The sequence below is a fragment of the Cydia amplana genome, chromosome 3 (genome assembly GCF_948474715.1).
Source record: "Cydia amplana chromosome 3, ilCydAmpl1.1, whole genome shotgun sequence".
In the NCBI taxonomy this organism is placed as follows: Eukaryota; Metazoa; Arthropoda; class Insecta; order Lepidoptera; family Tortricidae; genus Cydia; species Cydia amplana.
The window spans coordinates 14,995,656-15,117,852 of record NC_086071.1 but is presented as its reverse complement, the minus strand read 5'-3'; the positions used below and the strand labels follow the sequence as shown (position 1 = coordinate 15,117,852).

General features: G+C 38.1%; 7 protein-coding genes and 1 long non-coding RNA gene across 9 annotated transcripts; 4 read left to right on the top strand and 4 right to left on the bottom strand.

The window, feature by feature from the left end:
• The first annotated feature begins 2,324 nt into the window (after positions 1-2,324).
• Positions 2,325-40,764, top strand: LOC134662805 (melanization protease 1-like). 2 transcript variants are annotated; one of them, XM_063519111.1, is made up of 6 exons: positions 2,325-2,339; positions 33,308-33,419; positions 34,055-34,123; positions 35,671-35,827; positions 37,145-37,326; positions 40,317-40,764. In XM_063519111.1, the coding sequence occupies exons 2-6, from the start codon at positions 33,338-33,340 to the stop codon at positions 40,703-40,705; spliced, it is 879 nt and encodes a 292-aa protein (XP_063375181.1). In that variant the 5' UTR covers positions 2,325-2,339; positions 33,308-33,337; the 3' UTR covers positions 40,706-40,764. The 2 variants fall into 2 exon arrangements, with proteins under 2 accessions (XP_063375181.1, XP_063375180.1); XM_063519110.1 differs by lacking the exon at positions 2,325-2,339 and having other exon boundaries at positions 33,285-33,419.
• Positions 18,252-21,390, bottom strand: LOC134662696 (trypsin-7-like). Its single transcript, XM_063518969.1, has 4 exons — positions 21,377-21,390; positions 19,604-19,853; positions 18,734-18,883; positions 18,252-18,404 (listed from the first exon to the last, which is right to left on the bottom strand). The coding sequence occupies exons 1-4, from the start codon at positions 21,388-21,390 to the stop codon at positions 18,252-18,254; spliced, it is 567 nt and encodes a 188-aa protein (XP_063375039.1).
• Positions 22,363-31,547, bottom strand: LOC134662807 (trypsin-3-like). The gene is made up of 5 exons (XM_063519114.1): positions 31,411-31,547; positions 25,731-25,950; positions 24,204-24,453; positions 22,883-23,032; positions 22,363-22,554 (listed from the first exon to the last, which is right to left on the bottom strand). The coding sequence occupies exons 1-5, from the start codon at positions 31,469-31,471 to the stop codon at positions 22,402-22,404; spliced, it is 834 nt and encodes a 277-aa protein (XP_063375184.1). The 5' UTR covers positions 31,472-31,547; the 3' UTR covers positions 22,363-22,401.
• A 6,766-nt stretch (positions 40,765-47,530) lies between the features above and the next one.
• Positions 47,531-49,541, top strand: LOC134662962 (acyl-CoA Delta-9 desaturase-like). The gene is made up of 4 exons (XM_063519266.1): positions 47,531-47,753; positions 47,973-48,103; positions 48,568-48,773; positions 49,037-49,541. Exons 1-4 carry the CDS (start codon positions 47,531-47,533, stop codon positions 49,539-49,541), a joined length of 1,065 nt encoding a protein of 354 aa, XP_063375336.1.
• A 4,534-nt stretch (positions 49,542-54,075) lies between these two features.
• On the top strand, positions 54,076-84,565 carry LOC134662772 (sensory neuron membrane protein 2-like). The gene is made up of 10 exons (XM_063519065.1): positions 54,076-54,293; positions 64,631-64,788; positions 67,955-68,099; positions 68,731-68,899; positions 70,140-70,231; positions 78,651-78,865; positions 80,211-80,336; positions 81,138-81,324; positions 81,623-81,748; positions 84,325-84,565. The coding sequence occupies exons 1-10, from the start codon at positions 54,180-54,182 to the stop codon at positions 84,550-84,552; spliced, it is 1,560 nt and encodes a 519-aa protein (XP_063375135.1). The 5' UTR covers positions 54,076-54,179; the 3' UTR covers positions 84,553-84,565.
• On the top strand, positions 70,775-72,090 carry LOC134662861 (uncharacterized). Its single transcript, XR_010098093.1, has 2 exons — positions 70,775-70,873; positions 71,765-72,090. It is a non-coding gene; the product is annotated as an uncharacterized LOC134662861 (long non-coding RNA).
• Positions 72,209-75,371, bottom strand: LOC134662804 (uncharacterized). Its single transcript, XM_063519109.1, has 2 exons — positions 74,361-75,371; positions 72,209-74,074 (listed from the first exon to the last, which is right to left on the bottom strand). The coding sequence occupies exons 1-2, from the start codon at positions 75,228-75,230 to the stop codon at positions 74,063-74,065; spliced, it is 882 nt and encodes a 293-aa protein (XP_063375179.1). The 5' UTR covers positions 75,231-75,371; the 3' UTR covers positions 72,209-74,062.
• Positions 84,566-84,900: 335 nt separating the features above from the next.
• Positions 84,901-120,368, bottom strand: LOC134662834 (periodic tryptophan protein 2 homolog). The gene is made up of 19 exons (XM_063519156.1): positions 120,255-120,368; positions 119,893-120,005; positions 118,922-119,016; positions 117,999-118,127; positions 116,868-117,085; positions 115,249-115,461; positions 114,513-114,687; positions 111,561-111,728; positions 110,984-111,087; positions 108,557-108,705; positions 105,922-106,069; positions 104,662-104,853; positions 103,155-103,300; positions 100,541-100,688; positions 98,563-98,706; positions 97,938-98,047; positions 94,922-95,070; positions 91,191-91,395; positions 84,901-85,052 (listed from the first exon to the last, which is right to left on the bottom strand). Exons 1-19 carry the CDS (start codon positions 120,270-120,272, stop codon positions 84,920-84,922), a joined length of 2,757 nt encoding a protein of 918 aa, XP_063375226.1. The 5' UTR covers positions 120,273-120,368; the 3' UTR covers positions 84,901-84,919.
• Positions 120,369-122,197: the final 1,829 nt, after the last annotated feature.

Genomic DNA, 122,197 nt, shown 5'->3' with positions numbered 1-122,197 from the left:
TATTTAATTAAATTGTTTTGGTCATGAAATCAAAATGGAAATAACAAACACCGTTTTGCGCATCCAATAATTTAAAAATCAACATATATTATTTTTGTTTTTATTAAGAAGCTTAAGTTTATTTTAATTGGTACTTAAAATTGTTTATTAATTTTTGTTTACTTACAAACAAGGCGGATGAGCGGGATCTCCTGCCACGTGTAAAATCTGTACCAGGGATGTTGCGGATGCAGATTTTTTGACATCCGCGGCTGCGGATGCGGATGCGGATATTTAAAGGCACACATCCGCGGATGCGGATGCGGATGCGGATGTCAAGATTCAGGTACTTAGAAAACGTGAAATATTAAATTTTTAGTATTTTTTTATTAAAAAAAAAACGAAACTTAGTATTTGAGCAAGAATACCTATAGGTGCGTTATATTTAACTAGCTGTTGCCCGCGACTTCGTACGCGTGGATTTGTATATGGGTGGTTATAAATTCTACATTAGCTTAGAACATTATGCAGCAAAAGATAGCAGTAGGGACAGTTAATCATTTGTTAATTATTATACAACGCATGAGATTTGTCTTTCACAACCTGGCTACGAAGTTTCAAGCCCCTAACTAAATAAAATTGTTCTCGATATAATCTCTCTCAACCCCTAGAAGATTTTCAAGTCCACTATTCAATAAAACCTACTACCTAACTACCTATTTACGAAGTTTGAAGTTCCTAGCTTTAAATAAAATTTGAACCCTCTACCAACTCTCAACCCCTGTTTAAGTCCAACTCTTAACCTTTAGGGAATGAATTTTTAAAAACGCTGAAATTACTTTTCTTGTATTCTAATAATATGCATTTATACAACGATTCAAGTCCCGCACTCAAATAAATATTTGGGTTCCATACAAATTTTCAACCCCCTTTTCACCACCTTGGGGGATGAATTATCAAAGACTCTGAAATTAGTTTTCTTTTCTGTTACCTTTTACGAAGCTTCAAGTTCCTAGCTTTAAATAAAATTATAACCTATACAAACTTTCAACCCCTTTTTAACCCTGTTAATGGATGAAGTTTTAAAAACGCTGAAATTAGTTTTCTTGTGTTCTAATAATATGGCTTTATACAAAGATTTAAGTCCCGCACTCTCAAAAATAATTGATCTCCATACAAACTTTCAACCCCATTTTAACCGTTTTTTTTTTGGTCGATGTGGGAATGCTGTTACGCATCGTCCCCCTGGCCCCGACGTGGGCCCATAATGGGGGGTATGTAGTTTCAGTTATGAAAAAAGGGGAGGAGCCTACCCACTAAACCCACACCGGCGTTTCCCACAATATGCCGTTTGGGGAGGCGTCCTGGGATCGCGAACTTTCTACCAGGATGAACCCCATTTTAACCTCCTCGGGGGATGAATTTTTAAAAACGCTGAATAGGGTTTCTTGTTTTTTTAATAAAATACCTTTTTACGAAGTTTCAAGTTCCTAGCTTTAAATAAAATTTGAACCCTATACAAACTTTCAACCCCTTTTGGACCCTTATAGGGGATGAATTTTTAAAAACGCTTAAATCACTTTTCTCGTATTCTAATAATAATTATGTCATTATACAAAGATTCAAGTCCCGCATTAAAAAAAAATTTGACCTCCATATAGGGCTTCCAATACCGGGATCCCGGTATTTCGGGATCCCGGGATCCCGTCGTTTTAAACACATTTTTCAATACCGGTATTTTTAAAGGCAATACCGGGATCCCGGTATTTAAAAAATGAGGGAAATGCGCAGTATAAACCCTTTAAATCCATTATATTCGGCTGTATCAAGAAGCTTACTAAAGGTCAGACGCATCTAGAGTTAGACCAAGAAAAGTCTGCAACGATTTTGTTAGCACGCGCAGTGCAAGTGTTACATTAAACGTCAAACTTCTATGAAATTATGACGTACAAATAATACTTGCACTGCGTACTGCGTATGCTATCAAAATCGTTGCAGACTGTACTTGGTCTAACTCTGGTCTCTAGCCCGCATTTTATTATTGAAACAAGATCGTTGCCTAATGCGTCAGATAAATACTTGGTGGTTGATGGTGGATGAATCCTGAAGTTATGTGAGTGATGAATATGTACATGAATATGAATATGATGATAGTGACATTAACATTAACATAATTAGTTCTTATAATTTTATCAAAATATAAAACAAAAGAGCAAGGATAACTGTAATAATGACAAACCAATTTTGACGGAAATTGGTGAGGTGAAGTTTGGGTAAAGTCAACAAATTGGATAAAATTATTGCCAACCTGGAGTGTGAAATAAAATTATTGCAGATGGCGGCATTGATTATTTATTGTTGTAATAGCTTTTAGGACATATCTGGTATTCCAGTGACCCTTTCTAATTCCCCTTTTTAATAAAACTATATATTTTTAAGCGATTCATATCCAATACCGGGATCCCGGGATCCCGGTATTGATGAAGATAGTTTCGGTATTAATACCGGTATTGTGAGAAGTCCGGTATTTGGAAGCCCTACCTCCATACAAATATTCAACCCCTTTTTCACCACCTTAAATGTTGAATTTTGACAAAACGCTGACATTAGTTTTCTTCTCTTTTAATGAAGTAACTTTTTACGAAGTTACAAATTCGTAGCTTAAAATAAAATTTAAACCCTACACAATCTTTCAACCCCTTTTTAACCCCTTTAAGGGATGAATTTTTAAAAACGCTGAAATTACTTTTCTTGAGTTCTAATAATATGGCTTTATACAAAGATTCAAGTCCCGCACTCTCAAAAATATTTGATCTGCGTACAAACTTTCAACCCCTTTTTCACCACCTCGGGGGATGAATTTTTAAAAACGCTGAAATTAATTTTATTGTTTTTTAATTTAATACCATTTAGCGAAGTTTCAAGGTCCTAGCTTAAAATAAAATTTGCACCCCAAGACAAAGTTTCATCCCCGTTTTTACCCCCTTAGGGGTTGAATTTCCTAAAACGTCGCAATTACTTTTTTTTTGTAATCGGCTATTATGCCTTTCTAAAAAGTTTCAAAGCATTGTAATGGATTCAAACTTTCAACCCCTTTTTAACCCTGTTAGGGGATGAATTTTCAAAAACGCTGAAATTACTTTTCCTGTCTTTTAATAATATACCCATATACAAAGTTTCAAGTCCCACAATCACAAAAATATTTGATCTTCATACAATATTTCAACCCCTTTTTACCACCTTGGGGGATGAATTTTCGAAAACGCTGAAATTAGTTTTCTTATTTTTTTATATAATACACTTTTACAAAGTTTCAAATTCCTAGCTTAAAATAAAACTTGAACCCCATACAACCTTTCATCCCCTTTTTAACCCTTTTAAGGGATGAATTTTTAAAAACGCTGAAATTACTTTTCTTGAGTTCTAATAATATGGCTTTATACAAATATTCAAGTCCCGTACTCTCAAAAATATTTGATCTCCGTACAAACTTTCAACCCCTTTTTCACCACCTCGGGGAATGAATTTTTAAAAACCTTGAAATCAGTTTTGTTGTCTTTTAATTTAATACCTTTTGCAAAGTTTCAAGGTCCTAGCTTAAAATAAAATTTGCACCCCAAGGCAAAGTTTCATCCCCTTTTTAACCCCCTTAGGGGTTGAATTTCCTAAAACGTCACAATTACTTTTTTTTGTAGTCGGCTATTATGCCTTTCTAAGAAGTTTCAAAGCATTTGAATGGATTCAAATTTTCAACCCCTTTTTCACCACCTCGGGGGATGAATTTTCAGAAACGCTGAAATCACTTTTCCTGTCTTATAATAATATACCCATATACAAAGTTTCAAGTCCCACACTCACAAAAATATTTGATCTCCATACAAACTTTCAACCCCTTTTTCACCACCTTGGGGGATGAGTTTTCGAAAACGCTGAAATTCGTTTTCTTGTTTTTTAATATAATACATTTTTACAAAGTTTCAAATTCCTAGCTTAAAATAAAACTTGAACCCCATACAACATTTCATCCCCTTTTTAACCCCCTTAGGGGTTGAATTTTTCAAAATCGCTTCTTATCTCTTGTAAACTTTATAAATGCAACCTAGTGTGCAAATTTCAACTTTCTAGCTTTTGTAGTTTCGGCTCTGCGTTGATGAATCAGTCAGTCAGTCAGTCAGTCAGTCAGTCAGTCAGTCAGGACACTTGCATTTATATATATAGATAAATAGTAACTTGGCCGACTTTTCTGAATCTAGACGATTTCGTTATAGCTATACCTAATGACGAAATTACCTAGCACTTACGTCGCCGTTAAGACGTTCCTGTACCGACTTGTTCGACATCCGCATCCGCATAAGCTCCGCATCGATTTTATGCGGATGCGGATGCAGATGCGGATGTTGAAAATAATGCGGAAGTTCCGCGGTTGCGGATACGGATGCGGATGTTCGCAACACCCCTGATCTGTACCTGTGCATTGTAACAGAAATAAACATTTATTCATTTTTAATTTTCAAAAGGAGATGGATTTATTTTGATTACATACGTAATATACATATACGTTCGTATACTCACTTCATAGTAACACACAAACAAATTTTTCATAAAGAATAGCTGATTTGACTGGTACCCTAACTATACGGTACCCTTATTTCTTGCTAAATCGCAGACATTTTTTTATTTGAAAGTCTGTACATACACATTCGCCCCATTTTTGCCAAAATCCAGTTCTTACGATGGACTCCATGAGGAATCGAGGTAACTCTTCGAATGTTTACATATAAGTAAGTAGTGGTTTAAATTAATTTTGTATTAAGCAGAAACATCTGCAAATGACGCCATAAAGCTTAGAAATATGAAATGTATCAGCACAGAATAAGTAATAGTATTATCATAGTATCGGGCCCGAACTCATGACTCTGGATCACTAGCCCATCGCGCTGCCAACTGAGCTACCGAGACTGCACCCCAGGACAGAGAATATTCCACCATTTAGGTTATAGGTTTTCGCGGGCTTGGTTTCCGCAACTCGACGTCATAATATTGCGCCTAATTTGCGTGACAAACTGACGTGATTCCACCATATATTATGCTCCTTTATATTATTATTACCCATCTTAAACGGCTACCAGAGTTCCAAATCAAAAGTGTGTTATACTTATGTACTTGAATGTAAATGCTCGATATTCATAATTAAAAATAAAATAGAATTAGGAGACCGATTCTGATTTAACGATCTTGACGATTGCTCACTCTGATTGGAGCACTTGCAATGTTTTTTTTTTTTAATTTATTTATTATTAAAAGGGGAAGTTACATAATCATTGTTACTTATCTGCCAAACTGCATAGCAGTTTGTTGGCAGAAAACTTATTCTACCCTCCACCATCGTAAAGTAAGTTATTTCTTACTTAAATTATATTATTAATTATTATATTATTATTCTCTTTATTTATTTTTGGTCTTAAGTTAGGTTATTTTATAATATGGATATAAAAATAAAATACAAAAACACTTACAAAAACAATACAAAATACTTATAAACATATTATAAAAAACCTAACCTAGGGTGCCGCCAGCAGCGGGGCAAGGCCCAAGCTGCCGGTGGTCAGGGTTGCAGAGAGAGGAACCGGCGGACTATCCGCGCCGTGTCCAAGATCACCGCCTTCTGCATCTGACCCTTGATCCAACCACATATTATTATTATTATTATTTTATTATATTATTATGTAATGACTGTTGTGTCATAAAGGGGCCCACTGATGATCAGTTCGCCGGAGGACATCGACTAATCATTACGTCTGAAATGGATGTACTTACCTAGAGATAAATTTCGCTTTTGATGCACTAGCTCAATCCTAAAGGGACAGGCCGATATCGTCCGCCGGACTGGTAATCTGTGGGATTACCAGTCCGGCGGACGATATCGGCCTGTCAGTTAAACGCAAAAGGTGACAGCTCCGAACAACTGACAGGCCGATATCGTCCGGCGGACTGACCATCAGTGGGCCTCTTTAGGCATCATGAATGGCTGCAGATGCCCAATTTGTTTCCCATAAAATTTTAAGTCATAATGTATTGTTTGTCATATTATCATTAGTCCTAAAACTGAAACCGTTAACTTTTGCAGGATTTTCTTAAGGTTATCCTATAGATAGGTTAGGTTAGGTTTGTTTAATCGCAATCCTGAAAAGTGACGCGTTTCTTAACCAAATAAATAATGACTAACGAATATACGGGCAAACAATACATTATTATTTGAAACTTTTTGGGAAACAATAGAGACCCGCCTAATGGCGATCGTCGAGGTCGTATTAAAACAAGATAAAAACTATAGCAAATGACAACACCATCGGCCTCTAGAATTTCTGATTTATAGAGATGGATCATGTGACCTGACTCCGATAAATTAAATAAAAAATGTTGAGTCCGTCAAAATGTCTGCGCAAATGGGAAAACAATATCGCACCGCGACAGATGCTTAGAGGAACTGAGTTATAGGCAAACGCACGGAGATCCTTTTATTAGAAATACATACATATTATTTATGGAGTAGTATTTAAAATGGTCAGTCAATAGATTCAAATTAAACACTTTTGGAATTAAATCAAAGACAAAGTCAAAATATACTTTATTCATGTAGGCCTAGAAAATGAATAGAATTTGTTCGGATAGATAAGAGTCGTGGAATGTATTGGGTCCCATACATTCCACGATTCTTCTCTTTCCGCACAGACTCTATGAAGTAAGTAATGACATATAACAATATTATTATTATTAGGTACAAAGATTGACTTACTGTTAGAACTAGAAACTCTGCTTCCTAAATAGGTATAAATAACCTCTGCTTTAGGGTAGGTATACAGCGCTCCTCCATAAATCTGTTGCTTATATTATAGAGTCTGTTCGGAAAGAGAAGAGTCGTGGAATGTATTGGGCCCCATACATTCCACGACTCTTCTCTTTCCGCACAGACTATAACTACAATTAACATGCTACGTACGTGGCACGTGGCACACATCTGGCAGGTGGGTTAGCACTAATTGCATTGCCTAGCACATAATTACATCGTGGATTAGCAAAACATAATTATTGTAATTAGTATGGATTTCCTCAAACGAACGCATGCTTGATTGTGCAGCGGGCTTGTTTGGTACAGTTACACCGCTACAAACTTAACAATGACTGACTTTATGCGTGTATTGGTTAGTTAGTAGTATTTTTTTTGTTGTCAGGTAATAGAAACAGGAGTAAAAGGCAGCCAGTTCCTGTATCGTATCACCTGGGCCCGAAACGGTCTGGCAAAGAGCGCGGGTCAGTCACAACCACGTTATGAATGAATTGGCCAACCAACGATCCCGTGAATCTGCTAACCACAAATAATGGGGCATTCCATAAGTTGTCTCGTACAAACGCATTCTGTGCCAGTAACAAACTCCTATAACTGCAAATCTTCTGAAAATTCGCGTAAGTACGGGACACATACGGGATGGACATTCGCCATCAGATATATCGGAGCGGCCGAAGTATTCACAATATCTGAACACGCACTCTAACGCCCTGACAATAAATAGAGGCGTGTTCAGATATTTGTGAGCGCCTTAGCCGCTCCGATATATTCAGATATACAATGGCAGACAACTTGACAATGGCAGGCGACTGTACAATGGCAGACAACTTCGTATGATGCTCCAAATGCGCGCTATCAATGTATCCGCCAATCACACGCGGGCTGGAAAATTTGTCGACCAATCGAAATTAATTAAGTGAGAAAAACTTGGTGCAAATGGTAATTTAAGGTAAGGCCAATCAAAAGAAAAGTAATTACCTTCATGTACTTGTACAGAGATCGATCTAGTACCTTATGTAACGATGAAACTGTGATCGAAAGTAGATATATTTGTAAATACATTTATAACAAAAAATATTATAATTTTCAAGTTCATTATTGTGTTGAAAAGTTTTAACCGATAATAGGGCAGTGACAAATTATACTCGAAAAAAATACAAATTATACTTACAAATTTTTTTATAAGGTCCTTAAAACAATAAATTATAAAAAACCTTAGGTACTCATTTATATTATAAATGATAAATCTTTACAAATTATTGTTTACGCTCTTAAAACTCAAATGACCGGTTTAGTTAGCCTATGTACAAAAAAAAATCCAAGGTTTTTTCAAGTTCCAATTTTTTTATGTTTACCATATAAATTGTAAATCATGTTTAGTTAGAAATACAGTATTGCTGATAAATTATGTGGGCTGCACACTTCTACTTACATCCTAATTCAATCTCGAACAGAGGGGCTACCGCGAAAAACGAAATTCGCTAATTGCGGGGATCTTTCTCTTTTACTCCAATGAAGGCGTAATTAGAGTGACAGAGAAAAATCCCCGCAATTTGCGAACTTCGATTTTCGCGGTTATAGCCCGGAGGGGCTACCGCGAACCACGTACGACGTGTTGCATTTCTGTCGTACTTGTAATTTCGTACGTAAGTGTGACAGGGAGGCACCAAGTCGAACGTGGTTCGCGGTAGGCCTTCTGATCCGTTACATGGCTCGTTCCATAACTTGTTATCACTTGCACCTTGTTGACGTAGGTATTTAGTATCGAATGCAGGGATCGGCACCGGTTTTTTGAAAAAAGTTTATAACAATTTTTTTTATTTAGATAGATTTTTTATATGATTGTTTCTAGGTAAAGACTTCGTTTATTAGATTGCCCAAATATAAATGAAATAATTAGCAAAGGACGAAAAAATACCTTTTTCGTACCCATACAAAAAATACCGGTATCCGATCCCTGGGGGTATACTGCCTTATTAAGGGTTAGATTAAAATGTTATTAAACTGTACTTTAAGTGTTATGTATGTACTGTACTTACATTGCAGTTGCCAATTTTTTATACGAATTTATTTAGTTCTAAGTAATTAATTATATAACTTCAGTGAGGCTCGAACACGACTAATGACTTAATACAACGTAACCTATTTAAAACAATTTTAATTAGTTGCGATTGTTGTGAGATATGAATTAACTGTAGGTACCTAATTACGTAAATAAAATTACTAATCTAATATATTTCTGGGTACCTACATAAGTGTTACATACATAAAATTATACATCTACAAAATGTACAGTCTACTGCAAAACAATTATATGGTCAGGTATATATGTTATACCTGCTGATCACAACTTACAAAAATCTAGATTAAGTTATTGAAATGAGTGTTGTTTAAATGTAGTTTTACACAAATATCTACATGTTTTGTCAACTTATGATGCGTGTTCAAAAACATGTTTGAACCGAGTCTATTGTTCTTAATGCTTTAAATGTAAGGCCTGAGTGGACGCTTGGAGCGGAGCGTTCGGCAGGGCGTGCAGCGTGGCGTCGGGCTCACAAGTAATTTGGGCAGCGTGCACTAAGGCCGCTCCTATAGGCTTGCATTTGTTTAACATGCACGCCGCACGCCCCGCCCCGATGCACGCCCAACTCGAGCGTCCACTCAGGCCTTACACTAACACCTACATGTTAAGTTTTCTGGTATAAAGTTGTAATTAATTATTTACCTACTGATGATCCGCCTAAAGTTATATTCTACCTGAGTATGGAAACGGACAAAAAAATCAATGCCAAAAATATGCTTGTGGTAATGAACAAAAAAAAAAACATTTTTTTAATGTATCATACAGGTCCGGAAACGGAACTCCGTTTTTAGGGCTCCGTAGACAAAAAGTTAAGCCTAATGGCTTATAATATAGAGTCATAATTAGTTTTTTCTAAAAATATATTATTATTATTTATTAAAACGACGTAGGTACCGCGAAGATACGCCTTGTATGATTTTTTGTATTATATAAGAGGATAGGGGCGATCGATTTTTACTTTATTATAGGAGTTAGGAGCTTATAAAAAATTGTATGGAACCGCTCCTAACTCTTATAATAATTAAAAAATCGAAAACAATAAAAACGGTCGGGCATAGCTATGATTAAAATGCATCAGATTGTGTGTAAAAAATATTTTCTATAATGTTAATATCCAGAGGGGAAAATGAGGAATAAGTTTGTATGAAAACCTGTTAATTATTTTGTCTAAAGTACATTTTTCATGCAATCGTGGATACAATAAATTGGTATAGTTCGAGTTGGTAATATTGTATACGAATTTATTTAGTTGTAATTATTGTTAGGTAGATACAAATTAACTGTAATGAAATAAAACTCTGGATATCTATTGAAAATAAGTATTAGGTATTTAAGTGAAGTTTATACATCATGTACCTAATTCATGTACTACAGTCGAGTGTAAAAATATTTAAATAATATAATATGTTTAAAAATTTATACACGCGACTGTATTCGCTGATTACTATTAAATTAAAAATCTGTATACCTACCCTATTAAAATCAGTGTTGTAAGTCAAGCGATTTATGGTCTCTTTGAAATAATAAATGTGTTCTACATAAATTATGTATACCTCGATTTGACGGGAGTAATTTTGTATTGATGTTTAAATAGTGCGAGGACAAATATAATTTACTTTATAAGTCGATATCGATAAAATTGTGACGTATCATACTGTTACCTATGTAATTCTGAAATATTATAATCGTGTTAAAATATTACAATACGAGTAATATGCACTGAATCATTATTCAATGTAACTTATATTTTGTCAGAATTCTCAAGTCAATGCCAGATGTTGAATATTTATAGTTGTGATAAGAATAAATACAAGAGGTGTATCTAATGTAAGAGCTCTTAACTTATAAAGTTAAGTTCAAGGATTCATATTTGTGACGAAAATCTAGAAATTCTTTCGTATCAATATCGATACGATTAAGTCGATATTTCATCAAGCACTAGAATGTGTACAATTTTGGCCACGTCAAACCGGAGTATGCCTATAAGTAATTTTGAATAAATAATAGAAATAGCATTGACATAGATATCTAGGGACTGGCTGTACGGGCAATAATAATGAGGCATGATAGGGGCCAGGGCTATAACCGCGAAAATCGAAGTTCGCAAATTGCGAGCATTTTCTCTGTCACTCTAATTACGCGTTCATTGGAGTAAAAGAGAAAGATCCCCGCAATTTGCGAAATTCGGTTTTCGCGGTAGCCCCTCAGTACAGCGGTGTGAAATCGCTACAACGCGACTGGTTGATGAATTCGCATCACGCCCGCGATTGGTTGACGAGTTCGCATTACGAGCGCTATTGGTCGCAACTAGTTGCGTTAGACTGCACGATTGGCTGGAATTCGTGAGTAACACCGCTGAACTAGTACCATTTTTAGTGCCCCATTAGCCCGTCCTTAGATATTATTAGTGTCCGACCGAAACATGTTTTTTTGCCGAAACCGAAACCGAAACCGAATGTTCGGCTTTGGCTCTAGTTTCGGCCGAAACCGAAACCGAAACTTTTGTAGACTTGTTAAAATCGTTGAAAAAATGTCATAAAACCGCTTTTACACACATATTATGGGGCTGTCAACACCCAATGTCCTTGAAATTGATGTTACTTAAGCAGTTTTTTATGAAAATTACTAGAGTTAGACCAAGATAATTCTGCAACGATTTTGATAAGTTGATAACACACGCAGTGCAAGTGTTATTTTAAACGTCAAAACTTTTATGAAATTATGACGTATAAATAACATTTGCACTAGTTGCACTGCGTATGCTATCAAAATCATTGTAGAATTTTCTTGGTCTAACTATATTCATTCACCAGTCAAGCTAATATGTAGACACAGGGTCAACCAAAAACGCGAGCGCAGCGAGCGCGAAATTTTTTGTTAACAATATCGCAAGGCCGGGTACCGATCTTCACCTGGGCCGAAAAGTCCGAAGTGCCCCATTGAGGCGAACTTTCATGCGAAGTCAAAGCCGTGCTTAAGGCTTCAGGATAAGTAGTTGAGCACAGACTCCAACCAATGTCCATTGTATTCAAAAGCGAGACCGCAGGCCGAGCATGGCGCAGCGAGGCCAAAGGCTAAACTGAAGTAGAGGACATGTGGAACACAAACCAATGGTAAATTGAGGTAAAAAGTGAGGCTAGTTTTCTTATTATTATCTTGCCCAGGGCCCAGTAACATGCGACAGTGCTATCTCATTCACTTATAGGTATTGACAGCCTCTTAAGACTGCGTCAACCGTCCAGTGGCGCCCTCATTAGTGGAATTGTGTTTTATAATAAAATTAATAAACCAATGAATGTCTGTACCTAATATACATGAATCAGTATATGTAGGTATTAATATTGTTGTCCTACTTATTCCCCAACTTTTGGTCTTTGTCCGAAGTACCATTTCGTAAGTTTCGGCCCGGCCGAAAGGTTCGGCCGTTTTTTGGCCGAAACCGAAACTACAGCCGAAACATGATTTTTTGGCCGAAACTGGCCGAAACCGAAACAGAAACCGAACCTTCGGTCGGACACTAGATATTATACGTCAATGAGAAATAGCCGTTAATGTTCCGTACCAATGCCCACACTGTTAACTGTACATCGGTGGACCTTATGCCCTTTGTAATAAGGTCCACCGATGTACAGTGAGGAGTGTTGCTGTTTGCACCTACTCACTTTGATGGATAAGTAATATGGGTATCTTACTTTTCAAACAAATCTGTTTCTTATCTGTTCATCCTTCTTTTCATCCACAAATTGGTCCACTTTATACCTACATTTCCACCCCATTTTTTACACCCTTAAGGGATAATTTCGGGAATAAAAACTATTCTATATCCTTCCCAACAGCTCAAACTATCCGCATACCAAGTTTTAACTAAATCAGTTCAGCGGTTATTGATTTCCCATACAAAGGGTATAGCCGGGTAAGCATGGCCAAACTGCCCTTAGCGAAAAAAACAATTTCCTTTTACTGGATTATTAACCTATGTATATGTAGTGCTTTCACCAAATATTAAGCCTGAAATGCCTCATATTTAAAAAAAAAAATGCAAAAAAAGAAAAATCATTTTTATTTTATTACAGCCAAAGTACTAATCCGATTTCCTTGTAATTTGGGTATGTTGTATATACAATTAAGGTCGCTTTCTGAAAAAAATAATATTGAATTATCTCTTAAAATAATAGTAAAAAATTGAGATGAAAATTTTCAGAAAAATAAAAAAAATACGTGCGAGATAGCGACAGTTACCAAATTTACATATTTTATGTAGAATTTAATAATGTTTAACATATATTTTTTTCAAAAATTAAAATCGGGATTAACAGTGTGAAAAACTCGAATTTGTAAGATCCCATAATACTCTCTCTTCATACAAGCAAAGCTAAGTAGTCATAAACGAATGAAGTATATTGTGAACGCAGTCTTTACGAATTTGAATTTAGAATGTGACGTATTTTATTCATCAAAGGAACAGACATTTTTCAATCGTTAACGCTCTGTATAAAATTCGTGCCTATTTTCCTGTTCCCGCGCTTTTTTTAGGGTTCCGTAGCTAAATGGCAAAAAACGGAACCCTTATAGATTCGTCATGTCTGTCTGTCTGTCCGTCTGTCTGTCCGTCCGTATGTCACAGCCACTTTTCTCCGAAACTATAAGAACTATACTGTTGAAACTTGGTAAGTAGATGTATTCTGTGAACCGCATTAAGATTTTCACACAAAAATAGAAAAAAAAACAATAAATTTTTGGGGTTCCCCATACTTAGAACTGAAACTTAAATTTTTTTTTTCATGAAACCCATACGTGTGGGCTATCTATGGATAGGTCTTCAAAAATGATATTGAGGTTTCTAATATCATTTTTTTGTAAACTGAATAGTTTGCGCGAGAGACACTTCCAAAGTGGTAAAATGTGTGTCCCCCCCCCCTGTAACTTCTAAAATAAGAGAATGATAAAACTAAAAAAAATATATGATGTACATTACCATGTAAACTTCCACCGAAAATTAGTTTGAACGAGATCTGTTAAGTAGTTTTTTTTTAATACGTCATAAATCGCCTAAATACGGAACCCTTCATGGGCGAGTCCGACTCGCACTTGGCCGCTTTTTAAATCTCTGAATGCCGTTCGCCCTAGCCGCATACAGCCACGGAGTTTAAGGTCCGCGCTCAGCGAAATAAGTCGCGTTCTAAATTCAAATTGCGTTGGGAATATAACTTTCTAGTATAACGTACAAGTTATTTTGTATGAAGAGAAGGTATTATGGGATGTTACAAATTCGAGTTTTTAACACTGTTAATCCCGATTTTAATTTTTGAAAAAAATATATATTAAACATTATTAAATTCTACATGAAATATGTAAATTTGATAACTGTCGCTATCTCGCATGTATTTTTTTTATTTTTTTGAAAATTTTCATCTAAATTTTTTACTATTATTTTAAGAGATAATTCAATATTATTTTTTTCAGAAAGCGACCTTAATTGTATATACAACATACCCAAATTACAAAGAAATCGGATTAGTGCTTTGGCTGTAATAAAATAAAAATGATTTTTCTTTTTTTGCATTTTTTTTTTAAATCTGAAGCATTTGAGGCTTAATATTTGGTGAAAGCACTACATATACATAGGTTAATAATCCAGTAAAAGGAAATTGTTTTTTTCGCTAAGGGCAGTTTGGCCATGCTTACCCGGCTATACCCTTTCCACCCCGCTTTTCACCCCTTCAAGGGAAGGGAAGGGGGTTCTGACTCAGAACATAGAAGGACATAGGATACTTTTTATCTCAGAACTTCTGAGATAAAAAGTATCCTATGTCCTTCCCCGGGACTCAAACTATCTTCATACTAAATTTCAACTAAATCGGTTCAGCGGTTTAAGCGTGAAGAGGTAACAGACAGACAGACACTTTCGCATTTATAATAATTATTAGTATGGATTTGATCGAACCAGGCAAATATCTTAAGGTGTTATTGCACCTTAAGAGGTTCAGAAAACGGAGTTTTTAAAAGTCGTACCGCTTTTTTCAATCACAATAATTAATATAATTATGGCTGCCATAAATTTAATTAGAGTCTGTGCGGAAAAAAAGAGTCGTGGAATGTATGGGGCCCAATACATTCCACGACTCTTCTCTTTCCGAACAGAATCTAACAATCTTGAAGCCTTTCTCGAGGTCGATTGTTTAAAATACATCTATAACTATGGCTTTTTGTTAATTATTGGTAATCAATTCAACACCAACAAAAATTTTAAATGCCATTTTAGCGCGCCTGCGGTGGAATAGCACTTGCAACTTTCAAGGATTTTCATTTGCGTAGGCGAGGCGTTAAACCAGATTCGTGTAAAAATAATAATGTGTTATTTTTTTAACGATAAGTAGGTACCTACTTATTTTATTTTATGTTACATTACGTAAATATCGCGCAGCTTTGATTTATACAGATCTAGCAAAAAAAAATATTTCATCTTCCTCGCGTTATCCCGGCATTTTGCCACGGCTCATGGGAGTCTGGGGTCCGCTTGACAACGAATCCCATGAATTGACGTCTAGGCTATAGTTTTTACGAAAGCGACTGCCATCTGACCTTCCAACCCAGAGGGGAAATTAGGGCTTTTTGGGATTATTCCGGTTTCCTCACGATGTTTTCCTTCACCGAAAAGCAACTGGTAAATATCAAATGAAATTTCGTACATAAGTTCCGAAAAACTCATTGGTCATTTTTGGTACGAGCCGGGTTTTGAACCCGCGACCTCCGGATTGAAAGTCGCACGCTCTTACCGCTAGGCCACCACACACCAGCGGCTTTTATATAGAAGATTCATTATTTGCAGTAAAGCGGTTTACCCTTTCCTTACTGGGAAAAGTTCTCCTTGCGATTGTAATAGGCGCAGCTGACCATGAGCGCATTTGCCGCCACTGACCTTACCTACCAAAAAGCGAGAAAACAAAATATAATGTTTTGTTCTTGCCGGTGTATTTACCCTAGAGCCAAGGGGGCCATGGCCCGGGGCGGCAGGCTGCAAAATAGGTTTTTTTTCCTTATATGAGATACATTACCATCACTTAATGGGGCGGCGAATCTAACTGGGCGGGAGCGCCAAATCTTTAAAATACGCCTCTGATTCTTGCTATAGTCTGTGCGGAAAGAGAAGAGTCATGGAATGTATGGGGCCCAATACATTCCACGACTCTTCTCTTTCCGCACAGACTCTAACTTTTTTGATATTAAGGTCACTGCGGGCAAGACCGTCTACAGGGCAAGTCCGCCAACACGTTATAACTTTTGAATTTGAAGGCGTATGCCGCTTTGGAGTCTAGTCGATTAATCAGTTTTGCGCGTTAGTTCCCTTACTCTAAAACACATGGCGCTGTGACAACCAATTTTAGAGCAATCCGCTCAAATAAGTCACTTCGTGTTTTGAACTCGAAGTCATAGTTCGACAGCCGTTCGAAAAAAAATATTAAAAATAGTTTTTGAAAAGATTGTGCATCAGAAAGTACCTACGTAAATAGCATAAGAACCAGTTATCTTTATTCTGTGTTTAAAATATCATAATTTGGCTTAGTTTTGTAATTATACGTTCCACCATTTATCACATTAAAATTTGACTAAGTTTGAAAGTCCGTCTATTATTTACAAGGCAAGTCCGTTTCTTTCGTAGACTTTCGTTAAATCAGAGATTACCAACTGTTTTTGCGATTTTAATATTATAACGATTTGATAAGGTATCGACAAATCCTCCTGACATTACGCATGATCTTAGTTTCCTAAATTTTCATCTCACAGTAAATTAAAAGAAACGAATAAAGTACATTTTAAAATTTCTATTGGTCTTTTATTTCGGAAATCCAAAAAATGATTACGTGTAATTATTAGCCATAAAAGGTTTACCACCCCATTTTCGTAGTATATGCCGGACTTTGCCTTTATATTAGAAAAATGGCGTTTATTTCGAACCAGAACCCTATATTAACAAGTTGAAAGTACACTTTTCATTGTCTTGATTCATTCTTTTTAGGAATTCGACTACGAACATATACGCACCCATAGATTGGCTGATATCATTACTAGACGGACTTCCCTTAAACTACAAGGGAAGTCCGTCTACTCGCCGATTTTTTAAAAATACAAATGTTTTTGCTTAATTTATGATTAAAACGATCTGTCACTATGGCTAAACTATTAATTATTAAATTCTACGTCGTATGCGATTACAAACGGTAACGTAGGTGAATAATTAACGCAACTAGATCACTCCAAAGTAGAAAAAAAAATAAAGTATGCCGGTCTTGCCCGCAGTGACCTTATACGAGTAGTAACCTTAATATTAACTTATGTTTTATTTTTATTTTATAAAATATATATTATACAGCGGTACCACTAAATTAAATTAATAACTAGCTCAAATCTAAATAAAATAGGCCCTTGAGGCATTGTACAAATGATGCTGGCGGCATTTGACGTTGAGCGAGGAAGCCGCCAGCTCTTCGGTCACCATTTACGTCAACCAGACACTTCGCGACTTACTAACGACATGTAAAGATTACTAAAGGGGCCCACTGATTAACAGTCCGCCGGACGGTATCGGCCTGTCAGTTAGAACAAAAAGTTGACAGCTCCGAACAACTGACAGGCCGATATCGTCCGGCGGACTGTTAATCAGTGGGCCCCTTAAACCTCACTCATTTGTCACGCATGTTTTTTTAATTGTCATTAAATGCTACCACTTAGTTGTGGTCTCCGATTATACATTATGCGGCATTTTAAATGACAAGTGTCTATTAGATGAATCGTCAGATTCATGAGGTCGTGTAATTACACACTGGATTCGGGAGCTCACTCAACCATGACAGTACGGCTACCATCAGTTTTGCACTGACATAAACGCCATCGAGAACGTAATTTACTTTCTATGCATCTCGCTCGTACTTGCATATTAGTGCGAACGAGATGTATAGAAAGTGAATTACATTCTCGATAGCGTATATGTCAGTTTTGACACTGTCAGTGACTCATGGTACGGGCTCAGTTTAATTATTAACGCATTGGCTTTGCTGACAACAAAATCTTCCTTTTTGCCTTTTCCTCTTATGGGTGAGTTTGATACTTCGCACGTAAGGTACCTGAGGGTAATAAGGCCTACCTAACTTCAAATCGCTTTATCGTTATTAGTAGATAATAGATTTTATTTAAACTCAGATAATGTAGCTCCTTGTTCCACCAACACATAAAATATACGTGTTCATGCGTCAGAATTTTTACTACAATTAAAATATTTCGCGTACGACAAAAACAAGACAACGAAAAGAATTTAGACCCAGGCCTTCCAGAGTGAAGTATTCTTCAAAGGCCCGTGTGCTGTTTGATGAAGTTCCGTATGGCAGGCGCGGCGGTGTTCGCGAACACGGTCGGCGAGAGCGGCCGGGCGCAGCCGCGGGCGAACGAGACGATACCCACTGCCATACCGTCTTGGATCGCAGCACTGCCGGAATCACCCTAAAATCCACACAAATAGTAATAATAGGTAAAGCCTACATAGACCTAATAGGTACAATATAATACAAATAAAGAGTATATATGACCAGTATATATGATCAATTGATAATTGTCAAGTGGGATTGTTATTTTCATGAAAAAAAGTTAGTTCAAGTGAAATTCCGCAACATGGCGCGTGGTCATAATTATATTCCTAATATTCCTAATATTTGTGGTATTCCTGGTCAGGTTTTAATAATATATCGATATTTTTTTTAGTTTTTGCACCATTTTTGAGAAAAGCATAACGCGGCTGTAGTGGTAGATTTTGCCACACTTTATTCACTTACTTGGCAAGTTCCCTGACCGCCTAAGAAGTAGTTGCCTCCACACCACATGTTTTCGGTCAGAATCCCCGGGTACGAGGCATGGCAGACTGCGCGGTACACCACGGAGATCTCGATGTCCATCAGCCTTTCCGGAAACGAAGACATGCCTTCCTGGATATGAAACAAGTAAGTAGACCAAATGTGCATTCTCCAAGAGCCTGAAGACAATATTTAGTTATGAACCAAGTAGTTCAACAGTGTTTACAGTAAATAATAATACAAAAAACATGAGAACTTATAAGCATAGCCAATAACAGAACTCCCTGGAATTTATAAAAAATAAAAAATGAAAAATCATCATCACACATTTCGTACAATAAAAAAGGCGCGAAATTCAAATTTTCTATGGGACGATATCCCTTCGCGCCTACATTTTTCAAATTTGCCGCCTTTTTCTACTGACAAGATCTGCTTGACCAAGTATAGTTTATGTACGAAAGCGCCAGAAATCTTACCAAAAACGAAAGCAGAAACTAGATCTTGTTGGTATCACACAGATTTTCTCATATCGTTATCCTTTCCCAAAAGAAATGACATACTTTATTTGTGAGAAACTGAATTGCTCCATTTGTCAAACCCGGACTTGACCTTTCGATCTTAGGTTTGCAGGTCCACGCGGCTACTGTAGAAAAGCAACTAGGTACCGAGACGGAAAACTAGGCTTTAGGATAGATTTGTTCCCGTCATGGGTGGTTTCTATGTATATAAGTATGAATTTATCTATATAAGTATGTATATCGTCGCCTAGCACCCATTGTACAAGCTTTTCTTAGTTTGGGGCTTGGTTTACCTGTTTATTCTTTATTAATTATTTTTGGCTCTAATGTTTACCTTGGTTGCCCCCCAGCCGCTGACCATAATCTTAGTGCCACCTCTCATAGGACGCCAAAGCTTTGGAAGTGGTATTGGCTGCATGATGTCAGAGAAATTAATGGGGTCCACGGTCCTCATGACCGCCACATCCTTGTCGAATTGGGGATCGTTGTATTTCGGATGAGGGATGACTTCCGCTATGGGTATTATGGTTCCATTCTTACGAGAGGCGCTTCCAGCTTGAAGTACCACTGTTGATGGGTCTACACTAAAACATTGTATTCAAATAAGTAAATTTTATGAAAAAAAAACATTTATTTCAGAATACATCAAGTTCCATATCATTGTTAGTAACACTTAGTAAAACTATGTTAGACTATTTTATTCCTCACCTATATTAAAGAAAAGCAAAAAGATATGCATCGTGCATCTGCCTATTACCTAATTGTCTGGTGGTCGTGTGAGCGATCTCTTCCAAACAACCTTTGCGCAGAGCAAAAGTAGTCAAGTTTATAAAACCAATGGTTCAAGGAAAGTATAAGTATCAAATAATCCAAGGATCCCTCGATTTTTTGTGGATCCCATCATCAGAACAGAACTAAAATATGACATAAATGGGACCAATCTGTAAGTCTATACTTTCAATCGAAAAAAATCTAAATCGGTTGAGAAATGCCGGAGTTCTGAGGTTAGGTAACAATCTTAATAAACATTTTAAAAAGTTTAAAAAACATAAGTACATCGGAATTCAGAACCTCGAACATATGCTTTCAAAATTTTGAAATTGGTTCTATGGATGCAGTGTAGGTACCTAGTTAGAGAGAGAGAGAGATCTTTATTTGCATAGTTAGAGATGACCTTGCTGAATTAATTTAGGTCGTTTATGCTTTTAAATACCATTGGCTAAATTGAACCTATTTATTTAATAGCTTGCAATTATTTAAACCCTTAAACTTTTCACTTGTTCTTTTCAAGTGATTTTGTGACTAATCCAAGACCTCTACGGGGACAGTGACGAGCACTCTAACCCCACCTACCTTAGTGCCTTAGGCAAGGTAAGGTAAGGTAAGGTAATGTAGGGTAAGGTAAGGTTAGGTAAGGTAGGTAAGGTTATTGTAGCTTACTTCTGAGCGCAATGAGCCGCCGTCAGTATGTGTATCTCGCTGACAATGAATCCCCCACAGAAGTATAAGTTGTTCACCTTGTAGAAAACCCGGGAAGGATGGTCCTCTATCCAGGCCTCTTGTCCTCCCACGATCCTGTTGTCCAAGTCTTCAGACCCCACCAGTGACCCAAAATAGGCTCGTTTTATATCGAAAGTCAATAATTATGAAAAAGGAATGAGAGCCATTTGATAAACTTATTACAAAACAAACTTATAAGATACAATAGGTACATAGCATACTTATTCAGTTACCTTACCGCAATAGTTACCTATTTTTTTTTTAAGTAAATTTAAAATACATCTAGACTTAAGATTGTGGAATTTATGTATAACTAGAGACGTATTTTTAAGTGGGTATATAGTTTTTCTCTTTGTTATTTACGGAGATTAATGTGAAGTGGGAATGTTTTAGGTACCGTGTGTGTGAAAATAGCTCTTAATTGTTTTGCTGTTCGTATATTGTTGATAGTAATTTATACAATCGTGATATAATAGAGAGGTTATCAGTTAAGTTTCGTGTTGAGCTTGCTGAGTGGCCTAAGGAGGTATGATATTGAAAAGCCGTGCGCCACTTGTATCCAGTACGCGGTCTAATACGTGAAATTGAGAACAAAAAAATAACTCACCAAATGCACAACATAATGTAATCACAGTTAAAGCAATTAAACTGAGCCCGAACAAGGCCATTGTCTAAACTGTACGGAATAAAACTGGAACACCTTTTTGCTATTCCTCTTGAACATTTGTAACCCACATAATGTGTGCGTACACTAGGTAGTTCACTAATTGATTCTGTAAGTGGATATAGTCTGTTCGGAAAAAGAAGAGTCGTGGAATGTACGAGTATATATTCGGCCCCATACATGCCACGACTCTTCTCTTTCCGCGTACGTATCTACTTACATGTATTTTTCATGTAACAAAATCAAATATAAAATTCAATTTACTTCTTTTTTATTGAATATTAAAATAAAAGATGAGTGTCAATTGCACAACTGTGATGAAACTACAGAAATATAAGGAGAAGTGGTTGACAGCTAAGAGCGTGTTTCTAATTCTAGATCAATTTGATTTGATCAGAAGTAATGATCGCAATGTCAGTACGATATCAATGTACCTTGACATCTTTTGCAGTATAATTACCTATATAAAATGCCGGTTTTTACCAGAGTTACTTGTTATAAATCACAGTGCAACTATAAATTAAAGTTATTATGGCATTACTTTTCAGATAATTAGCGATTTGATTTTACCATAAAAATTAGTTAAATACCTTGTCCATTGCGCGCTGCCAAAGTGGTATCCATTACTTGTTTTATGTACCGCCTTCTTGGGCGTTAACGAAACATACATGCAATGGACAGTAAACATGTGCAATATGACATCAGTCCCATCACAACATTGAAATATTATTTTGGGAGTGACAAACAAATTAGAGCGTCGAATTAGTGGGATTCTATAGAATCGTTTTTTTGGAAGGTGTAATTTTGTATGGGTACGAATCATATCAAAGTTAATTGTTAATTGTCATTTTTTGTTATCCATACCAAAATTATAAATATGTAGTGTGTTTTAATTATTTTATCAAAAATTATAATAATTACAATTGCGGCCTTAGACGGGCTCTAGACGGCCTTTCAGAGTAATCTATTCACAGGCCCGTATGTTGCTCGATGAAGTTTCGTATTGTCGGCGCGGCGATGTTTGCGAACACGCTCGGCGAGAGCGGCTGAGCGCAGCCGCGGCCGAACGAGACGATACCCACTGCCATACCGTCTTGGATCGCAGCGCCACCGGAGTCGCCCTAAAATCCACACAATAGATATACGGTATATGGCCCGATTAGAAATATGATATGCTTATAAGATGACACAGCCATACGATACCGATCTGTCAGCGTCAAAACTGACATTTCTTCAGCCAAAAAAGTATCGTAACGCTGTGAAATCTTATAAGCATTGTTCGAATACGACGAAATCGCTTCGCTTATTATATATATATATAATATACTCAGTGATTTTACTATAGTGACTTTAAAGTATTACTTAAGATCCTGTAATATACATATAATAGTAATTAATGATATGTTTTTCTTTAAAAACACTAGTTTATACCACACTTTATTCACTTACTTGACAAGTTCCCTGACCGCCTAAGAAGTAGTTGCCTCCACACCACATGTTTTCGGTCAGAATCCCCGGGTACGAGGCAAGGCAGGCCGCGTAATACACCACGGGAATCTCGACGTCCATCAACCTCTCAGGAATGCTAGATGCACCTTGCTGCAAACGAAACAAGGCTTATAGTCCAACAAGAAATTGTAGAAAATTATTGAGGGCGCCACTTCCTACGTAACTGTCACATTTTTTTACGTTGCTTAAAAATGGCAACAATTTAGTATGGAATTATGAGTTTAATTTATTTAATTTCTACTATTTTATGTCGCACTATTAGTAGATAAGTGCATTAAGTAGGTACTTACGTAAAAAAATACAGTTGAATTTTTAACGCAACCTCAAATTGAATCAAGGCATAAGTTTAGTGCCAACTAACGATTTTAGAAGAAATTTACAAGTTAGCCTTAACTAACACAGTGTTTTTTTTCGTGTGGCACAAATAAACAGTCATCAGTGTCATCGCTCATCACACATTTGCTACACGATTTAGAATATGTGGTCCTGAAGCGATTGCAATCTTCCATCCGATCCAAAATAGAAACTACTTAAGTCCTGTTTGTATTGCAACGATTTTCTCATTAGAAACTTGGGTAATTCCGAGAAACTGGTCCAATGGTACGAACCCGCAATCGACCTTTAGGTACCTGCGACTTTATGTTTGCAGGTCACACGCCACTCCTAAATATATAGGCTACTAATATATTCTGTCGACGGAAAGATTCCAAATATGCGAAATTTCCACATGAAATAAATTCGTCAAAATGCTCATAAGTCATAATATCGTATGAAGAACGAAATTATCCATTCCCTAAATTATGGTGGAATCTTCCTCGGCTACGACTGCTGCTTCGTAAATGTCAAAAGAACTACCATCCATATTTACCGTCTAACCTTCCAACCGAGAGGGGAAACTATGCTTTCTTGCATAAATTGTTACTCTTAGGCTCACTTGCACCATCCCACTAACCCGGGGTTAAGCGGTTATACCGTTAACCCAGTGTCCAATTGTACTGGTAACCATGGTAACGCCGGGGTTAACCGGTTAAACCTGTGGAATGGTACAAGTGGGCCCAATACTGTGTAATGCCTGAGTGGACGCTCGAAGCGGAGCGTTCGGCGGGGCGTGCAGCGTGGCGTCGGGCGCACAAGTAATTTGAGCAGCGTGCACTAAGGCCGCTCTTATACGCTTGCATTTATTTAACATGCACGCCGCACGCCCCGCCCCGCTGCACGCCCAACTCGAGCGTCCACTCAGGCCTTACAACAAGATGTTTACCTTGGTTCTCCCCCATCCGCTCACCATAATCTTAGTACCTCCTCTCATAGGTCGCCGAGGCTTCGGAAGTGGTATTGGCTGCATGGTGTCAGAGAAGGTAATGGGGTCCACGGTTTTCATGACCGCCACGTCCTTGTCGAAGGGAGGATCGTCGTATTCCGGATGGGGGATGACATCCGCTATTGGGATTATGGTTCCATTCTTCCGAGAGGCGCTTCCAGCTCGAAGTACCACTGTTTTTGGGTCCACACTGAAATATTGTTATCAAATAAGTAAATTGTATTCCTCTCAGTTAATTTAAACAAAAGAGAACAAAATAAATAGATAGGCAGATAACTGCGAACGTGCGAGCGATTTCTTTCAGACAACCTTTGGGCAAGGTAAGAGCCGTGTAGTCAAATAGGTACAACAAAAATGTAAGATACATATACATTATAAACACGCCTATTTCCCGGAAGGGTAGGCAGAGACCACGGATTTTCATTTGCTACGCTCCTGACATACCTCTTTCGCTTCCGTTACTTTCATAACATTCCTCATAATACACGCTCGCCGGTTTAGGGTGCTCTTGACAAAGATAAACGGTAAGTAGTTATTATAAAAAACATAATTATATTTTACATAAGCTGGACCTTTCGCAATAATAATGTCCCCATCGACTAATCATTACGTCTGAAATGGATGTCCTTAGAGATTAATTTGGCTTGGTTAGGTTAGGTCCTCAATTAAGCTGTTAACTAGCATTGATGCACTAGCTCAATCCTAAAGGGGGCCACAGATTACCAGTCCGCCGGGCGCAAGAATCTAGTATTAAACTGTATTGGGCATGAGTGGTGGGGATAACTGACAGAACGGGATAGTCTTATGTATCTTTCAGTAGGAGTAGCAGCGAAAGCGCTATTATTGTTTGTCCTTGTCACAGTCTCACATTTTCTTTTATTCCCCACCATAAATTAGTATGGGTTATGGTGGGCAACAAATAAATTCGACCAATCATAGCGTCGCATTGCGTATGTTTTGTCCCTCACGGAGGCACGCGTAGACCACTTCTATAGGATGCTACTGTCAGTTAAACGCAAAAGGTGACCGTTCCGAACAACTGACAGGCCGATATCGTCCGGTGGACTGATAATCAGTGAGCCTCTCTCATCCATATTTTATTCTTAAGCCGACAGTAAACGAAACTATTAATTGCTTGTTATACTTGATGATGACGATGATGATGGTATCCTGTTATCCCTCATCAAGGACATAGGGTTCTCAGAAGGGATTTCCATTTTTCGCGGTCCAGCGCGGCCTCTGCCAACTCCGCCCAGCCGAGGCCTGGTGCAGCCTCCTTTTCCACTGTGCGCCTCCATGTGGGCGGCCTGGCCCCCTTTTTCCGGGAATGTTCCAAGACAGCCCTTGCTTGGATATGTGGTTGTTTGGCCTTCGTAAAACTTGACCTATCCATACTCTGGCTTGTTATACTTATTTAAATGAATTTTTTACCATAATATATTTATTTTTACTTATATTGTAACTTACTCCTGAGCGCAATGAGCTGCCGTGAGTATGTATATCTCGCTGACAATGAATCCTCCGCAGAAGTAGGAGTTGTTCACTATGAAGGAAACCTGATAGGGATGGTCCTCTATCCAGGCCTCTTGTCCTCCCACGATCTTGTTGTTCTCGTTAACGGCTTCGGAACCCCACCAGTGACCCAGAATAGGTATCGGCTCTGGATTTATATCGAAAGTCGATAATTCTGCAAAAAGATAATTAGAGCCATTACATTCTGATAAATCGCGATAGCTACCTAAATATTTTTTTTTCTACTCGTCGACTGCAATGCTTGAATTAAGACTTCGTATACCAAAGTGAAATCGCATACTTTTTCCACTATAGGACCCCAACTCAACTATAATATTCATTTCGATACAGTTTAGTCAACTATAATGAAATTGACCAATCGAAAGCGCGGAGCAAGTACCAGGGCCTCATGAGTAGAAGGTGTCGTTGACCAACCGGCCGGCCGGGGACGCGGGGCACGGGGGCCGGGTCGCGTACGAGTATGAAGGTATCGCGGCTGGTCGCGCATCTTAGCTGTATACATTTGGTTTTTTTACCTACATATATGATTCTTCTACTAGTTTTAAGTAGGTATTTTTTTTGTTGACTCGTAGAAAAAGTATTGTATACAATAGTGATATAATCAAGCTTTTCAATCTCGTACCTTCCTTAAACACGGTACTCGACTGAAAAGCTCTCCATTATATCACGATTGTATAAAATACTATTTTATTTGTTAAATGGCTTTGTTTAAAATTGGCGCACAAGCCGAAAACTTCGCCTCTTAAGATTAACTATAAGTAAACTAGCTGTTGCCCGCGACTTCGTACGCGTGGATTTGTATATTGGTGGTTATATATGGCTGCTATTTAACTGATCACCAGATTTAGTAAAATTTAATACCAAAAAAATTTATTTTACCACCCTAAAATAATAAATGATCATCAAAATTAGAACTCCATTTTAATGTGAAATGATTACCAATTTTATTACATTTTACTATCCTATTAAAGGAAATGACACCAAACTAATCATTATTAACCCAAAAATAGTAAATGATTACCAAATTTCAAATCCCATTTTAATGTGAAATGATAACCAAATTTTTACATCTTGCTATCTTATTAAAGAAAATGACACCAAAATAATCATTGTAAACCCAAAAATATTAAATGACCACTAAAATTAGAACCCCATTTTAATGTAAAATTATAACCAAATTTTTAAATCTTGGTATCCTATTAAAGCAAATGACTCTGAAATAATAATTTTAAACCCAAAAATAGTAAATGACCACCAAAATTGTAACCACATTTAATTAAAAATGTGCAAATATTTAATATATATTATCGTTATCCTATTAAATTAATTAATCCACTTCGTCACCTTTTTCTAGTAGCATTTTATTTCTGTAACAGTCGTAGTTCTAACAACCTAACCTAACCCACTTTTCTAGTAGCATTTCGTTTCTGTAAGGGTCACAGTTCAAACCTAACCTAACCCACTTTTCTAGTAGCATTTCTTTTCTGCTAGGGTCGCAGTTCAAACCTAACCTAACCAACTTTTCTAGTAGCATTTCGTTTCTGTATGGGTCGCAGTTCAAACCTAAGCTAACCCACTTTTCTAGTATCATTTCTTTTCTGTAAGGGTCGCAGTTCAAACCTAACCTAACCCACTTTTCTAGTAGCATTTCTTTTCTGTAAGGGTCGCAGTTCAAACCTAACCTAACCCACTTTTCTAGTAGCATTTCTTTTCTGTAAGGGTCGCAGTTCAAACCTAACCTAACCCACTTTTCTAGTAGCATTTCTTTTCTGTAAGACCAAGACAGCCAGACAGACAGACAGGGGCTAGTAATTTTGGCATCATTTTACTTTATTTGGTAATATGTATACATTTTTTGGTACCTAATCATAGTGGTTTAATTAGGTGAAAATATCGCATTAATTTGGTCTTCAAGATTTGGTGTTCATTAATGATTTTAGGTAATCGTTCAATATATTTGGTATTTGAATACAATTTGAAGTGCAGTCGTAATTAAAACGGTGGTACTTTTGTAATTTTAGGCCTTATTTTTTTGGTGTTCAGTAATTTTTTTTGGTAAGCATGATTTTTTTATTTAGGGTAACAAAGTATTTTTTTGGTGGTTATTATATTTGTAGCCGTTAGCCGTTAGATATTCTACATTAGCTTAGAACATTATGCAGCAAAAGTTCGCAGTAGGACGGTTAATCATGTGTTAATTATTAATATTATACAACGCATGAGACTCTTTCACAACCTACGAAGTTTTAAGCCCCTAACTGAATAAAATTGTTCTCGATATAATCCCTCTCAACCCCCTTAGAAGATTTTCATGTCCTCTATTTAATAAAACCTACTACCTAACTACCTGTTTACGAAGTTTGAAGTTCCTAGCTTTAGGTAAATAAAATTTGAACCCTATACAAACTTTCAACCCCTTTTTAACCATTTTAGGAGATGAATTTTTAAAAACGCTGAAATTACTTTTCTTGTATTCTAATACTAATATGCCTTTATACAACGATTCAAGTCCCGCACTCAAATAAATGTTTGACCTCCATACAAATTTTCAATCCCTTTTTCACCACCATGGGGTTGAATTATCAAAAACTCTGAAATTAGTTTTCTTCTCTTTTGATAAAATACCTTTTTACGAAGTTTCAAGTTTGTAGCTTTAAATAAAATTTGAACCCTTTACAAACTATGAACCCCCTTTCGACCCTTTAAGAGATGAATTTTAAAAACGCTAAATTTACTTTTCTCGTATTTTAATAATATGCCATTTTACAAAGATTAAAGCCCCGCACTCACAAAAATGTTTGATCTCCATACAAACTTTTAATCCGTTTTCACCACCTTGAGGGATGAATTTTCAAAAACGCTGAAATTAGTTTTCTTCTCTTTTAATAAAATACCTTTTTACGAAGTCTCGAGTTCCTAACTTAAAATAAAATTAGAACCCCATACAAACTTTCAACCCCTTTTTAACCCTTTTAAGGGATTCATTTTTAAAAACGCTGAAATTGCTTTTCTTGTATTCGAATAATATGCCTCTGTACAAAAATTCAAGCCCCGCACTCACAAAAATGTTTGATCTCCATACAAATTTTCAACCCCTTTTTTACCATCTTGAGATATGAATTTTCAAAAAGGCTGAAATTAGTTTTCTTGTATTTTAATTTAATATCTTTTTGCAAAGTTTCAAGTTCCTAGCTTAAAATAAAATTTGAACCCCATACTAACTTTGAACCCCTTTTTAACCCTGTTAGGGGATGAATTTTACAAAACGCTGAAATTACTTTTCCGTTCTTCTAATAATATCCCCAAATACAAAGATTCAAGTCCCGCGCTCGAAAAAATGTTTGATATCCATACAAACTTTCAACCCCTTTTCACCACCTTAGGAGATGAATTTTCAAAAACGCTGAAATTAGTTTTCTTGTATTTTAATTTAATATATTTTTGCAAAGTTTCAAGTTCCTAGCTTAAAATAAAATCTTAACCTTATACGTTCTTTCCACCCCTTTTTAACCCTGTTAGGGGATGAATTTTACAAAACGCTGAAATTATTATCATGTCTTCTAATAATATCCCCAAATACAAAGATTCAAGTCCCGTGCTCGAAAAAATGTTTGATATCATTACAAACTTTCAACCTCTTTTTCACCACCTTAGGGGATGAATTTTCAAAAACGCTGAAATTAGTTTTCTTGTATTTTAATAATATATTTTTTTACCAAGTCTCAAGTTCCTAGCTTAAAATAAAATTTGAACCCTATACGAAACCTCAACCCCTTTTTAACCCTGTTAGGGGATGAATTTTACAAAACGCTGAAATTATTTTTCCCCTCTTCTAATAATATCCCCAAATACAAAGAATCAAGTCCCGCGCTCGAAAAAATGTTTGATATCCATACAAATTTTAAACCCCTTTTTCACCACCTTAGGGGATGAATTTTCAAAAACGCAAAAATTACTTTTCTTGTATTTTAATTTAATACCTTTTTGCAAAGTTTCAAGTTCCTAGCTTAAAATAAAATTTGCATCCCAAGACGAACTTTCATCCCCTTTTTAACCCCCTTAGGGGTTGAATTTCCAAAAACGTTGCAATTACTTTTTTTGTAATCGGCTATTATGCCTTTCTAAGAAGTTTCAAAGCATTTGTAATGGATTCAAACTTTCAACCCCTTTTTAACCCTGTTAGGGGATGAATTTTCAAAAACGCTGAAATCACTTTTCCCATCTTATAATAATATCCCCATATACAAAGTTTCAAGTCCAACACTCACAAAAATATTTGATCTCCATACAAACTTTCAACCCTTTTTTCACCACCTTGGGGGATGAATTTTAGAAAACGCAGAAATTAGTTTTCTTGTTTTTTAATATAGTACATTTTTACAAAGTTTCAAATTCCTAGCTTAAAATAAAACTTGCACCCCATACAACCTTTCATCCCCTTTTTAACCCCCTTTGGGGTTGAATTTTTCAAAATCGCTTCTTATCTCTTGTACACTTTATAAATTCAACCTAGTGTGCAAATTTCAACTTTCTAGCTTTTGTAGTTTCGGCTCTGCGTTGATGAATCAGTCAGTCAGTCAGTCAGTCAGTCAGGACACTTGCATTTATATATATAGATTAGAGTCTGTGCGGAAAGAGAAGAGTAGTGGAATGTATGGGGCCCAATACATTCCACGACTCTTCTCTTTCCGCACAGACTCTATAAATTACTTAGTTCTAGTGCACTTGTGTAGAGGATAAACTCTGACGTCATGGCATGCTAATTGGATGCAGAGCATTATACAAGATCGGTTGGGTAATATTAATTGTCTTATTGGACAGGAAATAATATTTATACAATAAGACAATTAACATTATTAATTGGTAACAATATCCTTGTTGTGTTTATTCAAATAATAGTACGTTGTAAAATCAGTAACATAATCAGGAATGGCTTTTCTCAGTGTAGGTAGGTACCTACTTATAATAATTATGTAAAATTGTAAAAAGATTACAGTACCTACATGAATCTTTTTTTTTTCATATTAAAATTCATTCGTAGACATAATAATATATGTGACCAATTTAAATTGTATAAAGTCAATCGATGTAGCTGTCAAAGCGCCTTATAGAGGCTTCTGGTGACCATAAGGGGCTGGCCAATATTTTGCCCAGCGGATCAGTATTGCCATCGAGCGGGGCAATGCGGCCAGCCTTCTGGGTACCCTACCGAGCGACCACGACCTAGGCCAAATTTTTATTTATAACTTTTTATTTTATTGTTATCATGTTTTTCAATAAATTCTCATCGATGTAATGAATTCCAAATTCCAATTTATTTATTTCTAGGTAATAACACTTTTCAATCGTTTTAATGTTAATCTGGGGGCACGGCAGTGCCCCCGCCAAGTCGAGCTCTATTTTAAATATACGATTAACTCACAAATATAAAGCAGAAGTGCATTGAATGACATCAATTAAAAGGCTTATTTACTCGAATTTAAAACAAGTGAGTCTAAACCGTAAAATTATTCAAATTCAAGGCTTATTTACTGTTCTATTTTTGTAAAATAATCATAATTAATTATTAGCACCATTAACACATGAAAATAGGAACAAAAAAAAAAAAACTTACTTAATGCACAACATAATGTTATCACAGTTAAAGCAATTAAACTGAATCCGAACACGGCCATTATCTAAACTATCAGTACGGAATAAAACTGGAGCACCTTTTTATATTATCAGTTCGCCATTCCTCTTGAATATATATCACCCACATATGTGTATGCTAATTCACTAATTGACAATGTGTCATATTCCATGAGTAGTTAAGAAGCGAACACCTCTATTCATGTGTGTAGTCATCTATTCATTCATGTAGTCAAATAGAAAAATCACTTTACTTTATTAAATTTATTGAACCTACATAATTTTATGGCGAGTAACAATCACACAACTGCGATGAAGCCTGCAAAATGTGATGAAAATATACATACATACACGTACATGCACGTACTTACAAAATCATCATACAAATATAAATTAATTGTGTATTACCAAAAAAGTTATATGTTATATGTAAGAGATAATTATATCCAACAGACTATATACTAAATAGGCTTGCAATTTTTTTTATGAAAATTGTACTTTCCACTACGTCACCCACATACAAGTGAATAAAATCACACTATTAAAACGTGACGTAATGGAATCGACATTTTAGGACATATTTTTTTAATGGTAGGATGGAGAATGCTGTCGATTCTGAGTACAATGAGCCCAATAATGTCCAGATTTGAATGAATCAGGTTTTCAATAATTATGTATTTTAGAAAACGCCCATCTGCACCTTAACACCCCGACTTCAGAGGGGCTACCGCGAAAACCGAATTTCGCAAATTGCGGGGATCGTTCTCTTTTACTCCAATGAAGGCGTAATTGGAATGACAGAAAAAAATTACACTGTAGAACAGGGTAGTATTTAAAACGTCATATTTAGATTGGAGAGTCGCTGTGGTAAAGCCGTAGTTGGTTTTACGATTTTGATACACGATTTCTCCGAATCCATTATGTCTTGAGTGGCAGAACAGGTGTATCCACTTCACTGCCACCGTGAACAGACATAAGTGGTTGATTAGAAGGACGTATACCTTATGACATGATGCTAGAGACTTGCCCGATTTATTTATGAAACTTTACAAGCCTCAATTTGTTAATGTTTGTTTTATCTCTTTCTTACAAATACCTACACAAGTCAAAATTACAAACTATTGTAAGCTAATTGAGTCTTGTAGTACAGTCGCCATCAGATATATCGGAGCGGCCAAGGTGTTCACAATATCTGAACACGCACTCTAACGCCCTGATAATAGAGGCGTGTCCAGATATTTGTGAGCGCCTTAGCCGCTCCCATATATCTTATGGTATGTAATTAAGGCTTAAGGGAAGCTAAATCAGCTTAGGGGAGTTATATTACTTTAAAAATAGATCTAATTGAGAAATGGTATTTTATTGAATGATATCCTAAAAACTGCACTATAAAAATCATCTTTTCTTCTGTCTAATGCTATACTATATTCAAAATACTGATAATACTTCAATTATCAGTATTTTGAATATTATAAAATACGCAGCTTGATATTTAGGTACTTACTTATATGTTAAAATATTTATTCATCAGTTACCTACTTACGCGTTTTCTCATTGCGAAAATAAACAGGAAGTAGGTAGGTACCATAAACTTATATTATTTTTAAATGAATAAACAAGGGATTTCTAATACACCATTATACAATACTCAATTATACAATTAATTCTAACTACTAACCGAGTAGCGTAAATAAACTATGTTGTAACTGCATACAATTTAAATTTTATTTTAATTAAATAACAACTTGGAGTTACGTCTCTTGGCCCCGATGCCAATTAATGTAGTAGTTTCCTGAAGAAACCCTTTATAAAGCTGGTGATTTATGGAATAAACACTTAATACACCTCGCCAACGGCGAGGATAAGTGTTTGTTTTGTAGTTATTTATTTATTAGGTTATAGTCATAAACATGGTTTTGAAAACCATTTGTTTTGCATCGATGTTAGTGTGCGCCCAAAGCTCTGTGGTCAACCTACGGGGACGACATATTGGTAAGATCCGCTATAAAAAATTCAATTGACTTTAAATTTAGAAATGTTGAGTTGTTCTGTGTAAACTTTTGCCTTGAATAAATTCCGACGCGCACACGAAATTTTCTGTGGCTTGTAAGGCAACTTTAGAAACCCCATAATGAAGGTGTAACTTTTTTTTCAGCCTTTTAAAGGTTGATCCAATTTTTATTAGGCTTAAGATATCAGAGCCATTTGCACAATGTAATCCTGATCTGCTACAGAAGCTACCTACTGAAATCTGCAGGATATCCAATTGATTGATTGGTTTGATTTTACCTAAGGCAATTAATTTTATATTTTTGAAAAGTTATTCATAAGTAGCTATTTAGTTACTTTCTATTATTACGCTTCATTTAATTTTTCTATAGTTGTTTGCTTAGTTTATTTCTCATACCTATAACATAAAATGCGTGTAATATACAAAGTAGAAAATCAAATGTGTAAAAACTAGGTATATATCTACTATCTATCCAAGATAATAACTAAACACTAACGGCTCTCAGCGATCTAAAGATAATCTTGGCCTCCAAAACGAGAGCGTGCATCTGTCCCAATCCTGCGAAACTTCCAAGACACACACAATTTGTTACGTATTGTACCTTCTTGATTTCCAGCGTCCAATCAAAATGGAACCAGCATGCAACAGCACGACGCCTCGATTGCCCCAGATAAATATATAGCAGGTAATATAATACTACCTTAGGACCTGACGGGCACTAAAAAATGGTACTAGTTCAGTGGTGTCACTGACGAATTAGAGCCAATCGTGCAGTCTAACGCAACTAGTTGCGACCAATCGCGCGCGTGATGCGAACTCATTAACCAATCGCGTTGTAGCGGTGTCACACCGCATTCATGCCCCATTCTTATTGCCCGTAACTCCAGTCCTGACATATCAATGTTACCAGAAGGGCTAAGATGGCCGGCTCTTTATCATTGTCACCATGGCTGTCACGTTCTATAGTTCGTTTTTTTTAGAATTAGAAATAAGGTAAAGAATCTTGATGTGTCTTTTAATTGAAAAACACATTTTAAAAATAAGTTACGGCAAATATGTAACAATTATGAATCTAATACGATCATTTATGTTATATTCTTCTGCTTTCATAAGTAATAGTTTTTGATTTTTAAAAAGCGTTTTTCAACATCAAGATCGCTTACCTTCTTGCAAGTTCTTTCTAATGCTAAAAAACGAACTATAACAAATATGTAAGTGCGAAAGTGACGCATAGCATGACAGGTGATAAAAATTCGCCCATGATAGCTGGTCAGAGCGAGATATTGGCAATTTGCGTTAAGGGTGGCTTACGCTAGAACGGGTCCTTCGTGATCACCGATCACCTTTCGATAGAAAAAGAAGTATATCGGATGCCCTGGCCCGGACTCGGACCGTTTCAGGCTGAGTCATCCTTTATTCGATGAATAGTGTTTTATTAAGATAGCGATTTACCCCTGTGCTAGAAGTCCTCTTCAATTCCCGCCATAAACAACTTTAATTTTCGTCCAATAATCCAACATTTTTGCAAAATTGCCGGCTTGGTGAATACGGTACGGTAATACCTTAATCCGTCACGTAACATATGCTTTGTACCTATTTCCAAAGTATATGTAGCTTGATATAGCTATATTTTCAAGGGAATATTCCTTTATGGACAATTCCAAATATTTCGCAAGTATTAGGTATATATAACAGGGATTACGGCGGTGAATATTGAAATCTTGGAAATGTTTGCGCTCAATATCTAGTCTGTTTCTAAGCTTCTTGTTATTCTGAGACGTATTACATTCACTTAAGGTTTAAAACAATCTCGCAATTCCAATAGGGATAGTCTTAAACAATATTTACGATTTGTATACGAATTTAAACATCCGTGAGTCTGTTCGCTGCCTGCACCTTTTGCAACATGACTTGCGTTCTCGTGCGCGACTTCATACGTAAATATAGGGTGATTGCGCTAGTTTTCGTCCACGTCCACGGCGACTTCATGTACGGAGTAATGTTTCGAGATTTCGCCAAGTGTAGGAGAATAGAATATTATTTTACTTATCTGAAAGAGGTTATAAACTCACAGATTATAAAGTCCCAAGTAAAAGACCGTTCTGTTCTGTAACTTCTGTAGTCTATGGATTATGTTTCTTTGTATTTGGCATATCTAAAGACGTGTTTTCCTATGCGCTATGCGCATTTATATCATTTCTAGTCCCTGTTAATAACTCATCGTTTCTACAGGTGGCCACCCAGCGGCGATAGGCCAGTTCCCGAGTATAGCTCGGCTGTCCATCAAGACTACTACTGACACCCTCCTATGTGCCGGCTCTCTGATTGGCGAGCGCCACGTTCTGACCGCCGCGCACTGTCTGGACCACGACATCAAGTACTATCAGGAGTAAGTTTCTTCAGGATCTCACTCTCTTGTCCTTCCATTCCCATCATTCCCATTCTTCATTTCCATCCTTCCATTTTCTAAGTAAGTTTCTTCAGCATACCGCGCCTGTACATCCAGACCGCCACCGACAATCTCCTATGAGCTGGCTCTCTCATTCTATTTGAACCGACCACGACACGACATCAACTAAGTCAGCAGCAATAGTTGCTAAGCGGGCGAGGTGTTCAAAATGATCTTGACGCGACTTTATTGCTAAGAGAATACGAGCGCGTCAAGGTAATTTTAAACACCTCGCCCGCTTAGCAACTTCTGCTGCTGACTGTACTATCAGGAGTAAGTTTCTTCAGCATACCGCGCTTGTCCATCCAGACCGCCACCGACACCCTGCTATGAGCCTGCTCTCTCATTCTATTTGAACCGACTACGACTAAAGTAGGATCTGGAGTAAGATTATTCACCATAGCGCGCCTGTACTGCAACTCGCAAGCCACACTTAAACACATTTTATTTAATACTATAATATCGAAAATCTTACTTTCTATGATGTCTTCCATACATTTTGGCGCAGCCGTGCGTTTTATATGGGCTGTTATATTCGCGGTGCGGGCTCAAAATTTTTTTTTTTCGCATTTTGGAGGATTTTGGAATACAATAGCTAGATAGCAGGTTTATTAGAAACATTTAAATTTCATAAGAAGTAGAATCGATTGAAATTCTTCCGAACAATTCATGCATGTTGCTAATAAATTGTTGAATCTTCGGTTTTAGAGTAGAGAGTCCCCTACCAAGTAAACAAGGAAGTCTAGATATTGATATTGACATTTTCTATTAAGAGTCCCTTAAACCATCTTTAAAATAACATTTTGATTTGGTTGTATATAACGTTAGAATTTAATTGCTTCCAAGTCTTTAATTAAGATACCCAAATTTAAATTTAAATTAGTCTAAGCGCTACTTTCACCATCCCACTAACCCAGGGTTAACCGGTAAAACCGTTAACCAAGTGGCAAATTGTACTGATAACCATGGTAACTCCAGGTCTATGCGGTTAACCCCGGGTTAGTGAATGGTGCAAGTGGCCGTAAGAATTAAGAAAGTCACTGACTACTAATTATATTATCAACCACATCATTCTGGAATGCCCCCTTACTAGATACACAGGCCAAGTAGACTATTTTAAGACCCTGTCAGATGAAGCAGTCGCGTACCGGCGAAATTCTAACTAAGATTTTCTTACAACTTTTCTTTGACATTGTAATCCAGTGACATGTACATATGCCATACGATAAATACTAATTATATGGTAATATTTTACAGCATATCTATATATTTAGGCGAGTACGACCGCAAGAGCTACCCAGTGGACTGTGTGAAACGCAAATGCATCAAAAACAAACTGGTGTATCCCGACAAGATAGTGAAGCATCCTAGCTACAAGAGCGTTACGGTAGAAAACGATATCGCACTGATGAGACTGCAGAAACTGGCACCGCTCTCGGGTACGTAATCACTACATAGTATAAAACAAAGTCGCTTCCCGCTGTCTGTCTGTCCCTGTGTATGCTTAGATCTTTAAAAGTACGCAACGGATTTTGATGCGGTTTTTTTAAATAGATAGAGTGATTCAAGAGGAAGGGTTATGTATAATTTGTTAACCCGTGCGAAGCCGGGACGGGTCGCTAGTTATTTATAACATACTTGCTGGTTAATCACGGGGTTAATGACCTGTAGGTACAGCGAGCTGCATAATTAGATGGATGCATTATAAACCAATTTAGGGCGTTTGAGTATGAAATGTGTGCTCTCATTAGGTTCACCTAATTAATATTATATTGTGTAATAAGGAAGGCATGGGCAAAATTGTTAACGTGAGTCAATAGAAATTGAATCGAGTGTACAATTTTAATATATTGGGCGTAGGGAGTGCTCCCGGTACTGGTTTTCTATACAAATACAGTAGGTACCGGAACCGGGAAATCCCGGTTCTCGCCATAAAAACTCAGTACCGGGAGCATTTCCTAATTGGGCGTTAGCATGTCGAGCACAGGAACATTTCGGTACCTTTTTCGCTCCCTGCATGACTGTGACGCCGCCCGAGTAAGCTGTGGAACATATTGCTCATTTGACAGTTGCCATTTGCCAAATAGTATGAAGATGGCGTCCCACGAAGATTCATATTTTCGCCACGTCGTGCGTTAGCGTCGTTTGTATCCCACACCACCAACATCGCACATAGCCAATATTCTAATTGTTTCTTCTTCTTCTGCTGCCATGCCCTAGCGGGCGTCGGTGGCCACCTTTGCAAAGTCGTTTCTATTCTTGGCCAGTCTTGTTAGCGTGGCCGCGTCTTTGATGTTTGTCCATTTTTTGATGTTGTCGAGCCAGTTCATCTTCCTTCTTCCCCTTCCCCGTTTTCTATCTATTTTTCCTTCTATTATAACTTTCAGCAGATTATACTTTTCATTTCTATGTAGATGTCCAAAATATGCAACCTTTCTCCGCTTAACTGTGGCTAGTACTTCCTTTTTCTTCTTTATTCTTTTTAAAATCTCTATATTCGTTTTTTTTGCGGTCAATGATACTCTCAGCATACGCCTGTACAGCCACATTTCGAAGGCCTCTATTTTCTTTTCAATTTTTTTATTCAAGGTCCATGTTTCAACACCATAATAAAGTATGTCTAATTGTTTAGTTTGGCTTTTTATGCCCCAATAAGAAAATATTTAGATACAGTTAAAACAACCAAGAATTAAATAATTACATATTCTAATTATCATTGCTCTTTTCTTTTCAAGATGTATTGCTCATAGTTATCATAATGCTGTTGAATAAACCAATAGTGAACCTTTATATTCATGATTTATACCAGTAGGTACCTACCTAACTACATCACTTAGGTAGCTACAATTAGTACTGCTCCCGCAGTAATGAAATCTTTATTTTAATCCTAAACCCTTATTTTTAGCCCAATCAACTGTATAAAGATAATTAATAGACCTTGGACTTTAAATAAACTCTTTGTTGCTGTATATTTATTCTCGATATCCCCTTGGGGTGCTTAGAATACGTTTAATGTTATGCATCAGTATGCATTAATGCAGTGCCCTTGTTAATTTCGCTTGATGCACCGCAACGCAATGCACTGGAGCGGCATTTGATCTAGAAAAATCTTCACTTGATTTGACTGACTTGACTTTATTTGTAGTGAATCACGCGCGCATCGCGAGCTAGTTAAACTATTTACAAGTAGGTAATCTTAAATCAATAGCAAGGTTGATGCTTTTAACCTCCTGGTGTATTCAATACGGGTATCTATTGTTTCCCAAAACATTTTAAGTACCTACCGCGTGCGTAATGTACCTATTGTCTTCCCACATTTTCGTTAATTCATTTGGTTCAGAAACGCGTTACTTTTCAGGATTACCATAAAACAAACCTAACCTAACCTAACCTATCTAATAGGATAACCTTACGAAAATCCTGAAAAGTTAACTGGTGCAGTTTTATTATGACAAACAATACATTATGAATTAAAACTTTATGGGAAACAAAGGGACCCCATTCAATACGCATGAGCCGAAGGCAGCCGTTGGACCTAGGTACTAATTTTAGTATAGACGATAACTGCTCAAGCTATATTAGACAAGCAAGATACAGACGCTCCTTAAAATAATGGACATATTATGATGCTTGAAACCACAATAGGAGAATCTTTGAAAGTGAAATTTAGCAGCGTTATATTAGCAGTTCACTTCGCCTTCACGGCCCTTCGGCTCTGGATGCCTACCGCCAACTTCGAAAATCTCCATCTTGTTGTGGTATACATAATAAAAACCATACAAACAGTGTCAAAGTTATCCAATTTAAATATAAGCAATGCGGGAGCGGCAAAAACGACTGGAAGCCAGGCAAAAACAAAAACGAGTCACTACATAGTAAAAACAAAGTCGCTTCCCGCTGTCTGTCTCTATGTATCTTTAAAACTACGCAACGGATTTAGATGCGATTTTTTTTAATAGAGTGATGAAAGAGGAAGGTTTATGTATAACTTTTAACTCGTGCGAAGCTAGGGCGGGTCGCTAGTTGATAATAAACGCCGATCGAAGCTAAATAATGTATGGAAAACCGATGGAAATGGTCACGTGAGTTTCCGTAACATCTGTCATCCAGATACATTTTCTTTCTTTTCGTTTGTAGTTTGTCGATGTTCCCAGGTATACCTAGTGTGTCCGTAAGGAACAAATGTCGGGGCTCTATCCATCTTCTAAATTACATTAACTCCACTATCCTACAACCTTCTTGTTTTGTTTGACTAAGGAAATATATTCAACATGAATATTCAAATGCAATGGATGGGCATATAACTAAATTATATTTCCGTGGTAAGCCCCTGCTTACTGACCTGATTTACTCAGGGCGGGCATAATTATTATTGTTCCTTTGATATTAACAAAATTACAGAGTATTTAATTTTCGTTTCTTTTTTCAGGCTACATCAAGCCTATACCTCTGCCACCATTTGACGTCGACCATCCCATAAATAAAGGCGTCTCACTCGCCATTGTCGGGTGGGGCGAAACGGAGTCTGCCTACTCATCTAATATCCTTTTAGCCACAGACCTTAGCCTCATACCTAAGGCAGAATGCTTGAGGCGAGAATCTGACGTTCCCGCTAAGCATATGTGCGCAGGCGACGCTAAGGGCAAAGATACCTGCCCTGGAGACTCCGGCGGCCCCCTTCTCATGTATTACCAAGAAAAATATTACCTGTCAGGCATTGTCAGCTATGGACCTTCAATGAAGTGCGGAACTTCTAAAATAGGATACTATACAAATGTTTACAAGTATATGAAGTGGATTAAAGAGAATATGAAGTAAATTGATAATTATTTACTGGTGCCTACATTCAATGCATCCATCAGAATGACTTACTAATATAAATATACCTAAGATGAGACGTATGCAGGGTATGCATTTGAGTCGCGTTGTGATTATGACTATTATAATAAACAATAACAAAATTACATTTCTAATTTTTTTTTTGTCCTTTCGAGCGGCTAGCAGCTGGATGATACAACAATAGTTATTTATTTTACACGGGGGAAAAGTTGTTGTTTAACCGCTCGTGCTAATATTGATACCCGAGCAAGCGAAAATTTCCAGTTTTTGAACAATCAAGAGAGCCTTTACCAGTTGGTATGGTGAAAAGAAAGTTATGATATCAACAAAATTAAATATAAATTTACCTAAATGTAATATTTATCGTGCCAAGATTGACAATAAAAAATATTGCACGACATGTATCTTGTGTGTAATAAAGTGGGTGTAATAAAGTGTCTAATTTGTGGGAGACCAACCTTTGCTCGGAAAACATATAAAAACTCAAAACTGCGCGTTTTTCCAGAGATATCTTGTTTATTTATCTATCTATATATATAAATGCAAGTGTCCTGACTGACTGACTGACTGACTGACTGACTGACTGATTCATCAACGCAGAGCCGAAACTACAAAAGCTAGAAAGTTGAAATTTGCACACTAGGTTGCATTTATAAAGTGTACAAGAGATAAGAAGCGATTTTGAAAAATTCAACCCCTAAGGGCCACTTGCACCATCCCACTAACCCAAGGTAAAGCGGTTAAAACGTTAACTTAGTCTCAAATTGTACTGGTAACCATGGTAACTCCAGGTTTAACCGGTTAACCCGGGGTTAGTGGAATGGTGCAAGTGGCGCTAAGGGGGTTAAAAAGGGGATGAAAGGTTGTATGGGGTATAAGATTTATTTTAAGCTAGGAATTTGAAACTTTGTAAAAATGTATTATATTAAAAAACAAGAAAACTAATTCAAGCGTTTTTGAAAATTCATCCCCCAAGGTGTTGAAAAAGGGGTTGAAAGTTTGTATGGAGATCAAATATTTTTGTGAGTGTGGGACTTGAAACTTTGTATATGGGGATATTATTATAAGACAAGAAAAGTAATTTCAGCGTTTTTGAAAATTCATCCCCTAACAGGGTTAAAAAGGGGTTGAAAGATTGAATCCATTACAAATGCTTAGAAACTTCTTAGAAAGGCATAATAGCCGATTACAAAATAAAATAATTGCGACGTTTTTGGCAATTCAACCCCTAAGGGGGTTAAAAAGGGGATGAAAGTTCGTCTTGGGGTGCAAATTTCATTTTAAGCTAGGAACTTGAAACTTTGCAAATAGATATTAAATTTAAATACAAGAAAACTAATTTCAGCGTTTTTGAAAATTCATCCCCTAAGGTGGTGAAAAAAGGGTTGAAAGTTTATATGGATATCAAACATTTTTTCGAGCGCGGGACTTGAATCTTTGTATTTGGGGATATTATTAAAAGACAGGAAAAGCAATTTCAGCGTTTTGTAAAATTCATCCCCTAACAGGGTTAAAAAGAGGTTGAAAGTTTGTATGTGGTTCAAATTTTATTTTAAGCTAGGTAATTGAAAGTTCGTAAAAAGATATAATATTAAAATACAAGAAAACTAATTTCTGCGTTTTTGAAAATTCATCCCGTAAGGTGGTAAAAAAGGGGTTGAAAGTTTGTATGGATATCAAACATTTTTTCGAACGCGGGACTTGAATCTTTGTATTTGGGGATATGTATTATTAAAAGACAGGAAAAGTAATTTCAGCGTTTTGTAAAATTCATCCCCTAACAGGGTTAAAAAGGGGTTGAAAGTTTGAATCCACAACAAATGCTTTGAAACTTCTTAGAAAGGCATAATAGCCGATTACAAAATAAAGTAATTGCAACGTTTTTGGAAATTCAACCCCTAAGGGATTTAAAAAGGGGATGAAAGTTCGTCTTGGGGTGCAAATTTTATTTTAAGGTAGGAACTTGCAAAATTTTCAAAAAGATATTAAATTTAAACACAAGAAAACTAATTTCAGCGTTTTTGAAAATTCATCCCCTAAGGTGACGAGAAAGGGGTTGAAAGTTTGTATGGATATCAAAAAAATATTTTGAGCGCGGGACTTGAATCTTTGTATTTGGGGATAATTATTATTAGAAGACAACATCATCTTCCTCGCGTTGTCCCGGCATTTTGCCACGGCTCATGGGAGCCTGGGGTCCACTTGGCAACTAATCCCAGTAATTGGCGTGGGCACTAGTTTTACGAAAGCGACTGCCATCTGACCTTCCAACCCAGAGGGTAAACTAGGCCCGTATCGGGATTAGTCCGGTTTCCTCACGATGTTTTCCTTCACCGAAAAGCGACTGGTAAATATCAAATGATATTTCGTACATAAGTTCCGAAAAACTCATTGGTACGAGCCGGGGTTCGAACCCGCGACCTCCGGATTGCAAGTCGCACGCTCTTACCGCTAGGCCACCAGCGCTTAGAAGACAATACAAGTAATTTCAGCGTTTTGTAAAATTCATCCCCTAACAGGTTTAAAAAGGGGTTGAAAATTTATACAGGGTACAAATTTTATTTTAAGCTAGGAACTTGAAACTTCATAAAAAGGTATTAGTTTAAAACGGAAAAAAAAATTTCAGCGTTTTTGTTTTTTTTTTTTTTTTTTATCGCAAAAAAAAAACTTACAGGGTATTTACATATTTATGTTCCGCCAAACTGAGGACAGTTTGTTGGCGGATAAAGCGCTCTCTATCCTTTTGTGTTCTACCCACTTAACTTACATACTTATACCTAATACATTACTTAACTAGAGTTATGCCATACAAACAATATACCATTACTATTCACTACTATTATCATACAAATCTAAAAGTTTTGCTTGCAGCCTTTTCTTAAATATTTGCTTACTGCTACACTTATCTACTGTTGGACTTAATTGGTTAAGTATTTTAGGAATCATATGTTTGCGCGTTCTTTGGCCATAATAGTTATTCGCTTTATGTTCTACGTATGTTTGTTGCGTGCTTGCTCTGAGATTACGTAACGGTATTCTACGCGTTTTGAATTTGTCTTGACCGTAATCATCCATACAAATTAAATGACTAACCTTCTCATGCACTGGTAAGATTTTTAATATTTTATACAATCGCTTGTAATTATTATTGCATTTGTTTTTAGTTTTTTTATCTACTAATATACTTTTTACTATTCTAATCTGTAGATTACAAATGTTATCAAGGTAACTCTTAAACCTACGTCCATATGCAATTAATCCATAAGTAATTACCGACTCGGCTAGCGAGTGATACAAGATGTGCATTAATTTTCTACTTACTATGTTTTTTAAGCTAATTAATTTTGCCAAAATGGAGCGGAGCTTGTTACATACTATTTCTATATGGATCCCCCAATTAAATTTAGTGTCTATAGTTAAGCCTAAATATTTATATCTATCTACGACTTGTATACTACTACAGTTACAGTCTTCCTGGTTTTTATTATTATGTAGACAGTCATATGTATGCCCCAATATACAAACATTTTCACATGGTTCCTGTAGGTATGGTGACTTAATTATCATACATTTGGTCTTTTCTATATTAAGGATTATACCATTGTCGTGCGACCATTTTATTATGCTTGTAAAATCTGTCTGTATGTTTTTAACCACAGTTTTTATGTCCCTATCAGCATACAATAGACATGTACCATCGGCATACATATAAGTTGAGCAGGCCTGGACGACGTTAATCATGCTGTTTACATGCATTATGTACCCTAACGGCCCGAACACCGATCCGGTTGGCACCCCGTATACTACGCTAGCCTCAGCCCATTGATAAAAGTGGTTATTGTTCTGTTACTTAAGTAGTTTCTAATCCACTCGATCACTGGGCCACGGACACCACATTCTTGCATAGCGAGGATGAGCTGTTCGTGGCCCAAAGTGTCAAATGCTTTTTTGAAATCTATATATAAAGTTATTACGTATTTTTTATTGTTTAAATGCTCATTTACCTCATCCGTGAATTGGGCCAAAGCGGTTGAGGTGCTGCGCCTTCGCCGGAACCAATACTGACCATCCGATATTAAGTTATGTTTTTCTAAATAATTACTAATTTGCGTTGTAATAACTTTTTCTACTATTTTATTCACTACTGATAGTATAGCTACTGGTCTATAATTACTATAATCTGAATGGTTTCCTTGTTTGTAAATAGGTCTAATTATCGCTTTTTTTAACATATCCGGATAGACACCAGTCGCCGCGCAGCTATTCACAAACTTGGCCAAAATCGGACTTATGCTTGTTTTGATAAGCTTTATGTCCTGACATCTGATTCCGTCCATTCCGGGGGATTTTCTAATACTTAATGTATCTATTATTTTTTCTATATCCGCGTGTGAGACTTTTTGATAACGAAAAGATACAAAAGATACAAAAGATTATATCTCAAGGTGGTGAAAAAGGGGTTGAAAGTTTGTATGGAGTTCAAACATTTTTGTGAGAACGGGCTTGAATCTTTGTACAGAGGCATATTATTAGAATACAAGAAAAGTAATTTCAGCGTTTTTTAAAATTCATCCGCTAAAATGGTTTAAAAGGGGTTGAAAGTTTATATTCAGTTCACAATATCAACATTAAATATATTATGTTATAGACGTAATGGCTTACTTTAGATATGTATGGTTAATAGTTACACTATTGTCTTAGGTTTACCTGTAAAGATAGTTGTGTGTAAAAAAAATAAAAAAAAAATATAGGGTTTAAATTTTATTTACTTCAAACTTCGTAAATAGGTAGTTAGGTAAATAGAGGACATGAAAATCTTCTAAGGGGTTTGAGAGGGATTATGTCGAGAACAATTTTATTCAGTTCGGGGCTAGAAACTTCGTAGGTTGTGAAAGACAAGTCTCATGCGTTGTATAATATTAATAATTAACAAATGATTAACCGTCCTAATGCAATATTTTGCTGCATAATGTTCTAAGCTAATGTAGAATATATAACCACCAATATACAAATCCACGCGTACGAAGTCGCGGGCAACAGCTAGTTTATATATATATATATATTTCGGGGATCTCGCAAAACGGCTCTAACGATTTCGATGAAATTTGCTATGTGGGGGTTTTCGCCGCGAAAAATCAATCTGGCTAGGTCTTATCTCTGGGAAAACGCGCATTTTTGAATTTTTATTCATGTTTTCCCGAGCAAAACTAGGTTTCCCAGATATTAAAATTATTAAATAACTAATAATCACGTATATGTATTTGTATAACCTACACAATTAGTAAACACAATTAGAGGGAAAACATTTGCTTAGCCTCCTTAACTCATTCTAATTTTAATTGATTATTTTTGTTTAGATTAGTAGTAGGTAGAAAGTGGTAGAATAAAATGAATTAGAGATGCCACGAATATTCGGTAACTATTCGGTATCCGGTTAAATGTTGCCTACTATTTGGTAGATTTACATTCGGTATTATGTTGCACCACTTGCACATGCACCTACCTAAAAAGAAAAATTACACAATAAAAATACCTAATCAAAAACTAGGTAGGTATATTTAATAATTAAAATGTAGGTATTCTTAAAAGTTGTTAAACAAAATATTTTATTTTTATCATGTTCTTGATCGACTCTAACTACATATTACCATGGTCTAATAAAAAATGGCCTTCTCTTCCCAGAGTGTCACATGCCTACGTCACAATAACTTTGCCACTTTATTTCAACATAACATGTTACATGGGTACATTATATCTATGGTTAATAAGTTAAAATATTTATTTATAAGTTTATAATTTTCATTTATTTGTGTTTTATCTTAAATTTTACAATAACACGTCATTTTTAATTATTCGTTAGCAATATCTTCCGATTCACGAAAGAAATTTCAGACGTTCGGGTAATATTGTACTATGTTTGTACACGAATAACTTAAAATTAATGCCGTTAAAATAATTTTTAACCATTGGTTAAAATTCTCCCACATTTTAAAGTTTGAGAACCCGCATGATGACGTAGGCATGTGACAGTTAGGTCATTCGCGAATCTCGGAAGAGAGTACCAGGCGGAGTATATTATTATACCATGCTACATACATTCATTAATTCTTTTCAACAAAAAATATATCTTAGCAAACGTTATGTGCTTTGTTGGCGAAGTTTTCATAATCATTTGTGACTCAAAAATGTTCGCATGACGGCCGAGAGAGGGGCCGAATATTCGGTATTCGGCCAAAACCCAGAATAGTTGTTATCTCTAATAACCAGCCAACAAAACTATAACGACATTTAGTTCTTCCGAGTCCCTATGCTCCGGGTTCAAATATTTGTATTAATTAGGTATCGGTATTTATTGTCTACACAATACACTGCGTGCGTTGATCGATGATATTCGTATAAGTAAGTAACCTGAGGGACCGCGGGGAAAATAGTTTGTCTAGGTTTATGGTGACAGCAAAAGCAAGCGAGATTGAGGGTTTTTTTTTGCTTATTACCGGCGTTCTTCTCGTGATTTTGGGTCCATATTGTTTCCCAAAAAAAATTAAGTCATAATGTATTGTTTGCCAACATTTTCATTAGTCATAATTCATTTGGTTCAGAAACGCGTCACTTTTCAGGATTGCCATAAAACAAACCTAACCTAACTTAACCTATCTATAGGATAACCTAACGAAAATCCTAAAAAGATAACGGTTTCAGTTTTATGACTAATGATAATAAGCCAAACAATACATGACTTAAAACTATATGGGAAACAAATGGGACCCCCGTGATTTTATTTCAAGTTGGCAACAACTGAAGATAATGGCTACCCAAGAGACGGACTCGAACGCTGTGTTGTTCGAGCATGACGCCGAGACCAAAGATCTGGCCCTGGCGAAAATGCCGGTCCAGCAAGCCAAGGACACCAAGTGGGACTACAGATACGTATGGCATATCGTTGCCTACCTCCTGATGCTGTACCCAGCGGGGCTGTACGGAGGATATCTTTTCCTGGTATCAGCGAAATGGCAAACGAACATTTTTAGTAAGTTTTTTTCATTATATTTCAAACATACAGCGTACAAGTCCGTAAAATCATTATTTCTTCTCTATTTTCACTTTAGGAGTTGAATTTCAAAAATCTATTGACAGCAATTAAAGTTAAGATTTAAACAAAGAAGGTTCCAAATTCAAAATTGCAAAAATGACTCTGTGAAAGGAGGATAGATTGTGTAATTTAATTTACCGATATTATATTCCGCAGCTTGTGTCTTGTATGTGGCGTCAATACTGGGTGTTACAGCGGGTGCCCACAGGCTCTGGAGCCACCGGTCTTATAAAGCTAAATGGCCTCTACAACTCATCCTCATGATCTTCCAGACTAGTTCACTTCAGGTAAGAACAAGTTATGAATAATTTTTCTATGACATTTTATGTAGGAGCAATTGTTGTATCGCGTTCACCGTTGTATAGGTACTTGGGACTCTTGTCAATATCTATTTAATTATTTTACTAGTAGAAACTATACTGTTTAGAAACTTATCTGTGAACATTGAAGTGGACTTGAAATTGAAAATCGCTAATAATTAGGGTTTGCACGACGGATCCGAAATGTATGGGAAGATCCGCGGATCCGGATCCAGATCCGGATAATTTCATACATTTCGGATCCGGATTGCAAACCCTACTAATAATTCAATAAACGCATATAAGTAGTTTTAAAATGTTAAGATAAGCCCCTTAAGGATGACTCACGCTAGAACGGTCCGTGTCCGTTTAGTTTTCTATAGAATGCATCACTTGATGCTATACTGTTGTCCTGTTTTCGAAATTAATAACGTACTTATATTTGTCGCCAGTACTCGGCGATCAATTGGGCACGAGACCACCGCATGCACCACAAGTACGTGGACACGGACGCCGACCCGCACAACGCCACGCGCGGCTTGTTCTTCTCCCACGTCGGTTGGCTCATGACAGACAAACACCCCGAGTTCGAGCGCAAGAGCAGCGCGCTGGATCTCCAGGACCTCGAAGCTAACCCCATACTGCGCTTCCAGCAAAAGTAACATCATCTTTTCTTTCTGGCGGCCGTTCCTCAACCCACCAACGGAGCGGCAGATGACATTCAAGAGGGTTCATAACACGTCGTCCTTAACCACTTTACGGGTTATCGCCCGGGATGCTAATTACTATAGAAATTTAGAGTTTTTTTTTTTCCTGACTCGCGGGCTACTAGTTTTTTTCCTTATCCAAATTTTTAAGCCATATTACACAAAGATTGCTTGATTGAAGTAGGTGCCATTAAAACGTTTTAATTTTTTCCAGGTATTACGTAATCCTGGTCGCACTGATTTGTATCATCCTCCCCACGGTTACCCCGGTCTACTTCTGGAATGAGAACTGGGCAAATGCTTTCTTCGTGACAGTTTGGTTCCAACACGTTTTCTCATTCAACGCAACAGGCTTTGTCAACTCCGCTCTCCATAAATGGGGGTACAAACCCTACGACAAGCACATGCTAGCAACAGATATGAGGACATTATCTCTGATGATGCTAGGAGAAAGCTTTCATAATTACCACCATGCTTTTCCCTGGGATTACAAAACGGCAGAATTCGGCGGCTCCATTTGTAATTTGACTACTATATTTATAGATTTCTGTGCAAAAATTGGCTGGGCCTACGACTTAAAGACAGTCTCTGAGGAGATCATTCAGAAGCGTGTCACCCGAACAGGAGACGGCTCTCACCATTTATGGGGGTGGGGTGACAAGGACCTGCCTAAAGAAGAGGCTGATTTAGCAATCAGAATAAATCCTAAAGATGAATAAATAGAGGTTGACTGAAAAACAAGGGCTGTGAGCTGTGACACACAACACAACACGCCCTTATTATCACAATGTGTTTTATTATACTTTCATTAACCTATTATGCCTTGCCTTTTGTTAAATTATAATTATGGGATTTTTTTTAATGATTATAATAATATTTATAATTATAAAAATATTAATGTGTATAACTCCTAAGTTATTCATTTAAATTTAAAATTGGTAACGTATTTAATTTGAGAATAATTAATACTGTATTCGTGTAAAAAGCTTTACAAATACATACCACATTATACTCGTATGTGATCTTTTTTTAGCAGATTAGAATGGGTATAGTAAATTACGCACAAAAGAGAGATATATACCTACCATCGCGAATTTTTTGTAGACCAATTAAAGAGAGACGATCCCACTATACATAGCTACATTGTGTTGTTATATTTCAAACAGATTAGACAGCATTTTCGATTAAATCTTGACAACATGATATTTCCGACATCATTAGCAAACATCGTCATATTTCAACCAATTTACGCAAAACTGAAAACCGCATGAGAATCTGTTCAGTAGTTTTTGAGTTGATCGCGAACATACGCACCGACGCGGCGGGGGAATTTGTTTTATAAGCTGTAGTATTTTTCTTTATTTTCAAAACATAATAAATATTTAACACTTAAATTAAAATCTCATAAATAAAAAAATGGCCTAAGTCGTAGTCGCTCGGTAGGGTACCCAGAAGGCTGGCCGCATTGCCCCGCTGGATGGCAATGCTGATCCGCTGGGCAAAATATTGACCAGCCCTCTGGTCACCAGAACGCTTTGATAGCTCAGGTATACGGCGCGATTCGGGAAATGAATTAGTGATTCACTAGATATGAAATAGTCAAGATATGTGACGATCCACGGCAAAAGGTACCTTATGGCGGCTGGGGCTTACGCTATTACTAACGCCGCTCTAATATTCAGCCGGGGCAATGGTACCTTTTGCCGTGGAACGTCACATATCTTTACTATTTCATATCTAGTGAATCTATTATTCATTTTCCGAATCGCACCGATAGTGTAGGATTTATTCCGCCCAGAATGTGAGATCTTCTAACAAGCCAAATTTTATCCAAATCGAGCGAAATAAAAATTCGACCACAAAATTAAAATCGTCTTACATACGTTTGCATTAAGAAGGTAATTGTTTTGGATGGCACGCCACACGCCTACTCGCCCTAGCGTCCACTCAGTTTGCACACCATAGTCATGCATGACACACGCCAATGTCGCCTACAGAAGGGCTAAGATGGCCGGCTATTTATCATTTGTCACCATGCCTGTCACGTTCTATGATCGCCCAGTACAGCGGTGTGACATCGCTACAACGCGATTGGTTGAAAAGTTCGCATCACGCGTGCTATTGGTCGCAACTAGTTGCGTCAGACTGCACGATTGGCTCGTATTCGCGATGACACCGCTGAACTACGAGTAGTACCATTTTTAGTGCCCGTAAAGCCCGTCCTGAGATATACGTCAATGAGCTAGGATCCTAAATGGCGCAACATTCGTGGAGCGTGATGGTACGTCAAACGCGCTATTTGATCGGTCATTATTTACCAATTTTTGGTGAATAGCTATTTTCCGGCTTCTGTTCATAATTTCCCAATCCACTCTACAACAATTCAGTTAATGTAGTTTAATTCCCTGTAGATTAGGTGATCTAGATCAGCGGTCGGCAACCTGCGGCCCGCGGGCCGCATGCGGCCCGTGAACCTGTCACATGCGGCCCGCGAGCCTCCCTGGCTATTTTGTATGTAATATTGACAAACGACAATGTCTGATAAAGTCATAAATATTAACAAAGTACGGCCCGCATCAACTTCGTTAACTACTATATGGCCCTTTTGGCTGCTAAAAGGTTGCCGACCGCTGATCTAGATGATTATATTCTAGATAAAACGACCATTGAGGGAAATTATGTAGGTAGATATAAGAGACGAGTCAATAATAACGTATATTAATCCCTATACCAAGGTGTTTCCTTTTCCTCCTAGTTAATTTAAAGCTTGGATTAACTTTTTTTGTGTAGTTATCTTGTTCATTGTCCAAGAGACATTAGTGGCACAGTTTGATAGAAGAAATCTTGTGGCCCATTATGACTTACAAGATCATTTATAAACTCATAATGTATTGTTTGCCCGCATTTTCGTTAGTCATAATTCATTTGGTTCAGAAACGCGTCACTTTTCAGGATTGCCATAGAACAAATCTAACCTAACCTATCTATAGGATAACATTACGAAAATCCTGAAAAGTTAACGGTTTCAGTTTTATGACTAATGATAATATGACAAACAATACATTATGACTTAATACTTTATGGGACACAAAGGGACCCCTAATAATAGATATATGCTAGTTTTAAGGTATTTTACTAAATAAAGATATTTTATTTCACTTAAATAATGATAAAGGTCTCTATACTTTACATGTCTCTGGTTTACATACTGTCAATTATGAATGATACCGTCTAATTAACCATGACAGTGGCGTGTCTATCGTGCCTTAGACTGGCTGCATGAATTCATTTTAATCTATACAGTGTACAAATATTGTTTTTTTTCGCATTGCAGTGGTTTAAACACCTAAGTTAGATTAATTAATGCGTTAAGAATATTATTATAATATTAGTCTTAGTTTTGTCTAAGTTCGCCTAAGTTAACAAAAATATACACTAAGTTCGACAACAATAGCTTATATGTATTGTATAATAACAATAACGATAAATTGCATAGTAAACAAAAACAATAAATAACGTTCTTGCCTCTATACAAATAATATAAAGCGTAGGTACGAGTAATACAGGGTGGCCCATTTAGATCGATCGGTCAGTATGGGAAAATCTGAAACTATAAGACATACGACGATCTCTTCTTAGGAACCATGTCATCGATTTTAGTAACAAGAAAAACTGCATTCATAGATTTAATTTTTTTTTATGTAAAATGTATTGAAAAAAATGGTGGCCATTTCGAAAACATACTAAAATAAATTAAAGGATATAATACAATACATTTTATTCATTTCAGACATCATGTTTCATAGTAACATTTACTGCTTAAGACCTAAAGTCTATTTTTTTATTCGGTAGACTGAAATGACAGTTAATAGTATGAAATGACATTTCATGTTCATACTATTAATTGTCATTTCAGTCTACCGAATAAAAAAATAGACTTTACACAATCGATATCTAAATAGAAATAATTTTAGATATTTTTTTTTCAAAACGTCCGGGTTCGATTCCCGAGCTGAGTACACATTTTTTTTAAATGTATGAACGCAGTTTTTCTTGTTACTAAAATCGATGACATGGTTCCTAAGAAGAGATCGTCGTATGTCTTATAGTTTCAGATTTTCCCATACTGACCGATCTAAATGGGCCACCCTGTATATTACTATTATTGTTTTCTATCCTTATTAAAATCTGAGTTTCATGCAAGTATCTTTATCTATCAGGCATTATTAGTTGTCAAAAAACGACAAAAACTGAACAAGCAGAAATTTCATAATCAGTGCGTGATATAGCAAGTGTGTTATCAACATTTTAACACCATTTTCACCACAGTATTCACTTATGCTTTCTACATTGAGACGAGACGAGAGCATTATTCCTCTGACAAATCCATTGACATATATATCTCAGGACTGGCCGTACGTGCACTTAAAATGGTACTAGTTCAGCGGTGTCACTCACGAATTCGAGCCAATCGTGTAGTCTAACGCAACTAGTTGCGAGCAATCGCGCGGCCGCGCGCGCGTGATGCGAACTCATCAACCAATCGCGTCGCAGCGTTTTCACACCGCTGTACTGGCCCCATTCATGCTCCATTCTTAATGTCTGTAAGGCTAGTCCTGAGATATATATGTCAATGGACAAATCATCTAAATTTCAAATCAATTCCAAAGGCGGATTTGCCACTCGTTACAAAAGTGGCCACAGAAAATGTATTACACCTACTACGAGTATTGCCTTGAGTTTAAAAACCAATAAATAAAATACGCGTACCGAGTTAGCATCAACTTTGGAACGAGAGAATAAACAAAATGTTGGATTAGAGTGTGAAAATTTATTTCAAATATTTACAACAGGTATCAGATATGTTTATGTTCAAGTGAAGGTCGAAACTCGAAACATAAGTCGGTGAAACCTGTTTATACAACAATAGCACAATTATCAGAGGACACGACAAAGAATTATCTGCTCAAACTGAATTATTAATTTTAAATGACACTAAACACGATTCTCTGTAACTCAAATTTCGGCACTGATGTTCATTTTTTCCTTGCCAACACAACACGTGCCACCTTCAGTGTCAACGTCAACATATACTTACTTAATTGTAAAGAGGAAAATGCTAAGCGACAAGCTATAAGTATAATCAAGGTATAATAGTTTCCGATCCGTGAGAAGGCAGTCAAAGCCTGGTCGTGTCGTGTAATAGTTGAAACAAATTTTAAAATTCGAAAAAAAATCTAAAAAACGACATGGTTTTTGAAATAAAATAGTTGGTTTTTGGAATTAAAGCGCGTTTGAATTCGGTCGATAGTTCCTGTTTGCTTATAGTAAAGTGGTTGAATAGTGATTGTAGAACAATGATTGGAAAACAATCGCGAATGTTTTTTTTGATATCGCTGTGTGGGCTCATGATAGCCATTTTACTTGCGACTTGGGGTATACCAAATATTGTCAGAAGCCAAATACAAAAGGTAAGTACTTACTATAATGAATACAATTCATACTATAGTCTAGCAAAACCATTTTTTCAGTACCAAATAGAAAAATGTCAGTAACAAATAGAATAATGGACAAATGACTTTAGTTTGTCGTTTTTATCGGGTTATTTCCACTAGTTACCACCAAGTTGTTACCAGTGGTAACTACTGGGAATTTTTTTCCCACATTTTACCACTGGTAACTACTGGGAAAAATTATTCCCAGTAGTTACCATCAACTCGGTTTAGTGGTAACTACTGGGAATTTTTATTCCCAGTAATTACCACCAAAATTATGTTAAAGTTAAATACTAATAAAAACAGTATAAATAGTGTAGTATAAATATCGAGTGATTTAATAAATAATTATTAGTCGATTAGCGTTTTAGTAAACTGCCTTAAAAGTGACCAATAATATTGAAACAGTTTAACCGGTACTATAGTACAAAAATTATAATATATGTAAGAATAAATTGAATAATTCGTTTAGATTATTTTTCAAGTGATTTTATTAGTTAATTCAAACTCACTCTGTATTTATACTCTTCCTATTTATACTGTTTTTATTAGTATTTAACTCTAACAAAATTTTGGTGGTAACTACTGGGAATAATTTTTCCCAGTAGTTACCAGTGGTAAAAGGTGGGAAAATAATTCCCAGTAGTTACCACTGGTAACAACTTGGTGGTAACTAGTGGGAATAACCCTTTTTATCGTAAGATATATAAAAGTGTGATTTTCTCTGCTCTGGCTGTCTATGTTCCACTGACAAGCGATTTATGCCAAACTATACATAGGGTGTTTATATATTAAGCGTAAAATTAAAGTATGGACTTGCCGATAATAGGCCAATCAAATAAGATTTATTCGAATAATAATTTCCAAGCAAGCTGGAACTCATTTTGATACCTTCATTTGCTCCTAAATGCGTGTAATCCGAGTTTGCGCAATCCCAGGAGGTGTGCATACATTTTCGGAGCCTTAGAAGATAACTTTTTTCTTATATTATGGCTGTAATTTAATTTACTTGTATTACCCGCGCTTAGGACCAAATGAAGGTATTAAAACGATTTCCAGCTTGCTGGGAATTAACACCTCAAAACGCGTTTAAGGGTCAATTTCTGAACACGATTTTTTTTCTGTCCGTGATGAAAATCGGGGGTTAGCATCAGATAATACTTACCATTTTTTTTTTACATAAAGAAGCCACACTTTCACACCGGGTTCCATATGAATTCACTGATTAATTGGTTTTTAGAGTACACTTAAAAATACCTAAAGGCTCAAATTACTACTCCCGTGCCCTGTCCGGAATCTACTTTTGAGCATAATGAAAATTCCTACGAAAAATTCTACGTTAGTATCACAAATTTAGTGTCAAATACTTAAACTAGATGATATTTACTATCACTGAGCACATACACTATTAACTTCATTGTGGTAAATAACTCGTGATCGAAGTTTAAATTTTGTCCGAGCGCGCGAGTAAAATTTCGTCGGCAAAACTCAAAGGGCTCTGACAGCTGACGTCTGTATTTGACCCGCCTCGTGTCCCGCCTCACCTGTACTGGCAGTATTCGGTTGTCTCTCGAAGCAAACGGACGTACGTCAAGCCGCGGCGTGTTCGAGCAAATCGCGTAAGTATTTCGGAATCCGGGTGGGCGACAATTTTTTTCTAATTTCGATGCCCCTTACAAATTTTATTTCCCACATAGTTTTTCAATAACAATTGTCATATTTAGGAGCCCTTTATGTATCTTTATGTAAGCGATAACATAACAGTTTGGTCAAACACGGTTTCAATTTTTGGCGAATTTTTTTATTACGAATTCTAATTTCCGTGCCCTAATTCCCATGGAATATTTACCTAAAACAGCTGATTAAGTGGCACGGGAATTAGAAAGTATTACATATATTGTCAACAAATCTTTTATTGAGGGCACTGTAAGTTAATTTGCAATGTTTACGTCATATTATTATTACATATATATATATTTATATATATATATTGGCATTGAACATATATTATATGTAATAATAATATGAATATATCCTTCTATTTTACATTTAAGGAAATCTTAAAAACTGCACAAAAATCTGTGAACGGTCTTTAGTATAAGTACTATAGTACATACAGGGTGGACCTGAATAACCCGGGCAATTTTAATAGGTAAGGTAAGGTGGGGTAAGTCGACACCGGGGTAAGATTATCACTTGTATGGAATCCTCGTACTGTTACTCTGACCCCACCTTACCTTATTCATTGATCAATGATCATATTATAACATTAAAATAAATAAACATAAAAAAATTGAAATTATTACATATTTTAATACCTATACCTAAGGTTACATGTTTTTTATGTTAATTTGAAAGCTGACAGCGTATGCCGTATAAAGTAAATATCTGGGAGACCAAGCTTTGCTCGGAAAACTAATACCTACCTAAAAACTAAATAATGCGCGTTTTCCCAGAGATTGTTATCTCGCGCATAGCTAGATCGATTTTTCACCCCAGAAAACCTTCATATATGATCAAATTTCATCGAAATCGTTAGAGCCGTTTCCGAGATCCCCGAAATATATACAAAAATTGCTCGTTTAATGGATTAGTTGTTATAAATTATAATTCTTTCTAATAGAAGATAAGTTAAATATATCCTATTCTTACTATATTATAAATGCGAAAGGATGTGTCTGTCTGTCTGTTATCTCGTCACGCTTAAACCGCCGAATCAATATCATCTTGATGATATTTGGCATGGAGATAATTTGAGGCCCGGGGAAGGACAAAGGATCTGGGGGCACGGCAGTGCCGCCGCCGAGTCGAGCAAAACAAAGTGTCACCATCAAATCTCAATAACATTCTTTTTAAATAAAATTTAATTTGAACATGTAGTCTAAGAATTAATGCACTTTAAAATCCCTTAGTTTTGTCACTGACACAATCACTCACAATCATCATTATTCTAAGGTACTTCTAGCATACCCACAAGTTTCAAATTTGAAACGTAATTAGGTTTTAGGTTTTTAAGCCAATATAAATCCAATAATTCTGCAATATTAGTCACGTTCTAAAGATCTAATAACTGCATAAATAAGTTTGTAATCCTATAGAAATATATGGGATAACAACGTTACCTTTTAGTTCTTAAAATTAGTAGGGAAAGTAAAGGTACACTACTACTAGTATGAGGATTCCATACAAGTGATAGTCTTACCCCGGTGATAGTCTTACCCCACCTTACCTCATATTATTATGTGGTCAAACAATTTTTTGTGTTATGAATATATGAAGACAGCATAGTCTTCTTTAATTTATATGATTACACAATAACTTCTTCTCACTGTGCCCCTATTTATTTCTTAGTACCTATCATTTCCTTTACGGCCATATACCAGATCATACACCTTGTACCTATCTACATGCAGATCAATACAATGACACTTTTTAATGAATAGTCTTGTATGTAAGGCGGACAAGGTTACGCAACTACTCAAAGTATTGTTTTGAAAAATTTACATTATACTAAGAAAGAGTTTAAAGAGATTAGTTGCCATTAAAATAAAGGAAACGATAAGTCAAATACGTCGTTTTTAGTGTATCATACTTTCGTAGATTTGTCGTCCGAAACTAAAATTAAAGAAGGTAAATATGGTCGATGCCGGTTGCAGTATATTATTGTAGATTAAAATATACATAAATAATAGTTTTAACTAACAAAATAAGTTAAGAAGACAATTCCCGTGCCATGTTCTTATTTCCGTCCTAGTAAAATCTAATTCCCATGGACACACTAATTCCCGTGCCCTGACCAAAATTTTAAATTGAAATAACTTTTATAGTTTTATGAATATTTTTACCAAATAAGAAAATTTATGTTTATTATATTTTTTATCAAATTATCAGCATTAATTTTTTTGTGTAATGTTGGTATTTCAAAATTCCATGGGAATTAGACAAAAATGCTCGTTTGGTGAAATTGACCCTTAAGGATCTAATTTGATTGGCCTAATACCTATCATTATTTACATTATTGTGGCTCGATAAACAAAAGTCTGAAAACATAAGTAATTTTCATTTAATTTCAATTGTATATCATTACCCTGCATACCATGAGTACCATGGTTTTTAACAAATAAATGATTCAGATTACCACAGCTATATAGCTATAAATTTAGTATAGTATAATAGCTAGTGATATAGCAGGAGCAACATTTATAGTGAAGTGTATTTTCAGAGTTATTGAGGCAAAACGTTACAACCCGAGCGATGGCTTGGCTATTATATCTTTCGTAGCAAGTTTTTCAAACGTGTCCTATCATTTGTTTCCTTCTAATTTTCTGGCTTTACGCCCCTACTTAAGGTACCGTAGGTTAAGAGAGCGGAGTTTTTGAAAAATCTTGCCTAGAGGTCGTCGTTTCCAGAGGTTTAGAGTCAAACCAAGAAAAGTCTGCAGCGGATGTGATAGCCCACGCAGTGCAAGTGTTATTTACACGCATGAACCTATAATATTACGGACAGAGTTTCGCTTACAACACAACTGTGATTCCAACATCCACCAGTTTCATAGTATTTACGCGTGACACACACACATTGACAGCCCACATCCACCAGTTTGCCGTCAGACGAATCGAAACGTCATTGAAGTAAACATGTCGAAGAAAAATATAAAATATGCCGGCATGCGTAGTTAAATCCTGCTAGAATTGTACCGATCGAAAGAAAAAAAGTCACGGAATAACTTGTCATACTGAAGTTTATCATTTTTATCAATTAGTACGTAAAACCACGATAATTTCTTGTTTATAAATTATCAAACTGCAAAACAGGAGTGTGACCAGTAACATGAATAGGGTAATTTCCCGAAAGTAGGGTAATTGATACCCTTCTTATTAAATCATTATGTATTAAGAGATCATTTAGGTAAATGGTTAAATTATTGATTGTGCATTTGAAACTAGGTCGGTATGGTAATTTCCCGATACTAAGGAGATTAGACGCTTACATGCATGTTTGATAGTTAACGTTTGTTTGTAATGTATTATAATTTTTTTGTTGAAAACCAGATATGTTTCAAGTTAAATGTATAAATTAAAAAAACATGACGAACTGATTTCATTACGATGCTAAGTATCATTAGGTATTGAAAATAATGTTTGCACAAAGGAATTGTGCAATATTGCGCATTTTCAAGACCTATAAAATCAGATACGTACACATTTTTTATTGTCTAACGTAAAACTGTCCTATGTTTTTTATTTGAAAATTAGGACGATATTAAAAATAATTGTTTCACCATTAGGGGAGAATTTGTGTTACATGGTAACACTCGTCTACACGCACACATTCAAACCGTCCGCCATTGCAGTGTCACAGTTTGTCTTAGGTGACAGTCCGTCCGTAATATTCTAGGTCCATGTTTACACGTCATAATTTCATAGTAGTTTGACGTTTAAAATAACACTGGCACTGCGAGGGCTGTCAAATCCGCTGCAGACTTTTCTTGGTCTGACTCTATTTACAGCCGTATTCGAACTTCGAACAATAAGATACGTCAACGTTTTTGTCAGACGTTTTTGTTTGAAGAAATGTCACTTTTGACACTTGTTTGACACTGACATATCCGATCCATATCGTTTCAATATCTAATTTGACTTGACGTATCTTATTGTTCAAATACGGCTGTTAGGTACAAGTCGTTTCATGAATTGAATGTTATATTTACAGATAGATTCTGCCTGAACCTTTACCTCTTTATTTCAAAACGTTGACTGACCGGAAAGTGTGCCAGATTTATATAGTACGGAAACAATAGGGAATATTATGCGAAACTCTTCGCAGGGGGCGCCACTCCCACATAAGTCACAATCTAAGGGTCTACCGTAAACGAGGGAGTAGAAATTTTCTTATCTAACCTCTCTATCACTCTTGCATATTCGAGCGATGAACAGGCAGATAGCTGAGTTTCAATTAGCGTTTCCCGATAGGCCCTTTATAAACAAACCGCCTTGATGTATCAATCTGCCGTATTCGAACTTCAATATTCACAAGAGACGACACGTACTAGATCCATTCTAGATACGTTATAAGTAGTTTATCAACTATGAGTTCTCTTTTGCAGCGCAATTCGGGCAACCAATGTCACTTTTACGTTAGATAGAGTGAGATATCTATTAGGTGTGAATTGGATCTCTAAGTCATATCTAGGGCATGCTCCCGGGAATACCCGGTTCTCAAATTCCCGGGAATTCCCGGGAATTTAATAGTGTCGAAAGAACCGGTTCTGGAGACCCGGTACCGGTACTTCCCGGTTCTCATCAGTATGCGGGTCAATTTTTGAAGAGGGTGTTTTTTCGACATTTGTATGGCAATTTTTTATTTTTGGAAAATTAATTTTATTATCATCGTTTAGGAAGGATTCTTAAGAAAAAAAAAATACTCTACGAGGCACCACTCTACTTTTTATAGTTAGCTAGATATGGACGTTTATAGATCGACATTTGTATGGCACTATTTAGCAATTTTTAAGGCGCTTTTGACATGTTTATGGTATTTTTTCGACACTATATGGGAGTATCAACATTTATATGTCACTATTTATTAATTTTGTGGCATTTCTAAGACCCTGATGACATTTGTATGACGCCTTTTCGACATTTGTATGGCACTATGTCGACATTTGTATGCCACAATCGACATCTGTACGGTCAAAATAGCCGTACAAATGTCGCCATACAAATGTCGCCAATAATATTTTTTGGCGAAATTTCTTACACAATATAACCGATTCGCTTATTTATTTTACTATATATTTTAACACTATATTTGCAACTATTACTATGAAATACACATTTTTATTTCGACTGTGTAGTTGTGTACCAACATATGAAGCGTACATATGATATGCCATACAAATGCCATTGTAGTCGTACCAAAATATATCGAAAGAGATTATTACATGTTTTTACATAAATAAAACTGTTTCCGCGTGCATACTTAATGGTGATCGACGCCCAACTAACCGCACTATTGCGTCGTAAATTTAATCTAATCGTTATTCAATAGACAAAGAAGATTTTGGGGGGTATCTTTAGGTCATAACAAAACAAGTGCCGCGTGGGACAACGATAAAAAGGCTTCCCTTGTTTTATTAAATATCGCATTAAATTATCGAAGTGATTAAATAAATTCTCTAGAAAATGCTCTTTATAAAAATATAAAGCTACTAATAATACGTTGCCTACATCCAAAGTTATGATTTTTTTATTGGGCTATGCCGCCACTGGGACACGCAAAAACGGCAAATTTCGCCGTTTTTGGACCTTCAAATGCGATTTTTTCAGAAACAAATAATATTTAAGGTACAGTAGTACATTCTTTTTTAAAGTTTATAATACACTGAATGGAAATATATACATATCTAGTCCATAGGACTTCGAGTTTTAGCCGTGGGACAGCAAAATATGCCTATTTGAAAATTGACCCTGCGTATTTATTCCCATTTCAATAGTAGTTAATATGTTTAGTACTGTAGCTCGGGAGATTAAATAACAATTTAATAATGATGCTATGAAACGGGGGACCCAAATAACCCACAAACTAAAGTAGGTATTCCAATTGGTATTACGGATATTGGTAAATTGTAAAAATTCACCCAGTTTTCTATTTCAATTTTGTTTTTATCTGAAACATAATTCAGTAATTTTATGCCGGTTACATAAAGGACTATGATATTAGCATTCTATGTCTATTTTTGTCGTATTACTAAATTACACCTATTTAGATGAATTAGGTGTCTATCTATACATTATGACCCGAGCGTTAAGTAGACGATATTATTATATATTGGAATATTCTTCTTCTAGGAAGTTGGGTTTATATATGAAATTATTCCGTAATCGGGTTGAACTTTTGTTTTGTATGCCGCGCTTTTGTATTTTAACTTCTGTATGCCGCGCCGTCATAGTGCTGAGTATCGAGTACGGCCGTGTTGCTCGCTAACCTTTAAACCCTGGCGGAGGCAAAATGTGCCGGTTAACTTCGTAAAATAGGTTGAAACGCTAATTAAGGTGGTTTTTTTTTATAAAATAAGCCATTTATTAATACTTATGAAATTATTTATATGAAAATAAGTCATTCATAAAGATTGTACGCTAACATAAACAATTTCTTAAAAAATATCATAAGATGCCTTGAGAACCGGGAAGAACCGGGAATCTCGGTTCCAGCCATGCCCAGAACCGGGAAATGAAATTCTTGGTACCGGTACCGGTACTGCATGCCCTAGTCATATCGTGTGGAAATCGTTCAAGAGTATCTCCAGATCGCGCAAATGTCAAATTTGACAGGTTAGATCTTAAACATATCGTTATCATATCTTGGTGATGTCTAAAAGATATTTAATAGATGTCTATTTCAAAATCCGAATCGGGCCCAAAGTCATATTTGATTGTCTGTGAAAACTTGTCAAAAAACAGTTTAAAGTAGGTACAGTATGTATAAGCTACTCTATGGTATACTTAAGTCACTAGTGCTGCACTCTCGCGGCAAAACATTGCAGTTAGGGTTTGCACGACGGATCCGAAATGTATGGGAAGATCCGCGGATCCGGATCCAGATCCGGATAATTTCATACATTTCGGATCCGGATTGCAAACCCTAATTGCAGTAATACTCCCTATTCCAAACAACCCAACTAACCCAATTCCTTAGGCAAATTTACTGTCTTAAGAGTTTCCTCGTATAACAGTAGTTTCCGAAGTTGCGAAATATTGTAGTTGCGAAGGATTAATTTAATCGGATGGATATGAATCCGATCCGATGAATAACCATCCCCTACCCTCCTAAGGCCCAAGGTCCTACATATAGTACCTATTCAGTTCGATGTAATTTAAACCATGTTCAATTGGAACAGAGTCGCTTTTGCTTTGTTGCGTTCAATTTTCAAACAACACAAAATCAACTCTATTTCCTACAATTTAGGTTCAAATTTCAGTGGCAAATTTTGGATGTTTCGTTTGTATGGCTGGGCCTTAGGTAGATAAAACCATGGTTTTAGAGTGTCGTCGGCGATAAGCGAGAAGCGATAAGCAAGATTTCCTTGTCTCCTTTTCGTGTCTGATACAACGAGCCATATGAAAAAAATGTATAATTTATACATTCTTTTGGGTATTTCCAAAAATAGTAGTTATCATACTCATGTCATCATTAACCTGTGACCTTTAGAAAAAATAAACGTTTATGACAACCAGAAGGTCATGAGCCAAGTCATTATGTAGGTAAATACTAAGTATAACGTCACAAACAAGTCATGCTTGCGTGCCTTGACATGCAAAATGTTAGCGAGCCAAAGTGAATAATTATAGCCTACAGTTTTCCGGAGCCTAGCCAAGATGGCAATTAGAAAACGCCAATCGACCGATCGTAAACCGTCCTAATCATAAGGCCAAGTTTCCCATTTAGTTTATATACCATCTGCCTTCATAAAAGCTATATAGTGCCTGCGCTAATAAATAGGTACTTGGACTTGATTAGTTTGCCGAGCGTATCCTAATTTCCTATAATTTGCAATGGGAAAGCGGTAAGATGAGAAGGGATTAGCAGGGACTCTCAGTTTAGCATTTATCCCGGTCGCTACTTCGGAACCAAGTTAGCTGGCCAGATTAACGCGGATATTACAGTAAGTCCGCTTGTATACGTCGGTTGTTTTTAACGGAAAATTTCTCGTGTTAGAGCGTTTTATATTCGACACGACTACGAAGAAGCAAAACGTAAAAAAGTGCCTTTTACTACCCGACTGGGTTTTATTTTTTATACGAGTACATTGCTCCAAAGTCTAAAACTAAGTTTTAAACTGTTAACTTCTCATCATCTTCCTCGCGTTGTCCCGGCATTTTTGCCACGGCTCATGGGAGCCTGGGGTACGCTTGGCAACTAATCCCAGTAATTGGCGTAGGCACTAGTTTTTACGAAAGCGACTGCCATCTGACCTTCCAACCCAGAGGGTAAACTATTAGGCCCGTATTGGGATTAGTTCGGTTCCCTCACGATGTTTTCCTTCACCGAAAAGCGACTGGTAAATATCAAATGATATTTCGTACATAAGTTCCGAAAAACTCATTGGTACGAGCCGGGGTTCGAACCCGCGACCTCCGGATTGCAAGTCGCACGGTCTTACCGCTAGGCCACCAGCGCTTAGTAAAATAAGTAGGTACCTAAATGCAACTCTACAACAAATCGAATCCTAAAATAATCTAAAAAAACGGTACGATTTTTCAAAAAATTCGCTCTCTGAACCTACGGCATCTTAAAACCGCATATTGTTTCAGAATGTCCAGATCGACCCGTCCTCGCAGATGTTTGAAAAATGGAGGAAGCTGCCGATGCCACTCACCTTCAAGGTCTACGTGTTCAACGTCACCAACGCCGAGGACATCAGCGCCGGCGCCAAGCCCGAGCTTGAAGAGATTGGGCCCTACGTCTATAAGTAAGACTATAGAGACACCGCGGTATACGGAAAACTAGATCCGTTCTTATCTAGAGAAGAGAACGATACGATATATGTACTAGATACCTGGTAGTTTAGATTTCAACTAGATATCTTTTGCAGCTCAATTCAGGGAACCAATGTCACTTTTACGTTAAATTATCGTATTAAGAAATATAGAAATTTATTTGCTAGAAATATAGAAATTTATTTGCTAAGATCGCTTCAAAATTGTTTTGAGATCTAAGAATAAATGACGAGACGTTTTAGACATTGTGGAAATCGTTCAAGAGTATCGCCAGGATTGCGGACAAATTTGACAGGCTAGATCTTAAAAATATCGTTGTCATATCTTGGTGATGTCTAATAGATGTCTTGTTCAAAATCCGAATCGGGCCCATCGTGCTTGTTGGAGGGTCTGCCATCTCGTGACCTGAGGGCCTACCGCGAACCACGTTCGACGTGTTGCCTCTTTGTCGCACTTGTAAATTGGTACGTAAGTGTGACAGGGAGGCAACACGTCGAACGTGGTTCGCGGTAGGCCCTCTGGCCGCGTAGCCAACGTGCCAATCGCTTACGCTCCGTAGCGATCGAAAGGCGCAACTGTCACTGTCACAATGGAAGAGTGATAGAGAGACACAAAGCGATTCGATGGCGAAGCGATAGCGATTGTCACCTTGGCTAGGCCGCCAGAATCGAAAGCGAAAACAACTAACGCTTCTAAGCAGGTGCTGCCCCCTACACACACACTGCTATTTGGCTATTCGTGTACCTACTACTAAGTCAACAATGTCTCAAAGTATTTAATACGTCATAATTTAATAGAAGTTTGATGTTTATAATAACACTTGCACAGGCTGGGCTATCAAAATCGTTACCAACTTAGCTTGGTGTAACTTTACCTAAGTAAAATATCGGGTTACGGAGCTTTGCTCGGAAAACATATAAAAAATAAATAATGCGCGTTTTCCCAGAAATAAGACTAAGAATAGCTAGAACGATTTTTCGCCCCCGAAAACCCCCATATACCATTCATCGTAATAGTTGGAGACGTTTCCGAGATCCCCGAAATGTATATATGTAAGAATTGCTAGATAGAACCAGAGTCTAGTTAATAGACTGACAGCCCCCGTACAACGCCGCGAGAATCGTCAATGTTGTAAATCTTAAAACTAGATGGCGCCATTAAATAAGTACCTAATATTATGCTTTTATTACTGCGCTGACTGCGGCCGGGAAAGACGAATTTTACTTTTTGAAGTCATAAGAGCAGGCAGTCTAGCATGAGTTGCATTCTCGCGCGCGAGTCCATACTTGAAAGGCTCATTTAGACGGCGCGCGAACTCGTATACGATTTTAGTTACATTGCGGACCATTGAGGTTACATCAATTCAGCCGACCGATCAAATGACGCAATATAATGAAAGTCGCATGCGAGTTCTCGCACCGTTTAAATGAGCCCGTCTCGCTAGATGCATGGAGTCGCGCGCGAGCGTGCTAGTACCAGCAGGTCTGTAGGTGACAGGTTTACCTATACGTCGCAAGTGTAAGGCTAACATTGGAAAATATGTAGTAAAAAAGGCGCACTAGGAACGCGGTGTCGTATGGAGGTTATACATCTTGAATATTTAGATACTAGTCTGTAACTAGGAACTATAAAATAGAATAATAATAGAATAAGCACATAATTTATGCAGGACGCCTAAACAACAACAACCTAACTAATAATACCATACGATCACTTAATAACGTCACTAAAAAGGTTTCCACTCAACTAGGTGGCAAGGTATATTTTGAATACCTATCTACCGTGGAAACTTTACCAAAAGTTCTGAGCTATTAAATAAAGGTGTAAGTATTAAGATTTTGGCGATTTAACTTAACTTACGACATTTTATAAAAAAATCCTTTACCAGAATTCAACGACCGAAATATAATTGTATCTATCATTAGCACATAACCTTGTACATAACCATCGGAACTTAATCGCTGGTACCCAGTGGGGTATTTAGTGATTTATCATTTTAATCAAATGAAAATAACGTTTCGTGTAATATCAAACCATAATTGACTAAAACTACACTATGAAAAATGCCAAGGCCGATGGATATTTTATTTATTCACATGGAAGTGAACTTACTGACTGAATTTATGATTATGACTTTTAGGTACTAGGTATAACTTTCGATCATACAGTCAGCAACTGTTGCTGACCTGTACAGAACACAACATTGCTGTTTAAAGACCATCATCGTAGATCATTTTGAACACCTGATCTATTGAAACACTACAATAATAGTAAAGCAATACGACAATCTTCTTTTTCTCAAAAATGGACGGCAAAGTCGACGTTGCCGGTTAAAAAATAGGTCGCGAAGTGCATAGTTTATGGTCATTCAAAAAATTAAAAAGTTAAAAACATTGCAGTCTCGATTTCGGGACTGCAATGTTGCATACAAATTCCATTATTTAACGAGTTCCAAACTTTTTAAAACTTTAAATGGCCATATCAAATGAAGGCTTAGGTCCATTAAACAGCCAAACAGATGATCAGCACTTATTATTATAATGTTGGTACCGCGACTATTTAGGTGTCTCAAATACGTTGGCGTATTTTCAGCAGAAAAATACACTTCTTTATTTTTTTTAAAGGCGGCAAGCAAATCTTTTTAATGGTTTTACTTTTTGAAAATTAAAACGTTGCTTCTGTAAAATATTTCTATTTCTTGCACCATTTTTGAGAAAAGCACTATATATGACTCGGCTGGAAGGCTACTTGCTGGCTTCGGATTCAATTAAACGGACTCCCAAGGTCGTCCGTTTAAAACGAATCCTCAGCCTGCAAGTAGCTACTTCCGAACCTCGACAATAATGTACTATTAATGTCGACATACCATTTTTTTTTTCAAAGATAAATACCTACTTAATTAATACGTAGTAGTAAGTAATAATATGTCACTATCAATACTGTCTTCAATCTGTAATCTGTATCAATCTTCAGGTTTAATCATCATCAACTGCAATGGCAGTAGACACGTTGAGGCAGGGGCAGGTGGGAATATCTCTAGTTATTCATCGGTAGCTCCTAATTACCAAATATTACAGTTAAAGCGACGCCACTAGGGATGGGACACGCCACCGAATCTCAAGAGAATGCTTTTTCCAGACAATACAGAGAGAGGACAATTCTCGGCTACGGCGAAAACGACACGGTGGAATACATGCTGAAGAAGACTTTCGTCTTCGACCAGCAGGAGACGGGCTCCTTGACGGAGGACGATGAAGTGACTGTCATCAACTTCACTTACATGGTGAGGGCACCAGCTTACTTTTCCGGCGGCTAAGTTTGTATTCTAAAAACTATTATATTTATATTATAATATTTAAAAGTTTCGCGTTTTGAACAGATATTAACTCACATTTATTTTATAGTCGGGTCTATCACGAAATTTATTCAATTACCTTTATTAACTACCCACGACCAGTGAAACCTGTGTCGAAACGTCGGTAAATAAAAGTAATTAGAAAAATTCGCGATAGACACGTCTATTATATTTATATTGTTTAACAAATATCTATACTTAAACACACCCAACTTGTCAGTAGAAAAAGGAGGTATTCAAATATTCTATGGGAGATCAATCCTTAGCGCCTATTTTTTTTAAATTTGCGCCTTGTTCTTAGTGACACAGTGGCTATGCCAGGGTATACAAACCAGCCATGGGAGAGTTGTGTACTTTTGAATAATGAAATTTCCCAACTCAGCTATTTTTAATCCTTTTAAACTCATAAAAGTTTTATTTTTAAAAATCCTTTTGTGTTTATTTTTAACTACGCATTGCATATGTTCTTTGGAGTGTCCGTTGGTGTTAGGCATACCTACGTGGAAAACTATTCCGTTTTGTGACCCTCGGCTGTTACCTAAACCATGGTATATTCCAGGCGGCTCTGCTTCAAGTCCAGGAGCTGATGCCAGGTCTGGTGGGAATGATCAACGGGGCGCTAGGGGAGATGTTCACAAACCTGACAGACCCGTTCCTGCGGGTGAAGGTCAAAGACCTCTTCTTCGATGGGATCCACCTTAACTGTTTGGGAGAAAACTCAGCTTTAGGTGAGTGAAAAGTACCCCACTTTTCTTTAGTAGAAACAATTATCGGAGCTTTAGTACCTAGATGTTATTACGGGCCTGTATTGACCGACCCTGTTATATTTCTATATTATACCATTTATACCTATAGTTCGTTTTTTTTAGCATTAGAAAGAACTTGCAAGAAGGTAAGCGATCTTGACATGTCTTTTAATTGAAAAACGCTTTTTAAAAATCAAAAACTATTACTTTTGAAAGCAGAAGAATATAAATGATCGTATTAGATTCATAATTGTTACATATTTGCCGTAACTTATTTTTAAAATGTGTTTTTCAATTAAAAGACACATCAAGATTCCCTTAGACCTTATTTCTAATGCTAAAAAAACTAACTATAATAATGTTACATACATGGAATGACCCTTTTATTCACTAATATTAAGTTTCTTGCCATAATATATATAAAAAAATAGACATAATATAGCGGTAATAGCACTTATAGGCATTCGGAAAACAATATAATATGCAAAAAAAAATGTAAATATTAATACCTATGCCATTGAATGAGACAAGTGATGGACAGGTACTTTAAATGTTAAATAATGTCCGCTTGTCTCTTTTTTAACTTGCCTTCTAAGGGTTGAGGACGATGATAATATTTACATGATGTCGTCATCTTCAGCATCTTCGACAAGGGACTGGTAAATGTCAAATGATACGTGGCATCTGTTACAATATGAACAAGTAAAGCCCGAACTCTACCATTAATAGGGTTGGCAACTGTCAAAGGTTTCCATAGATGGCGCCATCATAGCTTGCCCCTTTTTCTATCGGATTTGACTTAATTGGCTGGCATTAAAAAAAACAAAAAATTGACACAATTCTAGGGATTGACAGGGCAAGCTATGATGGCGCCGTCTGCTAAATACTTCAACCGACCAACCCCATTGCCTGAATAAACTGCCATTAATGTTGCGCCCGAAGCGTGATATATAGAGCATGTTTGAGACAAGAATAAGAAATACCTGCTGCGCGTGACCGCAGCTGCACTACTGGTACTGAACGCGTCGGTGTTACTGTCAATTTCCATAGTAAAATGAACAGTAGTGCAGCTGCGGTTGGAAATGGACTGTCACCTTAAGGAAACAGTTGTTAATTTAAAATGGCGCTGACAGTCATTTCTAATTAATGAAGACGTGAGGCTGTGCATGTCGCCTCTTCTTACAATACAATATGACATCTTTCTTTTTCACCCTTCTTTCAGGTCTAGTATGTGGAAAAATGAAATCCGATAAACCTGCCACAATGCGTCCCTCTGAAGACGGAAACGGATTTTACTTCTCCATGTTTAGTCATGTAAGTACAAAAACTTGTAAAGTCAGTTTTCAGAGGGTAAGGTGTTCACAAAATATCTAACACGCCTCTATTGTCAAGGCGTTAGAGTGCGTGTTCAGATAGTTTTGAGCACCTTGGCCGCTCCGATATATCTGATGGCGACTGTAGGTACTGTATTGATGGAGGCTCGGGACGGCGTGAGTGCAGCAGGCTTTATTTTATTAATTTAGGATTTAGTCGAGGAGCGAAATAAGACCATCGCCATGTTCAGATCAAAGACAATTTTTTATTTTTTGTACATGCATAGATAGCACAACGGCCATAGACAATACAACATTACATGCCCCTTTTTTAGTAAACGCAAAAATACATTTGACTCCTGTCACTTGAGTGACACCTGACACCTGTCACATGGATGACATCTGTCACTTGAATGTACTAACTAAATTACATCAATTTTATTATATGACTATGAAATTGAAATACATAATTATGGCATTAACTTCGGTGAAACCTCGTCAAGAATAAGAATAATTATTAATACATTATGTTGTCAAATTATTCAATAAACTTATAAATCTAATTTGTTTGTTTTCTTTAACAATCTGCCTCTCGAGCTATAGCGAGGTTCCTCCTCCTGAACATTGTATGTTTGCATGCATGGTAAGTCTACATTGTTTACATTATCATTACTATTATTAAATCTAGACATTGTACATATAGGGTCAATACTTATACTAGAATTTGGACTTGACATAATTTCCTGAGAATTACTGGATATAAAGCTTTCATTGTTATCACTTGAATTTGAACCTTGACTTACATTTAAATTATTTATTGGACCAGACTGACATGACTCTTGACTTTGCACTAGATAATCAGGTATGTAATAGTATATACAGCTATCTCTTCTTTCACAATCTTGACACATATTATTCTGACCAGAACCCTGATTATGAAAGACTGACTGTGACTGATCATTTTTACTTGTAATTGTTTGACTCGACTGGCTTGACTGAGGCGTTGACAGATTCAGACTATGACTGTTTGACTGACTGACATTGTTAGACTTAGACACAACATTATCACTAGATCTAGACACTGACTTTGACAGACATGACTTAAACAACTTAATATGTTGAGTATTTCTCCTATATACCGTTCCTTCTGAACTTTTGACTAAATAAGATCTAGGAAAATTAGTTTTTGACACAATTATCCCTTTTGTCCATGACAAATCATTAGGATTTTTCTTGAAAAAGACTGAATCATTCTCCTGAAATTCCTGTGAAGGAATAGCATTTCTATTGTAATACGCCTCTCTTTTTGAAATTATTTCTGACTTATTTTTAGAATGGTCTGCGAATGTAATGACTTTAGGCTTTAGACTGTCTACATGTGTAGGTAACCTAGTTCTTAGCTTTCTAGACATGAGTAATTCTGACGGCGACTTTAAATTACCTCTAGGTGTTGTCCTATACTGTAACAAACCTAGGTGAAAATCAGTACCTGAGTCTTGACATTTCCTTAATATGTTTTTTACTATTTTTACAGATACTTCGGCTAAACCATTCGACCTTGGGAAGTGAGGACTAGACATTATGTGTTCTATATCCCAATCACTAAGAAATTTCTGGAATTCCTGACTATTATACGGCGGACCTCCATCGCTGACTAGTTGCAATGGGATTCCATGCCGGGAAAACATTGACTTTAAATGTTGAATGACAGTTTGACTTCTATGATCTGTGTTTAACTGTGCAATTTCTATGTAATTTGAATAGTAGTCTACTACCAATAGATATTTTTTACTATTGTAGTCAAATAAATCTGTTGCCAACTTTTGCCATGGTAGGCAAGGCTGGTCATGTGACAATAAAGTTTCTTTTGTTTTATTTTGACTAAATATCATACAAGTTTCACACTGCCTAACTTTCATTTCTATGTCATGATATATGTTAGGCCAAAAAACTAAACCTCTAGCTAAGTTTTTTGTTTTTTCAACCCCCATATGACCTTCATGTAAAATATTTAATATTTCTGAACGCATTGATTTTGGAATGATTACAGACTGATTTTTGAATAGAATATCATCAATAGCATGAATTTCATCACGAATATTCCAGTAAGGTAATGTTATTGGGTCACATTGAGTTTTACTATTTGGCCATCCATTTACATAATATTCCTGCAATTTTAACAAGGTTACATCTGACTTTGTATGATCTTTAATCTTTTGTAATTTACTTGGAGAAATAGCCAAATTAGATGTTAGTAACTTTACCTGACAGACAATGTTACTTTCTAATTCCTTAGCATCAAATTTATCTATTTTTTTGTTTGATGAAATTGGTGCTCTTGACAAAGTGTCAGAGACATACATTTCTGTACCTTTTGTGTATGAAACTCTTAAGTCATAAGCTTGTAGTGTAATCATCATTCTCTGTAGACGAGCCGGTACATCTGACAGAGGTTTCTTAAATAGAGTGACTAATGGTTGATGATCTGTCTCTACCTGTATGGTTTTACCATATATATACTGATGAAACTTTTTACATCCGAAAAGAATAGCATACAATTCACGTTCAATTTGAGCATAGTTTTGCTGTGTGCTTGTGAGAGACTTTGATGAATAAGCAATTGGATTTTTTCCATGAAAAATAACTGCACCTACTGCATCCTTAGATGAGTCTACAGACATTCTAATTGGCTTGTTTACACCATAGTGCACTAGCACTGGAGATTGACTAATAAGACTTTTTAATTTAATGAATTCTTTTTCATGGTTATCCGTCCATTGCCAAATGTTTTGTTTTTTAAGTAAACTTCTAAGCAAATTAGTTTCATTAGCTAAGTTCGGTATGTATGAGCCTAAATAATTGACCATTCCTAAAAAGCGTTGTAAGTCTTTAATGTTCTCTGGTCTTGGCATCTCAACTATTGCTTCTATTTTAGATTTATCTGCTGAAATACCATTCCTATTGAAGACATGACCTACATATGTGACTTCAGACTTGTCAAACATACATTTTGACTTGTTAAACTTTAAATTGACTTCACGAGCTTTCTTAAGAACATTTTCTAACCTTTCATTGTGTTCTTTTTGATTTGAGCCAAATACTAAAATATCATCGACAAAAATAAGTACTCCAGGTAAGTCTCCGAATAAGTCTGACATTACTTTATGAAATATTTCACCACTAGAGTTTATACCATATGGAAGTCTAAGAAATTTGTATCTACCAAACTGTGTGTTGAAAGTACACAATCGACTGCTCTCTTCATCTAATTGGATCATCCAATAGCCTGAGTTTGCATCTAATTTTGAAAATACTGATGCACCTGCTACCTTAGAACGCAAATCATCTAATGTAGGGTAAGGAAAATGAGGTCTTTGAATAGCCTTATTTAGTGGTCTAGGATCTAGACATATGCGTAATTGACCATTTGACTTTTCTATAGGAACAATAGCATTCACCCAGTCTGTAGGGGTGGTAACTTTTTCTATGACCTGTAATTCTTCCATTCTATCTAACTCAGTCTTAAGTTTTGGGTGTAAAGCATATGGAATTCTACGGACCGGACAAATCTTAGGTGGAACACTTGTGTCAACATGTAAATGAGCCTTGTGAGGCAGACAGCCTAAGCCCTCAAAAGTGTCGGAATAAGTCTCTAAAAGTGATTTTACTGACCTGTCACTTGTCACCTCGTAGAGCCTTTTGACAAAACCTAATTCTTCAGATTTATCAGCACTCAGTATAGTCGAGCATTCACAATCTAGAACTATAAATTCGATGTCAGCCTGTCTTCCATTCTCAAAAGTCCCAGACAGCATCACGGTACCTAGATTATTTATATGTTGTCCTGAAAAAGAGAATATTTTATCATTTGATCTCTGAATAGGTATTTTACAGTTACTTTCCTTTTCCAGCTTTTTTAAGGTGTTTATTGACATGACAGTTGGATCAGCGCCTGTGTCCAATTTACATATTAAATCATAATTGTTACATTTGAATTTGACTTTCCATTTGCTTCGATTTGAATTTGAATTATTATAAATTGATTCGATTACAAAATTATATGCATGACTAGAGGAATTACTTTGACTTTGGTCTGTGTCTGAACTTACATGACTAGAGACAGCACTTACTTTTTTATTTTTTAAGAAACAGTACTGTGCGAAGTGATTAGGCTTCTTGCAGTGAGCACAGGTCTTGCCTTGCGCTGGACACTTGTGACGGTGAACTTGCCCGCATCGCTGGCATGTCCCGCTGTTTCTTGACTGACTGGCTTCCCTTGAATACGACGTAGTGCTGCGTCCCTGGCTTGAATGGCGATTGTACCTCGATTTTGACGGTGTTCTTGACGACGAGTTCCTAAATTTTGGTCTTGAAGTGTGTTTCGTAATAGCTTCTACTTGGTTGCTTGATTCTTGACGTTCGGACAGTTTCTTGGATCTTTTATTCGACAGTTCTATGGTTTTCGCTATGTTAACAGCTTCGCTGACGTCTTGCAGCTCTTGATTCTGTAGCAATTTTTCTTTAATTATTTCGTTTTTCAACCCTATGATGAACATGTCCTTTACGAGTGAGTCTTTCAGAGTTCCGAAGTCACACGTGGCAGCTAAATTGTTGAGCGATGTTACGTACTGATCGAGTGTTTCTTCATTTTGATAACGAGTGAAAAAATTGTATCTCTCTACAGTGGTGTTTTTGCACGCATTGAACTTGCTGTCGAATTTCTTTAATAAATTTTCTATAGTTTCGTCGGCGAGGTTAACATTGAACGAATTGAATATTTCAAGGCCTTCATCGCCTATGGCATTCAATAGGATCGCGATCTTTTTTCTTTCTGGGAGTTTGTCTAAATCGTTTGCGTCACTAAATATTTCGAACCTTTGCTTCCATTTCCTCCATACTTCCGAATTTGCACATTCACTTTTTCCTCCGCCATTTTGCAGATTCAGTACGAGCGGTTTTAGGTTGTTGGCGAGAATTACGTTTTTTGTCGTTTCCGTCATCTTCTTCTTTTAATTTCTTCTTCCAGTTTATTCTGACACCATGTATTGATGGAGGCTCGGGACGGCGTGAGTGCAGCAGGCTTTATTTTATTAATTTAGGATTTAGTCGAGGAGCGAAATAAGACCATCGCCATGTTCAGATCAAAGACAATTTTTTATTTTTTGTACATGCATAGATAGCACAACGGCCATAGACAATACAACATTACAGGTACTAAGCTAATATTAGGACATTGAACCCCAAGAGGATAGTATAAATGCGAACGGTTGTTTGTTTCGGATGTTTGTTCCCCCATCACAAAGGAAAGGAACGTCTAATGAAGTGATCTTGATGAAGCTTTTGTCCCACAAATTATAACTAATCGGAATAATGGAACTTGTCTGGTAGTTGCGAAAATAGACTCAATTATTATGGTGGTAAGGGTGATTTTCGGATTTACTTGACATTCTGAAGTACTCCGAATTACCAGAAAACGCCTTAGGTAGTTATTACATATAAGAATATTGTAGATGTTGGTAATAGATTTTAAATAATCAATAATACCTAGGTATAGCCGGTCAAACAAGTCAGTAGAAAAGGCGCGGCAAATTTTCTATGGGACGATTACCTTTCGCGCCTACATTTTTTAAATTTGCCGCTTTTTTCTAAAATGGCCTGACTGACTATATATCGTTGTCTAAGTACCCACAACACAAGCCTTATTGAGTTTACTCTGGGCCTTAATAAACTAGTGTAATAAATATTATACGAGTTATACGACATATTAATTTTATTTATTATCTTTTAGCGACAGACAGCTACTTAGTACCACAGAATAACTAATAGTACTACTTAGTCAGTGAACACATATAAACCATGGAAGTATTCTGTCCGCTCAATTATGACCCAACGTAAAGTATTCGATTGTAGGCGGTGCTTACAGACTGTTCGATTGGCAACTTCAGTGCGGCCGAGATGACAGTCAGTGACGGATGGCTAAATTGGTTTATAAAAACTACGTTTTTTTGTAATTAGAAATGTCTTCATGTGTCGTGAAGTGGTGCAGAAGTTGTTTTAGTTCATATCAAGGACAGTGGAATCACTTTTCACTTGTAGTAAACAGATAACTTCACAGTAAAATTTGGAATAAACATGACGACATTTTTTCAATACTACCGTGCTAAGCTAAAACGTAACAACTGCATACGACATTTATAACAACATACGACTTTTTAAATTGCGAGGATAATAGGGATGGTTTTATGCCAAATGAAGTAGACTATTTTATTAACTTATGATTGGTTTAGGTATTTTCTATATACAGTAGAATCCGCTTATAATGACATTGAAGGGAAGTAACAAACATGTCATACTAAGCGGATGTCATATAAAGCATAGTTGATAAACTTTTTATTTTATTTTTTCCAAATTAATCTCAAACTATTTTGTGAGAGATGAGTTTTATTAACCTTATACCAATTATCAACTTTCACCGAGAGTAAAAACTAAAACAATTTAAACGCCGCAGACGTCCTCGCAGGGAAAGATGTGGGGCCGGCCACGAAAACCAGCGAATTTGTCAGTATAACCGGACATAATTCCATAAAAATAGTATTTATAGGTCGAAGTTATCTTATCCGACTTTGTCACAAAGAATTTCATATGAAAACCAAACTTCGCACAGTAATTGCGTCATAGTAGGCGGTTGGTCAGTATAAGCGGAGTCAAAATAAACGGATTCCACTGTAATTATAAATGTAGTAATAAATTCCTTCTTACATATTTGTATTTTCCTTTTTATTTCATGAGATGGAGCTATAAAAAAAACTACCTAGTTATTTCAAATTAATAATCAAATTTGGTATTGTCATTTTACATTACTTTCCATTCAGATTCCCACAAGATCCTATTCGCAGAGAACTATGGAAAAAAGCTGTCCAATTAGAGAGACATGAAATTGAGTGGATGCCTGGCAAGATATATAATGTTCTATTCATGAGATAACCCGTGAGATAATCATACCCGGTCTCCTATATGTAGATACATTTTTTTCTATCACGCTTTCATTGAATTAATTTAACAAATACACACATTATCTCAAAATATTGATCATTTTAATCAAATGCCTGTTCAAATGTTTTTGACCCGATTCGTGCCCTTAGGTCGCATGGTCCGATTGACTAGTCCGATCAATCGGAATACGAATATTTTTTTTTCCTGTTGGCTCGATTGATCGGACTATAAGAACTTCATAAATCCTGTCAGTCCTACTATCGGAGTAATGGGATTTTAATAGTTCGTCTAGTTCGATCGATCGAACCACGAGGTTGTTGTAATAAAAAAACACAAAAACCATAACCTACCGGTCGGACAAACAGGAAAAATAAAAATTGTGTGATCGGATTAAGAGGATTTTTCAAGCTCTCGTGGCTCGATCGATCGAACTAGACGAACTTTTAAAATCCCATTACTCCGATAGTAGGACTGACAGGATTTGAAAAGTTCTTATAGTCCGATCAATCGAGCCAACAGGAAAAAAAAATATTCGTATTCCGATTGATCGGACTAGTCAATCGGACCATGCGACCTAAGGGGATTCGTGTACCTACCCATGTAAATTTTGCAGGCTGTATAGCCTGTCCGATTTCTAAGATCAAGTTCGCCATACATTTACTATGGCGTACTTGATCTTAGAAAAACGGACAGACTATACCAGTACGGCTACCATCAGTTTGGCACTGACAAACGCCGTCGAGAAAGTAATTTACTTTCTATACATCTCGCTCGTACTCGCATATTAGTGCAAACGAGATGTATAGAAAGTAAATTACGTTCTCGATAGCGTAAATGTCAGTTTTGACACTGTCAGTGACTCATGGTACGGGCTCTGAACGTGACTTCGCACTGCCATACAGATTGATAATAAAATATACAAAATACTTATTATAGCGGAGTACATTTTATACCTACAACAATGAATATTTAATTATGTTGAGTTAGTCTGTCATTTAATTTCATAACAAAATTTTAACTAGTTATCTTTTAATCTGCATTAAATTATTATACGTGAATTATTTGACTGGTTCTTCAATGTATGGCATAAACCTATTCCTGTCCAAGTCATATTCTAATCAAATATGAACCGACAACTCTCAACGGCCAGTACGTACAGCAAGAAGGTTATTAGCGGATTAATGTCGCTGATTGGTAGTTATTGACATTATATGCATTTCATCTACACTTAGCTGTGTACGTTAGTGTAATAGAGACAGGCTCTGTAAACGTATCGTCTTATTTAAATGTAGGCGTAATTGTGTATGTGTGCTAATTTGGCCCGAGAATTTGAACGGTAATGTTCCCAAAGGCGGTTTCCAGTTATATGCTTTCACTGTACTTAGTACATCAGTAGTATCAATTAACATATTCACTTTCATCTTCAGATGAATCTTACAGAAACCGGCCCATACAAGATGGTGCGTGGTACGAAAGACGTCCAGGAGCTTGGGCACATCGTTTCTTACAAAGGCAAGACAGCGATGAAGAACTGGCGGGACCCGTACTGTAACCAGCTGAACGGATCTGACGCCTCCGTCTTTCCACCGGTTGAGGACTCGCCTCCTACACGGCTGTACACCTTTGAACCCGAAGTATGCAGGTAAATTCACACATTCAGTGCCGACAACCCGACTATCGGGTATTTTATGATTTCGTTCCCAGGCCGAACGAGCCGATAGTCGGGATCATGCTAGGTACTACACCAAGATTTTTTTGTGGCCTGGCGCGGATGTCTTGTTTGGCTGGGTGACAATTAATGTGTTAAATATTGGACAATCTTACATAAATCGGCTGGACTAAGACACAGTAAGCTCAAAAGGGCTTAGTGAGCAAAATCGAGTTTTGCTGACTGTTTTTAAGCATTAAGGCACTCTTGTTCGAGCCGATGAGGTGATAAAATATCGCATCTCATTGGCCTTATCGTCTATTGCAGATGAGTTATAGTGTAAGAACACCAGAGAGACACCTTTTTAGGGTTCCGTACCCAAAGGGTAAAAACGGGACCCTATTACTAAGACTCCGCTGTCCGTCCGTCCGTCCGTCTGTCACCAGGCTGTATCTCACGAACCGTGATAGCTAGACAGTTGAAATTTTCACAGATGATGTATTTCTGTTGCCGCTATAACAACAAATACTAAAAACAGAATAAAATAGAGATTTAAGTGGGGCTCCCATACAACAAACGTGATTTTTGACCGAAGTTAAGCAACGTCGGGCGGGGTCAGTACTTGGATGGGTGACCGTTTTTTTGCTTGTTATGCTCTATTTTTTGTTGATGGTGCGGAACCCTCCGTGCGCGAGTCCGACTCGCACTTGGCCGGTTTTTTTTAATGGCTGAAAAGACTGATGCGAGACCGACATGACAATCGCTTGCGCTTCGCCATCGAATGAATTTGTGTCTCTCTATCACTCTTCCATATTAGTGTGACAGTGACAGTTGCGTTTCGTTCGCTACGGAACGTTAGCGATTGGCATGTTGTCTACGGGGCATGGTCTGCTGATAAAATAACCTACCTATATATTATAATGTCGCCACGTGCACAAAGTATTTGTACGCGATTATGTTGAGGAGCCACACTAAAATCTGGAGCGGCGTGCGGTGTGAGGACCGCCTTATAATTCTTACTAGCGACCCGCCCCGGCTTCGCACGGGTTAACAAATTATACAAAAACCTTCCTTTTGAATCACTCTAAAAAATCCGCATTAAAATCCGTTGCGTAGTTTTAAAGATCTAAGCATACATACAGACAGACAGACAGACAGCGGTAAGCGACTGTTTTATACTATGTAGTGATAATTACAAACCGTACGAGAAGAAGCTTGTTCAGAAACCTTGATTGACAATTTATTTTCCTTTAACTAGGTACGAATCTCTTATTAACCGACTTCCAAATCTAAAAGGAGGAGGTTATCAATTCGGTTGTATGTTTTTTTTTATTTTCAGATCTCTGTACGCCAATCTAGTCGGCCCAGCCACCATTTTCGACATGAAGGCCATCTACTACGAAATAGCTGAAGAAGCACTGGCAGCTAAAACTGCGAACCGGGATAACAAGTGCTTCTGTCGAAAGTATGTACAGTCAGCAGCAGAAGTTGCTAAGCGGACGAGGTGTTCAAAATGATCTTGATGCGACTTTATTGATAAGATATTAAGAGCGTGTCAAGGTAATTTTGAACAACTCGCCCACCCGCTTAGAAACTTCTGCTGCTGACTGTACCTATACGTATTTGATTACATAATATTTTCATGAAGTACAATAATGTATCATGACTATCATGAGTATCATGACAATTAAAATTCATAATGCATTATTTTCTTCGTAAGTGCATCATGATGAAGCATTTAGAAAGATTAAGGTGACACATATTCACAATCGGTTTTCTGTGCACATATTAAGCGTTACATATCTCACTTTAATATGGTACGAGCCGTCAACTTAGTTGCATCCTACACCATCGTCTAGGTACTACAAACAAGCAGCAGCCTTATGTTCACCCCTAAAACTATCGATTTCCCGAAGTTACGAGTACCTACAGGGCGTACATTACATAAGCCTATAACCTAGAGAGTAGAGAGAGAGAGAGAGAGAGAGAGTGAAGTCCTAGGGATTTCATTCTTAAAATAAGGCGTAAACTAGTAATCATTCATGTTCTACTTCTACAACATACTTTAGTTTGATTTGATATTTGCGGCTATGTAGGTACTTTATAATTGCTGATGTATTTTTTTTTGCTTGTAAGTATGTAAATTCCATGTTGACGTGTAAAACTGCCCTTGTGGCCTAATATTTACTGAATAAATGTTGATGTTGATGATGTTTGATGTTCATCCAAGTTTAGTATAACACAGTATTCAAGTGTCATATTATAGGAACTGGAGCGCCAACCACGACGGGTGCCTGCTGATGGGCGTGCTGAACCTAGAGCCTTGTCAGGGCGCGCCGGCGCTGGCGACGTTGCCACACTTCTACCTCGCCTCCGAAGAACTACTGGAGTATTTCGCCGGAGGCATCAGTCCAGATAGAGAGAAACACAACACTTACGTGTACCTTGACCCGGTGAGAACCCTTTTGCTAGACATTTAACCCAGCAAGCGACGTTGCCGTTCTTCTACCTCGGCTCCGAAGAGCTGCTGAAGTACCTCGCCGTAGGCATCAGTAGGTACTAGGTACAAACAAGGAAAAGCGCAACTCTCATGCACTGCGTTCGAGCGCCAAACTAACTCGGCAGTTATGAGTGCCTTTCACCCCTGGTCACCTTGGTTAACAATCTACCATTTCCTTATCTATGACTGACGATAGTTTTGATATGCATGGAAACACGTGCAATTAACAAATATTTCCGTTTTGCTTCCAGATAACCGGGGTCGTGTTGAAAGGCGTCAGACGTTTGCAGTTCAATATCGAGCTCAGACAGATTAAGGATATCCCACAGCTGGAAAACGTGCGGACGGGCGTGTTCCCATTGCTCTGGATCGACGAGGTATGCTCATGTTTATAATCCTTTTTTTTACGAGAGGAAATGCATTACGCATACCACCCGGCGCGTGGACGGGCCGGGATGGTTATGTGGGACTCCTGTTGTGGTGTGGGCTAATGAGACCCCAGGTTTAGCCACTAAAACCCCTCTGTTGCCGCCTCGCTGCTATACGGCGAGGTCCCAGGAACGCCGAAGTACTCTTCCGCAACCTCGCCAGATGTTTATAATCCCTACTAAGCGAACTCTGCAATGTATGACTTGGCTTTGATGAAAATGTATTACTTCATTAACGAGGCGGCGAATAGATTAAAGGAACAAAGTCTTAGGGCCACTTGCACCATTCACTAACCCGGGGTTAACCGGTTAAACCTGGAGTTACCATGGTTACCAGTACAATTTGACACTGGGTTAGCGGTTTAACCGGGATGGTGCAAGTGGCGCTTAGAGTATCATTATAAACGTCATCATTTTCATAGAAAGTTGATAATTAGGATGGCCTTTCCACACTTTATCATTGCAAATGCCATACAGAGTAGCTTGGTCTGATCAACTTAAGTCAAAATCAAAATAATACATAGTTTTGCAAATTCACTATGAATACGCTTTTAAAATAGGTTGGCAACGAATGTTCAAAAAAAGGTGTAGAGGGAAATGTTTGGACAAGTTAGGGGGTGAACATACCGTTCCCGGCCATAGCCCTTGAGCTGGCGGGGAAGATGGGGGTTTGAAGGTCCCATTTTTCGGTTTTTCGTTTCGTCATTGTTTCCAAGATATAAGTGAAAAACCGAAAATTGGGACCTTCTTACCCCCCGGCTCAAAGGCTACGGCCAGGGACTTTTGATATGTCCACCTCCTGACGAGTCCAAACAAAGTTACGGAGTCAAAAATTGTGTTCCAAGCATTTACCTCTATACCTTCTTATTGCTTGGCCTAAGAGTCAAAAAAGTATAAAATAAATGAGAATGGGCAATTTGTCCCATGGATGTATACTGTTGAGACATATTATCTCATTTGAAAGGGCTTAGTAATAGCATTATTTTATTGTATGACACCAACTTTAGATAACGTGCAGGGACTGAGCTATTTAAAAAAAAAAAAATGAAACATATAAACTGTTTTTTTACAATATACTTGTTGTTAGGTATTTTATATGAAAGAATATGAGAAATGCTACACTTCTGTATACCAACACCTACGTTTAAGTACGTACAGGGCTAGAATTAATTGATAAAACATAATTATTATGCTTGAAAATAAATAATAGTCCAACTAAGACTTCCTAAGAACTTTCATTGATCGGTTCGGAGTAGGTGGGCGTTTTTTTTTTGTCCCCTACACTTTTTTTTTCAAATTTGGGATTATTTATGTTATTTCTACTCAGAATCACGAGCTCTTTCTATCCTAATAGGGGAAAAAAAGTGTACCAAAATTTCCATACATTTTTCGATCTTTCCATTACGCGACCGCCATACAAAGTCTAAAAAATGGTGACGGAATGGAAATAAAAACCTTGGGACACTTTTTTTCTCCTATTAGGATAGAAAGAGCTCGTGATTCTGAGTAGAAATAACATAAAAAATCCCAAATTTGAAAAAAAAGTGTAGGGGACAACAAAAAAAAACGCCCAGGTAGGTATTTGCAAAAAAAATATCTTAATAGGTAAACAACAAATGTTACACACGTACATTTTACAAAGGGATACCTTTTCGCAAAAATACACTATTTTCATTGCCCATAGCATCCTACAAAAGATACCAATCATGGCAATATTGTGACGGACCTGAACAATGCGCTTGGCAGGTTTCATTAGATCATATTTATTTTCATGGTTCAGCGCCTTCTCATTTACGGAAAAAATGGCTGAACAACAATATTATAGGGGAAAAAGCTGTTGTTTGACGAAAGATTCCAAAATTGAATTGCTCGTGATTAGATAGCTGCTTCGAAAAGTGGAATCTTTTCGGAATCTAGGCACAAAACCGGCCAAGTGCGAGTCGGACTCGCGTTCCAAGGGTTTCGTACATTAAGTCCGACTCAGGCTTGACTGCACATTTCTAATAGGTTTTCCTGACATCTATACTAAAGTAAAGAACTGTTTGTGTATTTTTTCATTTTTTTAGACCCAGTAGTTTCGAAGATAAAGGGGGGTGGGGGACAGACAGACAGACGCACGAGTGATCCTATAAGGGTTCCGTTTTTTTTGCCTTTTTGAAGTAGGTACGGAACCCTAAAAGCACCAAACCGAATACAGAACCTCCTTCTATGAAATTGAAGTCAGTTAAAAAAGAACAAGGAGGAATGTTAATGGCGCTTTCCCTAGTACTCCTATTAAAAGATCCATAAGACCATCCAGGCGGCCTAGCCAAGGAGACAATCGCTTGCGGATAGCCATCGAATTGATTTGTCTCAATATCACTCTTCCAATGCTTCCATGTTAGTGTGACAGTGACATTTGCGTTTCGTTTGCTGCGGAGCGTTAACGATTGACATGTTATCTACGGGGCTGTTTAGATTAAATTATAAATTAGCTATTACCCTGTCATCTTTTCTTATACTTCGCTTACTTTGTTTCTTTTCAGGGCGCAGAATTGCCGCCAGAAATCCAGCAGGAACTGAAGCAGTCCCACACCTTGCTGGGATACGTGGAGATGGCGCGCTGGATCCTGCTGTCCATAGCCATATTAGTATTTCTAGGGAGTCTGTTCAAACTGGCAAAAAGCGGGGCTCTCCCGATGTGCGGGCAAAATACAAATTCTGGCAGTTTCGTGCTGTCCGCTACTGGTAATGGTAATAATAAATTGCACTGAGTTTGTGGTCGAAGTTGGTTTTATTTTCTCAATTACCTTTGCTACCATCATGGTCGAATAAAACAAGAATACCGGGAAAGTCGATACGATATTTTGAACGATTAACCCGTTTTATCTACAAATCTATCTTACATAGTGTTTGGTTTTCCCCGTCTGTCCCATGGAAATCTTATACCTACTCATGTAGGTCATCAGGTAGGTCTGGCAGGTATCATGTGTCTCATGTGTCTCATGACAAGGTAGCAACTAACAACGTAAAACGACAGCTTCGTAAAATGACAGTCAATATTGCGGGTTTTGACGATTGACTTGCTTTTCACAGCAATTATATAAATAAAACATTATTGATCTTATAAAAATTTATGATTTAATCAGAATCAGAGAGCGACCCGCGGCCACTGGAGTTATCTTCGTTATCTATTTCCATTTGAGCCTCCTGTTTAGCCGTCATCTCGCCCACGGTTTTTATGCAGCGTATTGTGTATTTGTTGAAATCACATCTGGAACAAAAGAGGTTAAGTTGAACGGTCAATTATTTAAAGAGGCACACTGATTACCAGTTTGGACTATGAAATTAAATGAAAGGCAACTAGTGGCCCATACATAGATACCTTAAAACTAGCATAAATATTAAAAATATAATTAAACACTAAAAATCACATTATGATTGCGATGCAATACGCAACCCCGCGGTGTCAGGGAGCCGGCCGCGGAACCGCCGAAACTTGACACCCTACTACTACTATATCAGCCTGTCAGTTGTTCGGAGCTGTCAGCCTGTCACCTTTTGCGTTTAACTGACAGGCTGATCGTCCGGCGAACTGGTAATCTGTGGGCCCCTTAAGGGCCGATTTTTATTTTGTTGTCGTGTTTTCTTTATCGTCAAATTCGATAAAATTTGGTAAATTGATAGTTTCCTATTCTGTACTGTACAAAATAATCAATAATAATACAAAATAAATAATAAATATCTACCTACATACATTTTTTTCAGGACAAGTTGTGACTCTGTATTTATTCCGTCCAGAACGAACCAGCCAAATTTTATCGAAATATAACGAAAAAAAAATCGGCCAAAAGTATGTCGGGCCATGCCCAAAGTCCCGGGCCATGCCCAGGACCATCCCGTATCCGTATCTCAAAAGCGGCTTAATCGATAAGGTTCGCTATAGTTTTCCTTGAAAGTCTTTACTAATATTCACGATTTATTTTTTATTTTTTGGACCCATGGATCGCATCTTTCATAGTGATTATAAGTATCCGAAAATATTATGTTTATCAAAAAATGATTTTATGAAGATCCTTATTCGTTTTGAAACACCTATCCAACGACACCCCCAAGTCCCCAAACGGAATTCCAAATCCGGATTCGTCACGACGCGATGTTTTCCTTCGCTTTTCGATTTTGTCAATCCATGGTCACATACATTTCGTAAACTGAAAACGTAGATTGTGTAAACTGTTAATTAATAGTAGGTAATCAAACCACGAATGAATATGATAGAACTATCCTTTTTATCCATTATGTACCTGCTGATTTTTACGTCCAAAATTTACCTACGTACACATGTATGTATAATCGACACCTACCTACACGAACTGTAGTGTAGTTCTTTGTATTTATCATATACTTATATAACCACAAGTCACGCAAATCGGCCAGTTAAGTCATTGGTTACTGCCTCAGCCTTGAACACATACTGATAGCGTGTCCGATCAATCAAACGATAGCAGTACCTACATCTTGATAGTGAACGATATGAGATACTGTGTCTGTCATCTCTGTGGCTGATAATTGGTATAATGTAATGATCATTTTCAATATACCTGAAGAAATATATAAAAATAGCCTCGAAAATAAAAATAAATGTAAAAACGCGTTCAGGAAATATTACATAACGGATGGGAATGTGTGATGACAGGTGTTACCTGATAACAGTGATAACTGTTTACCTACCTTATTTGTTCCTTTTGTGTCTAGTATATATATAAGTACCATACAAACACTCAACATGCAGTTTGAGCGTAGTGATGCATTTGCACCACGCATAAACTTTCATAAGTTTCTGTGGCGCATCTTAGTTCTAAGTTCTTTGTATTATGTTTTTGTGATGTGTAAATAAATTAAAAAAAACCCTACATTGTTAATTGAAAGTACTCTCAAGAAATACGCAATAGGGTATTTGACTGTATTTAATAGTTATTTGTACAACAAGAGATCAAAGTTTGATATTTCTTCGAGTGCTTATTTTGAGTCCCGTGCAAGCGAAAGATTCTATAATAGATTCACGAGCGTAGCGAGTGAATCTAATTTAGAATCTTGAGCGTAGTAAGGGACTCAAAAGCGCACGAGATGTAAATAACTTTGATCTCGTGTAGTACACAACATTTTTCACCTCAGCAGTGAGAACATATTAGAGAACCCGAAAAATGTATTCCTTCTTCATCACTTACCTCTATTCACTCATGTTTTCTTAAGATATACCAACAATTAAATTTTCACCTCAGCAGCTCGAACAAGGGTACATTGCTACTAAAAAACAGTGAGCAAAATCGCATTTTGCTCACTGAGTGAGCAAAATCGCATTTTGCTCATTTTGTCTCACTCAGTGAGCAAAATGCGATTTTGCTCACTGTTTTTAAGTAGCAAAGTACCCTTGTTCGAGCTGCTGAGGTGAAAAATAAATTATTTGACACCATGCATGAAATAAAGCAACAGAAGATGAATAGAGAAACGTAGAGAGCAGTTATTTTTAGAGACAGTTTCTATTTTTAAACCCGTATAAAACTATAAACGGTAGGTAATTTGATCGTGACGTCACATGCTAGTGTTTCATATAAATTCCATAGTAGCAAAATCGTTTTGACAGTTCGAAAAAAGAAACTGATTTGACTAGTAGTCAAATACCCTATTTACAAGTAATATCCACTTATTATAACAGATTCATACGTGTCAAAAATGTCAACATTCCTATTTTTCAGATCCACAACCTATTTATCACGTATTTTAAAAGTTGCCTCGAAAACAAAGGGAATACCAGCAATAGAATAGTTTGACGGCTAGAATCATGGAACCGATGCCATCAACACCTTACCCACGTAATGGGATAATCTAGGATAGACACGTTGGACGGTTTGGAACATAAATCTAGTGCCGACCTATATTTTACGAGCCATAAACTTTAACACCTTCGATTACACGCGTGAGCGGGGATCGGAAATTCTTGAGTTGCTTACAGTTCGGTAGGGAAGTAACGATTTCGATAAAGATAACCACATAAATATATATATAAAACAATAAAATTTGAACAAAACTGTATATATAACTCATTTTTGACTATTTTGCCAGTTATCATGTTTTGGAAGTTACCGACGATATGCTGATAATATGCCGTTTGGAAGTATCCAAATTTGAGAAACTTCTACATGAAATATTTTCGGACTTTCGGACACCTCTCATATTAATTGTATGGTAATCGAAATTTCCAAAATGAAAGTTTCCTTTGTTTCCGGTAAAATACTTTTTTCTCCTGACCGAAACCTTTACAAACTTTTTAAAAACTTTCCGCACATTGTATTTGCGGTGACTTATTTTTCGATGGTGATTTTTAATAAAAAGAGTCGGTGTGTCGTGTTTTGCCCGACATGAATTAGTATTATCTAACTTGGCTCTTCTTCAAACCATCTTTATTGACGTAGATAATTATTCAGAGGGGGTTCCCGCAAAATTGATGTTTTTATTTTGGATTTTTACAAGTTTGTACAATAAAGGGCAAATGAAATGGAAATAATCACATGGAAACTAGACTATAGATGGTCAAGCAAATCTTGTCAGTAAAAAAGGCGCGAAATTCAAATTTGCCGCCTTTTTCTACTGACAAGGTCGGTTTGTACTTGATATATTTCCGAGGGCAGACCCACTAAACCCACTACTCCGGCGTTTCACCCTCTTTGCCGTTCGTGAGGGCGCACTGGGATGTCATTCCGCCTCGGCGCATTCCGGCAGCCCCGGCTTATCGCCAGGGCACCCTCACTATGCAGGGGGGGATCAGAAACGCTTGATCCCCACCCCTACCAGGCCTATGGAACTCTCCGCGCGAGCTCGGATTTATACCTACGAAACTCTTCCCGTTCACGGTAGAAAAGCAAGCCACTGCCAGTTGGTTGCCACACGCGCTCACGCACGCACGTCGCGAAGCGGCGGCGGCCTGCTCGAATATATCAAAATGTATGCGAAAGAAATGTCTTCGTCACGAACAAAATAACACAGTAGTGTGAATGGATGCAAAAACAACAAAACTAATAATAAAATCCGTTTTTGCTCTTCCGATAGCTAGGAAAAGTAAGTGGACATTCTCAATAGGTATAAATATTTTTTTTACGATAATTGCAAGCTATGTAGGTGGTATGAACTTACGAAATCTATAGTTTAGGTAAGTAGGTAGGTACTTTTTTGTAAAATCATTTCTAATCGTCGCGTCGGCATTCGGCAACCCTAGCTTTGTGCCGGTGCGCGCGGTGTGGGGAGCGGCGCGTTGAAGGTCATTCCATTGTATTTTTGTGTAGGTATCAAAACGGTAGGTATTTGCGTTTTCTTTGAGAGATAAGTATCTGTTCGTAAGAACTATTATATAATCTGTGCCCCTACGACGTTTGTGGGGCCGTGCAATGCGGGTTCGGTACCCGCCGGCCCCACTAGGGTTCGAGGCGAGCATACGCTCTGCGCCCTCGACCCTGCCGCCTGCGTCGGAGAGGAAGCGCGTCAGCAGCCGCTCCTCCTTCTGCGACATGACATTTCCTCTCGCTACCCAGCATCGGTTAGAGCGTTACCCTGCATACGATTATCATTATCACAAAACATAATAATATGGTTTGTGCAGCGCCGTCTAGTTGAGTGTTTGAATTTACATCTCTACTACAATATTTAACTTTTTGACACAGAGTACGAAATCTTCGTCAGGCGACCACAAATGTAAATCAGCAACATGCTTCGTCCAAAACAAACCAATGATGATATCCGCAACAGGCTTTGTCATTTTCAAATTATAATACAAAGTAAAACAAAACAATTGTCACGAATCGTACCTGGCTCAAAATTTCCCATCACACTGGCAGCGTTTCCACGTTGAATGGCCAATGAGATTTGTTGAACCAGGTACGATCCGGACCGAGGGTCACGCCCCCTGTCCCTCAGACGCCGGCCCAAATCCCCTACGAATTCCTTAGCCTCCAAAGCCCAAGATCCCGCAGTCTTGACTGCAACTGGCACAAAGTCGTAAATTGGCTCCAGGGCAGAGTACTTAGCATGCTTCATTTTAGCCGCATACTCCGCGGCTGAGCCAGCGGACACGGACAGCGGAGTACGAAATAAATTATTAAATAATTCACTATGTACATACATTTTGCTCAGCTGCGAGTACTTGACCGTCAGCGCTTTCTCGAGCGCCAGCAGCGCGCTCTGCGGGAACTTGTTCTTCCCGGTGAGAATGCAGCTGGTCCACACCAGCAGGTGTTCCAGGTGAGGGCTCTCCTCGAGGAGGCGGGCGACGGAGGCGGTGAGGCGGTGGGCGTAGTCCTCGTCCAGTGACGTCACTGTCAGCTCGACTGAGGGCAGACATTTAAATAATTCACAATGTACTTACATTTTGCTCAGCTGCGAGTACTTGACCGTCAGCGCTTTCTCAAGCGCCAGCAGCGCGCTCTGCGGGAACTTGTTCTTCCCGGTGAGAATGCACCTGGTCCACACCAGCAGGTGTTCCAGGTGAGGGCTCTCCTCGATGAGGCGAGCGACGGAGGCAGTGAGGCGGTGGGCGTAGTCCTCGTCCAGTGACGTCACTGTCAGCTCGACTCAGCATAACGACAGATAGGGACAAACGACGATCATCAACCGTAACTCATTAAGTTAGCAGCCGTTTAAGAATATGTACTTATCTTAAGTATAAGGAGTTACATATATCTTTGCTATGTACTTACATTTTGCTCAGCTGCGAGTACTTGACCGTCAGCGCTTTCTCAAGCGCCAGCAGCGCGCTCTGCGGGAACTTATTCTTCCCGGTGAGAATGCACCTGGTCCACACCAGCAGGTGTTCCAGGTGAGGGCTCTCCTCGAGGAGGCGGGCGACGGAGGCGGTGAGGCGGTGGGCGTAGTCCTCGTCCAGTGACGTCACTGTCAGCTCGACTGAGCATAACGACAGATAGGGACAAACGACGATCATCAACCGTAACTCATTAAGTTAGCGGCCGTTTAAGAATATGTACTTATCTTAAGTATAAGGAGTTACATATATCTTTGCTATGTACTTACATTTTGCTCAGCTGCGAGTACTTGACCGTCAGCGCCTTCTCGAGCGCCAACAGCGCGCTCTGCGGGAACTTGTTCTTCCCGGTGAGAATGCAGCTGGTCCACACCAGCAGGTGTTCCAGGTGAGGGCTCTCCTCGAGGAGGCGGGCGACGGAGGCGGTGAGGCGGTGGGCGTAGTCCTCGTCCAGTGACGTCACTGTCAGCTCGACTGAGCATAACGACAGATAGGGACAAACGACGATCATCAACCGTAACTCATTAAGTTAGCGGCCGTTTAAGAATATGTACTTATCTTAAGTACAAGGAGTTACATATAATATCTTAGCTATGTACTTACATTTTGCTGAGCTGCGAGTACTTGACCGTCAGCGCCTTCTCGAGCGCCAGCAGCGCGCTCTGCGGGAACTTGTTCTTCCCGGTGAGAATGCACCTGGTCCACACCAGCAGGTGTTCCAGGTGAGGGCTCTCCTCGAGGAGGCGGGCGACGGAGGCGGTGAGGCGGTGGGCGTAGTCCTCGTCCAGTGACGTCACTGTCAGCTCGACTGTGACAGAAATTTACGTTTTGATTTTAACTTGTATTTTTAACCGACGAAAAAAACGGAGGAGGTTCTCAAGTCGACACGTATATTTTTTTTTACGCATAACTTTTTACAGAGTAGTTCGATTTTGATAATTATTTTTATAATATATAAATTTGGAAAAAAAATCCAACCTTAAGGGTAGGAAAATAGGCGATGATTGATTTTTCAATCACCGATTGAAACAAAAAATGGAAAATATTAAAAACTTTTTACAAAAAAAATTAAACCGACTTCAAAAAGGATGAGATGAAATATTATCCTTTTTGAAGTCTATGCGTTACCAACTGATATGTTTGAAGTCGGTGCCAAGCCAAGTAGTAACAATACCAGTCATAAATAATCAGCTTTATGGCTATAAATCCCATTTTTGACTCGTATAGTTACTACTTGGCTTGGCACCGACTTCAAACATATCAGTTGGTAACGCATAGACTTCAAAAAGGATAATATTTTATTTCATCCTTCTTGAAGTCGGTTTAATTTTTAACTAAGAAAATATAAGTCAAAATTTAAAAAAATTGTGGAAAGCATCTCTGCTTTAACTAACGAGACGCTTTCCACATAGATTTTCGTACATTCGCGCCTGTTGTTATCTCTATTGCACGCGCATACAATTGTAAAGTGTCATTCTATGGAACTTGCAAACTATGTAAAGAAACCGCCATATTAAAATTATCTCTGAATGTCAATTTACTAGTGATTTTTGTTTACATAGTTAGCAAGTTCTATAGAATGACACTTTAGTGCATAATTCTTTACCATCGTATTTTCACGGAAACGTACGAACGTGTCATGCTATTTCAGTCAGTCTCAGTCAGTACAAAACGTGTTGAGGTTGACTGAAGTAGCATGACAAAAATATGAACGTTTCCGAGAAAATACGATGGTAAAAGATTATGCACTACATCTTAATTATATTGCTGTAATTATGCCGGTTGTCCAGAGATGTACAAAATGGTTTTAAAAAAGCATTTAAATACAAAATGCAAAATACTTTTCAGATTTACTATTTCAAATGCAAAATACCAAATAGTTTTGCGTTTTGTATTTCAAATGCTAAATGCAAAATAGGTATTTTCAAAATACTTTTTCAAAATAAAATACCTTTTGACCAAATCTCAGATATTTTTATTTATTTTAGGTATTTATCATGAGAATAGCCATAGAATAGATAATGTTCGTCGTCGTTCGCGAGTCTAAACTCTAAACGGCTATAAGACGCGCACTCTGACCAAAGAAGAAAAAGCGGCCAAGTGCGAGTCGGACTCGCCCATGAAGGGTTCCGTATTTAGGCGATTTAAGACGTATAAAAAAAAACTACTTACTAGATCTCGTTCAAACCAATTTTCGGTGGAAGTTTACATGGTAATGTACATCATAAATTTTTTTTAGTTTTTTTCATTCTCTTATTTTAGAAGTTACAGGGGGGGGGACACACATTTTACCACTTTGGAAGTGTCTCTCGCGCAAACTATTCAGTTTAGAAAAAAATGATATTAGAAACCTCAATATCATTTTTGAAGACCTATCCATAGATACCCCACACGTATGGGTTTGATGAAAAAAAAATTTTTGAGTTTCAGTTCGAAGTATGGGGAACCCCAAAAATTTATTGTTTTTTTTTCTATTTTTGTGTGAAAATCTTAATGCGGTTCACAGAATACATCTACTTACCAAGTTTCAACAGTATAGTTCTTATAGTTTCGGAGAAAAGTGGCTGTGACATACGGACGGACAGACAGACGGACAGACGGACAGACGGACAGACGGACAGACAGACAGACAGACAGACAGACAGACAGACAGACATGACGAATCTATAAGGGTTCCGTTTTTTGCCATTTGGCTACGGAACCCTAAAAAGCGGCCAAGTGCGAGTCGGACTCGCCCATGAAGGGTTCCGTATTTAGGCGATTTATGACGTATAAAAAAAAAACTACTTACTAGATCTCGTTCAAACCAATTTTCGGTGGAAGTTTACATGGTAATGTACATCATATATTTTTTTTAGTTTTATCATTCTCTTATTTTAGAAGTTAGAGGGGGGGGGACACACATTTTACCACTTTGGAAGTGTCTCTCGCGCAAACTATTCAGTTTAGAAAAAAATGATATTAGAAACGTCAATATCATTTTTGAAGACCTATCCATATATAGGTACACGTATGGGTTTGATGAAAAAAAAATTTTTGAGTTTCAGTTCGAAGTATGGGGAACCCCAAAAATTTATTGTTTTTTTTCTATTTTTGTGTGAAAATCTTAATGCGGTTCACAGAATACATCTACTTACCAAGTTTCAACAGTATAGTTCTTATAGTTTCGGAGAAAAGTGGCTGTGACATACGGACGGACAGACAGACGGACAGACAGACAGACATGACGAATCTATAAGGGTTCCGTTTTTTGCCATTTGGCTACGGAACCCTAAAAAGGGCGCGCATGGCTAGCAGGCGCCTCTATCGGTCAAATTCGGCAATACAAGCGTCATTCGTTCATTTCATTTTGTTTGACTGGTAATGTTGGCTAAACTTAATCACAAAGTATTTTGCATTTTGAAATGAATATTAAAAATGCAAAGTATTTCAAATAAAATACAAAATGGTTTTTACTAAAAGGCATTTAAATGCAAAATACAAAATAGGTATTTTGCATTTTGTATTTGCATTTTAAATAGAAGTATTTCAAATAAATCGCATCTCTGCGGTTGTCAATGTCACTGTGTGAGCTGGACAGTAATATAATAATGCGCGTGCAATAGAGATAGCAACAGGGGGTCAATGTACGCAAAATCTATATGGAAAGCGTCTCTTTAGTAAACGTGGAAACATTATGGAATCTGTAGAATGTTCACATTTTTTGGTTACTTTAAAACGGCAAATTTCCTCCGGCTGTACCGTCGCCATCATATACATCGGAGCGGCCAAGGCGCTCACAAATATCTGAACACGCCTCTATTGTCAAGGCGCTAGAGTACGTGTTCAGATTTTTTTGAGATTCGTCGGCTCCGATATATCTGATGGCGACTGTACCAGGATTCGAGCGCGGGGCCTCCAGCTCCGATGTATAAGTACTCTTAGGTATTTTGATTTTAGTATGTATAGCTATATTTTTATGAGAGAGAGAGAGATAGAGAGAGGCAAAGGGAGACCCAAAGAACGCTGGATTGACGAAATTCAAAGAATTGCTGGTAGAGACTGGAAGCTTAAAGCACAAGACAGAATAAAATGGAAACAGATGGAGGAGGCCTTTACCCAAAGCGGGGCCATGTAAAGGAAAAAACTACTAAATTTAATTGTATGTAAATATGCATGGAATTAAATGGCTATATTATTATTATTATATTTTTGTGTCGTACGCCGAAAGGCACACCATGGACTTACATATTACCTAAACTGACACCTTATGTAGACCATGATGACGAAATAAATGAATCTTTGAATCTTCGTAACCAGGGTCACTATCGACTAGGCTAGGGACTGTTACTTACTGTCTGTGCTGGGCACAGCCTCCACGCACTCCCTGATGAGGCTGTGTTCGTTGAGCTGCAGCGCACTCACTAAAGCGAGGCCCCAAGAGCGCTCAGATAATTTCTGTTTCACCGCGCCCGGCGTTGAGTCCGCTTCTAATCGATATGGCCTAGGGGAAAAAGAGATAACGATAGGATCACTATCGACTAGGCTAGGGACTGTTACTTACTGTCTGTGCTGAGCACTGCCTCCACGCACTCCCTGATGAGGCTGTGCTCGTTGAGCTGCAGCGCGCTCACTAAAGCGGGGCTCCAAGAGCGCTCAGATAATTTCTGTTTCACCGCGCCCGGCGTCGAGTCCGCTTCTAATCGATATGGCCTAGGGGAAAAATAGATAACGATAGGGTCACTATCGACTAGGCTAGGGACTGTTACTTACTGTCTGTGCTGGGCACAGCCTCCACACACTCCCTGATGAGGCTGTGTTCGTTGAGCTGCAGCGCGCTCACTAAAGCGGGGCCCCAAGAGCGCTCAGATAATTTCTGTTTCACCGCGCCTGGCGTCGAGTCCGCTTCTAATCGATATGACCTAGGAGAAAAATAGATAACGATAGGGTCACTGTCGACTAGGCTAGGGACTGTTACTTACTGTCTGTGCTGGGCACAGCCTCCACGCACTCCCTGATAAGGCTGTGTTCGTTGAGCTGCAGCGCGCTCACTAAAGCGGGGCCCCAAGAGCGCTCAGATAATTTCTGTTTCACCGCGCCTGGCGTCGAGTCCGCTTCTAATCGATATGGCCTAGGGGAAAAAGAGATAACGATAGGATCACTATCGACTAGGCTAGGGACTGTTACTTACTGTCTGTGCTGGGCACAGCCTCCACGCACTCCCTGATAAGGCTGTGTTCGTTGAGCTGCAACGCGCTCACTAAAGCGGGGCCCCAAGAGCGCTCAGATAATTTCTGTTTCACCGCGCCCGGCGTCGAGTCCGCTTCTAATCGATATGGCCTAGGGGAAAAAGAGATAACGATAGGATCACTATCGACTAGGCTAGGGACTGTTACTTACTGTCTGTGCTGGGCACAGCCTCCACACACTCCCTGATGAGGCTGTACTCGTTAAGCTGCAGCGCGCTCACTAAAGCGGGGCCCCAAGAGCGCTCAGATAATTTCTGTTTCACCGCGCCTGGCGTCGAGTCCGCTTCTAATCGATATGGCCTAGGGGAAAAATAGATAACGATAAGGTCACTATCGACTAGGCTAGGGACTGTTACTTACTGTCTGTGCTGGGCACAGCCTCCACGCATTCCCTGATGAGGCTGTGTTCGTTGAGCTGCAGCGCGCTCACTAAAGCGGGGCCCCAAGAGCGCTCAGATAATTTCTGTTTCACCGCGCCCGGCGTTGAGTCCGCTTCTAATCGATATGGCCTAGGGGAAAAAGAGATAACGATAGGATCACTATCGACTAGGCTAGGGACTGTTACTTACTGTCTGTGCTGGGCACTGCCTCCACGCACTCCCTGATGAGGCTGTGCTCGTTGAGCTGCAGTGCGCTCACTAAAGCGGGGCCCCAAGAGCGCTCAGATAATTTCTGTTTCACCGCGCCCGACGTTGAGTCCGCTTCTAATCGATATGGCCTAGGGGAAAAAGAGATAACGATAGGATCACTATCGACTAGGCTAGGGACTGTTACTTACTGTCTGTGCTGGGCACTGCCTCCACGCACTCCCTGATGAGGCTGTGTTCGTTGAGCTGCAGCGCGCTCACTAAAGCGGGGCCCCAAGAGCGCTCAGATAATTTCTGTTTCACCGCGCCCGGCGTCGAGTCCGCTTCTAATCGATATGGCCTAGGGGAAAAATAGATAACGATAGGGTCACTATCGACTAGGCTAGGGACTGTTACTTACTGTCTGTGCTGGGCACTGCCTCCACGCACTCCCTGATGAGGCTGTGCTCGTTGAGCTGCAGTGCGCTCACTAAAGCGGGGCCCCAAGAGCGCTCAGATAATTTCTGTTTCACCGCGCCCGGCGTTGAGTCCGCTTCTAATCGATATGGCCTAGGGGAAAAAGAGATAACGATAGGATCACTATCGACTAGGCTAGGGACTGTTACTTACTGTCTGTGCTGGGCACTGCCTCCACGCACTCCCTGATGAGGCTGTGCTCGTTGAGCTGCAGTGCGCTCACTAAAGCGGGGCCCCAAGAGCGCTCAGATAATTTCTGTTTCACCGCGCCTGGCGTCGAGTCCGCTTCTAATCGATATGGCCTAGGGGAAAAATAGATAACGATATATTTTAAATAAATATTGACATACGAGTATAGTCCGTAGATTGGAATCTGGCCCCGTACGGCTAATCCTTTGTCTATTGTGTTAAGTAAAACCGCACGTGCCGCTACCTGCGAAAATAGGGTAAGCCGACACTCAGTAACCGTAGTTCTTGGGTGGTCCCTGCCACACAAGAAATGGTTAAATATTTTTCCATTTGTTCATTTTGAACCTTATTACAATCTCCATAGAGTGGTAATTCAATAACCGGTAAAAACGGCCCAACTATATTTTTAGACAAGTAGAAGCACGTGCGGTTTCACTTAACAATAGACATAGGATAAGCCGTTCGAGGCCAGTTCCGAATCGACCGACTATACTCAAGATCCTATTTTTATAATCATACAAAAGTTTTAAGGGTAATAATTGTAATAAATAATAAGGAATCTAAATGGTTTCTTACAATTCAAGGAATGTCAGGTCAGGTGACAAACAAAAGTCACTACAGGTGTAGTGCATAATTATTTTCCATCGTTTATTCACGGAAAAGTACGAACGTGTCTTGCTACTCGTATTTCAGTCAGTCTCGGTACAAAAAGTACTGAGTTTGACTGAAGTAGCATAACAAATACGAAAGTTTCCGAGAAAAACGATGGAAAACCGTTATGCACTCCATCTGTAGCTACCACCACAAGTTCAGTGTCATAGTAAGTAAACCGCGTACCATACCCTAGGAAACCAGAGCATAAGGATGAGTAGAAATATTCGATTACTAACCTAAAAGTCCCATCCATGCCGGCATTCTGACTATACAGGAATAAGCCCTCAGTGGCCGCGCAAGCGAAGCTCTCGCCAGTAGGCGAGAAACGCAGGCAGTGGACGCGGACCTAAAATAAAATATGTACAATACAATACAATATGACACTTTGATAACACGTCAGTTGTAATTTTTACACTTCGATGACTGGTCTGGCCTAGTGGGTAGTGACCCTGATGCCTGTGAAGCCGCGGTCCTGGGTTCGAATCCCGGTAAGGGCATTTATTTGTGTGATGACACATATTTGTTCCTGAGTTTTGGGTGTTTTCTATGTATTTATTTATTTGTATATTATATCGTTGTTTGAGTAGGTACCCACAACACAAGCCTTCTTGAGCTTACTGTGGGACTTAGTCAATCTGTGTAAGAATGTCCTATAATATTTATAATATTACTTATTTATTTATAATACCTACCAGTGGCGGCGCGTCCATAAAAGCCGATTCCCACCGGCTTGCCTGTTTTTGGACGTTTGAGCAGAGTGGTTAAGGAAATATGTAAGCCAAATTAGCCCCGGCATGCCTATGAGTATGTTTGACGCGCCGCCACTGATACCTACTACTACGTGATAGTAAAATATTCTACCTCAGGTTTGATATTTCTGTCAGCCATATCACCCTCTTTCACGCCAGGCAGACGGATGGCCACATCTCCGCCCTCTAGGTGCGTTCTGTCTTCCACCAGCGCCATGTTACCGAACTCCGTAAGGTGACGGCGGTTTATGTAGTCCTGGTAATCACACAAAAAAAATTAAAGTGGAAAAATTACTGTCTTGGGTGAGACTTGAACTCACGACCTCTGGATACCTAATCATATTAGGGCGTTTTCTAAAATAAATATGGAAAACCCGATTCTCCCAGATCCTGGTGTTTTTGGGTTCTTTCAACTCAGAATCACTAGCATATTCAATCCTGATGATAAAAAAAATTGTCCCAAAATTTTGTATGAAAATTGTACATTCCACTACGTCACGTTACATACAAGTGAAAAAATTTCTCATACTAAAAACGTGACGTAATGGAATGGACATTTTGGGACATCTTTTTTTAATGGTAGGATGGAGAGTGCTGTCGATTCTGAGTAGAATGAGCCCAAGAATGTCCAGATTTGAAAGAATCGTGTTTTCGATATTTATTTTAGAAAAAGCCCATTAATCATCACATCGTTCGCAGAAGTTTCTGCTTGTTAAAAATTAGAATTACAAAAAAAATTGTCTGGCAAAAATAATTTGTCAGTAGAAAAAAACTGGCCAAGAGTATGGGCCATGCTCAGAGTAGTTGCCTGTCCGTCACAATAGGCTGCCTTGAACGGCGGCTATTAGTAAGAATCATATTACACAACAACTAATCCCAGTTATAGAGGTTCGTTTTATCTCACTAACAGAGGTAATTCAGTGCTAGTGTCGGGATCGCACCATGAGTCCCAGCTATAGAGGTTTCTCACTTATCCAGGTCCCACTTAACCAGGTTTCACTGTATTATAGTATAGTATTAGTGGTAAGAATCATGTATATACATGCAGCAGCAGAGATAGTTTATCTCCCCTTCCCCCCAGCAAACAAATTATCTCTTCAACTAAAATTGTTCAAATAAAATGTATGGTTTATTCATTTCACTGTTTATTTATTTAAATTGCTTAATTTCTCTATTACATTCATTACCTATTAGATTAGTCTTTACTTAGCCTAGTGTGGGGCCACAGGTAATTATTAATTGTTAATAAGGTTTTTTCTTTTAAATAAATATTATTCTTATTCTGTCAAATTTTGAGCAAAGAAAACCTTATGTAGGTATTAGGTAGTTGTCAAGAGTTTCATTCCCTTTTTCCAAAAGCGATCGCATGTCGGAATTTACAAGCACAGCGACATACCCTGTACGCCTGCTTGGAATAATTTATAATGTTCTTTATACGAAGGTCGCTGGTTCAAACCCCGGCTCGTACCAATGAGTTTTTCGAAACTTATGTACGAAATATCATTTGATATTTATTTACCAGTCGATTTTCGGTGAAGGAAAACATCGTGAGGGAACCGGACTAATCACAATAAGGTCTATATAGCTTCCCCTCTGGGTTGGAAGGTCAGATGGCAGTCGCTTTCGTAAAAACTAGTGGCCACGCCATTTCCTGGGATTAGTTGCCAAGCGGACCGCATGCTCCCATGAGCCGTGGTAAAATGCCGGAACAACGCGAGGAAGATGATACGTAAGCAAGGTGATAAAATAAGTTTTTGGCAAAAATTTCATTTTTGGTACTTACAAGCTTTTATCGCTGTTGTACTTTTCTTACGACAGACAACTAATACTCATCGAGACAATTCTAAAAACCCCTAACACAATTAGGTTGCGTTGTTTCATCACAGAGTTCCTATGGCCACCTCCTGTCTCCATCATCAGATCAGCTCGATGGTACCATAATATTGCATTGTCACCCGACTTACATGTGTATGCAAAATTTCAGCTCAATCGGAAACCGGGAAGTGGATCAAATTTAACTTGCAAGATTCCATTACATAGTTACATACAGGTCGACCTAATAAAAGCGTGTTAAAGATAAAAGCACTCACATTGATCGCATCTAGGGACCTGTTCTGTGTGATGGTGAATTTCCTGATGAGGATCGACTCTTTCACGCTGTAGAGGCACACGTACTTCGCGTTGCCGGCGCCGAGGACGCACTGCCCGTCCGCAGAGTAGCATATTGTTGTGAACGCCCTGAAATTTGAGGAGTGGAGTTGGCCGGTCGAGGTATTTAGCAGATGGCGGCATCATAGCTTGCCCTGTCATAGTCATAGTCATAGTCATTTATTTATAATATTTTAAATATTACATGTCAATTTATTTAGGTATTAGGTTCCGTTGTTATATAATACTCAAATTAATTAAATAATCAGCTTAATTAAGATATCAGGATAGGTACCATTACAATGTCAGTTATTCAATTAAATTAGATACATTACATTATTATTAATAAAATACATTTACAAATTATTCGGTAAGTCAAAAAAATCCTTAACATCGTAAAAAGAGTAGTCCAATAGCCATTTTCTTAATTTTTTTTTAAATATTTGTGTACTACCCGCATTCTTTATCTCCGCTGGGAGCTTGTTGTATACTTTAGGTCCTACATGTGACATGATTTTAGATGACTTGGTCAATCTAATAAGTTCAGTGCGGAGTTGATTTTTCGATCCCTGTCTTGTGCGAGTTGTCTTTTTGCACGAGAATGTGTCTAGATTTTCATTAACATGTTTTGCTACATCATAAATGAACTGAGAAGGCAGTGTAAGAATATTGTTCATCTTGAATAAATCATGTGCTGGGGTACAAATGAGATCCTGTCAATCCATAGAATTGTGTCAAATTTTTAATGCCTTGGATGCCAGCCAAATCTCATAGAAAAAGGGCAAGCTATGATGGCGCCATCTATGCAAACCTTTGACATTTGCTAACTCCATTATTGCAGCACACTCATCACATCACTTATCTGAGGGCCACGGAACGGACGCCCCGTCAAGCAATAAATAAATAAAAATAAAAAATTATTTATTTACCAACACAAAAATAAACTATGAATTGCAAGTACAGCAAAAAATCAGATAGAATTTACAAATATTCGTCCAAAATGGATGAGACTCAGCGAGACCGCTGATTATCAGTCCCCAACCAAAAAAAAAGCTAATTCTTAACAAAGTGAATAAATAAATAACTAACCTAACTAACTTACTAACTAACCAGATGAATAGTTCCCCTGCCATGGCGATGTTATCATTAGACAGTGTATTATTTCAAAGGCTTAATAAAATTAATGGCATTTAATGGCATATAAATAAATGTCTATTTCTAAAAATCAATAGCAAAAATCGAATCTGCTCACAAAATTTTACAAGAATCGGTTAAGAAATACGACCTGTGGCCGGACAGCAGGACAGACATACGATACGAAAGCATTTAGGCCCAAGCTGAAAAGAAGACGCTTGGCGCTCTATCGGTGACTCACAGTTATTTAATTTACAGATTATAGTGCTATAGTCTAGCAAAAAAAAATGTAGCTCAAGCACTCGTATCACGTAACTAGAAACAAACCTAGAATCAAGCGTTGATTGCTTAATCACATGTAAATCCGGGTTACACGTGTTAAATAAACATTTACGTTGTACCAGGGCCCAAATCACCCTTATACAGTACCTAATAGTATAGAAGGCGGGCGCGTTCTGAATAAATAACAAGTGAAGTCAAGGGGTGAAGGTGAAAGTTATCGGTATAGAGAAAAAATATAGTAAGACAAGAGTGCTCACTCCATACATAAGTTTTGGTACCAAAAACACTATTATTTTCATAGTCTACATCTTGCATCGAGTAGCGGAATTATCAGTACTGCTACATCTATTGTCAAGTAGCAGTACTGATAATTTCGCTACTCGATGCTAGATGTCGACTATGAAAATAATAGTCTTTTTGGTACCAAAACTGATGTATGGAGTGAGCAATCTAATGGCGAGATTTTGCTGAGACGATTCAGCGCTTATTTTAACAGTCGGATTCGAATGTAAATGTAAATGGGAAGGGATGGGGAAGGAAAAGGAAGGGTGGGAAGGGGAGAGAAGGGAAGGGAGGGAAGGGGAGGGAAGGGAATTAAGTGTCGGGAGTAAAATGTAGCGTTATGAACTTATCATTACAATGCATCAATCCAGGGGGTTCCCATTCTTTTTCAGTCCGCGGCGCACTGTAAAGTATAATCTCGGCGCCCTAACCTAGCTAGGCTATTCAAAATTGATAGGTAACATGGTGAGGATTGTCTCAAGGGCGCCGCGTCGCAGTTTGGGCACCCCTGCAATTTGCCTGCATTACTCTTTAACATATTTTCTCGTTTATAAACCTATTTTCAATGCATACAAAAAAAACATGATACATAACTCAATCTAAAAATAAAACCTGAACTACAAATAGAATAAAAGTCAATTAATATAAATAAAACTCAAATAAATCTAAAAATGGCCCCTGCAGGATAGCGCCAAGAATGCTGGCAGCATTTCCTCGCTGGGTTGTTAGGCTGAGCGAGGAAGCTGCCAGCTCTTCGGTCTCCTGTGGCGACTCTAAGTCTCTTCGACAGGTTTTTTAAGAGAATCCGAGCGCCAGGGCTCCATGGACACTTTATAGGAATTAATGTGTACTACTAACTTGGTTTTAAGCATCTGTTGTGGTGTGACCAAGTCACGGTCGCCCCGGCCCGATGCCAGATCGATCCGACCCTCTATACTGCCATTTTGCTCGCAGGTTGTCGCGTCGAAGAATGTGATGGCGCCGTCAAGCGTTGATACTGCTATCTGAAAAGAACATTGAGTTAAATGAAAGTAACACAGACGGGTATACCAACCATTTCTTCTGAGAAATGTTGGACTATGTGTTAGTATCTACTACAGAAATTTGGTTTATAAATCAAACACCATAAAAGCAGGTTAGAAGGGTGACCCGGGAGAACGTAACCATGGTTACCGGGTGCAAAAATTAAGTTGTACTTTAATGTTGAATTAATCGATCAATCGGTATCATAAGACATAAATTATGCTTTCACTTACCTTAATACAACATCAGGTCGAAAAGCGTCCGAATTCATATATAACTTCGCATTTAGAACGATTTTCATCCACCTAACCGATACGAGACAAGCTTTGATAGCTCTATAGTTTCATAGCTAACCAATCTAGAACCGTATATAGTATGACATATTCAGGCCTGAACGCGACTTGCAGTGCGTCGGAAATCATCTGTATAGTTTCGCTCTCAGAGCTGTTCTATACAGTTCCAGAGACGGACGGTCTTGTCCCAACTGGCCAACGCGTGCTCAGTAGTTTCAGAGCTAAGGAATCTAGAACCGTATAAAGTGTGTCATAGAGTAGAGATTGCCATACCTGTTCCCCATCAGGCCTGACCGCGACTTGCAATGCGTCGGAGATCATCTGTATAGTTTCGCTCTCAGAACTGTTCTCTATACAGTTCCAGAGACGGACGGTCTTGTCCCAACTGGCCAACGGGTGCTCAGTAGCTTCAAAGCTAAGGAATCAAGAACCGTATATAGTATGTCATAGAGTAGAGATTGCCATACCTGTTCCCCGTCAGGCCTGAACACGACTTGCAGTGCGTCGGAGATCATCTGTATAGTTTCGCTCTCAGAGCTGTTCTCTATACAGTTCCAGAGACGGACGGTCTTGTCCCAACTGGCCAACGCGTGCTCAGTAGTTTCAGAGCTAAGGAATCTAGAACCGTATAAAGTGTGTCATAGAGTAGAGATTGCCATACCTGTTCCCCGTCAGGCCTGAACACGACTTGCAGTGCGTCGGAGATCATCTGTATAGTTTCGCTCTCAGAGCTGTTCTCTATACAGTTCCAGAGACGGACGGTCTTGTCCCAACTGGCCAACGCGTGCTCAGTAGTTTCAGAGCTAAGGAATCTAGAACCGTATAAAGTGTGTCATAGAGTAGAGATTGCCATACCTGTTCCCCGTCAGGCCTGAACACGACTTGCAGTGCGTCGGAGATCATCTGTATAGTTTCGCTCTCAGAACTGTTCTCTATACAGTTCCAGAGACGGACGGTCTTGTCCCAACTGGCCAACGCGTGCTCAGTAGTTTCAGAGCTAAGGAATCTAGAACCGTATAAAGTGTGTCATAGAGTAGAGATTGCCATACCTGTTCCCCGTCAGGCCTGAACACGACTTGCAGTGCGTCGGAGATCATCTGTATAGTTTCGCTCTCAGAACTGTTCTCTATACAGTTCCAGAGACGGACGGTCTTGTCCCAACTGGCCGAGGCGAGGCGAGAGCTCGACAGAGCAGGATTGAAGGCTAAACTGGATACTGGAGCTTCGTGGCCTCCCAATACCTGTTATAAAGTATAATACTTTTAGGCCATAAATAAACGTAAGTCTTACGCGATTAAGTCCCGTGTTAGTTAAAAGTATGAGTGAGAATCGTGTTAGTTTAAATCAATTTAAAGTATAATATTATAGTACAAATCCTACCCATAACATAAATGTGAATAAGCGAATGGTTTGAAATGATTACACTAATTTATCAAGGCCTACCTATAGTACCTATTCAGTTCGATGTAATTTAAATCATGTTCAATTGTAACAGAGTCGCTTTTGCTTTGTTTCGTTAAATTTTCAAACAACGCAAAATCAGCCCTTTCTCCTACAACTTAGGTGCAAATTTCAGTGGCAAATTTTGGATGTTTTGTTTGTATGGCTGGGCCTTAGGAGGATAATAATATAATACAGAATTAAAGTGTTAATAAGGTTAGAATAAATAATATACATAACAAAAGTAATAAATGGAATAATTAAACATTTATAAAAATATAAAAGCCTGCAATTAATCCGCTTGTCTGGTCCGGAAATTGCCTGGAAGACGTCGCTTTTTAGGAATAAGACCGCCGCGCCGATTCTGTTATCTTACCTCTACTTTTAAGTTTATAATTTGTGCCATTTTCTTTTATTGAGGTGTCCAATATTACCGTTCATAAACTGGTATAGAAATTATATTTTGATATTTATTTATATCGATATTTTGATATTTATTTTCTTACGGCGTCATTCATAAACGTCTGCTAAGTTAACCAGCTGATGATCGTCGTTTGTCCCTCTCTATGGCATAACGACAGATACGGGCAAACGACGATATCCAACTAATTAAGTTAGCAGCCGTTTATGAATAACGCCGTTAGATTGTGAAGTAGTGTTGTGAATAACGCTCATTTCGAGGCCAACCCTTAAGACTCTCGAGGCTTAGAGCCTCAAAGGCGGCAAAGACGATTTCTTACATCCACAAAATAAATAAATCAAATTCTCAAACATAGTTGAGTCTTCAAGACTTACGAGTCTTGAGGGCTCGAGTCTTTAAGCCTAAAAATAAGTGTTTTTTCCAACACTGTTGTGAAGTAAATACTCACATCCAACAGCTTCCCAAACTTGACGGACCACAGGAATATCTCGAACACGTCCTGGCCGCCCGCGGCGCACAGCTCGCTGCTCGAGTCTAGGGCCACGCAGCCAAACTGCACGAGGCTCGGCGAAGTCAGTGTGCGGAAGTTGCGGTATCTAAAATTAAACTTTATTCGGTGAGCGTTAAGTTCATTTTAGGGTTCCGTACCCAAAGGGTAAAAACGGGACCCTATTACTAAGACTCCGCTGTCCGTCCGTCCGTCCGTCCGTCCGTCCGTCCGTCCGTCCGTTCGTCTGTCACCATGATGTATCTCACGAACCGTGATAGCTAGACAGTTGAAATTTTCACAGATGATGTATTTCTGTACAACAACAAATAAGTACTAAAAACAGAATAAAATATAAATCTTTATTTTATTCTGTTTTTAGTACTTATTTGTGTGTTTTTAGTACTTAGTGGGGCTCCCATACAACAAACGTGATTTTTGACCGAAGTTAAGCAACGTCGGGCGGGGCCAGTAATTGGATGGGTGACCGTTTTATTGCTTGTTTTTTTGCTTGTTTTGCTCTATTTTTTGTTGATGGTGCGGAACCCTCCGTGCGCGAGTCCGACTCGCACTTGGCCGGTTTTTTGTACTAAGCCACTGAATAAGTATTTAGCATGATCGACGCTGTCCTGTTGCGAATGATAGCGTAAAAATCACCCGTACGCTCCCCCGCAAACATTCCAGACGCGCTAAAGAACCGTGGGTAGCCCAATAGTATCCTAAAAACATTGTTATATTGTATTCGCAGAGCGTTATCTATGGGTGTGTACTGGCCCACAGGCTGCAGGTGTAGAATGATTGACAGATCGACAGATTAATGATATCCCATCAAAAACATAAATGCCAACTTCTTTAGTTCACTTGGGCTAATAAAGTTCAGGATTTGTCACCGACGTGTGCTCGCTACACGTCACGAAACATAAGCCTGTCTCATACTTTAACCCCGTTTTAAGACAGTTTATTCTATTTTGAACCTTAAATCCGTTTGCTAAGGTTGAAATTATATCCCATACGTGTTAAATAAATACTGTGTCCGACCTGGTGAGATCGTAGCACCGCACGGTGCCATCGAGCTGGACACGAAGAACTTCTAATTTGAACCTTAAATCCGATTGCTAAGGTTGAAATTCTATGTATTGTGTCTGACCTGGTGAGATCGTAGCACCGCACGGTGCCGTCGAGCGACCTGGACACGAAGAACTTCTAATTTGAACCTTAAATCCGATTGCTAAGGTTGAAATTCTATGTATTGTGTCTGACCTGGTGAGATCGTAGCACCGCACGGTGCCGTCGAGCGAGCTGGACACGAAGAACTTCTAATTTGAACCTTAAATCCGATTGCTAAGGTTGAAATTCTATGTATTGTGTCTGACCTGGTGAGATCGTAGCACCGCACGGTGCCGTCGAGCGACCTGGACACGAAGAACTTCTAATTTGAACCTTAAATCCGATTGCTAAGGTTGAAATTCTATGTATTGTGTCTGACCTGGTGAGATCGTAGCACCGCACGGTGCCGTCGAGCGAGCTGGACACGAAGAACTTCTAATTTGAACCTTAAATCCGATACTGTCTCAAACACAAACAAGCGTGTCTCATACTTTATCGCGTTTTAAGACTGTCCAGTCCAATTTGAACCTTAAATCCGATTACTAAGGTTGAAATTTTATGTGTCCTTGTGAGATCGTAGCACCGCACGGTGCCTCCGAGTGAGCTGGACACGAAGAACTTCTTGTTGGCGCAGCGGGCTCAGCACGGTTCCATTTTTATCGACTATCACTATGCCCGTCACTTTCGCACTTACATACTTGTTATAACGTGACAGGCATGGTGATAAACGATAAAAATGCGACCCTGCTACTAGGGCTGAACACGGCGCCCGTCACCGACGACGTGTGCTCGCTGAACGTCACGAAACAAGCCTGTCTCATACTTTATCGCGTTTTAAGACAGTCCAGTCTAATTTGAACCTTAAATCCGATTGCTAAGGTTGAAATTCTATCCCGTATGTGGTCAATAAATACAGTGTCCGACCTGGTGAGGTCGTAGCACCGCACGGTGCCGTCGAGCGAGCTGGACACGAAGAACTTCTAATTTGAACCTTAAATCCGATTGCTAAGGTTGAAATTCTATGTATTGTGGCCGACCTGGTGAGATCGTAGCACCGCACGGTGCCGTCGAGCGAGCTGGACACGAAGAACTTCTAATTTGAACCTTAAATCCGATTGCTAAGGTTGAAATTCTATGTATTGTGGCCGACCTGGTGAGATCGTAGCACCGCACGGTGCCGTCGAGCGAGCTGGACACGAAGAACTTCTAATTTGAACCTTAAATCCGATTGCTAAGGTTGAAATTCTATGTATTGTGTCTGACCTGGTGAGATCGTAGCACCGCACGGTGCCGTCGAGCGAGCTGGACACGAAGAACTTCTAATTTGAACCTTAAATCCGATTGCTAAGGTTGAAATTCTATGTATTGTGTCTGACCTGGTGAGATCGTAGCACCGCACGGTGCCGTCGAGCGAGCTGGACACGAAGAACTTCTAATTTGAACCTTAAATCCGATTGCTAAGGTTGAAATTCTATGTATTGTGGCCGACCTGGTGAGATCGTAGCACCGCACGGTGCCGTCGAGCGAGCTGGACACGAAGAACTTCTTGTTGGCGCTGAACACGGCGCCCGTCACCGATGACGTGTGCTCGCTGAACGTCACGAAACAAAAGCCTGTCGTCGTGTTCCATACTTTCACCTGAAATGGAACGTCAGTTTAATATCCATACGCGTTTTGCTTGATACGTAACGTACAAGGGCTGAATAATCATTTCACATATTCAGTGCCGAAAACCCGACTATCGGGTATTTTATAGTCGGGATCGTGGTACTACCTTTATATGAAGACATGTTTTGTGGCTGGTGGGGATGTCTTGTTTGGCTGGGTGGCAGTGAATGTGCCATTTACCTATAGCAATGCAGAAGCGAAGCGAGTTGAATCTTGAGAATTGCGAGCGATTGTTTCAAGGCCTCGTGCTATGTGTGTGTGTGTGTGTGTGTGTGTGTGTGTGTGTGTGTGTGTGTGTGTGTGTGTGTGTGTGTGTGTGTGTATGTGTCTGTGGCACCGTAGCTCTTAAACGGGTGAACCCACGGACCTAGAGAATAAACTGGATCGAGTACACTGGCCAAAAAGTGTGTCCACATGAGAAGTCAAACCAGAGCCTTGCATCTCGTTCTAATTAGGGTGACCATAAGTCATATGTATGTGGGATATTAGGATAAATTTAAATGTATAGTTTGGCCAAAATCTTTTATCATTCGTGCATAGTCAGAGAGAATCATACTGTCTTTTCCCTATGCTGGTATAATTGCCCCAGAAAAGGGATGAATAGTTATAGTTTTTTTTCTCTTCTGTAAAACGCTTCACACAACCTTACTTAATTTAGTCGTAATTGATTACATTTTCAAATACCGTACCGTACCTCAAAAGGGAAAAACCGGCCAAGTGCGAGTCGGACTCGCGTTCCAAGAGTTCCAAGCCCTAGCGTAGCGTAACAATTTAGGTTTTTTCACCAAATTATGTTGATTATTGACTAAAATTATCAAATATTAGCACACAATGAAATAAAAACTTACATTTAACTGTGTAAACCGGCATCTTACACTATTTATGCTCTTAATAATTTAACAAAATACCTATCACTATCAATATCATACTCATGGTGTGTTCATATACGTGATGGCTTCCCTTTTGCACACTTCAGCTATTCATTAAGCGTAAGCGTCATCGTACTCATCGTAGATCTGTGATTGCAACAAAATTTTCAAATTTGCCGCCTTTGTCTACAGACGGAAATGTGTGTTCAGTCTATATAGAATCAGAATTCAGTCAATAAGAATATGTAAATAGTTTGAACCAACGTTTCAGTAATTAAATATTATTTATAGGTAAATCACATAAATATGAGTCTGAGCCCGTACCATGAGTCATTGACAGTGTCAAAACTGACATAAACGCTTTCGAGAACGTAATTTACTTTCTATACATCTCGTTTGCACTAATATGCGAGTAGGAGCGAGATGCATAGAAAGTAAATTACGTTCTCGATGACGTTTATGTCAGTGCCAAGCTGGTGGTAGTGGTACTGTAATTTTTAAGGAATTTGGATTTAAATTTTGGCAATTATTACGTCACCCAAATAATTAAACATGCCGAAATAAAGATATACCTATTAATGTAAACTTTTTTTTACATTAAGTACGTAATAAGAATTCGATCCACATCGTGCCGACATCATAGTCACCCTAATGAGTTGGACAATATCGTTTTGTATTTTTATCATAAAATTGAATAATTGTGACTTACCTGTGAAAAGATATTCCACAATCAGCATAGCTTTCACTTCTACAACCCCTCACACATCATTTTTTAACCATTTTTTTTTATATTTTACGAATACGAAAAGTTTGGGATACCAATTAATATTCAAAGTTACTACAATTTCTACCATGTCAAATTTAAATGCTTTATTTGTTGTGCGCATGTTTGGTTTAATCAGTTAATAATATTGACATCATAATTATTTACAAATTACTTAAAAGATATCAGAACTGTAATCTGAATATAGTACTAAAATTGTATAAGAAGGTAATTAATTTCAGCAGTATATTGATATGATTTCTACCAAAGTGGTATCATTTTAACATTGGCAACATGTGCGAGTGAGACACAGGGCTCGGGTTTTTCTATCTCAAGTGGACCGTTTTCTCCAGTCTGGTACGAACAACTTTCTGTCTCGGTGATAAGGTTCAAACTCGTATGGCAAAAAAAGTGACAGTTCACTCCAGTTTAAAACATTATAACTTCATGGGTGAACCAATTAGGATGCGACTTTTTTTTATTTAAAACCTGATTTTCTCGCGGTAAATGTTTAACATGTTTTATCAAAATCGGTTCATCCATTTGTATGTTGGGAGTGTGTATTTATTTAATGTTATTCAGTCTCATTTTGCAATTCACGTAAATTTGTGTATACCTTTCCATCATAGCTGCCAGTGACTATGTACAGGCCGTCCGGAGAGTAAGCGAGACAGGTCATGTCCAAGGAGTGTCCTTGCTGCTTCATAACGTACTGCTCGCCTGTCAATATTACACAATTTTAGTTTCTGTCAAATGTACAGTGATTGGTCCGCGCTGCGGGAAGTCGAATAGAAATCTTACGTTATATACTCTGCGATCCCGATTGTCGTGTTCGAAAAAAAAAATGCAATTTAAGGTTACTTTTAAAATGATATTATTATAGAACTTCTAGAAGTGTTTCTGGTTAAAACGAGTGCTGGACAAAATTAAATATCGACATATCTGCTATCGATAGGTACCTTCGGTTCAGCGGTTTAAGTGTGAAGAGATAACAGACAGACAGTTACTTTCTCATTTATAGTAAGTAATAAGTATGGATGTACTCACTCTGCCACTCCCAGACGAGTAGCTGGCCGATATTAGGGCACCCGAACGCGATCCAGTCGCCCGGCGCGGACACGGCCACGCTACTGATCCGGTGTTCCGATATACTGAGCGTATGGATAATTTATAATAATTAGGGATGTACTCACTCTGCCACTCCCAGACGAGTAGCTGGCCGATATTAGGGCACCCGAACGCGATCCAGTCGCCCGGCGCGGAGATGGCCACGCTACTGATCCGGTGTTCCGATATACTGAGCGTGTGGATTAGATTCACGTCCGGCATTTCGTGGAGGAAGAACATGCCGTTTGTGAAACCTTTGAAAGGACAGAATGAAACGTTTAATTTGGGGTCAATTGGACCACCTCAACTAAGCGCTACCGTACAAATTTATTATAGGAGCGCGACCGCATCTTTCAGTTGTGCCCACAATCACAATTACGATCAGTACTCATGTAACACCTCTGGAGTTGCAGGCGTCCATAGGCTACGGTGACTGCTTACCATCAGGTGGCCCGTATGCTTGTTTGCCACCGATGTGGTATAAAATAATTATATTTTTGTGACATTAGGCCCGTATCAATATTTAATGTGATATACATACTTTAATGGCGCATTAGAGTAAGACCAAAGAAAGTCTGCACCGCTAAATTAAAAGTAGTTTTTAAAAATCAGTATGTGACAACATCATAGAAAATGGATTAAATAGTCTTGATACTTGTGAAATTTCTACCATATTTACCGTCTATGAAATAATTAAGCTGTGCATTATGGTTAAATAAATGTAATTCCAACAATAGATGTCACTATTAATATGTACACATATACTAATATTGATAAATAACATTGGGAGAATGTGACATTTGGCATCATCAAAATTATTGAGTTTTTGTAATATCCGCGACGGCCTAGTGGCACAGATTATATAATAATTCTTACGAACAGATAGTTATCTCTCAAAGAAAACGTAAATACCTACCGTTTTCATACCTAAACAAAAATAAAATAGAGTGACCTTCAACGCGCCGCTCCCCGCACGGCGCGCGCCCGACGCTTCCGACACAACTCTAGGGTTGCCTACGCTTATTTCAAATACTTTGGTATCTTAGTTATAGCTGGTCAAGCAGATCTTGTCAGTAGAAAAAGGCGGCAAATTTAAAAAATGTAGGCGCGAAGTTAGCTTGACCAGCTTTAGATACCTATCTGACTATAAATATCTCGTAAAAAATATTACCTACCACTTTTTTTTTATATAGTATCTACGCAGCTTGTAGCTGTCGTAAAAATACGCGCGGAGCGCACGGTGTCTTGCGTGCGTGAGTGCGTGGCATCCAACTGGCTGGCTTTTGTACCGCCGGCGGGACGATATTCGTAGGTATAAATCCGAGCTGGCGCGGAGAGCTCCAGAGGCCTGCTAATGGTAAATAGGTACAGAGGGCCTACCGCGAACACCGAAGTTCGCAAATTGCGGGCATCTTTCTCTTTTACTTCCATCAAGGCGTATTTAGATTGACAGAGAAATTGCCAATATATTGTCTACATAATCTATAGTGCAAGTATTAAGATGTTTCATTCCACTTACCCGTCATCAACTCCAAATTTTGTAAACATTGCCGTTTTTGAGTTTGAATCGCCTCGTGTTGATTTTTTACTAGTGTAAAATTATTCGTTATGCAGAAAAGTAACTCCCGCACGCCGGTTTTGTAAGGTTTCACCGTGTTTTTTCCATTCATCACAAAACACAACGAATATTTAAACGATTTTGACAAACACACACCATAGTGAATGACGTTTACTGACTGCTAAAAACATTGCCATATAAAGTTTTTTCATTCGCTGTCAAATTATTGCGCTGCAGACTTTCTTTGGTCTTACTCTAGTTACACACGTAAACGTGTTTTTGATAAAAAAAACAATGGGTTGCACTCAGGGAGTGCCGGCAGAAGTGAAAATTCAATTACTAGTGCAAAGTGTCTGCAGCACTATGTATAATTGAGGTTAACGCCATCTAGCGTTATTTCGTCACATTACTTGAAACCCCTAAGCACATCACTGTTAGTACTCGAGTTATATTAATACCAGTTAGAGCGAAACTCACTAGATGGCATTTAAATCAATAAAGAAAAACTCAATGACATTGAAGTAACAGTTTTTCGATCAAATCACGTGTCCGTCTTACGGTCACGTGATCTGTCGCGAGTTAAACATTTTTTTCCCACCTCAAAAAGTGCACAGCGCCGCTAAAGAAGTTTTCACTTTAATAATAATATTAACCTGTGACAAGCAGTTTGTTCTCCTTGTGGTATTGCGCGGCGGATATCTTCACCTTATGCGGCTTCTAATACGTGCTACTCTTTTGTTTATCTTCCATCTCATATTAAATGTGATTTAATTTCATGGCGCATTAGTTGCACACGTAAACGTGTTTTTGATAAATAAATTCATAACATATAAATAAATAAATAAATATACAAGAATTGCTCGTTTAAAGGTATAAAGCCCCGTCTCCATATCGCGCGGCACAGCATCGAACATTGGCGGCAGCCGCGCGCAATGGATACCGGGCTGCCGCGCGAGCCAATGTTCGATGGTTTGCCGCGCGATATAAAGACGGGGCTTTATAATAATAATATTAACCTGTGACAAGCAGTTTGTTCTCCTTGTGGTATTGCGCGGCGGATACCTTCACCTTATGGTGGGCGCTGCGAATGGCATCCCCGATATAGTGCCGGCCTAGCTACTTGTATAGCAGCCGCTTCTCATACGTGCTACTCTTTTGTTTATCTTCCATCTCATATTAAATGTGATTTAATTTCATGGAGCATTAGTTACACACGTAAACGTGTTATTGATAAATAAATTCATAACATATAAATAAATATACAAGAATTGCTCGTTTAAAGGTATAAAGCCCCGTCTCCATATCGCGCGGCAAACCATCGAACATTGGCTCGCGCGGCAGCCGCGCGCAATGGATACCGGGCGCATCGAGTTGGCTCGCGCGGCAGCCCGGTATCCATTGCGCGCGGCTGCCGCGCGAGCCAATGTTCGATGGTTTGCCGCGCGATATGGAGACGGGGCTTTATAATAATAATATTAACCTGTGACAAGCAGTTTGTTCTCCTTGTGGTATTGCGCGGCGGATATCTTCACCTTATGGTGGGCGCTGCGAATGGCATCCCCGATATAGTGCCGGCCTAGCTTCTTGTATAGCAGCCGCTTCTCATACGTGCTAGTCTTTTGTTTATCTTCCATCTCATCCTCGTTCTCACTTTCCTGTAATCAAGACGAACTATTATAGGGTATTTGACTGTATTTATATTCAATTATTTTACACCATGCATGAAATAAACCACCAGATTAATAGAGAAACGTAGACAGCATTTTGAAGATTAGGTTGATACCTACTCTAGAGCTCTAAGAGCTGATGCTCTTTTCCAAAATTATGTAAATTTTTGCGATAAAATCGTTTTTTTTTGCATAATGCGTAGGGAGTTATTTTTTTTTTATTTATTTAATAGTTATAAGAGTAATTATTTTGGAACAATTAGTCAAAACTAGTTTTCACCAAGGCACTTTGGGAACACGTTCCAATAAAATTACCTACCAGTGTGGCTACCACCAGTTTGGCACTGACATAAACTCTATCGAGAACGTAACTTACTTTCTATGCATCTCGCTCGTACTCGCATATTAGTACGAGCGAGATGTACAGAAAGTAAATTACGTAGAAGTTAGCTTTTATGTCAGTTTTGACACTGTCAGTGACGATTCGGAGGTTGAGTCCATTCTTAAATCAACCTTATCAACTACGCAACAGCGCTCAAAACCCCTTACCTGATCCTTATCCTCTTTCTCGACAATCTTCTTAGTGTCCACGTCATCTTCGCCATCACTTTCCTCCATCTTCCGTCTCTTACTATGAGAGATCTGGACATCGGAAGTGATGAGATCTTCTATGTCTATATTTGCCTCCCAGAGGCAGACTTGGCCGTTACGACTCACTGTTATTAGGTCCAGGCTTTTCTTTTCAAAGAACACGCCTACTATCTGTAATAAGAGACAAACTTTCATCGATTTTCTCAGAAATATCAATAGGTACTAGTTATCTATAAACGAGCAATTCTTGTATATATATTTATTCATATTACCTCTAGCCACCCAGACGTCAAAGCTTGCCAATGAAAATTCAACTTTGACTTGTCAAGAATAAGATTCAATTTAGAATGGAACAGGAGACCTTTTTATAGGTCTCTGGGCGGCTAGAGGATAGGTATATATTTCGGGGATCTCGGATACGAAAGGTGAATTTCATCAACGGATGGGGACGAAAAATCGATCTAGCTACGAGGGGCGGCTGAAAATTTCGCGGCCTTAGAAAAAAAATGAAAGAGAGTATTAAAGTAAATGTTAATTATTAATCGTTAATAATCGTTAGTAATGGCGGCAATATCTAACTGCCAAAGAGGCGGGGAAAAAAGTAGCAAAGTTATTTTTTAATTTTCCTTTTTTTCTAGCTTAGACCGCAAATATTTCAGCCTTCCCTCGTAGGTCTCTTAGAAAACGCGCATTTTTAAAGTTGTCTTGCCAAAACGCTCTAAGATACTAATATACGAATTTCTATTAGGCCAGTTCCGTAACCGTTTTTTTTTAAGAACTCACCTTATCGGTATGTCCGCCCAACGAGTACATATTGAGATTGTCCAGGTAATCAACTGTGTATATCTTAGTAGAGGTGTCTTTGGAGCCGACGGCCAAGAGACGTGAGCACGCCGACCAGTCCAGGCACGTGACGTCATAGCGGGCATATATTAGTAACCATATACGAATTTCTATTAGGCCAGTTCCGTAACCGTTTTTTTTTTTTAAGAACTCACCTTATCGGTATGTCCGCCCAACGAGTACATATTAAGATTGTCCAAGTAATCGACAGTGTATATCTTAGTAGAGGTGTCTTTGGAGCCGACGGCCAGGAGTGACGTCATAGCGGGCATATATTAGTAACCATATACGAATTTCTATTAGGCCAGTTCCGTAACCGTTTTTTTTTTAAGAACTTACCTTATCGGTATGTCCGCCCAACGAGTACATATTGAGATTGTCCAAGTAATCAACTGTGTATATCTTAGTAGAGGTGTCTTTGGAGCCGACGGCCAGGAGACGTGAGCACGCCGACCAGTCCAGGCACGTGACGTCATAGCGGGCATACATTAGTAACCATATACGAATTTCTATTAGGCCAGTTCCGTAACCGTTTTTTTTTTAATAACTCACCTTATCGGTATGTCCGCCCAACGAGTACATATTAAGATTGTCCAAGTAATCGACAGTGTATATCTTAGTAGAGGTGTCTTTGGAGCCGACGGCCAGGAGTGACGTCATAGCGGGCATATATTAGTAACCATATACGAATTTCTATTAGGCCAGTTCCGTAACCGTTTTTTTTAAGAACTTACCTTATCGGTATGTCCGCCCAACGAGTACATATTGAGATTGTCTAAGTAATCAACTGTGTATATCTTAGTAGAGGTGTCTTTGGAGCCGACGGCCAGGAGACGTGAGCACGCCGACCAGTCCAGGCACGTGACGTCATCGCGGGCCTTACGGTACACACGCTTCATCACGAACGAGCGGAACTCGCCGGTGAAGTGGCAGGGCGCAGTCATGATGAACACTGGAATATGTAGTTTAGTTTGTCAAAGGACTATCTCATTTCCATACATCGGAGTTTTCGGTGCGGGAATGTTTTACACTAGCCAAATAACAGGTAAAAACTGTAAATAACGATACTAATTTAACATTTCTAAGCACATTTGGGCCTTACTACCTACGTTTAATTCATAGTTTGGTAATTATTTTACAATAAACAAAGTTATAAATACACGAAATCATACCTGCACCGAAAACCCCGATGTATGCTCATTTCAAACATAGACAGAGAGAATCATACTATGTCTTACACTAGTACTAGTACCCAAAAGAAAAGGATGAGTATAGTTTTTTTTTTTTTTATTTACTGACAAATTGGTTTGACCAACTATAGTAACTTGAAGTAAAATAGATGTCATATGGAGCATTATCTATTACGGCGCGTATATATCGGAGCATCGTTAATAATGGCGTAAGCGCCATCGACAAAAAAAGGTCCCTTTTCATAGATAACGTCACATATAATAAAGAACAAGTAACTGTTTTTTTATATACACACTTTTATTGCTGAATGAACTTGCTTTCCTTTGTATTTGTAGGAAGGACTCCTTGAGACCTTTCTAATGAGCGTAAACTTAATGTGATCCTGTTTTTCCATAACAACTCGTTTTCCATAACGTCGTCAACTCATGTGTCAACTGTGATACCAATACCTATATTCTATGTTAAGCCCCGTCTCCATATCGCGCGGCAAGCTATCGAACATTGGCTCGCGCGGCAGCCGCGCGCAATGGATACCGGGTTGGCTCGCGAGCCAACTCGCCGGCTCGCGAGCCAACCGGGTATCCATTGCGCGCGGCTGCCGCGCGAGCCAATGTTCGATGGTTTGCCGCGCGATATGGAGACGGGGCTTTATAATGCAATATATAAAACCATACCAGTTTCAGCGCAACAGGCAGCAAAATATTTCCCGTCCGGGCTAAACCGAACAGCAACAACTTCTTGCTTAAACTTGTATCTGTGCACCACATTGCATGTTTGAAGACTTATCATTTGCGCTTCACCCTCTGAAATTCATAAAAATAATCATTATAGGTTTTAACTATTTATACCTGACCACAGAATAAATAATAGGAAGGTACAGAAGATTCACTCTCTAACAAAACGCGTCTATACGACAGATGTGACCGCTAGGTGGCGCCAGCGCGAGCAGGCGTCCATTCTGTAGGGACGGCAGCAATTACTATGGCTAGACACGAAAATTGGTGTGGGCCGCATGTACTTGTAGCAACGCGACGAAATCGCGGACTTGACTGCTTATTTATTAATTTATCTATGTAGGTATGTTTCTTTATTAGTGGCAGTATAGAGACTATGGTCACCATAAACGCTTGGTTAGATGGTTAGTCTTAATTTTCTAAGTGATGCCATATTGTAAAAAAAAGAAGAACATATGGGGCATTATCTACGAAAAGGGACCTTATTGTCGATGGCGCTTACGCCGCACAGCGTCGCGCGGCATTGTATTTATACCGGAGCATCGTTAATGGCGTAACCGCCATCGACAATAAGGTCTCTTTTCATAGATAACGTCACATATTTACTGTGTTTGGTGGGGTATCATTGAACAGGGATTCATCTACCTATAGCCTCGTGCCGCCCACCATACAAAATTATAGCCAAGGAAGTTTGCATCTTGTTGTATTTTCAATTGGGTTAAAATTCATTTGCTCGAAAATTTTACGAGACAAATGAAATGCTACCTACTGTGTTTTTAATTAAGGTTGACATTCCATCAAAACTGAGTGTACATCCTAATGTACATTGGGCGGCACAGGAAATAATACTATTGATAACTTACGTTCATTAACTGCCAACAATATAGAACCATTGGGAGAGACGTCTAAAGCTGTGTAGTTGTAGTGACTTTCCACAGGCAAGGTCGCACTTTTGTTTCTGTAATAAACAAAGCATTTTAATAAAAAAAACAAGGTTAATAACCAGAACACAAAAACAGTACAGTAGTGGAAGGAACAGAACAGTATGGTAACTTAAAACTAAAGTATGGTACATTTTTAGTGTTTGGTAAAAGGATACCAGTCTCAACATATGCTAGGTCAGGGTAGGTTATATTTGGGGTTTATTATTTTCTGTATACTTTCTGTATCCTAACACAGACTAAGGCATTGTTACTAACAACTTTTTATGGGCCACAGGCCTGAATTAAAGGAATATTTCATTTAATTTAATTATTACTAAAGGATCACACTATTTGATGTAAACTTAGAGTCTTAGACTCAGCTTAAGCTCATAGACTCAGTAGAAAAATGCAGTAAATTTAATTTGGCAATAAAATGATTAAAGAGGCAACATTATATTTTAAAAAATCAATAATTGCTTGTAACAGAACTAATAAGCCTATCTCTATCCACTGCAAACTGCAATACTATGTTGTATGAGCTCTATGTTGTCTGCCTATTTCTTTCTTGAAAGAGTAATTTATTAGCAACACTGCTGAAATACATTATGTACACTTTAAAATAATTAATATGGAATTTTCACACTTTTTTCAAGCATTATTTTTGGAAAGTGACTAGGTATTAGATTTCCCTTTCTAGTTGTGTTTGTGATTTTAGACTTACAACTGGCTAGCATCGCTTTTTACCCATCCATGCTATTTGTTCTGACAACATCTAGCTACCATTAGTCAAATAGTCATATTTATAAAAATTATAAAATACACGAAAATTGTAATGATTCATTTCACATTGGATTTTTGAATCCGCCAGAGCTGTGGTTTTAAAAAATAGATAAGTCAGTCAATGTACTTACTGTATAAGGTTGTATATGGTTATTTTGTTTCCCACCGGGCTGACTACGCAGTTGCCATTGTTCATGAACAGGATGTCGCCGCGGCGGTACACCGTGCCCAGAAGGTTTTGAAACTATAAAGTTAAAGACATGTAGGTTATGAATCTGTTCTTATTTACTCATTAAAAAATGCACGTTTTCCGTTACAAGTATGGGAGTCCTAATAAATATACCAGAATAATGACGTAAAATTAGTTTAGGAATATATAATTGGGTTATTAAATCTTTGTAAAATTATCAAAACATAAATAAACAGGAGCAAGTCTTTACCATTAAGTTTTTACCAGCATGTTATGACTTAAGACATATTAAAGTTTACCAACCTTGTAATTAAATTTCATTTTGGTTTTTATATATCTTCTGTGTAATTAAATAAACATCAAATCATAACTTTTGCTTTTAAGTGCGGCAAGTCAAGGCAGCATGTTCAATACAATGTTTTTGAAGCTGTCATTTGTCAATTTTGACAGACGTCAAACGCACGTGGTTAGTGTAGCCAACAAAAAATTGCATAAACTACTAAAGTTCGTCAAGCAGATCTTGTCAGTAGAAAAAGGCGGCAAATTTGAAAGTTATAGGCGCGAAGGGATATCCAGCCCATCGACACCTCATACTATGATAACTTAGGAACGTACTTGTTACCAACGTTGAGGCATAGTAAATAATCTTATCGAATTAAAATGACTGCTTTTACATTTTGGTAGCACATACCATACTTGCTTTCAAACATAGACGTATTATACCTACTTTTCTTTAGGTTGGTATGATCGGTAAAACGTCTACCGTCATTCTAAATTGTCGTGAAAGCGGTTATGTTACGTGTTTATTTTTGTGTTTAGACTAAATAACTTTAGCTTTTATTTAAATGGGGGGCAAATCTTTAAGAAAATGTGAAGTTTGTGAGGTCAGGCGTGTAAGGAAACTTACTTCTGATATATTTTTGGCAAGATTTCCCCTTGTTTCGAACAGGTCGGTAAACTGATGTTTTTGTGCGATATTTTCATTTTGAGTCGTTACCAGATACGCCAGATACTAATTTAATTAGTTTGGAGTAGTTTTTATCGTTTACAATCCTTGATTAAAACGAAAACATTCTGTGAATAGATTCTTCTTGTAAAAAACTAGGTAACCTAAGACACGAATAGTGTGCGAACAACTTATCGATAATCCCTTTATTTCAGATATCGACTATGGGTAAAGGTAACAGGTAATGAGGATTTGGAATATTTACCTATACAAAGGCTGAATGAAACTCCAACCTCTGAATATCTACAAGTGAATGTAAATAAGCCTGACAGCTTTTTCCCTTCGTGGGAAGTTGGAGTTCACAGCCTTCACAGGCAAGACTCAGTGTTTGCAGGAGTGCTCTAAAAGTAGATTGTAGCTTTAGTTACGTTCATAAGCGTATTGTAATATGCCTACGTAAATATAAAACTATCTGTATCTTATCTTTATTATGTAAAATAAAATTATTTTTATATTTTGCATTTATTTTATTAATCCACCTGATTCTCAATATTTACTTTTGAAGTAGTACAGTACAACAGCACGTATCGCACATTTATCGATATCGATAAACAGTAGGTACCGGAAGTGTCGAGCCCTAGCGTTGTTTTTTTTTGTGTTGGCAGTATTGACATGTATTTGGTGTGTTGGCACAATGTACGTTCTTAATTCGGTTTAAGGCTTGTTCGAGAGTGCCGACTCTTAAAACGTAGTGATTTAATACTCTTTGGGGATATCGTCTCATAGAAACATTTAATTTCGCGCCTTTTTCTACTGACAAGATTAGCTTGACCATCTATATATTGCAAAAAATACTTGTTCTGTTAATCGACAGAATAAACCATAGTACTACTGTAACTAACATAGCACTACTGTACCGTTCGGCGGGGCGTGCAGCGTGGCGTCGGGCTCACAAGTGATTTGAGCAGCGTGCATTGAGGCCGCTACTATACGTTTGCATTTGTTTAACATGCACGCCGCACGCCCCGCCCCGCTGCACGCCCAACTCGAGCGTCCACTCAGGCCTTACACTAAAGCTTACCGTCTTACGGTCACGTGATCGTATTACGCTATCTCGAGTTTAACATTTTTTCCCCACCTCAAAAATTACTCAGCGCCGCTAAAGAAGTTTTCACTTCAAAAAAATATCTGTATTGGGATCATTTATATATATCCGTCCTGACACTCCTGACGCAGTTTGATGTTGTTTAAGATTTTATCTATTCTCATAAGTAGACTTCCGAGCAAAGCGGCTCCGGCA

What these genes read in the sequence shown, in the direction of transcription:
- LOC134662962 (XM_063519266.1), top strand. Translation starts at nt 47,531, where the DNA reads ATGGCTACCCAAGAGACGGACTCGAACGCTGTGTTGTTCGAGCATGAC. An exon ending in TCCAGACTAGTTCACTTCAG is followed by an intron (nt 48,104 to 48,567) that starts GTAAGAACAAGT and finishes ATTTGTCGCCAG; the next exon opens with TACTCGGCGATCAATTGGGC. An exon ending in ATACTGCGCTTCCAGCAAAA is followed by an intron (nt 48,774 to 49,036) that starts GTAACATCATCT and finishes AATTTTTTCCAG; the next exon opens with GTATTACGTAATCCTGGTCG.
- LOC134662805 (XM_063519111.1), top strand. Translation starts at nt 33,338, where the DNA reads ATGGTTTTGAAAACCATTTGTTTTGCATCGATGTTAGTGTGCGCCCAA. An exon ending in GACATCAAGTACTATCAGGA is followed by an intron (nt 35,828 to 37,144) that starts GTAAGTTTCTTC and finishes AATATTTTACAG; the next exon opens with CATATCTATATATTTAGGCG. An exon ending in GAAACTGGCACCGCTCTCGG is followed by an intron (nt 37,327 to 40,316) that starts GTACGTAATCAC and finishes TTCTTTTTTCAG; the next exon opens with GCTACATCAAGCCTATACCT.
- LOC134662807 (XM_063519114.1), bottom strand. Translation starts at nt 31,471, where the DNA reads ATGGCCGTGTTCGGATTCAGTTTAATTGCTTTAACTGTGATAACATTA. An exon ending in AACATTATGTTGTGCATTAA is followed by an intron (nt 25,951 to 31,410) that starts GTAAGTTTTTTT and finishes ATCTTTTTGCAG; the next exon opens with AATTATCGACTTTCGATATA. An exon ending in GCGGATGGGGGAGAACCAAG is followed by an intron (nt 23,033 to 24,203) that starts GTAAACATCTTG and finishes TTTCGTTTGCAG; the next exon opens with CAAGGTGCATCTAGCATTCC.
- LOC134662772 (XM_063519065.1), top strand. Translation starts at nt 54,180, where the DNA reads ATGATTGGAAAACAATCGCGAATGTTTTTTTTGATATCGCTGTGTGGG. An exon ending in TTTGAACCCGAAGTATGCAG is followed by an intron (nt 78,866 to 80,210) that starts GTAAATTCACAC and finishes TTTTATTTTCAG; the next exon opens with ATCTCTGTACGCCAATCTAG. An exon ending in CTTACGTGTACCTTGACCCG is followed by an intron (nt 81,325 to 81,622) that starts GTGAGAACCCTT and finishes TTTTGCTTCCAG; the next exon opens with ATAACCGGGGTCGTGTTGAA.
- LOC134662696 (XM_063518969.1), bottom strand. An exon ending in GCGGCTGGGGGGCAACCAAG is followed by an intron (nt 18,884 to 19,603) that starts GTAAACATTAGA and finishes TTTCATATCCAG; the next exon opens with GAAGGCATGTCTTCGTTTCC. An exon ending in GCGGTCAGGGAACTTGCCAA is followed by an intron (nt 18,405 to 18,733) that starts GTAAGTGAATAA and finishes TGTGGATTTTAG; the next exon opens with GGTGATTCCGGCAGTGCTGC.
- LOC134662834 (XM_063519156.1), bottom strand. An exon ending in ACTCGTCTGGGAGTGGCAGA is followed by an intron (nt 111,088 to 111,560) that starts GTGAGTACATCC and finishes TAATATTGACAG; the next exon opens with GCGAGCAGTACGTTATGAAG. An exon ending in TACTCGCAGCTCAGCAAAAT is followed by an intron (nt 85,053 to 91,190) that starts GTAAGTACATAG and finishes CTTTTGTTCCAG; the next exon opens with ATGTGATTTCAACAAATACA.
- LOC134662804 (XM_063519109.1), bottom strand. Translation starts at nt 75,230, where the DNA reads ATGACGGAAACGACAAAAAACGTAATTCTCGCCAACAACCTAAAACCG.